The 121,896-nt window shown below is 41.8% G+C and overlaps 4 protein-coding genes and 2 long non-coding RNA genes across 15 annotated transcripts; 2 read left to right on the forward strand and 4 right to left on the reverse strand.

Annotated features, from left to right (window-relative positions):
• Positions 1-4,571: 4,571 nt before the first annotated feature.
• On the reverse strand, positions 4,572-7,481 carry LOC133218455 (uncharacterized). Its single transcript, XR_009727164.1, has 2 exons — positions 6,395-7,481; positions 4,572-4,781 (listed from the first exon to the last, which is right to left on the reverse strand). It is a non-coding gene; the product is annotated as an uncharacterized LOC133218455 (long non-coding RNA).
• Positions 7,482-25,419: 17,938 nt separating this feature from the next.
• Positions 25,420-36,066, reverse strand: MTARC2 (mitochondrial amidoxime reducing component 2). The gene is made up of 7 exons (XM_061365157.1): positions 35,764-36,066; positions 35,400-35,573; positions 32,180-32,342; positions 30,267-30,407; positions 29,192-29,253; positions 29,032-29,103; positions 25,420-28,515 (listed from the first exon to the last, which is right to left on the reverse strand). Exons 1-7 carry the CDS (start codon positions 36,039-36,041, stop codon positions 28,386-28,388), a joined length of 1,020 nt encoding a protein of 339 aa, XP_061221141.1. The 5' UTR covers positions 36,042-36,066; the 3' UTR covers positions 25,420-28,385.
• A 1,015-nt stretch (positions 36,067-37,081) lies between these two features.
• LOC133218722 (profilin-3-like) lies at positions 37,082-38,156 on the forward strand. Its single transcript, XM_061365437.1, is given in 4 exon segments — positions 37,082-37,117; positions 37,473-37,526; positions 37,528-37,641; positions 37,644-38,156. Coding segments are annotated over 4 exon segments (672 nt in total). The 3' UTR covers positions 38,112-38,156.
• Positions 38,157-45,755: 7,599 nt separating this feature from the next.
• CUNH1orf115 (chromosome unknown C1orf115 homolog) lies at positions 45,756-49,615 on the reverse strand. The gene is made up of 2 exons (XM_061365170.1): positions 49,321-49,615; positions 45,756-47,226 (listed from the first exon to the last, which is right to left on the reverse strand). The coding sequence occupies exons 1-2, from the start codon at positions 49,609-49,611 to the stop codon at positions 47,107-47,109; spliced, it is 411 nt and encodes a 136-aa protein (XP_061221154.1). The 5' UTR covers positions 49,612-49,615; the 3' UTR covers positions 45,756-47,106.
• Positions 49,616-53,247: 3,632 nt separating this feature from the next.
• On the reverse strand, positions 53,248-111,579 carry MARK1 (microtubule affinity regulating kinase 1). 10 transcript variants are annotated; one of them, XM_061365203.1, is made up of 18 exons: positions 111,171-111,566; positions 88,911-89,114; positions 88,151-88,204; positions 80,807-80,855; positions 79,616-79,681; positions 78,553-78,623; positions 77,510-77,566; positions 73,532-73,768; positions 73,323-73,442; positions 69,141-69,240; positions 68,432-68,544; positions 66,989-67,142; positions 65,733-65,923; positions 63,057-63,157; positions 60,772-60,933; positions 59,730-59,981; positions 56,895-56,939; positions 53,248-54,819 (listed from the first exon to the last, which is right to left on the reverse strand). In XM_061365203.1, the coding sequence occupies exons 1-18, from the start codon at positions 111,219-111,221 to the stop codon at positions 54,465-54,467; spliced, it is 2,382 nt and encodes a 793-aa protein (XP_061221187.1). In that variant the 5' UTR covers positions 111,222-111,566; the 3' UTR covers positions 53,248-54,464. The 10 variants fall into 10 exon arrangements, 9 of the variants coding, with proteins under 9 accessions (XP_061221187.1, XP_061221181.1, XP_061221172.1 ...); XM_061365197.1 differs by having other exon boundaries at positions 59,730-59,984; XM_061365188.1 differs by having other exon boundaries at positions 66,968-67,142.
• Positions 111,580-111,780: 201 nt separating this feature from the next.
• LOC133218629 (uncharacterized) lies at positions 111,781-120,512 on the forward strand. The gene is made up of 3 exons (XR_009727217.1): positions 111,781-111,872; positions 115,420-115,607; positions 120,193-120,512. It is a non-coding gene; the product is annotated as an uncharacterized LOC133218629 (long non-coding RNA).
• The last annotated feature ends 1,384 nt before the right edge of the window (positions 120,513-121,896 follow it).

Genomic DNA, 121,896 nt, shown 5'->3' on the forward strand with positions numbered 1-121,896 from the left:
TCTCTCTGGAGCTGCATTTGGATGAAATTAGATAATTTCCATTAGGAGAACAGGCATTATTAGTCCCCAATGCCAAATTGAAAAGAGAGCCAAGATTACTATTTCTGGCCGTGTTCACCTCAGGAAGGAACCTTCTCAGCTTTAATGGGATTTTGCTATTGTTGGTTGCCTTCTGTTTGACACCGGGCCAGCAGGGTTGAAAATTGTTTAGAAAGCTGCATGAAATATAATAGAGCCCAAGCCATTTGCTGCAGCACATTCCAGCGTGATGTTTATTTTGAATTAAAAAAAAGGGGGAAAAAAATTATTGTCCTTGGCAATACAAAAAATCCCACTAGTTTGACTCTCAGAACATATGCTTCTTGTTGCTGTTGTGCTTTCAAAACGTGCTGCCAGGACTGGGGCGTTGCATACAGAAGTGATAAATTTAATACTACTTGTAACAATCTACAGGATTTGTAGAAGCAGATTACAGGCATGGGCAGTGACTTTATGGCAGGAAAACAAGGAAAGGTCATGTCTGAAAGAAGACCCATAGTGGTCAATAAAATGTGCATCTTCATGTTCTGCAGCTTGGTTTTACCATAGGGAAATGGGGTCAAGCACACATCTCTACTACCTGAAGAAATTAGGAGTACTTTTATCAGGGACTGCAGCACTAGGACAAGGGGTGATGAGTTCAAGCTAAACCAGGGGAAGTTCAGGTTAGATATAAGGTAGAAGTTCTTTACTGTGAGGGTGGTGAGGCACTGGAACAGGTTGCCCAAAGCAGCGGTGAATGCTCCATCCCTGGCAGTGTTCAAGGCCAGGTTGGACAGAGCCTTGGGCGACATGGTCTAATGTGAGGTGTTCCTGCCCATGGCAGGGGTTTGGAACTGGATGATCTTAAGGTCCTTTCCAACTCAAACCATTCACAGAATCACAGAATCCCAAAGGTTGGAAGGGACCTCAAAAGATCATCTAGTCCAACCCCCCTGCAAGAGCAGGGTAACCTAGTGTACATCACACAGGAACTTCTATGACTCTATGTGCTCCTCAGGCTGTGCTGCACAGCCCTGCATGTACAGCCCTGAGCATCCCACTGCTTGCTTTCCCCTGGCTCTGCTGTTGCTGGTATCACGTGGAGGGCAGCTCTCCTTCCTCCCTTTCATCGTGTCCCACACCATCACCTCACCTGAACACCTCGTCTGCATCTCAGGATGCTAATCTTCAACATCCGGTGTGAGAGACAGGATGGTGGGCTGAACTCCTGTTCAGTCCCCAGTTCCCCACGGGTCTCTTTCTGCTCCATATAGTACTGTTTGGTTCTCTGAGTGATGTCTTAAAATAATTATTAATGAAAGCAGAGTTGACTTTGGAGAGGAAGTTTCTGGTTCCTTGGCATTTCCAACGTGTAAGCTATCTAAGGGTATTGAAATGTGGAATATTTTTGGGATGAGATCAGAATCCAAGAACATATTTTCCCTCCAGGCTCCTTCAGAGCCAGACCCACCTTTACCGCACGTTACCTCTTGTCTATTCAAGCTCATAAGAGGCTGAGCAAATAGAACAAAGTTACCCATCTTTAGACAAATAAATAGAGCAAGCAATCTTCAAAGCCTTCGGACAAGGATCCACGCAACAATGCTGGTGTTATCCCTGGGCAATAAACCAGAGCGCTCCTTTGTTTATATAGCCCACTGTTTACTTCTATTTTAACTAACAAACGTTGACTGATTGCACAGTCTTGGCTCGAAACCATCCGCCAAATAATTAAAAGTACAATTAGGCTACAAGGGAAAAAAGACCCATGGCAGACGCCAGCCGACACGTTTCCTCCACACAAAGCTGCCATCCGCCTGCACGAGCTGCTCCGACACAGCCAGAGCAAAGCAGTGATGGCCCCCAGCAAAACCAGCACCCAAGCCCCTACTTGGACCTGGAACATTGGCCGCTGCCCCCATGCAGGCTCTGATGGAGATGAGCTGAGCTGGTGGGTACAGTTTGAATTGGGCAGGTCCCTGGCAGGAATGGCCCTTTACTGTGCTTGCTCATCTCCCAGCATCAAAATCCAGTGGCATTTTTAGGAGAGGTCAGGTCTCAAGGTGATGCCAGCTCAGAGCATCCTTTGGTACCCTTCTGACACAGGGGAGGTTTTAGGCAGGCTGAGGGAGAAGATGGTACCCCTTCACCATCATTGGGTTTGGCATCCAGAAGGTCTCCTTTGTCTCCTTCTCTCCCTACCACCTCAGGACATGGGAAGGTGCTCTGTCACCACGCAGGTCACCCGCTGGTTTCACAGCCCACTAGGAAACAAACTGGTCCCAGTGAGATCTGTCATGGAAAGTCACCCCCAGCAGCTTGCAGAGGCACATGTGTCCCCCCAGATCCCTTCCTAATTGCCACCCCTGGCACTGCAGACAGGGAGGATCTTCGTATTTGGACACATCAGAGTGAGGTTTGTGGGTCCCAGATGGAAGTGTCCACATAATACTTAGGTCCCTGTTTTCACCTTTCAATAAACTCCAGAGCTAATTCAATGAGTGAAACGCTCAGAAACTGTAGGTTGACCAGAAAATAACCTGTGTTTACAAGGCTGTGGGAGCTCATCTGCATCCTGGCTATCTCTTCACATAGAGCATTTGTCTTCTCACCAGCCTTTTTGGCTTTTTCCTCTTCATGCTGTGAAATGTTCATTGTCTCCTGCTAAGGAAAGTTTGATAACGATCTTGCTGAGAGAGGCTTTTAGGAAAACCCATTGCTCCGAAGAGGAACCAACCATTGTAGAGCCAACACTTCAAAGTTAGAGCACTATCTTGTTTTTCTGCACCAAATAAATAAATAAAATGAAGATGAACAATGTGTTTCCATTTAACGGGGAGTGTGGGAAAATCCAGGTCTCATCAGACTGGGAAGCGGAGTGGTGGATGCTGACTAAGAGACTGGAAATAGCGTGGCTGTCAATTGAAGGAATTCAGGGTTGAATAATCACATCAAGCAGTCAACATCAGACGGGAACCGTGGCCTCAAACCTGTTCATTTGAACTTGTTGGGATTCACATGAGAAAGCACGCATTGGCTCCCATATGCTGCTTGTGGTTTTAGGGGAAGCTCAGGGCTGGGTCATCCGAGCTGCTGCTGAGCATCTCTTCTAGATATCCACCACAGAGCTGTTTCCAGCATGGGAGATCATGCAGGTTGTCTGTGCCACCTTATGTTGCAACCAGAGCTGGTGCCAACCCTTGTGAAACCGCTCTCCTTGGCTTCAGACACCTCCGTGTGGGAGCTCACCCCCTTGACACTTCTGTTTGTGTCCAGGACTAAGACTCTGGGTTACACAGGGACTGCAGGTTGCTACCTTTGCTTTCATTAAGGCATTTTCTACTCTTCACCAGGCACTCGCTGATGTGCATCAGCCTCAGTCGGATGCTTCAGGTCTCAGAAAAGTGCAGGTTGTGCCCAGCATGACCAGTCAGCAGGGTGGTGGTGAAGATGGGATGCTAATCCTTGGCTCTTCCCCCTTCTCATATTTGCACCCCAGGGTGGGAGTAGTTCAGTTGTTGTAGATAGGAACCTATGCCATGGGCTCATCCTGCCCTGCCAGCACCCCTAGTTCAGCCCAGCCATCAGGGATGGTCCAAATGTCCCTCAGTGTCTTCTTTCATGAATAATTACCCTTTTTATTTTCCTTGGTTGTTGAGTAAGGGAGAAAAGAGCAAGAGAGATCCCATCCTTTGGTGCTGTGGGACTTGGTGCTGCTTTAATAACAACAAAATAGTGAAAAGGGGAAAAAATGCAGTATATCAGCATGTTTTTAAGGTTGGTGGGAAAAAAAAGACCTTCTAGTCCCAGTGGTATCAGCGAGGGAAACGTCCATTGGATTCTAGTTCTTAAAAAAACCCCTATCTGACTCATGCAAAAAGTGCTTGGATTATGTGTGGTTACTGGAGCACTCGGCGAGGGGGAAGGGAAACAAGACCCAGCCCAGAGCCTCCTCATGGCCTTATGAAAATCAGCACGTCTGTGAAGATGTGTTCTCTAACAAGGAGGGTGCAGCTTGCCCAGGGGGAGAAGGAAGAAGAGGGGAGGAGAAGGAGGGATGTTTCTCTTCCATCTCACTCCAAATGTGCTAAATTCAGCCCCTTCATTTGCCAAAGAGAAGAGCTAGAAATCACACTCCACCTGGCAAGGTAATTTTCCCCCCTAGTCATCAAAGGCTGGAAAATGGATGCCTGCACTGCAGGAATTTGTCTGAATAGGTGATGACAGTTACAACTTTATTCCTTTTTCCACTATTTTATGGAGATTTGAGTCCTCCAATCTGTACCCACAGGAAAGCCCTCTTTCCAAAGGTGGGATCAGGCAGAGACCCTCCATACTTGCAAGAAGAGGATGCCAAGTACGTGTATGTTCACATATACGCATGTGTGGGCGAAGGGAAGCTGATGAGAGAGCCCAGAGCACTGCACTGACAGCTTGCTCAGAGGATGGAGCTGGGAGGACGAAAGGGGAGGAATGGATTCATGTATTTCACTCTTTTCCAGAGGGGAGCTTCTGTGAAGGTAGGGGGAAACACAGATAGACACAGTAGGGGAGGAGGGATCTGTCCATATTACTGGTTTGACTGGATTACAGTAGATTCCCACTGTGGACTGCATGCTGTTCCCTTGCCATGGCTCTACAGCTGCATGCTGTGCCTCTCCCACCTCTGGCTGAAGGGACAGTAGCATCAGGAACAACCTCTCCTCTTGGAGATGCTCTGGAGAAGCCACCCACCACCTCACACCAGAGAGCCAGGAAACCTGAGTGGGGACAAAGCAGCTCCCTCTGTCCACTCCCTGCCCTGAGCCCAGGACAACCCATTGGGCTCCTCCAGTCTTTCCAGCATTTGTTTCTTCCCAGGGCACGCTCTGGTGACTTAGGCTGAACTGTGATGTTGCTTTTGGTTTAGTGGTTAAATGGAAGTCCAGATTCCCCTGAAGTCATACGATTTAGGAGCTCATTCTTCAGATTCAAGCCTATTGCTGCTGTCTTAATGCACCCCCAACCACAAGCGAGCAGGGATTTCTCTTGCTTCTTCACCAAAAACATCCCATTTTTCAGGTTTTCAGTGGAACTGGAGAGTGTGAAATGTTGAAAGAGAAACCTTTTGTTTTATCAACAGTTCCCAAATACATGCATTTTTTTAACAGCTCTATGGACAGGAGATGTGAGTGAATAAGATACGGGGTTTTAATCACTGTTCCTCAGCCAGGGCAGGTGTAAGGAAGATGTTTGGGGGTTTTATGGCTTAAACAAAGGCCTTAATTGCAAAAGAAATTGGTGATAGTGACTGCTTAACTAGAGAAAACACAATGAGATCCATCATTAAGGGACTGGGTCCTCCAGCTTTCTGACACGTCAGACCTTTAGGGTGTGACAGAGATGACCAACCCTCAAAAGGAACCAGACAGGGTTACAGTCCCCTTAAATACAACCAAACCCAAATAAATGGGTGCATTTTTGCTTGTCACCCACACACAGGCCTAGGATGGAGTCCCCCAACGTCAGATCCAGCTCTGCAACCCTCAAAATGAACATGACAAGAATTCTGCATTGGAGCCGTCTCTCCGAACAACTGCAAATCCCTCCGCAAAGAGAAACACTTCATAATCCTTCTGTTCACAGCTCTCCACCCACATTTAAACAGGCATTTAAGGAAATAAATAGGGCATGGGTGATGTGCAGGAACAGCTTGCTGCTTCTCCCTTTCTTTCAATCAATAAAACAGCCTTAAGGAGGCCCCCTCAAACAAGTTCTGTTCATTTATTTTTCTTGGAAACTTCCAGTCTCCTTAACTCCTTTTAGACACATAAGAGGTGAATGATTAAGTTGAAACTATTATCTTTGCAAAGAACATCTCTGCTGGCTGCTGGCCAAGGGGAGAGGAAAAGTGAAACGAAATAAACACCCCAGAGCTATTGTGTCCCCACTGGTCTCTGTGGTGAGGTGCTAGGAAGCTTGGCGACGTTGAAAGGAGGTCCCTGGGTGGGAACTGGTAATGAGGCAGGGCATGTTTTAGAACGTTTTTCTGGCCAGAAATAAGAGCATATGAATAACTTAACATGAGATGAAGTCAGCCCTCATATATAGGTGCCACTCAGAGCTGCAGCACGCTGGTGGCCACTCCTGCCAACATCCTTTCCTCAGCCACCCCTCCAGAACACGAAAGCAAAACCTTTGCCATCAAAGGGTATGAAATAAATGAAGATTCACAGCCTTAACTGTGGCATTGAGGGGGCACAATATCTGCTACTAGTGTCTGCAGGCAGGGAGAGGGACCCCAGGATGCTGTGCAGTGACAAGGTGAGCCATAGGCATGCCCTCTCTGCTCCTGGGATGTGCACTGGTACCTGACCCCACGTGAGATGTGTACCTGTTACTCCTGGCCCCACCGCCGACTGATAGTCCACCACTCAGTAACAGCCATTGCATCCATTTTCCATGTGAGCTTTGGGTAGATGTTGCCAGGTGAGTTCATTAGGAATTAAAGTCTGTTACAGCTGCATCTGATTCAGAACAAATTATGTGACATCCTGAAAACAAGGTGATTTCAAAGATCTAAGCAGTTTAATTCAGCTTTATGTCAAGATTATGGAATTAACTTGTCTTTAAGAGAAACGTGAAAATGCTCACTGATTTGTTACTCCAAAGTAATTACACTTCAGTATCTTGCTGCGGACAGACGTTAGTAAGGCAGTGGATAGGGAGAAGGGATCCATGCAGGCAGTTATGCAGGACGCACATATTGAAGCTGCTCTGAAAATGTGACTTACTTGGTAATTTCATTTGAAAACATGTCTTTTAAGGTGTTTCAAATTGTCCCTGGACCTGCCTGAGTCAAGGAAAAGCTTGAAATGACCACCCTAGGCCCATGTGTCTCACTGCTGCTTTGGAATCACCCTGTTGGATTACTTAAAGGGAAAAAAGGCCAGAAGTAACATTTACGTCACAAGTCACATCTGCTCCTGTAATTACTTTCCTGTCGGCTGTTTTCGGCGGAGAAGGAAAAACGACAGAACTGGTATCCAACAATGGATGACGATCCACCCCCTTGAAATCCCCCGTTATTCTGAAGGGGGAAGAAAACGTGGCACACAGCTGATCCTCAGCGTGTGGCCCTCAGGACAACAGGGAAATCAACTGCTTGGCTTTGGGAGTGTGTTTACAGATCATTTGCCAGGAAAGGAGAGCTAAGAACCCTGTGAACTTCCTAAGTGCATACCCCCATAGAGCACAACGATGCCAAAGTCACCTGCCAGGCAGAGAGATGAGGAAAACTCATGTGAACTTAACAGTGCTGCTCATTGAGGCTTAATCTTCAAGCCACATGGAATCAAAAGACAAACAGTCCGGCAGCAATAGCGGCGATAGCACATGTGTGCAGAACAATAGCACGGCAGCCAGGGCAAGCTGTTTAAATGCAGGGCACTTAGAAAACAGCACAAAACCCGGCAGGCTGCAGAGAAGAGAATCAAAATCCAACATCACACGAGTCATTTCCAAAGAAAACATGCCACATGCACAAATCATCTGCTGGAGAAGAAAGGGTGGGGGGAAAATGGGGCTGATGCAAAGATTCTTTGTACTTAATGCCTTAGCTTGGATCAGCTAATCGATCACTTCCTTTGACTTCTGCAGAGCAGAAGGAAGAGGCAGCTTCTGTTTGCTGCTTCACCAGAGCCAGGATTCTCTTTGTTTGGATTTGAGACTGTGATAGGTGAAGCACACCAGCATTAAGGCACAGAAAGTCCTTATTCCATTGCTGCTGCTGCATATCTCTGTGGTGAATACCATCTTTCCAGCCCGCATGCCCTCCTAGTGCTGAAGCAGCACGTTTGGACACCACATGCTCTGTGGAGACGTCCTGAGCAGGGCTGAGCTCACTCAGCCCCTTGCCTCACTGCTACCGCAGCAGTGATGTACCTCAGCAGGTAGGAAAACAGTTTCTTTTCCCTTCCTACACTCGTGGGTATTTGGGGGGGGGGCGGGGTTGACAACATCTGATCCTGATGGTGGTGGGCACCCAGAGCCCTTGCCAGTGCAGGCTGCCAGAAGGAAGCTTTGGCTGCATCCCCACATCAGCTGTTGGGAGAGTGCAGTGGTGACTTTCCCAAGCAGATGGAAAAATGATCTGCAAGGAGCGCTGGATCCAGACATTCAGTGTGACTTTCAGCATCAAGTCTGTGGGGACTGGTTTCTGTGCTATGCCTGTCAAGCCCAGAGCGCCAGTTCCATCTTCATTTTCTCCCTTTTCTTAAGCAAATCTAAAAACGAGTCCAGAAGTATTGTTTTAACAGACACACAATAAATCAGACAATCATAAGGGGAGAACGCTGCTGTTCCCTGATCCAAACACATTGCCGCATTTCCTGGCCCAGGATGGTGACCATCAGGACAAGCATTACATTTGAGCTTTGCTTGGGCCTGAGGTCAGTGGCTGGCAAGAGGGTCTCCATGCAGGGTAATTTCATAGCACTTAGAAAGGGATCTCCTCCACCCGCAGCCACTGCCTGCTAACATAAAAATACCTGGGAGAAAAAACAATACATTTTATTAGGTCAGTAGGAGGAAAAAAACACCCTCTATTCAAGACATCCATTAACTATTATGGGTATCTCCAAAGAGATTTATTTTTATAGCAACATTGAAGCAGAGGAGTAAACCCCAAGTTTCTTGGCACATGATTATGATCCCTCACCAAAGGCAAGTCCAGAGTGTTTGTAGCCAAGCTGTGCTCACCTTGCCCATATGAAGAACACCTCTGAAAGCCAGAGCCTGGCTGTGAGTGAGGGTGGCCTCATGGCTAGCACTCAGGGGACCTGTGCTCATACTTTGGTGCTGTCGCAGGCTCTCTTTGGCATCACTGGTTTGCCTCAGGGATGCTCAGCTCTGCTCCTGGAGCCCCACTAGGTGCTGAGGTAACCTGCCCCACTTCAGATCCAGAGTGTGATAATCAGAGCTCATCTTTCGCCTGAAAACTTAGTATTTCTAGCCAATTAACACAATGCACCCTCTCTCAACCTCAGTAGGTCTCAGCATTCATGCTGCCCATCCAAACATTGGCCCTTTCCAAAACCCACTGCATTGCTGGTATCACTATCTCCTGTGGCAGGGAGCTTCTCAGCCTGGGCACACATATAAAAGCACTTCCTCTGATCTGTTTTGAATTTGCCACCTTCTAATTTCGTTGAATGCCCTTTGTTGTAGTGTTATACACCATGGTCCCACCAATCTATTTTCTCTAGACTGTTATTTTCCTTCCCCTCTTAAAACCTAAAGCAACATTACAGAAGGAAAAACAGGGGGGGGAAAGGAAAAAAAAAAAAAAAAAGGCTTCCCAGGAAATTGTTCTAATAAAAAAATAATTATACTTTGTGGTGTGGCCTTGTGCTCTCCACAGCTGTTGCAAACAAAACCAGGGAAGTGCTGAGCTCTTACAACCCAGGCACCATGCAGGAGATGCACACACATGGTCCAGGCAGTCCAGATGCCAGGGCAGGCACAGGGGAGCAGAGAGATGGGAGCCCATGGGCACCAGCAGCATCCCCAGCACCAGAGCTGGGAATGCATTTGTTTGGATACGAGGCTGCAATAGACAAACTCTGAGGCATTTCAGCATTGCTGCTCCTGCCCAGCCAGAGAGGGGACGGTCCCTCCGCTGCCCAAGCACATTCAGATGCTCATGAACCATGCTCTCACCAATCCAATAGGAAACATGACACAAATATCGCTCTGATGAGTAAAAGCCCCTCAGCAGGGAGCACTTTCCTAATGAGATTCCAACTCCAGCTGGGAAACAGCCGGCTGGTCGGGTGTTTGCAAGGCTCTTGTGGCAGGCTGCTCCTGCACTGTGATGCTCTGCGGGTGTGATTTACACTGCAGTCACTGCAAGATGTGTGGCAGCAGAGCCCCCACATGCAGCTCTGTCCTGCAGCGTTTACGTTTTCAACTACATTTTTAAAGCATGGATGCTTTATCTGTTGACACACTGCCCAGTAAGTGTGAAGCAGCTCCTGCAAAGGCCTAGGGAGCCCACAGAAGCTGGGTGAGATGGCCCAGCACATGCAAAAGCACTGGGACCAGATCTGATATTGGTACAGGCAAGGCAATCCCATGGGTCCCGGGCTTGCAATCCAAGGAGATGGGTGAGCAGTACCTCAGCCTTGACAGCGAATGTTTTCTCTGAATGCCCAGAGACAACGTGGCCATGGAATACCAAAATGCTTGAAGTAACGGCTACACCTTTCAGCAGTAAGCCAAGGGACAGTACTGATGTGTTTTAAATAGCCCCGAGGTAAACAGGGCAGCTCACTTCTCCTTTCAGGCTGGCTGCAGGCTCAGACTTATGACAACATGCTGATTTATACTGGGATCACCGGCTTCTTCCCAACCACAAGAAACTGGTTGCTTTTCATCTTCTACCTTCCTTTAAACTAACAGAACAATAAAAGCTCAAGTTCTGAAACACGGGTTTTATGTCCACTTCACAAGTGACCCTTTCAAGCAATTCAAGCAGCTGCATCCTCCCATCATCCAGAGGCTCTCAAACATCTCAGCAAGGAGAAAACCTTGTACCACAGGAGACTGGTATTCCCTGAGGAGCAGCATGGTTCTGGCATTGACCTCAGAGCTCCAGCTACCACCAGCTCATGGCACCAGGTCTAAGGCAGTGGACTACCAGGGCAATGCAATAATCACAGCCCTTCTGCCGGCTTCACCCAGCAAGTCAGCAAGCGACTGCTGCAGAGGGAGCGTGGGGCAGAAGCAGCAGCTCCTCACCCTTCACTGGCTGGAGCAGACACTTCAGCTTACCCTTCCCTCCCTGCAACAAGAGGGGTCCAGCCTTGACCCCTCATCCAGGTTGACACCATTTACATGGCTAAGGTCCCAAGCAGCCTTGAAGGGTTCGAGCAAAGCATGCAGTGAGCAAGCACGGTGCAAAACAGCTTGTTTAGCTACTTGCAAATAGGGAGACGAGAACTCGCCAGTTCACTGCTCCCTGAAGCAGGGACAAAGGTCTCTTTGCTGGAGGGCAGACACACATCTTTCCTGAGGAAAGAGGATCTGCCTCCGCACCGCTTCCAGCGACCGAGGTCCCAGAGGGCAGGATGTGCTGTGTGCATGAGAACAGCACACATTCTGCTCGGCACACTGTGCTGGGGCAGTTCCCCACTGCGGAGAGGAAAACAACTCCAGGCAGCTCCATTTCAACTCATAATTAAGATAGGACAATTCCTTTCCAGCTGGTTGCTACATGTCTCTCTAGATCCTGCTCGCAGCACGAAGGAGAAGCTCCACATACCAACAGCTATTTGTCCAACAGCGGAGGAGCATCAGAGCCCAGGTACAATGAATCTATCTCTGTCTCTCCAATGAAGTGAAAGTTTACTTCGGAACGGACGGGGGAGCCAGGAAGCAGGCAGGAAGCTCAGCCCGGAGCCGGGATCCCAGCACCGTCTGCTGTATCCGACTGCCCTCTACCCGACAGCGCAGGGGGTACAGCTCAGCAGCCCGGCCCAACGCCACCCCTTGCAAAGCAATGCCCATTGTCAATAGTAAGAAGAAACGCATCCATCCCTCAGGACAGAATCTCGTTAGTTTCTCAAGACTCATGCCACAATGCCCAGAGGAAGGAAAATGTGCCACTGCAAATGTTTGTAACATCTGATTTAATGTTATGCAGCTTCTCCCAGCCATAAACCAGAACAAATACTCCCAAGATTTATTACATCCTTCCCTGCAGGGCCTTAAGCAATTGTACTTGATTAATTCAGCAGTTTAACAGGACCAAGCAGAAGCATGATGATTTTGCATCCAGGATTCCTAAGACACATACTGTTTTCCAGAAGGATTTAGGTCTAAAACCGGAACGAGGAGTCTCTGAATATGCTCTTACCCATTTGCATGGGATAACAACATGCACTGGAAGTTTTCTCCTTGCAGAGATATTCTGAGCTAAGTTTGTTCTTGCTCCCCAACATTAAGAATTCCTCATCACTTTTTCTAGCAGTAAATACCTGTTCCTCAGCTTACATCCTGGACAGGGCAAGCATTCTCAAACTTGCCTTGCTGCAGTGTCATTTTAAGTGATACAGACATGTATTCAAAAACATTAACAGGAGTGAGACCTTCTGGTGTATTTCTCCTGTAACCAGCTCTTTAGTGAGCTCAACATCTCCTGCAAACACAGTGAAGAAACTTCTCTTTGCCTCAACCCCAGACACAAATACCCAGATTTGCCTCAATTCTGCTTCCTTGCAAATCTATGAGGGAATTCTGAAAGTTCATTATTTATTTTCTCTGCCTAAATGCCTTACAGCAAAGCCTCCACAAAGAGGGACTCAATTGTGTTGGAAGCATGCTGGCGTTAGAGATAAGTACAATGACAGGCAGTTCCCTTCCAGAAAGACACTGGAAAAACAGAGACCAAGAGTTTCTCACGCATTTCCACAGCATCCCTTAGAGCAGGTCTATCCATGCACAAGAGCTCTTCAGATGCTAGGTAGAAAAAAGAATGGGAGCTGGGAGAAAGCAGGTAGTCTTTTTACTTCATAGCTTTTCCCAGGCTCCCATTCTGCATCCTGAGAGATCTGTGTACCCAAGAAAGGGTGTAAGCAGAGGAAGAGAGCAAATGCACATAGCTATGAGAGCCTTTTGCATATAGTTAATGAATTTATGGAAGCAGAACCAGAAAGGAGCAATTGGAGACAGCCTATCAGCTTTGAAGTGCTAGAGCAATTGAAAATAGTGAGCCTACCAGCACAGTGAGCAGGGGGTACTGAATATGGTACTGCAGTTAACTATAATGCACAGAACTGATTGCAAATTAAACTGTTTACTGTATAGAAGCAATTTGCAAGCACTTTAATGCTCACAAGGTTTTGTGCTGTTGACTTTCCGAGTATTAAAAAACCATCAAAACAATATTAATGGAATGCTCCCCATGCTCTTCCATATCCTCAAAGACATTTACACTTCTTTAAATAATCGAGGAAAATGACCTAGATTGTTTGTATCTGATGGGTCATTACTGTTCTACAACACCCACTGGAAAACGAACGTTAACAGTGGTTTGACTATAATGTATTTGAAGCTGCACAAAAATATCATAGTGTGTACAGACCAGTGCTTCAATTCATTTGAAATATGGTCCAGCATTTGTCTTGGCTGCATTAACAAGGTCTGTTTTACCAATACATTTGTATTTATGATGACTAAGGGCAGATTATAGCTGTTAAAATTTGTCCTCCTGACATGAAAACACTGCTTTGTCATTAATACATTTTGTAGCATAAACTATGATGTCAGGTCAATGTAAAGGGTAAAAACTTTCCTAAAGTATGCACACATCATTTTTTTTTAAAGCTATTGAGCCTAATGGAATAACAAAGGTCATAATAACAAACCATTACAGCTTTGGTCTTGGCAACTATGTCCACAGAAGAATCCTCCAAGAAACAATCATCATTTCTCCAATGTTATGGCATTAGGATGACAGGAATGGTTCACAAATGAGTCATGTGAGCCCAGAAACGCAGTAGCTATGTGAAAGCTGAGCAATCAATTATTCATTTGTTTACTGAGAGCTTTCTCAGCTGACATTAACCAGAACTTCTTAAAAAGAAGAACTTTACAGCTGTCCTTGGCTGTCCCAGGGGGCTGTGCTCACAGGCTGGAAACATTGCTTAGTTTCTCTCTAAGCAATCTGTATTTTGATTTAAATTAGGAACAAGATATGGACTAATAACTGGGTTCAACCTGAGACCCAGCAGGTGTCAGAATATCAAAGACCCAGGGCTAGGGTGATGATAAAATAGGAGACCAGGGCAGGGAAATGATGTTCAAGCAACCAAAATCTAACTTTTGCTCAAAATGCAGTACATGAAATCCCAAATAAGCTTTCCAGTATGTGGTGTATTGAGCATACATATACACATTTTAGTTGCATTAAAACACATAATTAATCTCCTAATTAATCTCATTGTTCTCATTGTGTAGTGATTGTTTACCCTAGACTCTAACAAAGTTGTTACACTGGAATGTTTTCCAACCACAAACGGGTAAGATTTAAAGAGGTTTAAACATCACACCTTCAGCTCTCTTTAATGTAGGTTCTTTTGCCTTTTTTGGTTTGAAAGACACATCCAAACCAGGGAAAACTGCCATACAAAAGGATATGAGAAAAACTGGACATAAACACAGAGCAATCAAATGCAAAAGCAAGCACATAAAAAGGTTGAGCAGAGCTAAAAATTATCTTCTCTGAAATAGTTTCCTCTACATGCTAAACTGATGAGGAACATTAAAGCTTAGGATAAATGCAGACAGCAGAGAAATGTTTATACATGGGACTCCACCGAATTACATCTGAACTCCATTAATATTTCTGATGAAAAAGAACTGATAAAAACCTGAAATAGTAAACCCTTTCATTCCGACATTCCTGTTGTGTTCAGCCTAGATTCTCTGGATGCCATCTGTAGTACCAAAAAGAAGAGATTCTGGTCTTTCAAAATTGCTAGTAAATCAAACTCCCTACCTTAACCATATGATATTTACCTTGATCAATCAGCCTCAGTTTAATTTTGTTTTCTTTTTTCAGATTAAATGCAAATGTGTGCATGCTTTGGGAAACATCTTACCCTTTACATTGGCTAGCATCTACTTCTAGAAATAAGAGCAGTAAAAACTGCACTGTTTTAACAGCATACTTTATGGATGGGCTTGATGATCTTAAAGGTCTTTTCCAAACTAAATGATTTTAAAAGCCTGTTTATTTCTAGGATTTGTAGTAAGAATTCAGATTCTGGCAAGAAGAGAGTCCAGCAGGATGGACTGAGAGAGGTGGTGTGGTACTGTGTGAAATCCACTCACTGAAAAACCAGGAATCTTGCTTTTCATATGCTTTTTCTTCTAAACAGACTTTACCTACCCATGCTATGCACATTTCTGTGGCTCCTCCATCATTTATAAAAACAACTGAATAAACCCAGCAAACCCCAGCACTTACTGGAAGAGCAGCTGGGATTGCTAAAGTGCCTCTCTACCCAGGGAAAGGCTTGGAGGGGACCCAGGAATCCTACTTTTACTTCTTTCCCTGATTACACCTAAAGATACTGACACTTCAGATAGTTTATTCCTAAGCACAGCTCCATCTTCCTACTTTATGAGGAAAGCAAGTATCAATCCACCCATGCCAGAGATAAAATACAGGAGGCTTGGAAAGGCTGTGCAGGGTCACTTTAGGCAGAGCTAGGAGCAGAATCCCTGTCTAAACAAAAGTCTTATCCATTTCACTCCACTACTCTCCTCTAAATGATTACGCCAGTCCTGTGAGTTATAGGCTGCCTATAGGTAAAATCCCACCTGTCTACTTTCACTAACAGAAAAATGATGAGATAACCATTAACAAAACAAAAGGCCAACTAGAGTATCAGCTCTTCTGCACTAGCTAATGCAAAGGGGAAAGTCAGAATAACAGGGAAATCCCAATTCCCATCATGCTACAGCCAGAAAATGGATGGATAAAATGTGCATCACTAACCTTCCAATACATTTATCACTATTAGCATGGGCTACTTTTCAAGATGCTTACCCATCTAATACAAAAGTCTGTGTAGAAGGAATCTAGCCAATGTGTCTTTGGATAGACCTCCTCTTTCAAGTGTGTGACTGTCTCCTGAGAACTGTGGTTTGTTTCAGGGTTGGATTTTTTGTGGCTGCATAAGTGAGTTTAGGGATACATACAACATAAAGACCAGGAGTGAAAATCCATAACATGAAGTCATGTGTATCTAGACTCCTGTAAAAAAACCCTGAAACTGATTTAAACAAGTTTAGTCTTTCAGTTGGTTGGTGCTCTTGCACATGAAATGCACTGTAAATACACATGCTTACTGGGAACACTCTTCCTTTGCACAAGGTCTGAGCTGCTTATTCAGATCTAAGAATGAAGCACTCATGGGTAAAATGTGACAGCTATTAATCACAAAAGATTGAACCTTCCCAAGGCCACCTGTCCTCAAAAGAGTCTCCACCTTTTGAATACCTGAGTTCTAGTCCTATCTGCAACAGATATTATACCGTTTTATGCAGTTAGTTGAAAAATCGATTCCATATATGAATTAATTTTCAATGGTATTAATGACTGGGCAATATTATTTCTATATGATTCTAATAAGTTAAAGGAAACAAACAACACGACACTAGTGTGAAGGGGAAGTTGCTGCCTTCTCTTTCTTAGGCCCACACTGCTAACTGGAAGTAATGTAAATAAAATCCCCATCGTCTGATTTCTTTCACCTTCCTATGCCTATTTTTGTCACAGATGATTAAACCTTCCCTGGTACTGTGACTGCTCTTTTCCAGCCACCCAGTTTGAGATAGGGTTGACTGTCCATGGCACATCAGCAATAGAGTGGCAGACAGCTGCTGCTCCAACACACTCTGCATTTGGAAACTAGTCCTGACACCCACTACCATGCTGTGTGCTTGTTCCCAACTCTGGGATATCCTAAATCCATGGCCTCAGCATGAAGCCTGATTTTGAATTCCTTCCTTAAAGTAGGGTTATTTTTTTTTATAAGGGCTGATCTTATAATCACTCTAGCAGAATCACAATGCTGACACAGCATTGCTTGTTTAAATACCCTGTTGCTAAATCATGCTGCCTCTTCCCTCCTGTCTCCTGCACGCAGTCATGCTCATGGACAGAGCCACATTCACTGCTTTGGGGTTTAAAGCAGGCTGCAGGAGGGTGCATCTCCTCTTGTCATTGGCACAGAGACAGCAAGCTCCACTGCTTGCCAGGTCCTGCCCAAGGGGCTGCTCTGCACAGCTTGGAGGGCAACAGAGCCCAGCACTGTGGCTCTTGCTCTCTGTCACCTTAGTACTTGCCTGAGTATCTGTGCCTCTAGGAAAAGCAGGTGAAAACAAGGACTCGTTGAAGTCAGTGGGAGCCTGAGCAGGGATTATCCATCACCAGGTACGTAGCTCATCCTGGGGTAATGGTGGGACTTGATGATCTTAAAGGTCTTTTCCAACCTAGCTGATTCTATGATTCTATTAGGAAAGAGAGCAAGGGCAAAGAACAACCACATGAGCATCGGTAAGCAAAGATGAAGTAAAACCACAAGGACAGATTAGCACACGGAGAGCAGACAGGTGGTGGGGAAGGCAAATGAGTAAACACTATTTCAATACGGATCTTTAAGGTTCCTTCCAACCCAAACCACTCTATGATTCTGTGTTCATGACTAGGTGACTTGCCACAGCCCCTTTATAGCATTTCTTCTGCTGGTGAATAATTTTTCATGCCATTGTCTAGGCTGCAATTGCACAGAAAAGAAAGCAAAACCATCCCACCCAACCTAACTGTGGTAAATCTGTGCTTAACAACTCTAGTTGCATTGGTCTGCAAGAAAAGTACAGTGAACAACTGCCTTCCTTGTCATATTCCTTCTGTCTCATTAGTCTGCCAACCAGATAAAACGTATGGTCTAAAATATAGCTAATATTCATTTCAGGACTGTTGTTTTATCAGGAGTAAACTCATGTTGTAAAAATCCCTGAAGATCAAACACCAATATATCACTTGGTGACATGAGAGGAAAGAATAAAGCTTGGCAATTCTATATAGATAACGTTTTTCCAGAGGCCTATGCAGTATAAAATCCAAATCCAAAGGGAGCACAGTAGTTATCTCAGAAATATGGATTCAGAAAAGAAGTATTTTCAGATAGCTGAACATACATTCCCTTGCTCAGTTTGTAAGTGGGAGCTTGGATTCCCCTCACCCAACTCCATGTATGAGATCGCCTTTTCTTTCTTCATAGTCAGGGGAAAGACGGAGGCATCTCTTGAGGGTGGTTTGGCCATGCTAACTCCAGACTCTTCTGCTGGACCCTGAAGTTGGTGGGAAGTTTTCTGGAAGGCATCTCTGACCAAAGTGCATCTCCAAGCAGCTGATACCTTAAGATTGCTGGAAATGAAACCAGTTTAAGATGATTCAGAGAAAGATAATTGAAGTTGTGCCTCAAGCACCAGTAAAAGTTAAATTCACCATCAGAAAATCAGAAATGCTGTTTGTAAAGCACAGTTTTTAGCTGTTACATCTCTTCCCTTGGGAACAAGAGGACAGGATATACTGCAGTATAATGTATTTGCAATGCCTGTTTGTGGATATAGAAAGCTCTGCTGTCTCTCCCAGCTCATCATTAGAAATCCCTCACTTGGTACCAAAAGAGCTGGATGCTTTCTGGATTTGCAAGAAGCAGAGGAGTATATCTGGGACAATTTGTAAGGCTACAGGTTGCCTAGAAAGGGTGACTTCTTTCACCAAACTCAATTCACTCATTCAATCCTAGGAAAAATGTATAATGAGATGCCCTAAAATAAGGAAAGCACATAAAACCTTAAACTGTTAAAGGTCTGATCCTATTTCTATTGAAAACAACAGTAAAACTGCTGCTGCTAAAGGGCAGGCAATTCAGCTGTAAAACAACCAGTGGTGTGTTTGTGGACACACCACCAGCAGCACATGGGAGAGGGAGATCTCTCCCAAGAACCCAGCCACAAGAGTTGCATTTCCAGAAATAACAAAACACTTGATAAGTATGGGGGAGCAAAGCAAGCTCCTCGAAACATTCAGTCAAGGGAGATCCAAGCTCCAGAAAGAGCCTTGACAGGTGAGCAACAGCAACTCTATCCAAATGCGGTTTAAAAGTGTATTTGTACTTTATCAGTGATTTAAGATCTTCAATTTGTATTTATTTAAAAACCAGCAGCACTGTCAAACAGCTGACATCAAGAGTAAAATGCAGCTGTTCTTCTTGAACATCTGGAAAAGGATAGGGATAGGAGAGTAGTTTGATGACAGCTGGAGAACTAGCACAGATTTAGGACCCAGTGTTGCCAAATGCAAAGCTTCTCCAGGCAAGACTGAAGGATCCTCATTTGGACCTGCCCTCTGGGATGCAGTAAAGGACATCAGTCCCTCAAATTAATGATTCCCTTTCCTGGAAACCTACACTTTGTTATATCTATGGAAGCTTAAAGTTCATGGATAGCCCTAAGACAGGCTAGGGAGCTCATGCTGCATTTTTTTATCTGGGAGAAGTTTGTAAGTTTTGTAAGATGGTGGAAAATGGGCAGAGTTAAGTTTGTTTGTGCTAAGCCCCTTATAGACACAGTTCACGTTTACCCATACAGACATCCAGGGAGAAGGTAGACCGCAGTACACCACATCAGGACCTCTTGGATGTGGACTTCTGCTGAAACAAGTCCTGCAGCAAAAGTGCTATTTCCAAAGCTGCATTTTTGTATATAAATAGCAGTAAGAAAAAAAGAGATGCTCCTGTGTGGAAAGTTTATCAAGCCGAATATCTCACACACTAAAAACCTCAGAGCTCTGAAAAATCAACAGCACAAATCCCTACAGTATTGTTCAGCACAAACTTCTTGAGGAAAGGAGAAAGGCAAAGTTCAGCTGTAGCACACTGAGATCTCAAATCAAATCCTACTCACTTTATTCAGGCAAAATGGTTCTTCAGTTTCAGGTCTCACTTTTGGAGATGCTGGGTATATGGCTTCTTAGGATTTACAAACCCTTAACAGTTCAAAGAAGATAGCCAAAAATTCCAACCTTTAAGTCTGCGTATATTCACATGGTGAGCTACCACATTCACATGTGGAATATGTCAGGAACCACAAAAAGAACACAAATAAGGAATGAGTCACTCTAAAAGCAATTTCCATTGGAAATTGAGAGTGAAAATGTACTGTATTGTGCTGTGAGTTTTGACAAGCATGAATGAAAACTTAAGGGAAGCCACGCAGGCTTGTTGTGCCCTCTGGATGTGCAAAGCTAATTCAGCTTTTCATTGTGTCCACAGCTTACACATGCCCTGAGTTGGTTTGTTTGGTCTGCATTGTTTATTCCAGAAGGTGCGAGGAGTGTTCAATAACAATCTAAATCATTTTTAGTTGGTCTATTCTCTGTACAGAGTTTTCTATCCAAACCTATTTGTTCCAGCACAGGCAGAAATTAGTATTTGTTTATAATGACTTAAAATGCCCGCTCTGCAATGTAAGTGGCTGAACCCATAGGGACAATGGTTTGAACACCCCTTCAGTCCATGCCTGCTGTGCTATACCTATGCCTACTTTTTACTTACATTCCCCAAAGACCACTTCTATTTGGGAGAGTGCATCAGCACAGGCTAACATGTTTTCATGCTGTCCTGGGTTTAGCAGTAGCAGTCATTTTTCTCTTTCTTGGTAGCTGGTGCAGTGCTGTGTTTTGACTTTCGGGCTGGGAACAGAGCTGATAAAAATGATGTTTTGGCTTGGCCAAGGACTTTGTGAGCCTCATGCACTGCGAGGGAGGAGGGAAGCCGGGAGGAAGCAGAGACAGGACACCTGACCCAAACTGACCAAGGAGGTATTCCATACCACAGCACGTCATGCCCAGGAGGTAACTGGAGAGTTACCCGGAAGGGCTAGGGTGGACTGCAGGGTTGGAGGAGGTATCGGTCGGTGCTTGGTCGGGCTGGGGGGGCGAGTTATTGGTCGCCTGGTGATGGGGTGTTGTATTCTCTTCCCTTGTTATTTCCTTTATCATTACTATTATTGGTGGTAGCAGTAGTGATTTTTGTTATACCTTAGTTACTAAACTGTTCTTATCTCAACCCGTGGGAGTTGCATTTCTTTTTGATTCTCCTCTTTGTTCCCCCAGGAGTAGGGGGAGGGCAAGAGGGGGGGGAGTGGGTAACAAGCTGTCTGGCTGGGTTTAAACCACGACACATGCGCAGGGAAGAGGGAGGTCATAACATGTCTATGCTGCCATCACCACTGGGAAAGGACATAGATACTGTAGGTGCTGCATTTACACATCTTTACAGACCAAAGCAGCAATGCAAAAAGAAACCCCAGCAAACACAGACAAAGAAAAAGGCAATGGAAAGAACTGTGATAAATCATCCAAATTAATCCCTGCTGTAAGACAGGATCAGCTATGAGGTTATTTCTGGGCAAGGTTTGTCCAACTTGTCTTTAAAAACCTTTCTTATCAAAGCTTCTCCTAGTGCCTGAACAATCCAGTCCAGCTTCTCCTCTCTCCTTGCTACACGGAAAGGTTTTTCCCAGTGTCATATCTGGATGAGCTCTGCCACTCAGCTAAACACAAAGTGAGGGCTGGTGCACGTATGAGTCTCCTTAAATCCCATCTATTAATGAGGACAGACTGCTTGGGCTGCAGTAAGGTTAGTAAGATGGGTTTAATAAGAAGCCCTCTGGATGCTGCAGGCTCACCGTGCTTACTCTGCACCGTGCATACAGGCTCCTCCCTTCCCTGAGGAATTCCTGGCAGCCCTCCCACTGCCGCCACTTTCTGTCATCATCAGAGCATTTCACCTCTCCTGTTTCACTCTGCTGCTCCTCTCAGAGGAGGACGACTGCCTGTTCCCTTTGGGGTTTCTAAGCAGCCTGAAGCCTGCCAGGAGCTGAATTATCATGCCTGAGGTGCTGCAAGCCCTCGTGGAGTATCGTAGAAGTGACTCCTGCCTCTAACTCCGAAGTCTCCTGCTCCATCACTTGGCTGCAGAAACAACATTCATTGTTTTCAAGAGCTTGTTACCATCGAAATAAGAACCAAGAGGGACTGGCTGGTGCCACCTCCTTTGCACATAGCAGGCATGGCACTGCTGGGCAGCATTGAGAAGTAGGTTGGTGTCTGGGATTGAGCCACAGCATCCTGGTGCTGAGAGCAGGGATTTCCCTAGTGTCCTTCCAAATTGTAGTGGAAGTGTCTCTGTTTCCTGTAACACATGAAAAGTGATTTCTTCCATTTGATACAGTTCATCAAAAGGATTCATCTTTTAGAATGATGTCAAAAATACTGAACTTCTGACCAAAAGGAAGGCATATGAGAAGGAAAACCATAGGAAAGAAAAAAAGAAGGAAAAACCCCAACCAATGAACAAACCCCAACTTTTAAAGCTTTGAAAGCTGATTATCACAACTTCATCCAGGATAGGGCACTATGTACCCTCTTGCTTTATTTCACTGACGCCAGGAGACTTTTAGTCCAGAGGATGTACCAAGTGATGCCTCCATTTAGTGGCAAGCTGCCAGGAAAGAAACCAAAAAACTCCGTACATACATCTATCGCAGGTTGTGGTGAGCACAAAACAAGAATAGCAAGCCAAGAAACCTTCACATTTTGCAGGAATGGAGCTTCCATTCACTTACACAAGCTAAACATATCATTCAAAAGCATTTTCTCATGGGAAAAAGAAAGTAATCAGGAATTGAATTAAAATGGTCAGAGCTGATTATTTTGCCCACTTGAGATGCTTTCAGAGATTTGTTTGGGGCAGAGGAGCCTGACAAAACCACACCATTTTGAAACAGAGATTGATTTCTTATACATTCAATGATAAATAAACCACATTCATGTTGTATGATTCTGTGGCATTATCTGAAGTCTATTGTAAAAAATGGGCTATCAATTTTTTTCTGAAGAATAAATAAGCTTGGTATAAGTGTGGCTGTATTCAGACTCATCAGGAGCATGTTTCTCCCTCTTAAATTTACATACCCCGATGTCTTCAAATCCAGCTCTAAATCCACTTTGACAGTTCCATCTAGATGAACAGACAAGACACACCAACCTCTCCTACTTGAATTAATGGAGGATATATTAAACAGCATCTCCTTCATAATGTGCATGCCAAAACTACATACTTTATCCAAACCTACTCCATTTAAAAGGGGCAAACAATCCTGGGGGACTAGGGAGGGCAGGAACTCTCCCTGATGCTAACCAACAGCTTTAAATATTGTCTTCAAATGTAGCTGGCATCAAACGTATTTAAAAGTTCAGTGGGGTAGGAACAGCTATATTTGGGTTGCAGAAAGGTCAGAGGAATGCAAGAGAAGCACTGGTGTTCCAAGGCTCTTGTAAGGATGCTGAGCTTGACAGGGCTTTTCAGGAAAGCACCGTTTTAGTAGAGATGATGGTAGATGGCTCTATCATGATTATACATACTAACTAAAGGGCTCCACTTGTTCATTAACAATATGGCTTTTCTACTGCTTGGAGCTGTGGTGTTGGGAATCTTTCATCACAGAGAAAAACCCATTTTTGGTTGGTTTTAGGGGTTTGGTTGTTGGGCTTTTTTTGTTTGGGTTTTTTTGGGGGGTGGGGGTTGTTTTTTTGGGGTTATTTTTTAAGTTAAATGAAATCCTATTTTAGCATACCTGTGCAAATAAAGAAGCAATAATTTTCTGTTGCTGTCTTGAAAAGCACATGAAATAAAACACTTTAATGGCAGTGAATTACGCACTCAGGTAACTAAAGCTTTGCATGGTAATGAGGGACTGTGGGAAGAGGGGTGTACCAGGCTGCCCCTTCTTAGCTCAGAGAACATTTGGAGTTTAGCCTCTTGCCCCCCTGGAGGAAACATGCTGTACTCATAGCATCCACAGTGGATCTGCCTCACACGCCCCCTGCCTGTGGCTGCATCTGGGGCTTAGCAGCTCTCAGCCAGGGCGACGCATGCCATGGCTCCAAGTATTTCCAGCAGCACCGCAGTTTCAAGTAGGCTTTAGAAGCACAGTGTTTCAGACACACTGGAACCTCTAACCTCTCTGGTGCAGGAGCTTACTGCTCCCCATGCAAGGGGAATATTTGGCCATGCCATCCACATCTGGGTTTTCTCTACTGTTGGTTAAGTGCAACAGAACTCAAAGAAGAGGAAAAGCACACTAATCTTATTTACTACAGCAGCTTTCACTTGTTTGCTGCACTGCCTGCTTTCCCTTGGGTGCAGCTGCATGTTCAAACTAGAGAAAGCAGGTGGACTTTGCTCTTGTTGGCAATCTTAAATAAGTACATACATTGCTTACCGCTTCATGAATGCACAATGCCAACTTCAGCATTGCCACCACTGCTTTCAAGACAGATTCCACAAGGCCATACTGAGTCCAGAAGATAAACGGAGCCATGTGCTCAGTAGTACCACAGAAGTCCTAGCAAGCCTGAATTTAATGTCTACTCCTTTGTTTTCAGCAGTTAGAGAAGACTACACTCTGCAACCCTGCTGGTTTCTTTCAGCCCTACACTTCTCTTAGCAAAATGAAGAGATTTAGCCATTACCTTTCACTTAGGCAAAGGTAATGTAGGTACGTCTGTCAAAAATAACCTTCTATAAATCAGTGCATATAATCATGCCTGCTATGACTGAAGAATCGTCCTTCATTATCTCTGAAGACAAACCTCAATTAACAGTGAATGTAGCTGGGTTGTGAAGTTTAAAAGCAAAGAGGCTGCAGGGGTTAGCGTATCAATGAAGCACGATAATTGTTTTACTGTGCTTATTATCTAGCCCCTAAAGAAAGCAAGGTCAGTAAACAAGCACTAGTGATATTCTAGGTAGAGATTATTAACGTTAACATGGCTATGTAGAATAGGTAAAAATAGGAACTTCTATGAAGTACGAACGCTGCCATTTTTCTTCAGTGTTCACTGAAGACCAATAAATATACCTATGGTTTTGATACCTCCATTATTTTTTAAGAACCTTCTCTTCAAAAGGAACCAAGACATTCAAGGGGTAGTTAGCCCTGCCACTGCCCAGCACAGGCAATTTCTAATAGATCTCAAATGAGAGTAAGGCAATTGAAGGTGCTAAAAGAGACCAGAAATGAACACCCTGTGGTAGCCCTTCTAGAAACCTTTGCCATGTGTAGTGGCAAGGCCCAGGAATCTCTTTTCTTCTTACGGAGAAGAGGAGCAATGCTCTTGGAAGACATTTTTTTTGTCCTTGAGATGCAGAAGGATGGATCTTTGCTGGGTTTTTTTGGTTTGGCTGGTTTTGGCTGGGTTTTTTGGGGGGAAGGGCAGACTTGGCTGAAGGTGTACCCACCTCAAATCTTAAACAACCGGAAGTGTCTGCCTGCAAGGACTGCTGTTCTCTCACAATGTCATCTGCAAGAATTGTGTTGGTGCAGTTAAGTGCTGTAAAAAAGGGTTTTGGCTTCATATTTAAGAGATGAGAAAGATGTCTCTATTGTACTGTACTAAAGTTCCCTACTTTCAAACCCATTTTGCCCTATTTCCACAGGTGTCTGGAAAAAGGGAAGGCACTCTGTAAACACCTTTGTCATCATCTAGGATCATAAAGATATAAAGGTTGTAAGATTGAGTCTGAAGACCACTTACATCTGATGGTTCTGCTTTCTTATGCATATGGCTTCCTCTGGTCAACTGCCTATCTTCCTGAACTTAGAGGTAAGATTGATATAATATATGAGGACCTGGATACCACAGCAGAAGTTAAATGCAGAAACAGAAAACCAAAAAAAAAGAAGACTGACAAACATGACACCATACAAGAGTTTAGATTCAACAGAAGTTTATACTTTTGTTTGCTTCCTCTTGAGTTACAAAAGCAATTAGCGTTTTTAAGTACACGATTCAAAAAACAGTGTTACACGATTGACATGTTTTCAGTCCATTTCATAAATGGCTTTAGTAATATCAAATACAATTCCTACAATTACAGCAGTTCAACGTTTATATGAAAATATTTATATTAAAAGGTTTGTAAAGTTATGCTCTCCACTTCCTCCCACATATTTAAGTGACATTCTTGAGATGTGTTGTACTCAGACATACACCTGTTTTAGGATTCAAGCCATAATCTTCTAAGGGACTTTCAAAGGGATCATCATTTTAGATCTGTGGCATTTTCTTAACAGGAATGCAGATGCAGATTCTCATTGGAAAGACAGCCCCATTTCCAAATTAGCCCAACAGATGATAATCTAACGAGAGGCAACGTGATCTATACCACACATTTTATGCTACATAAAACCTAATGAGGTGCTAAAACAGTAGTGAAAAATTATGTTTGGCTAGAGGCAAAAGTTCAGCTCTCCTTCCTTCCACTTCTTTGATTTAATGAAGACACACACTTAATTAACTGCTTTGGCAGGCCAGCAGGCTATCTTTGCTTAATAATACCATTAGGAATTCCACAAGATTTCAGCTTCTAATGTTAAGGATCTTCAACATCAGCTTTTTAAGAGTGAACCTCAAGATTATTTTCCTTTTCAAAAGATGCTTTTTCACTGCTGCATCAGGCATAACAATACACAAACACGCACCATCAAGTCCAAACTGGGCACTTATCTCTCACAGCAAAACTTAGTACTTACGTAGCACTCTGCTAACAAAATGTTATGCAGAGCAACCCTGAGTTCACAAGTAACAGAAAACTGCCTTCCCCATGTGCCTGCTTCAGGCTTGCCACATACATCCATTTGAATTTACTCAAAAGGCGCAACAGCTCTTCATCATCTTACAGGTCTGAGTTGTGAAAATGCAGCAAAATTCTAATTTCATATTCACAACAGGGAGCAAAGAATCTAAAGGTCACATCGGGTCATATTCATCCTTCTTCACCCTTAATTATATTCCTCTTTTTGGCTAGTTCAACACTCTTTCTAGATCTAGCAATCCACAACAAAGCAACATCCAAGAGCAACATTTGAAAGATGGCTGGCTTGTGTCTTGGAATCCACTTTTTTAACACTTAAAGAAGAGACTACTGCCATAATCCAACTAGTTTCCTCCCCTGCTTTATGCAGTATAAAATATAGCATAAAATAGAATTATCAGCTTCCTGCAACTAGCTAACATTTTGGTTAAGGGCAGGGGTGGGGGGCAACCAGAAAGCTAAATGTGCCCTTACTGGACATTAACATGCTCAAGTCTAAAACTGCAGATTCCCACACATCTGCTTAACAGCCTAAGTTACTGTAGTAACAGATTGCCTGAACCAGAGAGGAGCTACACATGAACACAGAGCCCTAAAATATCAGCCTGGACATCAACTTGAATGAGACAGCTCAGAACTGGATCACTCCCAACAGCTTTTCTTCTTCTCCAATGTGCATAAAGTCTCTAATACACCTAATTCTTGTAGTCAGACTGGAAGTTCTACTGTGTCCTAGGGTCAGGTGTAGCAGTCATTTTTCTCCTTCTTGGTAGTTGGTAAAGTGCCGTTTTCAATTTAGCCTGAAAAGAATGCTGATAACACACCGATGTTTTGAGTTGTTAAGTAATACTTACCCTGATCAAGGACTTTTCAGTCTCATGCTCTGCCAGGGCAGAGGGGCACAAGAAGCTGGGAGGAAGCAGAGACAAGGCACCTGAACCAAACTAGCCAAAGAGGTATTCCATCCCACAGCACGTCATGCCAGTATAGAAACTGGGGGGAGTCACCTGGAAGGCCCAGATTGCTGCTCAGGTCAGGCTTGGTATTGGTCAGCGGGTGGTGAGCAGTTGTATTCTCTTCCCTTGTTATTTCCCTTACCATTGTTATTATTGGTGGTAGCAGTAGTGATTTGTGTTATACCTTAGTTACTGGACTGTTCTTATCTCAACCCGCGGGAGTTACATTCTTTCGATTCTCCTCAGCATCCCTGTGGGAGCCAGGGGAGAAGGTGGCGAGGAGTGAGAGACCAGCTGTGTGGTTCTGAGTTACCGGCTGGGCTTAAAACAGGACGAACTGAAACATTAGCAAATGCATCACTACTCCACAGCTTTGGTGCTACTGTATGCTTCACTAGAGAAAAACCTGATGGTTCAAACTCTATCAAGCAGAGATCATAAACTAAACAAAGCCGCAGTCTCACACACTGTTAGCAGGTGTTCTCACCTTTAGACTACAGTATCACTTAGTCAGCTCCCAGTCCTTCTCCTTCTGATCTTGCTTCAACCTCAAAAGACAGTAGCAACCTTCAGGAAATGGCTGCAGGATAAGAAACACTGCAAAAGAAGCACCTCCAAATACAAACAGGGTAAGATGATTACGAGCAAAGCAGGGTGGAATCTAAGACAGAGCCTCGCCATCTGCACTCCACGTTTACTTGTAAAGGCAGTTCTGTGATCAACATACTTACTTCACGCTTGGCATGACTATTTTTGTGGTCCTTTGAGGCACTGAATATATCTAACACATGATGCAAAGCCCTTGTGTTTTGGATTCCAATATTGGGTTTGACATAAAATTGTAGGGGATGTGACTCACAGTAGTGCTGTGAAGTCAGCCTTGGATCACAGCCTTCTATCACAGCCTCCAGAAAAACTAAAGATGTGGCTGCTACAGGCATACTAGTAGATTACATGATCTGAAATGACTGGCATTTCATAGCCTCAAAGACTCCCCTGCACCTTACAAATGAACATAGCATGAAAAATACTGCACAAAATAAGAAAAAGTTATGCTGGTGATTGTGTTCACAGAAAACCAATTTGCGCATCAAAGTGAAAAGGTATCTTCTGTTTGAAGTATCCCTTATGACTGGACCATCTTGTACACAGGGTCTCCAACTTGAATCGTTCCAGTTTTGTCAACAGCAAAGTATCTCCCAAAGAGAGGGCTGGATTTGTAGATGTGTCGCTCAGATGGATCACATAAGCGGTAACTGCAGAGAGAGAGCACTTCTTTAGAATCAAAGAAGTCTGAACATCAAAATACCAGTGATGAGAGAGAAGACATATGAACACTGATGCCCTGTTTTGGTCACCATACTAGACTAAAACTAAGTAAGTATTATGATTAAAGAGAACCAAGCAGTTCAAGTGGAACAAAAAAGAAGCCTGTCTTCACACATCCATATGTAACACACATACAAAAGGCTTTATAAAAAAGAGATGCCAGTGTTGCAAAGTTAGATCTTTAAATAACTTAAATACCTGTTACCCCAGTGTTTACACTAGTACAGATGAAAGAGACAGGGAATGGAAAGTTTGCAAGAAAGAAGAGAGGACTTCCTGAATTTTCTTACCATAAAGAACTGCAGAAAGCAGAATGGAAGCCAATACACACATACCTTTACGCTGCAGTATTATGTCCCACACATACTTTTGAAACACTAGTCTAACATCTGTTGTGATCTAACCTAAATCTACTCCCACAGCTTAAGAAGCATTTTTACAACCTTTTCAATGTTTCCAAAGGCTCCTTCCTGTCCAGCACCCCAGTGTCTGGGTTAACAGTTGTTAAAATACACCTGCAATGTCAGACAGCACGAAATCAATAATGGCTTCTTACCATAAATCTCCATACATCTATATAAGAAAACAGTCTCAAATGTTTACCTGGCACAACACATTGTCCCCTTCATTTCCACATCGCCAATAAGAACATCCTCCCAGGTGTCCTGAGGGAAGGTAAAAATTATGCACAGATTAGACATATCCACATGCAACCATTTTTCCAGGAGGGGCACAATCATTCCTAGAAGAAGCAGTACCATTCCAGGTGATCACCTTCACTTGTGCCTTCAAAGTAAGTACACTGTATTATGGTACTATTTTAATGAAAACCCTATGGTCACTGCACTCACCACCAAGGTAAGGGCCTACTATTAACTAGATCTGGAAAGAAGTATATACAAGCAATAGATCCTGTTCTGCAGTGTGCACTTGTCTGAACCTAAAGCAAGCTCATTCTTGTTGTATGTGCGACAATCTGATCTACTGAACTCCAGTGAGTCACCAATTTTGCAGAAAGGAAGTTTTTAGTAAGTGAAGTAAGTTTTCACTGCTCATCTACACAAGCTTCCTATTACAATCCCTCTTGGAACACAAAAGCCCATTCCCACTTTAGGAACTTCTTAGATTTGTGAAATAATCAGACCTATCCAGAGCAAATTCTTTGGAAGAACAGTAACATAGCATAAAAACATGTAAACACCACCATTCCCCATTCACTTCACCACCAGATACCTTCCTAGAGAGTGTTTTTTGAACTACCAGGCACATTGTCAGAGATGCAGTGACAGACCCCAGCATTGCACAGGTCAGTCTTCCTCTTGTGCCAAGGAAACAATGTGCTATAAAACATCACATTGTTGTTAGTTTACTAATTGTTCATCTATATTATTAATTGATCAGCTACAGCATGCACAGCTTTCCCTAATTTACACTTAAAGATGAGCTTTCAGTAGCAAGCCTGTCATTTAAACACACTTATTTTATACTTTGCTAAGGTAAGTAAGTGCTCGCAGACTTGTCTCCTCCCTCAATGTTTCACAAACACTGATGTGAGCAGAGCTGTATCTCTGTTAAAATTACAGAATAGCAGCTTTCCTCCTCTTTGTAGACAGAAGGAAACAGAGTTACAAAGAAACACAGGCACGCCTTCAAAAGATATTTAAGACAGCTATTTTACCTCCTCAAAAGCACTGCAATCCGTCACAAAAATATTTGGCCTGAAGTTCTGTATCTTCACTTTCTTCTCCAGCTTGGCATTTAAATCTTCCAATGAAGCTTCCGAGATGACCAAGACTGGGCTACAGTCAGGATAGGCAACCTACAGAAACAAACACAAAGAAATCCCAAGGCTCTAAAGCTGCTGAAAGAGCATGGAAGGAAAGTTACTGAATGGCAAAAAGACTGGTACATTGGAACCAGTGGCCACATACTAGCCTCACTGTTAGGCTGCTGCATTCAGGTTTTAAATTTTCCTGGAAGCAGGTTAGTAAGTAAAATAACACACCCTCTCCTATTTCAGAAACCATGGCAATTTGCATTTGCTCGAATTGTAAAATTAAACTTCTACATACAGAATTAAACCAAAATTATATAAGCTACCACCACTTCTCACAAAATAATACCACATGCAAGTCCCAGGCATGTATTCTAGTTATTACAGAGAGACCTAAATATATCAATAAAACACGTTACGGCAAGTTATGAAAGGTACTTAAGACATTTAGGGACCTGCTGAATACATAATGAATCTATGTTCTCACAAGACCACAAGGAGCTTCGCATTACAGAATAGCAACGCTATGTTGCAACTGTCCATTTGTCAGTTTAACCTTGTAAGTAGGAGGTCTGACATTTTAGCAAACAAGGCAAATGAACTAAATATATAAATGTATATTTATTTATAAATAATTAATTAATATTAAAAATAATAAATCATAATATATTATATACAATAATATATAAATACATAGATAATAAACAATATAAATAAATAAATGCTTATTTATAAATAAATGAACTAAAAGAAAACTCCAACATATGTTAGTTCCACAGAAAAAGGAAAATGCAGTAAGAGTTTTAGGCCTCCTCCTGTCTTACTCTTACATTATCCTTACCCCCTCTTTGTCTATGCCTTTACAACCACAAGAAGATGAGTGTTGAAATATCTATGTAAACAATTCTGCCCTCTTTTCATGCTAGGATTCCTGAATGTCATCCTTCCTAATCTGACATCCCTTTTGCCAAAAGCACGAATTCTGCACTGGTCTCAGTGCATTTACATAATGGTTATATATATTTATTATTTGCATAATAAATGCACATCTATAAAAGTCCATAACTGAATGTGTCTTCTCTCTCTGCAACAATGAGCAAAATCACTGCCCTATTGATAACAACATCATATCACTAAGGCAAGGTTCCCACAACTTCCTAAAAAAGCTTACATGCATCAGGAACAGTTCAAACCACCTTCATGTGAGAGCATTATTCAAACAAGAAGGGCATCAGTGGCTCCAATGATATGAGGATGACTGTGCACAGTATCTCCTTTCCCTACCTGCTTTAACTTTCTCCAACATCACACCTCCAAGCCTCTTCCCAGTGACTGAAACCTCTGTAACCTTCTTTGGATTTTAATTCTAAGCCCACAGCTGTAAATCCCTGGGTTAAGCAATGTTCCTTAAAACAAACACAACCCAAATCAGTACACTCCATGACCCAGGTTAAGGGACAGGGAATGGAGGTTTTCTATGCAACACAGACTGCACCATCAAAACATCTTTAAAAACTTATTTTTATTTCTATTAACTGAAGCACAAAAGGAATGCTATTCTGCAATGCAAGAGTTCCTCTTCAAATATCAGTATCATGCTCTTTAGCTGTGAATGGTCAATAGCTTGGAACAGATTGAAAGTAAAATTTAAGCAAGCCATCCCATCACAGAAAAGGAGAACATTCACGTGGTTTAACTGCATGACTACATACCTTGCTAAACAGAGCCTTAGTCACCAGTGCTGGAATGGCAGGATTTCGTGTGTGGGTGTGAAATGATTAAAAGAAAGTACATCTGATAAAGAAATGTTCATTTACCTCATCTGTGGTTCGGAAGAGATTTATTATGTCTTTTGACTTTCTTGGCACCATGGAGGGCTCAAAGTGCACCAGGCGATACGGCTCCGAATTGAGAAAAGTGGTGATCCACTGAGCCACTTCATCTCCACAGTCCCTGCCTTGGATATCCAGTCCAAACACCCTGAAGAGTCAGAAGACACATTATCAAGCATCTACTCTTGCATATACTCATCACTGCAACACCAAAAGATTTCTATCCAGAAATCAGCTGAAAGGTAACTGATTTCAGAAAATGACTGAAAATGATGTGGTTTGTTACTGTCATTGACATTTGTAAGTGTTACTAATTGTAAATATCCCTGACTATTAAGGAAGCTTTCCTTCAGATTTTAGTGCTGTAAAAATTTTAGACAAAGCTGTGGAACTCTAAAGCTCAAACTTAGCATACAGAATAGCTCAGTATCTTAGAAGAGATTTTAAGATTTATAATAGAAGCAAAGTCCACGGGGCATAAAAAGCCATTGGCATCAGAATACAAACAAGTTTATACAAGGAACACTTCCCTGGCAAGAAAAGGTAAACTTCAACTCAACCTTTCAAAAAACTTCAACCAGCCAAGAACAGTTTTAACTACTCTCTTCAAAGCAGCGATTTTGACCCAAACACACTGCAGTTCCCTCTACCTTTGCAATCGTGCTCTGGCCAGCTTAAAGCATAGAGATGCCCAGGCAGTTCATCTAGGCTGAGCCCAGTTCCTAGGACCCCTCCTTTATTCATCTGGGGAAGAGATAAATCAATAGTGCGCTGCCAGCAGTATCACTGTTCTGTTTACTGGGATCCCTGTATCAACTGTGACACAGGCTAGGATTAAACGCTGCCGAGACCATGTTCAGCTGCCTTTCTCTTCACTCCATTCTCTCAGTCTCTGTTGCCTTCTGGTTTGAAGGACAATGGAGGTGGGGGTCTAACAGCTTCCAATTCACTGTTTTCTACCCACGAGGCAGATGTATCCTGAGCGGCCAGTGGTATAGGGATCCACGGGACTAGATCATGCAATGTAAGTACTGACAAAGTACACATACTGACAAAAGGCACAAATGAAGAACATGAGGCTTCATAACCAGAGGAATATAGAAACCCTCCAACATTTGATCAAATAGAAACTTTGCCTACACAATGGCTTCAGTCCTACACTTCCTTATACTAGGAAGTCCCACACTTCCCCAAACACAAGATTCTTAAAAACCAGTGTAAAATCTGCAACTGGATTTATCAGTTCTAAAGATTAGCACAGCCTTTTACAGCCAGATGCACTACTGCACTGCCTTACCTTCACAGCACCAGGCACAAGCCACCATGAATCTGAAGGCATCTTGCCTGCCCAGTGGCAGAATAAATACAAGCCTGTGCAGACAGCCTTGCCAGCAGAGCATACTGTGCTCCCACTCACAAGCTGGAAGGGAAGAATCCAGGAGCAAAAGCCAAATCTTCATTTGCTGCAATACAATACTATTCCCAAACCTCATTCTTATTAATGGCTGAATGGATCAGAAAGAACCAGCCTTGTGCTGACAAATGGCAAACTTCAGGATTCTTCCTCAGGGTTTCTGTAGCCCTCTGGTTATGAAGCGCAAGGCAATGTTTAACTACAGGCATTGCTAATTTCACAGCCTATGACACCACCCACAATGCTACGCAACTTGGTAAATTTTAAAGTCCAACTGCATGCATCTAACTTTTGCTTATTTGCATTCCCAAATTCCAGCAAGTTTAAAACCAGAGAATGCAATAGTTTATTAAGGAAACAATAACAAAGAGAAAAACGAATCGCTGAGATCTGAAACTGGAAAATCCAAGATAATCTGTCATTGCTGAAACACTCTTAAGTCTATTTAAATATTTTCCTAATGGCACAAGTTTTAGAAAAATAACACATTGAAACCAGCATGGTTTTGTAGTGTATGTGTCATTGGCTAATATATAAGCGTTACAGACAGAGTTTTGAAAGACCATCCTATTTCTCCATGTGAAATGCAATCACATGTAACTTGCACCTGGCTTGTGTAAACAGAGATACAAAGCTATGCTGCTCAAGGGTTTCCACAGCAACATATTTATGCCAAAAGCTAGTCCTTTTTTCTCCGCTATACAACGGAAAAACACAAGCATTTTTGTTGGAATCAACACCATTTACAGTTACTAAGCAGACATTTTCAAGAGAAAATGTTTCATGCTTCCTTCTGGCCATTTTCCAGCATGGATTTCAATACATGGATAGAATAACCAGGCCTGCATTCATACAACAAACATTTAGGCACACAGCTGAATGACTGTGCTTGTACCCAGTAGCACCTACAGGGCATAATTTGCTCTCTGGGGATGCCAGTCTTTCCCCCATGAACACAGAGTGAGCTTCCAGCAACCAAGTTTTCAATTTAGGCACCTTGGTTAAATGCTTACGGGTAGGAGTGAGGGAATCTAAACTGTGACATTTCACCAATTCCAAACAGCCAGTGTGTATCCAAAAATGCTGATGCTTATACTAGTGGTGACCAAGAAATACCAACATGCATGACTGAGGCTCGGAGATGCAACTACCTACCAGAGGAAAAACAAAAACACTAGAAGTGAACACAAATGAGTAATCATGACCTTCTATGAAGACTAAAGACCACAGTTCACTTGGCAGATGTATACGTATGGTTCTGCATATTGTGACAGCTTTTCCCAAGATTTGTTTTCACCGGTGTTTTGAAGATTAAACAACCCTGGCCTCCTGCATAACACATGGCAGAGAATTTCACATAATGGTTTGGGTTGGAAGGGACCTTTAAAGGTCATCTAGTCCAATCCATCCACTAGACCAGGTTGCTCTAAGCCCCATCCAACCTGGCCTTGGACACTGCCAAGGATGGGGCAGCCACAGCTTCTCTGGGCATCCTGTGCCAGTGCCTCACCACCTGCACAGGGAATAACTTCCCCTTATAGCTAATCTAAACCTACCCTCTTTCAGTATAAAACAACTGTCTCTTGTCCTTTCAGTAAAGGTTCTGAAGTCTCTGTTACGTTGATGGGGAAGTCAGACCCCCAAACCCATAAAAGCACCCAACTTTCACCCTCCAATTTCTGCATAAGAAAATGCAAACCATCACACAGTCTTGGAAAGCAAAGCTCCTAAGTGAGAGGCAGCACTCAGACAGAAAAGCGTAAAAAAAAAAAACCATCCCTTCTCGAGTACCTGCAGTTCATCACACGGTTTTTCCTGGGCAGCTTCACAGGCAAGCACAGCTTCTTCATTTCTGGTGCTTCCAAGGTCAGGTGCCCATCCTCAGAGCTGACAGAAACGAGGACGAGCCGGGGCTCCTGCCGAGCTGTAACCATGTGCCCGTCCTCCTTGGTCACAAGCCAAAACCTGCGGCGGGACAGGGGGAACAGAAACGCGTCCAACAACGTTAAAGGCCGACACCAGGGAAAGGGAACTCCGGCAGCCGGGCACCGCAAGCGCCTCTTCGTAGGCCTTAAAGGAACCACCTGAGAGACGCGGGGCAGAGCCGATCCCCGCAGGGGGGTCTCGGAGAGGCCCAGCCCGCCCCGCCCCGTACCTGTCCCGCAGCTCGCCGCTCCGCAGCCCCATCGGCGTCACCTGCGCCTCCCGCACCGCCACCCCCCGGCACGACTTCACCGGGTACACGAAAATACTCATCACCGTCCCCACCCGCTGCAGGCGCCGGCGGCGGCCCGCCGCTCGCCTCAGCCCACCGACCCAGCGCCATGCCCCGACCAGGGCGCTCAGCCCCAGCAGCGCCGCCGCAGCCCCCCACAGCCAGCCCGCCCGCGGTGCCCGCACAGACAGGCCCAGCGCGCTCCGCGCCCCACTCATGGCGCCCAGACCCCAGCGGCGGCGGCGCGGAGCCCCAGGGGGCCGGGGCTGGGGCCGGGGCTAGGGGCGGGCCGTGGGCCGGCAGCCGCCCGCCTCCGGCTTTGTCGCTCGGGGCGCATAACGGACAGCGCTGAGGCCGCGCCCGGCGGCCTGCTGGGCCTCGGCGGGACCAGGGCCTTTCGTGGAATCGACTCGGAGGCTGGTTTGTGTAGGAAGGGATCTTAAAGCTCTTCCAGTTCCAACTCCGTGCCACGGGCAAGGGCACCTTCCACCAGACCAGGTTGCTCCAAGCCCGTCCAGCCTGGCCTTGAACACTGCCAGGGATGGGGCAGCCACAGCTTCTCCGGGCCCAGCACCTCGCCACCCTCACAGGGAAGAACTTCTTCCAAACACCTAATCTACCCTCTTTTGGCTTAAACCCATTGCCCCTTCTCCTGTCACTGTATGTCTTTTTTAAAAGCCCCTTTTTTCCTTGCCTTTAGGCACTGGAAGCTGCTCTAAGGTCTCCATGGAGCCTTCTCCAGGCTGAACAAGCCCATCTCTCTCAGCCTGTCTCCAGAGCAGAGGTGCTCCAGCCCCCGACACATCTCTGTGGCCTCCTCTGGACTTACTCCAGGAGCTCTTTCTTCTTGGTGGGAGAAAGAGTGTGATCACAGCGTGAAAAATAAAGTGGATGCTGTCAGTGTCCAGCTTGCCAAAATACAGGCAGCAAATGCTTTTCTTCTAATATTTGGGCTTTTATTAGAAGTGATGTTACAGAAAAAGTATGAACTGTGTGGAAATACGTGAGTGTGCAATTCAGCCACTTAGTTTGACTTGGTTAAGAAAGGGGAAACACATAGCCGGAGGTGAAGAGCCAAGGGGAAGGCAGCAAATGGCAGCACCTGAGGTTGGGGTGGGGGATCCCATTCCCATTTGGATACCTTGCTGCCTGGTGCATGGTGCCTGATGCATGGTACCATCTGGATGCCTTGCTGCCAGCTGCCTGGTACCAAACTCGTGAGGCTGCCTCTGAGAGCTTCCCTCTTACCAGCAGGGTCATGGGGAAGTCACTCTGTGGGACACCCAGCAGTGAGGCAAGTATTGTAGAACCATAGAACCACAGAGGGTTTGGGTTAGAAGGGACTTTTAAAGATCATCCAGGCCAGTCCTCCCACTAGAGCAGGTTGCTCCAAGCCCCTGTGTCCAACCTGGCCTTGAACACTGCCAGGGATGGGGCAGCCACAGCTTCTCTGGGCACCCTGTGCCAGTGCCTCAGCACCCTCACAGGGAAGAACTTCTGCCTATTATCAAGTCTAAATCTCCCACTTTAAATTCATTCCCTCTTGTTCTATCTCTCCTTGTAAAGAGTCCTTCTCCAGATTCCTTGTAGGCTCCCTTTAGACATTAGAAGCTGCTCTAAGGTCTCCCCAGAGCCTTCTCTTCTCCCAGTTCTATGATGTGACATCACAACAGAGGGTGGAGTGGCCAATGCCACCGTGGTCACAGGTCTGTCCTCACAGGCAGAGCAGGAGCATTGGCTCCTGATCCTCCCCAGCTCCTCTATTCAGGCTTGCAGGGAGCTGAAGGCCAAACTCTTAACTTTTTAGGATCAGTGTGCCAAGACCAGAGTCCCAGCAGGCAGAAGACAGGGACAGACAGTCACAGTTTCATTTCAGAGTCACAATGGATTACTGGAAGCAATATATCAACAGCATCCTGGTGGACAGGATCATTGAGGATGTGGCTATCGTGGGCCTCTCTGACAACAAGTGCGTTTGGGCAGTGAAGCCAGGAGGACTCCTTGCAGCCATCTCACCTCAAGAAGTGGGCTTGATCACAGGCCAGGATCGGAAGATGTTCCTGCTAACGGGAATCACCATAGCTGGCAAAAAGTGCAGCATGGTTCGTGACAACCTGCTGGTGGATGGAGACAATGTGATGGATGTCAGAAGCAAAGGCAATGACAGCAGATCCATCTGTATTGGCAAGACCCCCAGAGCCCTGATCTTCCTCATGGGCAAGAAGGGAGTCCACGGAGGAGCCCTCAACCAGAAGGTCCATGATATGATTGTGGGCATGAAAGTGTGAAGCAAACAGTGCTAAAGAGACAGACATCTTCTGCCTGGGCACAGGGGCACAAAGGAAGGAAATAAACCTGATTTTGTTGCTGATATCTTTGCCTGATTCTATCAGCTTTGGGAAAGGGCAGGAGCCCTGTTGTTTACCACTTTGCTGTTTATATCATGCCCTAATGCCAGTCATGGTTTCTGAGACCTTTCTCCTGCTACAGTAGGCCACAGCACTAAGGATAAGCAAGGCTTGTGTTTATTTTGTGTTTGGGCCTGGAACAAGCCCAGTTAATTTGGGAGATTAGATGTTGATCAGCAGAGTCTAATGCTGCTGTTGGATTGTGAGGGAGGCACATGCAGTGATAGCCTGCCACTGCTCACCTTCCAGATCATTCAAAGCACCTTCTTAGGCTACTTTGCTGAGCAAAATGGGTTTTCATAAGATAGTTATCTCTCTGGTGTGTGGGGGTGGATCTTCTGGTGGCAGGGGGATCTTCTGAAGGCTGCTTCCTTCCCATCTTGCTCAGTCACGCTGTTGTGGCCTCAAGATCACGGGTCCCTGTAAGCCCCCCAGGACTCCCAGGAGGATGCAGAGTTGTGCCAGACACTGCGGATTTCCTGCTCCATTCACCAATACAGCCCTCCCCTCCTTGTAACCCTAAATGGCCAGTCTGAAATGAGGCAGAACTGGTGTGCTTGAGATGGGACCAGTGCGGGGAAGACTTGAGGGGTATCTCTGTCAGGGGTGATCTCCCCACGTGTGAGCTTTCCTTGCTCCTGGTAGCAGTGAGCCTGAATCCATCACATGCCACCTTCTCGGTTAACATGGAGTCAGTGTTTTGTAATTGAATCGAGATCACACAGAGATCTTTAATGTGCAACTGCACCCAGAGGAGCACGGAAATGCTGTAAGGAGAACCAGGCCTCTCATGTATTAGCAAATGTTCAACAAAACTGCAGTGTTTAATTAGTAACCACTGTCTGATGAGCAGTGCTTGCAAGCATGAATTGAATTAACATAAGTACTAAAGGGATAAAAACACAAAACCACACGTTGAATTTACAGTCTAACGATAACTTGGTCACAAAGTTTTAACAAAGCCTGGGCTTTGCTGACAAACATTGATGCTTATTTTCACACGCTTAAGGGAAAAACGAGTCGCTATCTCCTGTGATTTCTTGAGCACTGGTAGTATTCTCCATTATGCAAATCACAGAATTCAGACAGCTTTTGCCCTCTAAACTTCATGAGGCATCAGAATGATGGGATTTGGAATAACATGAAAAAACGTTGGGTGATTTTCTGCTTGCTCCCCTTTAGGTGCCAGGGAAAACTGGGCTGGAGTGCATATATTCTTTACCAGCATGAGAATCTGAAGCATTACAGACCTATATGGTGTGATGGCGGTGTGAATAGCTACAGCTGCTCACTAACTACATATTATGGGCAGCACAATGGTGTACAAAATCAGATTATTTCGTTTGAAGGACTTGTTAACTGAATTCAGAAATAACTCACCTTTGGTAATGATTGAATATTATTTTAGAGAAAAAAAAAAAAGTAGTTCTAAATCCAAGAAGAACCTTGCATTTTCATTCCCTAAATCTACCAACCTGGAGCCTAAAGGGACTTTGTTCAAACCAGCACCAAAAAGCAGCTCTTACATTCAGTTCTGACTCTTCTTGGAGGCTATGGTGAGAAGGAGCTTAAAGAGGAATAACAGAAGGTGACAGCATCTGTAGAATCTCTCTTTTTCTGCTGTGATATAATATAAGATTATAAATAGCTTCAGAGAGAATCTGGTTGATGGGTTAACGCTTCAAGTCTAAGACTGCAGCCTTTGAGGAGAGCCCCTTTCATCCATACACAGGCACCTCTCAAGAAGCCTCCACTGAATAGCTTGACCAACAGGTTTGCTTAGTCCTTCATCCCAGGCACACCTCTGCTTACCTAAGAGCCACCAGCTCCTGCTGTACGGCAACAAGAATGGAGCCATTCAGACAAAACATAGGCACTGCTATTGTTACCATCCAAACAGCCTCTCGTGTGACAGAACTGTATTTGCTGTGCACAGCAAACCAGAATTTAAAGGGAAATGACTGTTGTCAATCACTTATAACTTCGTAACGCTGAAATACTGAATACAGCTAAAATTCTCCACACCCAGTTCTAGCCCCAGGCTCCTTGTAACGTGTCTGATCATATGAAGGATTCACAGTGCCAATCCCACAGCAGGCTGGGGCTGGGCTGTGTCAGTTATGAAAGCAGGCAATGCTGGCATATGTTGGAAAAACATAGTGTCAGCTTGGAAGCATCCACATGGCAAACTTGCAGCTGGAACACAAGGAAAAGTAATGACATATCTGCTTTCAGATGCAGAGGGAGATGGTTCTTCTAGAGGCAAATCTAGACTCCCTTCTAGCAGCGGCTCAGTCAGAGGATGAGCATCAATAATGAGGAAAGAGATGAAGGATTTTACTTGTTTCCACCAAAAAAGAAAAAAGACAAGTGACTGGGGAACTTGTAGGTCTTCAGTATGTGCACAGTGCTGACCCTGGGAAAGGCATAAAGTACCATCCTGAGGGGGTGGATGGACATTACAAATTCCCAGTGATAAAGACAGCAAAATGCTGGCCTAGATTAAGTGACGGGGTGTTTGGATGGAGCTAATTAATGTAAACTGGGCTTGTCTCAATGAAGGAATAGGGTTAAATGCCCTTTTCCAGGGATGTTCAGTTGTTTTTCCAGTGACTCTATAACTGAGCAAAAGGCAGGGATGAGGGGATGACATGGCTGAGTATGCAGTTTCAACATGCTGATTTCAACAAGATAGGATAAAAATTATATTACATCCACTCACACAGAGAAATTATATCCTCTTCCAAACTATGAACTAACAAATTCAAAAGGTTCATTTGCAGAGAGGAAGGGGTGATAAAAGCATTGCTGTTTCCTCTTAAAATCTTCAAGGAGATCAGAGTTCAGTGAGTCATGCACTAGAAATGAGCTCAGTGAAATATCTCAGGCGAATAATTGGTGATGATAGAATTAAAAATAGACTAATATCATTAATGATAGATGCCTTTTAATGGAGCCCCAGCAATGAGATAAAGGGATCCTTTTTCTGGTGAGGCTTTTCCTACACAGAGAATCATAAATATGTAAAAGCCAGGCAGGTTGTTGGCTGCTTTGTTGACTGTCAAGTCATATATGAAGATGAATTGAAAATTGCCCTTTTCCTCCAGTCAAATGTTCAACTTCAGTCTCTCTAAACTCATGAGGACAATACAGAAACGGTTGTTCCAGGCAGATATTCAGCCTGGTATTAACTAGTGCAGGCTAATTACATATATAAGTTCTCCCCATGTTCTGTAACTGTGGTTCTCTGGGTGAATATAATATCCATCAGACAGCTTCAGGAGTATGAGTAGTCAGGGTAGAGCTGCAGTGTCATCTGAGTAAGCAGGTAAGGCCCAAAGTAGAAGCTTTACTGGGGAGCAGTGCATCTCTTCTGCAGCACAAGGATTAACATGCTTCTGCAGCTATGGTTTAGCAGCCATCATGGGAGAGGATGGCATTCACCAAAGACAGGAATATCCCCGCTCTTATTCAAACACAGCTGAAAGAGCAATCTGGTGCTAGCTTAACATCCCAAGAAAGAAGGAGGAAGAATTCCTTTATGAGCAGCAGAAATAGGGGAATACAGAAAGCACGAGGAGTCAAGTACATGTGGCGTGCTGGAGCTGGGTTCCAAGGCAACTCCTGGCTCCTGGGAGAGGTCATTCCAGTCTGCCCACCTCTGTGCCTCCTCCATTAGGAATTACACATGCTGCCTTAAGCAGTTACGATCTCTCCAGTGGAAAAGTGGCCATGGCTCATCCCATTCTCTCCCATGAAGCATCCTTAATGAATGCTTTTATTGCACAGCAAGAATCTCAGGGCAAAGTATAATGCATTTTTAGGCAGGCAGGCAAAAAATACCCACAACACCACAAAAGCAACATTCCTATGGCTTTACACTTGAAACAACTGCACACGGGAGGGTCAGGATTCAACTGGGTGGAAAACACTGGTGTATAGATACACATTACCAGGCTGGGAGCCAACATCCTGAATATGGCTCTGCACAAACCAGGAGGCCAGCATAGGGGAGGGCAGGAAATCCCTGCAGGAGATGAGGCACACCACCGAGGCTGGGAATCTGGTTTTTTCCCAGGAGATGGCACTAAAGGACGATTGCCTTTCAGCCCGCATAGTGCAATGCAGCAGGAACTTCGCTGAGGGCAGGTAGGCAGTTTGTGCCATCTGTGCAAGTCGCTCCTTGTTATCAGAAGCAAAGCTTTAAAATTCTTAGCGTCTGTGCTTTTAGCAAGGTTGAGGACATCAGTCTTTACATCTCCATAGAGTGGGTAAATACAAGGTTTCTGCTTATAGCAGGAGCAGGATCCCACAGTTAGGTATTGAAAAGCTGCTGTCAGGTCCCTCCTAAGCCTTCCCTCCTCCAGCTCCTCCTGAGCTTTTCCTGGTAGGTGCTGGTTCAGTAAGGAGCATCACCCTCTCTGAGCTCAGCCTAGGCTTCACCTTAAAACAGTCCCGGCAGCCTTATACTACTTCCTACAAGGGTAATGAAGAGGTGAATTTTATTCCTTTACTTTCTTTTAATTTGATTATCTCTGCTAGTCTCCAAGCTCTTTAGGCTCCTTACTGGTCCTTGAAGACAAAGCATACCCTGTGCAGGTAACTGCAGTAACTTGGTACACACTTTAGGACCATTTTTTTTCTCAGAAGAAAACCCATGGCCACCTAACAAGGAAACCATGGTACAGAAAAGGAGACCCCAAAAGGAGAGCACCCCAATGCAGAACCTGCCCCCTTGCCAGTCATACAGACAGGCAGATGACAGAAAGAAACCCCTGTCCATAGCAGAGGTTTGGAACTGATGGTCCTTTCCAACCCTAGATATGCTATGATTCTATGATTCGTGCTTGAAGTGAGCCTTGGCCTGGCACTGGAAGCAGCAAAGCAATGTGTGGCTTTCCTCAGATACAGTGCTTCAAAAGGAAGCTGTGCAAGAGAGCTTCCTTGCTGCTAATGTTGCAGGACAAAGGACAATAGCTGTGAGACCTCTGCCATTTCCTCAGAGCCTATGGTAAGCCAGAGCTGCGATTAAGTGCTCTGGCAAAACCAGCAGAAATAAACTTAATTCAGCTTTGTGACTCACTGAGCAGGCACTAGGAATAGCCAGGGATTTAAGAGTGACTGGCAGTGTTCAAGGCCAGGTTGGATGGAGCCTTGGGTGGTATTGTGTGAGGTGCCCCTGCCCATGGCAGGAGGCTGGAACTGGATGATCTTAAGGTCCTTTCCAACCCAAACCATTCTATGATTCTATAAACTTGCCAGGCTGTTGGGTTAGTGGAGTTCATTCCTGAGAGCAGCTTGGATGAACTGACTACTTCTTGCCATTCTGCACATATTCAGCTGCCCAGACGTATTTAACCTGCTGTTTGTTACAGAGCATGGTGAAAGGTGGGTAGAAATCTGAAGGGAACCAGACAGCACAGTAGCACACCACTAAAAATCATGCGAAGTGATTGGTGGTGGTGCCAAGCAAGTGCCTGAAGGGAGGAACATATTTCACTCAGGTCAAATGTCAAGTCAGATCTTCCCTATGTACCTTTTGTTCTGTAATATCCACCCCATCCTACCTTTGTGTATGAGAGGGCTGTTTTGTTCCTCGAAGATAAACTGCAGACAAGCCCATTTTAACAAAAGAGCCTGCCTGTTTCCATGGGTTGAAAGCTCTCCCTGCTGGGATCCTCCTCCAAGGCCAGCCTGCCAAGAGCATGTAAAGCCCATGCAGAAACCAAGAGTTAATCCCAGTCTGCCCTCCTGCCTTGACACACTTTCAGGGATGCCCTGAGCCCAGGCTCCTCATCACTCACTGTCCTCCAAGTCACTCCCAACTGCTGTGCTGCAGATGGAGGTTCCCACGTCTCACTGACTGAGCAGCATGACCTGCCTCCTGATGCTGAGTTACTCAGGGAATACTTCACCATCTCTTACATCCCAGAGACCACATTTAGCAACAGCACTGCAGGATCTGCCCTGTCCCACGTGTCTGTGTTGTAGCTACACCCAACCCGGCACAGCAGAGATGCTGCCACAATTGACAGGAACCACAGCCCTCTGCCATCCACCCTGCTGGACCTCACTGCTCAGCTTCACATCCTCTCAACACTGCTGTGTGAGCTGGGCTGGTGATGAGCAGCAAACCCCCCTGCCAAAGCTTGGCCTCACCAGCTGAGCAGTGGATCACTGCCCAGGGAGAGCTGATAAGCAGCACTAATTGGTAGCCTCAGTTCATTCTGAGATAGGAAAATATGCTGCATGAATCACCAGGTGTTTATAGCAACAGCACAGGAGGATACTTGCTTGCTTTTTCTTTCTCTGTCCTCTTTCTTCATTTCTGGTCTGTTTTAGAAACACTGTTCAGCAGAAGCTGCCTCATCCATATGCATGAAGCTTTTCTCAGGCTCACACAGAAACACCATTTCTGTATCACTCAGGTTCTGTATGGATGGGAGCCAGGTTATTCCCTTAACATTGCACCAGGTAAGCAGAGACCATAGGTCAGCAGGCAAAAGTCAGTGAAAACCATTGCGCTAATGGTTCACAAGCTAAAGTGCATGTTTACCTTTGGTGGAAAGTCCCTGCACTAACGGGTTGGACCCCTGGTGTTGCAATAAGGGAGCAGCCTTTCTGTTCACAGGACACACAGTTGAATAGATGGGACACTCATTTCACACAGGAAAAATGGAAACACAAACCCTCCCTGCACTGCCTTAGTAACTGAAAAAAGGAGCTCTAATGATTCAGGCTGTAAAACAGAGAGTGGTGTAATGAAATTTGAAGTTAACCCTAAACAATGCAGGCTGGTGTGGCACATGGGTGGTAGTACAGCTCTGTTCCTACTGCAAAACACCCAGCTGTTATCAATACCCTCTGCCATGCTGGTGGGGCACGTCAGGACAGGTCTGTCATAGAATCATGGAATCGCAGACTGGTTTGGGTTGGAAAGGACCTGAAGATCATTCAGTTCCAACCCCCTGCCATGGGCAGGGACACCTCACACTAAACCATGTCACCCAAGGCTCTGTCCAACATGGCCTTGAACACTGCCAGGGATGAAGCATTTACCACTTCTCTGGGCAACCTGTGCCAGTGCCTCACCACCCTCACAGTAAAGAACTTCCTCTTTATATCCAATCTAAACTTCCCCTGTTTAAGTTTTAACCCATCACCCCTTGTCCTATCACTACAGTCCCTGATGAAGAGTCCCTCTCTGGCATTCTTGTAGGCCCCCTTCAGATACTGGAAGGCTGCTCCCTATGAAGAAGCTCAAGAGAAACAGCTAAAGGTATAAATCAGTGAATGAAATCTCTTTGTGGCTATTCCTACCCCAATTTGTTCAACATTATATCCTCATCTCCACACCTTGCCTTTCCTGCCATTCCCTGTGGCCTGGCCTACAACCATGTCCTAGCAGAGAGCCAAGGCTGAGGGCAGAACAACATGGGGAAGTTTACATTGCAGCTTCCCCTTGCTGCTGGGAAACTCCTCCTCTCTGTGCTGACTTACGTGTGAAGGTAAACACAGGGCATTGATTACACTGCTTTTATTTACAGTCCACTTACAGCATTAAAAATACCGACCTCGTTTTCATTTGTGACACTTAGAAGCAATACAGCGTGGTCTGCTGAGACATGCAAACCCCTTCATTCAAAAAAGGCAAAGAAAGCAAATGAGCAGCACTTTTTACCATATAAGTCAACTCCTTGATTACAAAACCAGTATCAAAACTATACTGATATTATAGAAAGATCTGTAACACACAGAAAGTGCTAGCAGGAAAATCACTGACTGCTACCACAAAAGACTGATAGAAAAAAATACCCCAAAACCCCAAACTCCACAGAATTCTGAAGGCCCACAAGCCCCATTGTTCCTGGGTCATCCATACAATCATATACAGGGTTTATATCCCTAGAGGGTCTTCATTGCACCACTGAGCTGAGCCATCTGCTGTTGGCATCTCTAGCTACAACATCCACACATAGAAATGAAGATGGAGCTGGCAGGATTTTTGGTCCCATTCTTATACAGAATGGTTGTACATTCTTATACCAAAGGCTGTATGCAGTTCTTTTCAGATGCATCTGATAATCTGGGTTTTTCTTTTCCTGGTGAACACCATAGAAACTGAGTGTTCTTATGCCCCAGCTTCCAGAATCAGGTATGTCAGATACAAACTGTTCTCAGTAAAAATAATACATTCGGATTTCACAGCAGCAGAGAAAAAGCTTAAAACACCAATCACAGAGAACTTTTAATGCCCCTGGATCAGAAAACAAACACATCTCATTTCCTTTCTGCATTTTTAGGTCAGTTTTAACATTTAACGGCTCATGATGCCCAGTGTTTGGAATCAACAATAGTGATGCAGCAAAGCTCTCCATGTCTTAGGCCATAGTCCATTTATAGCCAAGTATATTTTTAATATACTCATAATCTTAACCCACCAAAACAACCTCAGAAAACCAAAGACTGCCTTTTCCTGACCCCTTGTTATCTGCTTCCTCCACTGCTTTGACAACTCCTCTCACCGGCCACACTCTGATCTCCACCTCCCCATCCTCTATTTTCCTGCATTTCTCTTTCCCTCACCTACTTGCTTTCCCCCCGTCCTTGGCTCCCTTCCACACACAGCACAAAGCTCTAGAAAACCAGCTCCTGTCCCAAAACAAACTTCAGCTCCATTAGTGGAAGATTATTTCCTAATCCTTGTATTTCTTTGACTCGATCTGATTTAATGCCGTATTTGCAGAGAAGAGCGCTCAGTCCTGGGTCTCCTCAGGGCTGGTGGAGAGGCTGGGGCCATTTGTCCAAGAGGTTTCTCAGATGCAGGGCTGAGATTAACCCTAAGTGGCCTCATGTCCTTGCTGATGGGGCTGCACTAGCGGACGAAGGATGCCACTTGAGCTGCCACTCCAAAGGGAGCAGAATAAGCCGATGCTAATCCTTGCAGGCCGACCACCAAGTAGCGGCATCCCTTCTGCAGAGCTTTGCCGACGTTCTGTGGAGAGAAAGGGGATAAAACCCCCAGAAATTAGAGGAAATACCTTCACATAAAGTCATTCTGACCCAGAAAATCAACTTCTCCCCCAGCTAATGAGGGCTTGAGCACAGAGCAACATTCACCATCTATTTTTATATAGGAATACACACCCACAGAGCACAGTGTAACCGAGCGGATGCAGCCTCCACAGGAAGCCAGGCTTCATCGTGGGCTTCTAGTCAAGAACAAAATTAGCTGAAATTCACACCTAGTTTATAGGAGTATGTGTTTCACACACACACACATGTGCTAAGTATGTGGGCACATAGGCTGTTAAAACTGGTGCTGAGCAAGAAGGCAGTAAAACACTGAGAATACTTCTATGGGAATTTCATAGAATCCCAAACTGGTTTGGATTGGGAGGGACCTTAAAGCTCACCCAGTTCCAACCCCCCTGCCATGGGCAAGGACACCTTCCACTAGAACAAGGTCAGAAGGAGAAATCCTGCTTTGGATTCTTATTGCTTTTTGTCAAAAAGACTTTTATTTTTTGGTCAAAATGAGAATGTTTTGAGCCACTTTCACACCTATACACATTTAAGAACTCATCTGTGTACTGCATTAGAGAGAACTTGCTACAGATTATTTAAACTAAAAACTTAATCTAATTCTAATTTCACTCTTGTTTGTGCTCACACAGTTGGTCATGACGGAATTAATACAACGTGGTTAGCTTGGGGGGACTATCAGCACAGTAACCCTTTATGGTTGAGTGGGACTAGATCAAAATCATTCCCTGCAATACGGAAAACGCTGAAACAGAGGATATTATTTTAAATAGGTGAAATCCAGTCTATATCTACTATATGCTTAGGATTCTTCCCTGTGAGGGTGCTGAGGCGCTGGCACAGGGTGCCCAGAGATGTTGTGGCTGCCCCATCCCCGGCTGTGGTCAAGGCCAGGTTGGATGGGGCTTGGAGCACCCTGCTCTAGTGGGAGATGTCCCTACCTGTGGCAGGGGGTTGGAACTGGACCAGCCTTAAGGCTCTGCACTGTGAGCAGCTCACCTTCAGGTGTTGGTCTTCACTGCCAAAGCCAAAGTGGCCAGCCTTTCCCTTGGGGATGTCGTCTGAGTGATATGAAAGGGAATACGCAGTGTCCAAGAACTGCACCATGTGTGTGACATCAGAATCACCGTGTTGGAAACTTGAAGTATCAAATCCATCATGAAAGAAGGAAATACTCTGTTCCTCTGTAGGAAACAGTGGAGCAGCTCATGACTGTGCTGTCAACTGTAGCAGTACCTTTGCTAGGCTATCTGGCCTTTTCTGCATGTCAGACATAGCTGGCATATCTTTACCAAAATCATCATTTCCTTAAGGAATGCAGTAGAAAGTCACGTCTCGTACTGACAGCTGTGATCTCTCCGACAGGAAAAGATTCCCGACAGCAGACAGTTTTTTCCTGCTAACACAGACATTATTTTTTGCTACAAACACCCAAAACATACCTGAGCTGTACTGAAGAGACATGAATGAGAGAAAAATAACCAAATTCTGCCAAATGGCACTTCAGCAACCAAAGGCACCCACCTTTCAGGGGCAAAAAAAGCTGTAAACCACCAGGCTGCCAGAATTCTGACTGTCCCACAGGAAAGCAAAAGAACAATTCTGACCCAAAATAGCTGTTACACAATGAAAAACATGTCGCTTTTTCCTCTTAACCCGTGCTAGTGATTCTGAGGAGCCACTTAGAAGGTAAAACGGCAAAGGCATGCACCGGAGGGGTGGTAGTACCCTGTCTTGCAGCCCCTTAAGAAAGCAGGCCAAACAGCTGGAAGTTTTAAGGAACAGTGTCAAAACAGTGACGCCGAAGGAAATACGGGACAAAGGCAAAATACCCGTCACATGGATCGGCTTAGTGCCGTTTTGAGTGCGGAACAGCAGATTTCCTCCTCTTTGAACCTGGCGGGGGCCGAAGTCCTGCCCTCCCCAGCAAGAGCAAGACCAGGAGCGGGCTGACACCCGCCTCAGCGCTGAACACCGGCACCTAAAAGCCCTGAAGGACAAGGCACGGAGAAGCCGGTGCCGCTGCCCGCCGCTCTGCCCTCACCTTGCCGTACTTCTTGAGCCGCTTCCCGTAGTGCCGCTTGCCGGGGGCCCGCGGCGGCCGCAGCGGCTCGTAGGGATCGGGCAGGAGGGCGAAGCGCACCTTCCTGCGGCCAGCGCCTTCTTCCTTATCCTTATCCTTCTTCTCCTCCTCCTCGGGGGCCCCCGCGCCGCTCCCCGCCGCCTCCTCCTCCTCCTCCTCGCCACCGGGCAGGATGCTGACCTGGTCGTCGCCGGTGCCGCGGCGGGAGAAGCGGCTCCGCGCTTTGTCGCCCAGCCGCGCTCCCACCGTCATAGTGCTGCTGGTGCTGGTGCTGGTGGTGCTGGTGCTGGTGCTGCCGCCCCGTCTGCGCCCAGCGCTTCCCCCACCGCAGGTGGGGCCGGAGGCGGCCGCTGCCCCCTCCCCGGGGCGGGACGGCTGCGGGAGGAGGCGAGCAAATCCCCGCAGTGCCCGTGGATACCGGTAACGTGGGACCCGCCGCGATCGACGGCGGGGGAAGCGTGGGCCCAAAGCTGCCTTCTCAAGGGGAGGTGTTGTGCCCACATGCGGGGCAGGCGGACGGCCCCTCCACGTTTAACTGGCTGCAGTTTAACTGCTGAGCTTCCCATGAGGCGTTTGTGGAGGTGGGGTAGAGCACAAAAAGCGAAATTGTATAGGGAGGATGTAATCTATTAAGCCAGGTGGTGTATTTATCAACACAGATGCTTCAGGTGCATTAAGGGGACAGACTGGTCCTTTACTGCGGATTTTAGGATCATGGAATCAACTGGGTTGAAAAGACCTTTAAGATCATTGAGTTCAACTGTTCCCCAGCACTTCCAATGCCACCACTAACCCATGTCACTGAGGGGCTCATCTACACAGTGTGTGAGCATTTCCAGGGGCGGTGACTCCAGCACTGCCCTGGGCAGTCTGTTCCAATGCCTGAGCACCCTTTGGGGAAGGAACTGTTCCTCACCTCCAGTCTAAACCTCCCTAAATATTTTCCCTATCGAGGAACAAAGCCTTGAATCCGTGTCTCTCCAAGACCCGCCCTTAACATTCAGCAAGTGAATCCTGCACCCAACATGGTCATTGGCCCCAAGGCTGGGTGTCACCATTGTCACAGCTCCAGCAGGAAAGCTGTGTGAGCAAGAGCCTGGTCAGTCCTCTGAAGGGTGGGGATATGAGCCAAGTCTCAGGCCTGTCGCTATGTGAAAAGTGCTCTATCCCTTCCCCTGGTTTGTCTTAAACACATTAATGCTTATTTCCAAAAGGCTGAGGTGGAGACCTAAACCCAGGACAGGATAACTGGTCCCAAACAGACTCCTACCATGGTCCATGCATGGCCCTTGGAGCTTGTTCTTCTTCTGGGCTCTGGTGCCTGTCTCTGAGCTACCCAGTTCTCTTCCCCAACTCAAGGAGCCAGATGCTGAGCTTGCCTTTGTCCTGGAGCTGCAGGGCTCTCCTAAACACTGCAGACAGTGAAACAGAGGTGACACCAAAGGTCCTGTCCCAAACACCTATTCTAACAGTAATGGCATGGTGTAGGAGTTCCATTTTGCCTGCTCTGATATGTTGCTGTAGATTTTAATGTGCCACTTTCTAAGATAGTTTGAGGGATGAAGTAATTGCTTGATGCTGATCAAGTAGCAGCATCAAGAAATAAAGTACCAGCTGTTTAATGCTGAATTTTGCCAATTACAACCTCAAGCTACCTTGAGAAGTGGTAAACTCTTTTTCTGGGGCTTTGAAAAGTGCTTAGGTCAAGGTTTCCTATTTATAGACCCATTACTGAATGTACTCTTTGTCCCCAAGCAAGAAGCACAGAGATAGTGAAAGATAATCTGTTTTCTCACCAGGGGCAGCTCTTCCTCCACAGCCTGGGTTTGTACCTAGTACCTCTCAGATGCATGACGCTGGGTATCAAAAGGCTCACGTCTGACAGCTCATGGAATGTAACCAGCACTGGAACACTCCAGCATTAACGACACCACTTGATTCACAAGGAGTGAACGTTTGTAGTCCTTCCCTTGACCTATGTTCATGTTAATGTTTGAGATCCCTTTTCATGCACTCCAATTTAGTTAGTTTGGAACTGTCTGTATACCCTAAAGAAAGAAATGAAGCAAAACCCCAACCCAAACCAGCGGAACCATGCACTAGTCTAACTGCTGACCCCCAAACACCCCCGAGAAATGCTGCCAAGGAATTACAACCAACTGCATAAGTCCTCTGTAGACCCAAGGCATTCCTTCCCCTCCCTGGAGCTGTGGAACATGACTTGGTGTTTTAACTGTCTGTCAGCTTTGGCAAGTTAATGCCACACTGATCCCCTCCCACATGACAGTCGAAATGCATTTGGATCCAAATGTTCTCATCCCACTCTTACCCCCAGAGTAACTTAGACATAACAGGTACCTAACAAGACTGTTACTGAGGGACCCAAGAACACCCCAGGCATTGAGGGTTCACTAATAGCCCACTGATTTCTATACCAAGTGTGCTCTACTTGCCAATAAACCCACCAGTTCTGAAACCTGGATCTTCCCATCTTATTCCTGCCAGGAACAGGAGGTTTGGGAAGCCAAATGATGCCTTTGGGTGCAGCTACACCATTCACAACTCATGCTCATGCTGAAGAGAGCAGAGAGCATAAGGTGGGGCAGAGCTTGTCTTCCAACAATGGAAGGCAGAAGGCGAGCAGGGCTGGGGAATCAGGGAAGTTCACGCAGTTGGCCATTACTGGAAATAATGCCATTAAACTGGCACTTTAGGTATCATGTTTCATATGAGCGCTGAACTGAAACACAACCTCCATCCTCTGGAAATGGTACCTGTGTTTTGGGGAATACGAACACATCTCTGGTCCCATGAAGCACTGAAGCTCAGTGCCAATCTAGGGCAGAGTCAGCTGGGTAAAACCACGGCTCAGGAAGCCACCCTGAGCCCTTAATCTACCCTCTCACAGCATGACCTATATTTTTGAAATTGCCTGAAAGGCAAAGGGTTTTGTTCCAGGACTAAGTTTATACATGATCTTGGATTAACAGTGGTGTATTTTCAAAGATAATTGAACATGGGATGGAGTATTGGGTGACATGGTTTAGTGCAAAGCATCCCTGCCCATGGCAGGGGGTTGGAACTGGATGATCTTAAAAGTCCTTTCCAACCCAAACCATTCTATGATTCTATGATTCATGGACCCCTTACCCTGTCTTTCCCACTGAGAGGTACTAAACCACACTGCAGGACCCCAGAACCAATGCAACACTAACCCTAAATTCACAGCGTTGAAGACAAAGCCTGTACCCCTTGAGCCTATTTTGCTCCCTGCAGTAATCACTGCGGTTTTATAAAGGGCAACCAACAAGTAGTTTAGTATGAGAACTGTTCAAGTAAGTTTTAATAGAGTGCACCAGTGAATCAAGATGACTTGCATCAGATTTTGTTTCAATGAACATCAGATAAAAAAAGAAAAAGAAAAGGGGCTACAGTTCTTTCTTTCCAAACACCACCCTTTTTTCTAAGGCAACAATACACGTCCATTTCAGAACATAACCGTTACATAGGAAAGCTACATCACAGTACAGCATGTAAAGTCCATCTCGGTCAAGAAGCCATTAGAGAATGGCACATTTACTACACTTACAGCCTTCTAACTTAGGGTTACAGAGTTTACCACAGAGGGTTTTTTTTTATTCTTTTAATTTTTTTTTTTTAGTTTTTATTATTTTAAAGTGACAGTTTCTTAATGAACTTTCTATTCTTCACAAGAGTGTGCAGATGGGGCCCTTACCTTGATATTACAGTAATTACGACATTAAATAACATTGCACAACCAACCTCTATGGTTAATTCAGTACAAAATAACAAGTATTAAAATGTACCAGTACTAGTGGTTTTACATAGTTTATAATCATTAATTATGAAGGAAAAAAATGTGTGGGGTTGTCTTTTTTTTCTTCTTTACCATAGGCAAGTGCCTAATTACAAAGCTGCACATTACAGGCATAATGATGTGGAATAAATACAAGAAATCTGGTAAAATATTAAACACAAACAGGTTACATGGGAACAAACTGTACAACCACGAAAGCATAAATCAACAATTTATCATTATAAACAATGTATGTTTAGCTGTAAAATATCCTGTGGAATTGCATGTACTCTTTGGAGGGGGGGCACATGTTCCAAAAGCCAAGCTAATTCCTGAGGTGGTATTATTAACTGAAACAATTGGTCAACACTTCAGATTATCTTGTGCTATTAAACAGTCCCAATATTAATATATTTCCATAAAATGGAATTTATAGTATTCTGAAGGCAGCAAAAAACAAGTGATACTTTACACCATGAGACTCAAATAAATCATTATGGTTCTCCATTGTGGTGCTACACTGGTTGATGGGACATGGGAGTAAGCACTGTAACTTACAGACAGAACATCACTTACACTTGGTTTCTGTTCCCCCACAATTCTGAGCTGGCCCAAGGCAGAACAAAGGATTTTAACTGTAAGTGCCAACACTGTAAACATGTTTGTAGTTTGTTTGTTTTTCAACTAACCACCACCCGATAACAAGGGTAATAAGAGCCTAAGATAAGCAGGAACAGTCTAGTGTAGAACAAAAGCTGGTTGTTCATCAGCTTTGGGTTCACATCATGAACAATCTTTAAATAATTAAAAACGGTCATGCTACAGTTGTCAAAACTATTTTTGTGCATCTGACTCAGGAGAGAAGTTGTTTAAAAAACACATGACAGAGGTAAGACTTATAAAAACCACCAAAAATGTAAATGATAGGGAAGAACTTTTCCAACTCAAAGCATCAAACATACATTTCTGTGCAGAAATCTAGACAACTATACAAGATCTGAATTTAAGCAGTCATCTTTTTATTATACAACTCTATGAACATAAAATGAACAGAATGCTCTATATACTTACCTGTACATGTGAACATAACTTCTTTAGCTACAGTTATTTAATATAGGTCATACTGGATTTAACTTTACAATTCTGAATAACTATGTATAACCTTATTGCAATAAGGGCAATTTCTACATGGGGAGTTTCACAGGCCAATCACATTAGGCGTAACCAGTACATTCAAAGTGTAGATCATGTATGAATCTTCCCTGATCCCAAAAAATTTAGGTTCTCTTTACAGCTTAAGCTCGTTCGCTATCTTGGATGCAATGTTCTTAAATGCGATAGAAGTCCCCGATATTCTTTTGAAGCGAACTCCATTGAGCGACAACCGCGGCAGTTTGCAGACTTCCATCTCCCACTGAACAAGGCTATCTTGTCGTGCATCACCGTGAACACAGAAGAGCAAAAACCTCTCTTTTTGTTCGTAATCACAGTTATTAGCATCTAACACTTTCCGAATCTCTCTCATCATATCGTTAGGGTCCATAGAACTAGTGGTCTTCATACTCCACGTGAACCGCAAGGAACGTGGCTTGGAATCCTTGCTATCCTCCTTCTCTCTGTCTTTTGGCTCCCCAGAAGCACTCCTGGAAGAAGTGACATACAGAACAGTCAAGAATAAAAGCCATACAACCAAGAGATAGAAGAGAAATACAGTTCTTGAGCAAGGGTTTCTAAACTGCCATTGCCCCACAGTCACACACAAGCCAATTCAAAGGTTTTGATGGACAGGACACTGTTGGAACAGTCGTGCACCATCTCGGGCACACACGTGTGCTGCAGTGCAGCACTGGGAGCTGCTACCAGTGCTGAGTAGCACTGAAGCAGCTCCCAGTGGTGGCACACAAGCAAAGCAAGTTTGAAAACCCCTGCTCTAAAACGTTCTGATGACATGTGCAATGGTAACTGCAGCGGACACACGTTACTCCATACTGCTCCAAAGAAAGTGGAATCTATGTAAAAGCATGACTGAAGTTCTGCTGATTTCATGATCTGGAGCATGCCATACACCGACAGAACTGAAGTTGAGAGAGACAATCCTGAAGCAGAAATCATACTGTAAAAGCAGCAGAGGAAGAAATCCCACCCTGCGATTCACAAGAGTTCAGTTAATTCCCTCCCCTCTTTCCTTCCTTTCCCTCCTTTTTGCATTTATTATGTATTTTTGACCCCTCTCTCTGTAAAAATATCTTATAACAAAGTGCTTTAACAGATTAAGCAAAATTTTTGGCTGTAATTTGGTTGTAAACAGCTTGCTTGTCAATCAGTTGAGGACATAGCCTGTGGCTTTTTCATGGAAGAAACACTGACACAAAGTAATTTTGTTGACACAATGACACGGACAAAATTTCAAAGGATTAATTTTCAACCAAGGTTCTTTTATTTATTCAATTGCAGAAAGCATTTGGAGAAACAGCACTAATTATTTAAAAGTAACAGCCAACTGTTTCTATTCTTGTTCCAGGTACTTCAGATGCCTGATGCCCCCCATCCATGACTGGGGAAAGGTGCTGTTCTCATTTGATAGTCTACAAACTGTCACTATTCAGAGAGGAGTCAAAACAAGCATTTTTAATTTGACTTTCAGTGTGATCCCCAAGAACCCACATCAGTGTTAAGCGACAGAGCATGGCAGGAAGAAGATCTCAAAGACTTTTAGCCCAAAACAGACACTGTAGGATGACAAAAAGTAGAGGAAGCTAAAGAATGAAAGCAAGAGCTGAAAGCAATTTCACACTTCATTTGAACAGTTGATTAATCTCTTTTTTCCCATTCCACATCAAGAATTTGACAGCTAATAAACTTTGAATTGAAAAGGGCTAATGTAAATAAAATGTATTGTGTATTACACAATGAAGCCTGTTAAAAATGTGCTGCCTTTTTTTGTTGTTTAAATAAAGGCTTTCTGTTTTGACATCTAAGTCAATACTTTCCATAAGTGACCAGTTTAGGATGCAAACTACAATGCCTGTTCATTAGAGAGCATCAAAATAAAAAGTTATGCATTGTGCTAAGCACACCAAAAATGCAGAACCAAATGCTGAAATATGGCAAAAGAGCAGATATACTGGAAAATGAGCATATGAAGGAATGCTTTAGTAGTAAGAAAGCAGATACAGATTTGTGTATAGCGGTTGCCATACAAATTCAGTACTTAGCAGTCACCACCCTTTTTGTCTCTGAATGTCACTTATTTCTCCATGTGAAGTGACATTCATTTCACAGGGACTAAAGGTGTTTACTTCTGGTTAACAGCAGCTTTAATAATGAACACAGTAAGCAACTATAGTAAAAATGCAGTATTAAATAGGTATACACACACAGACACAAAGTATACTATATTTCCCACTGAAACCAAAAGTAAACACCATTAAATATTTGTAAGCCAAAACATGATTCTAAATGCCTAAATAACTGGTCAACTCCTACAGGGGGCTTTACTGTTCACGGGAATATACTTAAATAGAAGTTTTATATCAAATACTTCGCAACGGATAAAGGCCTTCACCAAAACCCCCTCCCCCCCCCCATATAAAAAGCATTTTTGAAATGCAGATTACTTAAACACTATTCTATTTTACATCCTGATTAACTCTTGAAGACATCACTTAAACCTTGATGCGAAAGACCTAGGAGCGAAGTATTAATAGTGACTCCTCACCTTGAGGTGTCAGTTCTGCCACTGGCTTCGCCTTCACTTGGATCCCTCAAAACAAAGTTAAGGTTGAGATTCAATGATAAGGGTGAAAAATAAAAGTTAAGAAAGCCTACATCTAGAACAATGTTAAACAGCTACTGATCAAAAAAGAGAAAAATCAGTATAATTATGTCAAGCCTAACATTGTTTAATAGTGTTTTTCCCACAGCTGTAATTTTAACTTCCCTTTATGACACCTTCATTTCTTGCAGCTCTGACATGTAATGGTTTATTTATCTATTTTTTAAATCGATGGTAATATCAACACGTTATTCTTAACCTACTGCAGACAGAGACCAACGGCCACATGTCATTCCAGCAAGCACACAGAATCAAGGCCATCTGGGGTGGGGGGTGCTCCACTCTGCACCCTTCTGGCCAAGCCTTTACACCTCAGTCCTGAGAGCACAGGGAAGTGCCCTTGCTTAGGCACACTCAAATAATTAAAGGTAAGATATGCCCAAGAGTTTGTGAGATCAAATGTTTGGAGCCCAGTTGAGATTTCTCATTTACTTCAACATCTACTTATCTTTAAGCAAATCAGCTATTACATTGGCTTTGGTAAGATTACTGGTGAGCTTGAGGTTAAACATGGTTTGTTTCTTCTTTTTCCTCATTTTGGTGAATTAGAACTGTAAAAAGGAACTGTTCTGTATTATGCCCTTTTAGTCTGACTCAACTTGAAAAACTGTGTGTAAGCCACCTAGGTATGTTCCTAGTGCTGCTGTACGAACATTTTAGCACACAATTTCAGCTACTAATTTAATACCTTCGAAACACAAATACTTTAATAAATAACATCAGAGAAGCATCATTTGACATAAACCACTGATGCAAAATACATCAATACCCTATTCGTTAAGCATTCTCATTATGGATTTATTTTATATACTTACCAGAAAAGGCATTTAACCTTTGCCAAAAGATAATAAAAGTCTTTCATGACACCTTCTATTCAAAGTATGCTTTAAACCATTATTTCCTGAGCAGCACACAAGTTAACAGGCATGCAGTTACGTGATCCAACTAAAGAACAGCAACCCCTGAACCTCCACCCAAAGTCTCAAAACAACCCCCACTTTACAGAAATAAAACCACAACAAAACACCAAACCCTCCATCACCACCAGCAACGAAGCACCCAAAGCCCTTACTAGGCCTTCATTATAGCAAAACACATTTTTAGCAGTATAAGGCATAATAGGAAATTATATAAAATGTTCTATAGTAAAGATAATGTTAAGACATCAATTTACAGTATGTTAATTCTAAATACACAGTTTACAGTATTATTTTAACATTGCAGTATAACATAATGAAAATATTAATTCTTTGATCTGACTCATCAAAACAATTCAAGATACCATTCCTTGCAAACAACAATGAGCTGTAATGCAAAAAAACAGCCTGTGCTCTTGAAATTGGTTAGGTAAGTAACAGAAAATACCTTTTTTCCCATTAAGAAATGTACCCTGACAACACAGAGACTAATGTTGCTGTAACTTTTGTTTCTTGTTTTAAACCGCAGAGCAAATTCTTCCCCCCCCTCCCCTCCCCTCCCCTCCCCATGTAAAGTGCTAGAGATACCAATAATGGAGGATCATAGTCCTGTATCTTCAGGTTTCTGAAAAAAGAAAATAATTCACATACTTCTTTTGGTTTTTCTTTTTAGTTCATCATAAGAGGTATTGCTTAAACATACAGTGAGGCACCAGGTGCTCACCAGGTTAAATCCATTTTATAAGGAAAACACTGAATTTCTAGCTTTCTCTCTTCCTTTGTAGTATCACCTTACACAACTCATATTTTACTTAAATTTGCAACTACTATCTTAACCTAGGTTTCAATTTTTATATCTATATATTATATATATACACACACAGACAAATGACAATTCAGTACATAACAGCACAATTCTGCAAAGGAAAGTGAGGTTTACAAGACATAGTTCTGTTGTAAAACTGACAATAATGCATATAGATAATGTCCATAAGTAGGCTTAAGAATTATACGTAAATCACTGTTAGAAAGGGGCAAACTGAAAATTAAATCCCATTTTGGGAAAGCTGTTGGGACTGCGAAGTCAACAGTCACTTAATATTAAACTATGTATTTGAAAATCCTTCCCAGCACTTCTTACAATATTATTACTGTTAGCATCATCACGGGAATGACCGCAGGTCCAGGGTGTGTGGGTTTTCTTCTTTCAGAATCCTGAACTTGCTTTTGAAGAAGCTGGTAACATGATATGAGAGGCTGCATGACACTGAAATATTAGTATTTCCAGACATCCAGACTTCTGCCCACTTCTACACTTCTCATTTACTCACATATTTTAGAAGTCCCTGAAATAATTTGTTAATAACTCTTCCCTCTAAGCATGGCAATGAAATAGTTGTAAATAAAGCCCTTGCAACAAAGTGCATCCAGTTAAAATATTGTTAACATTAAATAATGACTCATTTTTAAGTCACTGCTTTCAGTATTTAAGTTCATTTCATTTTAACTTAACTGTAGCATCTCTGTATTTTAGCTGTAAAGCATGAGTAAAAATGCTTCTGTGAAGCATTCTTTTGCTCCTTTCAGATAAAGCAGCAGAATAACTGGTCAAACATAACGGTTACAATACAGAGAAGTAAAACAAGGCAGGCTCTGAAAGGAACATACAAACCAAGCAGCATTCTCACTAAATGTACATCTACTTCAGACTTAAACTGGACATTTTCAATGACTTTGCAAACATGGCCCTATATAAGCTGGGCTTTTCCTTTTTTTTTCTCTTAAAAACAGAGGTACTAACCTGCGAACAAACTTGGAAGTTATCTTGCTTATAATACCAGTTGATGTCCCTCTTCTAGCATGTGCAAAAGCACCGGTTTCATGTGATGGTGAAGCAGGCGGTCCATTGTAAGTGGCATTACGCCGCTCCCTTAGCTGCTCACCATGGAAAGTGCTTCGACTTGAACTCCCCCGAGGAAAGCGGGTTCGGTCTGGAGTGGTAGTGCTAATACTATGAGCAGACGGGGAAGCAGCAGGCACTCTTTGAGTTGCACTGCTAGGAAAACAAACATAAATAAAGAAAAAGACTGTGCTAGAAACCCTCCTACATGACAACCATTTCTCAAAGATAGGAAAAAACCCTGCTCTTGATTCCTTTTTCTTTAAGCCTGATTCTGCTACTTATTTGCCTTTATGATTCATACTTAGAAATAATCAAGATATATGTTCATTGTAAAATCAAATTGTCTCAAGTATTAAGAGCAGTTAAAAAATACACACAGATAACAGGACAAAAGGTAGAAAACTCTGTAGTAAGATCTGAATATGTTCCCAGTCCTCTTCCTGAAAACTATGCTCATCAAAACCTTTAACACACAAGCACTCCAAAAGCTTAACAGATACTTCTTAAGAAGTAATAATCTGGCACAAATAAATGCATAAAGGTATTTAGGCAATTAACAGTAACTATACTACAGTGCTTTTAAGACAGAAATGAGCCTAGCAATCTACAAAACCGAAAGGTTAGCATTTCAGTGTCTCACATGAATTTATAGTGGCCTGTGTTGTACAGTCCTGTCTAAATGAGTTAAATGTTTAACTACTTAAGTTTTCCAGAAGCATCCAGAGGGAGGCAGTCAAGGGACTTAACTATATTGAAAACATGTTATGAACAAAATCAGGCTTAAATTGTCTGTAATGCCCACACGACTTGAGTAACCTGGTGTTCTGAGACAGAATGGAAAATGACAGTTTTGAACAGACTGCAATCAAAGTAGATCATGGACTGAACAACAGCATTTTTGAAGTGCACAGCATTAAAGAAATAGTAATCAATTTATTACCTTGGTCTGTAAGCTTCAGTGCCATCTTTGATGGTTGGCAGTGTTACTTTTATAGGATGACCAGAGGCAGACATAGACTTTTGATGCCGAGGCCGTGTTGATACAGCAGAAGCTACTGCAGAGCCTGCGGAAGACGTGCTACTCGCAGACATTTCTGTTAGGCTTTTACCATGGCAGCAAGGCAGGAGGGACGGACAAATGAAAAGAAAGGTTAGAGTATAACACCACAGCAAACAGGGAAAATGACAATTAATTTCTTCTTTTAGTGCTATTTAAATAACCAGAAGACTGAATGACCCGGCTGCTATAGTCACCTTAAGGAAAGAATATAGAATTCTGAGAAAATTATGTTCATCCACAAATCACATCACCATATATGTTAAATCAGGCCTTTTCACTCCTCCCAAGATTAAAGGTTACACACACATTATTCAAAGTAATGAAGAAATACCACAAAGAGTATATGGAAATAGTAAAAAAACTGAAAAAAAGAAATTTGCAAAAGCCTTAAATAGATTGATTAAATAGAGTCTCCTTTTGTGAAATGAATACCCTTATTTTCAGTTAGAACTCCAACACCTAGAACTTGAAACAGTTGGAACTGCTGTCACATTATCACTTGGTAGCAAGTCTACTTTCAAAGGATCAAGTTGTACCTCTCTTCTGGACCATCTCAGCCACTGCTAGGGTGAGCCAAAATACAGTTCTCTCTACCCTGCTTTGCCTAAGTGGCAAGGAAGAGATGAAAGTAGCAGTAAAACTATCTTATTAATTTTTAATATAAAAGTCAAATGACTTTTTAATACAGAAGTCAAACTACAGCTTTGTCTCCACAAGCATAAAAAAGCTTGCATTAATAATGTATTAGCAAGAACAGTCCCAAAGCTAAATAATACCTGTAGCAAAGAGGTAAAGATTTAGTGTGAGTAAGCCAATTACACAAGATTTTCAGCTACACCAAATACAATCACAATGTACTACAGGAAAGGCAAGTATACAACTCAAACAAAAATCCTTAATTTTTCAGAATCTGCTCAAAAAGCTGAACATACTCATTGCACTTATGAAAGGAACAGGGATTAAGAGTTGTCTTTTCAATGCTATAGAAAAAAAATTAAATATAAATTTAAAAAATGAGAAACTTTAGAAATAAAATCCCTTCTCATTATGTTTTTGGTATTAAATCTATTGCAGGAAAACCTGTATTCATTTTTGTGAGATTAGAAAAATTACTTAAGTATAAATTTTAATCCTAAAAAATAGGTTCTTATTTCTTAAAAAAAAAAAAAAAAATTGTTGCAAACTTTGTTCAAATATTTTTATCTATAGTCAAAAATTTGGAAAGATGCTTTTGAGAGCACCTAATAATTTGGAATTAATTAAATACTGAAAATCAATTTTTTTAATGTACCTTTTTATATCACTCTGAATAGCTGTACTTTACATGTTCCATTGCTCATTTTGCTATAGTTCAACAGCCCTATACTCTTGCTATTTTCAAAATTAAATGCATAATTAAAAAATTCAGACACCAAGACAGAAAACAAAACTAAACTAATTTACTAGACGGTGTTATTTCATGCTAGGGATTTTCTGATTCACTTTACCCTTTGTTATTTAAGTAGCTAACACTAAAATAAAATCAGAGTGAAACCTAATGCTTTAAACTAAAAAATATCCAGTTTGCATTACCCCCCAGTAAAGCCAATGTTTATTTTGCAGTCAGGTACACGGTTCAACTACCACCAAGAATGAACAAAGGATGTATCTCAAAACCCCCAGTAATTGTGGCAGTGTTAAATACAATGATATTTAACAAAACGCATAAACAGTGTAGTTATCATCCCAAATACACATACAACTTGGTTACCATTTCTACTAAAATACTATTTTAGGCCAAAAAATTGTACCGTATAGAACTGACAAGTCTTAACAATTTTAACTTTGATTACTAGAAGAAAAGGAAAGGGATCAGGCTTCACTGCTCGGGCGATCCAACGAAGTTCTCCATAACAGAGTTGTCTATTTGTTTGTAAGCAGTTACTTAACTCACTGCTGCAAGACAACCATTGGTAATAAATGCGGATCCATAAAAAGAGACAAAGGCAAATCTACACATTTACTTATAAATTTCATTACAAACATAGCAATTGTGGTGGAAGACAAGATGAAACTTCATGTATTTTGCACCATGCTTCATAATGGTATTCACTAATTGCATAACCTGCTTCTCTGTGCCTCAGCTCTTGTACCCAAATTAGTAAGTAATAAAAGTTGAAGAATACCTGTTGTCCTTCCCATTCTGTATTGCAGAATAGCGATCTGAAGAACGTTCACAAACATAAGTGTTCCTCCTTGTCATTCCACTACCAGAAAATACATTACTCTAGAAGAAAATTAAGACAAAAATTAAACTAAATACCTTCTTCTACTGTATGTTATGTTGCACAGAAATGCCAGAATTGGAAACAAATAAAACCAGTTTCATCCATTTATGTATATTCTTAATGTCTTCAAATGTACTAATCTACTGAAACAATTTATATCAGCTATCTTTGCCAATAACTTATTCACCATCTCTTTACTGTACCATTGAGAGTACAGTAAAATAAAACAGAGAGAAACTGAAATTTGCTGACACTTGCTTTCTTAAGTATTATTATCCAATTCCTACATACTGTCTTACTAAGTTATTTGTCTCTGGGATCAAAGGAACAAGCTGGAACCCTAGAGAACACATCTATCTGGCTGGCTGAAAGACTTCCCTGCGCAGATTAAGTTGCCAAGGCTCCAGCCTTACAGTTAGTTGCCTTCTGTCAAAAGAGGCTTCAAGGGAACAAATAGAAAATATTCTTAATCTGTGTCTGTCAACCCAGAAATGATTACGCAGATAACGCCAGATGTGTCTTGTAGCAGCAATAAAAATAAAACCAAATAAACAGAATAAAAAATACTGATGGAACTTTCCTTGTTACTGATTTCAGTTTGTGCATACTTCATAGAACACTAACGTTCTTCTCCTCCCCTGCCATGCACAGATTAGCTGCTGAAGACTTACTTGCAGTACATGCTGCACAATTCTGGTTTTAATACAGTACATATTGAATATGCGGTGAGAGAGGTTTGCGAAGTACTAACCTAACATACTAATACACACTGGCAAGATTTCAAATACTCTAAATTCGGGAACTGCAGGGCATCATGAACTCTGCAAGACTTACTGTGTGTTTAGGTCTCCCTCATCTACAGATTTGCAGCATTAGTATCACCTCCCAGAGATGACTGAATAAACTGTTTCAAGGCCAATGTGTAAGGAAGATTAACAACTGCACTTATCTGGTTTTGGAATTAAACTCTTGCAAGCTAGACAAGTATGACTGGAGGTGACAAACTTGTTTATAAGAAATTCTACCTTCCCTAACATCACCCTTAAAGTTACACAGAAGTATTTTAAAATTATCCATATTAAATTTGCTTTGTTCACTATAAACATCTGAGTTTTAAAAAGCAAATTTATTTTTTTTGTAAGCTTCTTAACCTTAACTACTGTTGAAATATCAGACACCACTATTCCTTAATCTGGCCCATTACAAAGCCTCTTACTAAGTCCCCAAAACACAAATACTGAAGTTGCCATTAGCAAGTAAATCAGTTTCTTATTCTTAATAGCAAAGATATCCCATTTAATTAGCTCTCAGAAAGCAGAGAAATGCTTTGATACATCAGCTTGTACCATACGTGACTGTAGTCAGCTCTGGGGCAATATAGTTTTGGGAAGGCTCAGATATGAAATCTGATCTTAGAAGCCACAAAGTTCCTGCATATAATCCACACAGCCATAATTTCAAAGACTCTTTGTGGGGATAAACAATTTATTTTAGATTTGAAAGAGATGTTTAAAGCACCTGGAGACACAGCCTGTAGAACAGCAAGAGTTACATGAACTTCAGCATCTATTTTGTTTAAAGAAAATTCCTGCGGAAATGCATCTAACCTCCCTAGAGTATCCAAGATGGGAGCCAGCATGTAGAATCCCAAAGGACAATGAGAATTCTTGCTGCCTGTGCTAAAAGGTGGCCAGAATTTTTGTATTTAATACAGTATGCCTCCTAAATAGCATAAAGTGTACTTGAACCTTAATTTACAATTCCTTCTTTTTTTCCCTACATGAACTCTTGCTCCTAAGTAGCTGATTAAACATTACACAATATTTTTCCATTGTATAGCCTAAACACTGATACTACTGCCCATGAACTTCCACAGAGTAGATGATTTCACATTACGAGAGACAGATTCTCCTATTTGGAACAAAGATGTCTAAGGCAGTAACATGATACTGGTTTACAAAACTGTGAAGGATGTTGTAACAGAAGAACTAGAAAATAAATTGTTTCTTATTACAAGAAACAGGCTGTAATTCATAACATCAACAGGCACACACACCAGGGGAAAAGTAGATTGTTCCCCTCCACTCCACCTTATTTGTGAAGTCCAAAGAGTGGTGGTTTCAGAAAACTAAGCAAAGTCACAGGGAAAACGTTTATGAGGGATATTACATAGTATTATTCAGATGAAATCTCTGATTCAGGAAGTCCCTTGGCTTCCTTGTAGATACACAAGCATTAGAAACCAGCAACAGAGCACTCCATATTGGCACTGTTCTTATGTTCTTTCCCTAAATATCCACTATTTGTCTTGACAGATCTTCAGTTTGCCCAAGTGCAGACATCCTAGCGCTTACTCTTACGTTAGTGTTAGAAAAAGTAAAGTTGTGGGGGAAGGGAAAAATTTATTTTAAAGACATCCACTGAAACCTGTCTATTTCTGTCTGCCAGCAAAAGTTACCAGAAATAGACTTAGTGGCTTATTCAGTAACCATTATGTCTATAGTAACCTTATGCTGCAGATTTTGTTTAAATAGGGAAAAATAAATATAACGAGGCAAAAGCACAAACACTCACACTGGGAACGGTAGATTTTTTTCTTTCTGGACCCACAAGTGGACTTGCAGCCATTTCTCCTTTGGATCCCACTGTAGTGCTGCTAAGTTTGCGTGAGACATCCTTGTCCCAGTCTTCCTTCTGTTCACTTTCCACACTATTTGCCTGAGCCCTTTTCGTGTATGACACAGCAGGAGGAATTGAGGGACCAACTGCCAAATAAAAACAGAATTAATAAATACCTAAAAATAATCATTGCCATTTTCCTGGCCAAAATAGTTCAAATATAATTCCCTGAGCCCAAAAAAGCATTTGAACAACTACAACTGCAAACTCAGCACATACATCAACCTATTCAATTGAGGTTTGTCAGGTTAAGTTTTTTACCTACCCTCTCTTCGCAGTTCAGAATTAGTTCCCATTTCACATCAGGATGTAAAACTTAGAAGAGTATTTTAATTCTAACTTTAAACACCATGGAAGGTCCTTTTCCCCTGAAAACCCTAGAACTATTTTGTTTAAAAGCATGTTTATGCTTGGAAAATAACAATTCTTTCCCCCTTACCATTCTTTAAAATGCTTTGAGGCAAATTCTCCATCTGTAGAATTTTACATTCCCTTGAAATAAAAGTCACATTAGCTGATCATCCTCACAATTTTCTCCACACAACCCCCCCCCCCCGTAGCCACAACAAACTACCGCAGAGGGAAAATGGTAAAAATAGAAATAATAATGTAAATTAAGGCAGAGAAAAGGGAAATTTTTAGCATTTTATAAATATTTCCTGTAATTTAACAGTTCTCTCAGGGGGCGAGGGGAAACAAAAAATAAAAAAAATCACCGTGTTAGTTAATGTTTTAAAATGTGCACTCCTTTTTGATGTAACCACTTTCACCAGAAAGTATTTCCTTAATAATTTTCAAAATTGTTGTCTCTTGGAGACAATTTGAACCCAGCTCCAAATGCACTGGTAAACATAATGGTTTACTGCTTTTGACTCTATTCCAGACCAGTATTTTGCCATTACTTCCTAAACACAAAACATCCTCAAGCTCTTATTTAGTGAATAAAGCAAGTACCAAGTTTAAAACATTAACTCTCTAAGTGACATTGACCCAGAATTATGACAGAAGCATTCATACAAATAATAGCATCACATTGGAGCACGAGATACACAACAAATGCACAGAGTGGTGGACCTGCCAGGTTCACAAAACACTGCACATTCAGACTTGAGTTGTGTATGTTACTTTACTTGTTGGAATGTCATCCCCACCATGATCACTGAAACGTCGTTGTTTCTGGTTAGTTGATATACTCCGCTGGACCTTCAGGTGAGCAGGAGACTGCACAGAACTGTTGTTGAGGTCACTGCTAGGACGAGACCTTTGACCCAAGTTGCTGCTTGTCAAGGACTCACCTCCTTCAAACTAAAAGAAAAAGTTTTCCAAAGCATAAATTCAACATTGCTGGTACTTTCAGAGTATTTTGAAGTAAAGAGGTAAAATTGTACCCAGAGTTTAATTTGATTCAAAATGAATTTTATCACTTCATGTGTGTTTAATAGTTAAACCTGCTTTAGCAGGGGGGTTAGACTGCATGATCTCCAGAGGTCCCTTCCGACCCCAACCATTCTGTGACTCTGTGTAATGTCCTTTAAAAACACAGCTAAAGCTAAGTTAATGAATGCTGAAAACAAAATTAGCAGACTCCACAGTTACAAAACTGTGCTATTTTAAAACCTAAGCCAAAGAGTGGCTCCCTCAACTCTTTTTTTAAACTTAAAAAGCATTTCTAGCTTCAGAAAAATTTCAAAATGCAGAGTGAGTCAGAAGGGCTAAAAAAGAAAGTACTACTGATTCAAGGATCCCTTTAACACATCTTTATAAGGCATATAACTCAGCCACCGGTTTGTTGATATCTAAGAAGCCTAAGTTGTAAGAGCAAGCAGTGGAAAAGACAAATAGCCTCTTCCAAGCAGTTTAAGTCAAAATCACGCTAGACAGATTCCCTCCATGCTCTGCCATCACAAGGGAATTCTGGTTCAGAGATGTTGTGGGAAAATGCACACAACAGTGCACATAGTGGATCTACACAGTCTTGGAAATGAAGGAAGGCTAATGAAGCAGCAGGAAAAAATTCCCTTCAAAAAGAAAGCCATGGTCTTGATTTGATTTCTTGAAAATCCCTATGGTCCTAAAAGATCCCTCTAGCTCCAAAACAGTCAAAATATTTCTTGTCACAAATATATTAATGGCTATCATGCAGTTACTTATTAAATAATAAAATACACTATAAAACAGTACAAGTGAGAAAGGCTGAACGCATTTCTGAGAAATAAATGATGTTACATCTTAGAAGTTTGAGGAATAATTGCTCTAGCGAAATTAACTATTTCAGATTTTAACTGTAAATGCACATGACAGGAAGAAGATTCAGCACTTAAAAGTCAGGCCACGTCAGATTAACAGCTACCTTTTTAACAAAGCAATTCAACAGATTTACAAGCAAATGCAAAGATACTATATTCAGTCTATTTCTTCATATGGGAACTAACAACATATCCAAGAAAATATGAAAAGGGAAAGACATGAGCAAATTATCAATCAATTTTTTTAACAGAAGATGTTGCAAAAAAGTTCAGTAAAACATTAATCACCAGAATATTCAATTCAGCAGATATAAAGGTGAAAGAAGACATAAACTAGGTAGTACTTACTTCAGGTGGTTTTCTGCCTAGAAGTAGGTAAGTAGCCATGACTTCATCATACTTTTGGTTTACTAAAGATTCATGGATTTCTTCTCTTGAAAAGCCCATTGTCACCATTATGTCTAAAAGTGAAAATAACTAGGTGCATTACCAGAGTAAGTGGTTGGGTTTCCTGACAGCTAAATAACAATGAAAGTAGCAAAACCCCTTATAATTTAACACGTAACTGTGATTGAACTCAACCAGCAACATCTTTGCTGAGCAAAACAAAAAAGACTGCAACTCCCCTCCTTTCATGATTATGCTCTTGAAAACTCTCAACTATGTTATTCAACAGAGTTCAATGTTATTCAACACAAAATGTTATTCAATGGCAACACTGGCAAATAGAAACTACAACCAGCTACAGGAACAACATAGCATCTTTCTCTGACCATGCCTGATAAAAATAGTTGCTCGTTTCCTTCTGCATGCTGAATTATGTAATCTTATTTGTCTTTTACTATGCTTGTAGATTTATGTCAGCTCTATGAAGTCACAACAGTAGCTATAAAGAGGGCATTGTAATGAAAATGCTCATTTAAATAAAAAGAAAACATTTTACTTGTAGGATGAGATTGCATGTCAAATTTGGCAAGAGATTGGATCTTGTAGATTTGGATCTACAAGATGAAATTGCCTGTGTACATTAGATACGACATCCTTGTAAAAGTCTTACCTATTCTCTTAGTGTCATTAAAATCTGGTTCAGGCTCAGTATACGGCTTTAGTTCCTCTTCTTCATGGCCAACATTCATCCACCGATCCTTCATAATTTGCTAGGGAAAGAAATGAACTTCAGGTCAATATGCCATTTACCATGCCCAGGGAAATCTGCGTGAGCTGGTCTGGGGAAAAACAGCCCTTAAAATTCATAATAAACAGAATTCTGCTCTTTTACTCACACCTTTCCCTCCCCTCCCATCTTACAGTTTCTTCTTTATCTTTCACATTCTTTAGTCTCCATTAGTTCACCCCCCCTATTATTTATCCTTTACAATACCTACCCACTCAAAATACCAGAAAAACTACCAAGAGGAAAGAATCTGCAGTTCATCACACAAAAATCTTCCATTTGTACCCTTCACTTCCACCATCTCTTAACCTCACCTTGCTGAGTGCCTGCCACTCATGCCCTTATCTTGGTTAAAATCCCTAGATATTACTACAATATCAAGTGTATCACAATCAGAAACTCCTTCAAACAGGAGTTCTTCAAACACTTCAAAGGAAGTGTTTACAAACTACAGAATATTTCAGGAGCTTCCTAGAGTCTTTCATTTCAAGATTGTGATGCCAACTGGTCACTTTATCCTATGGATCTTTCTCCCCGCACTTGACCTAAATATGTTCACAGTTTGGCTGAAGTGAGAAATGCCTCGTAACTCTCTCAGTGCCGTGCAGATATTTCTTTCTGCATTCTTTGGAAAATTTCCTCTGCTGTAGCTTGGATCTGTTTATAAGCCTGCCAGACTGATCAGCTGGAATCCTAACCACCACCACAATCTCTCCTTATGGATATATTAATCTTTAAAACAGCTAAAATTGGTTTCCTTCCTACAGCAACAGGCACACATGCCTCTTTAGGGACATTCTCTATTATTGCTCACTAGGTTGACAGGAGAGTGAAAGAAATCAAGCTTCCCACAAGCTCCAAAAATGCTTTGCAAATACTGAATTAAGTTATTTCTCACAAACAGCAAAATACTTAAGTTTCCATTGATACAACCAGATTCTTTGTATGCAGTGCTGCTGCCAAATTACAGACACAAATAGCAGTATCCTTACAAGAACAATACAGAACTCTGTACTTGGGCCAGTTAACATTTGGCTGACAGTAAGACTTACAGATTTGTTCAAAGTTCTGCCACAGGATTGAATTTTTGGCTTTTGAAGCGGGAGATAAAAGGGAAGGGATTGTGTACATGTATTCCTTTATTGTATCTCTGGCATAGAGAGCACAAGCTTCTTTTGCAATAGCCTTTGGTTATGTATATCCAACCTTGCAGTAACATGACAGACTCCCCAAAGAATAGTATGTGGTATCTGCAATTACAATTTCCTTTAAGGACACTGTTAATTAAATGTAAAGTTTAAGCATGATAATGCGTCTGGATGATACAAATCACACTGCTCAAATCCTATCTCTGTTTCTCAAACCTTCCTGAATAGTCAAACCCAACAATTCCCACTTACAGTTTTTCCTGTCTCTTCAGTAGGTGGATCACTTCAATGTAATCTGCTCCAGGTTTTCCATTTGTTAAATATGTAAACTTCTGCTAGCTTCTATCTTTTAAATACATGATCTCATAGGCACGTTGAGTTATTGTACAACTCTTAAAACAGGCTCTTAAACTCAAGCATTCTGAAGTGATACAAATGATCCAGTTCCAGGATCAGTATTAAATCTGTGTAAGTTCTGCTGTGCTTTCACTTGGCTGATTCAAGAGCAGCAGTCTTGGTCAAGGTGAAGATCTGACCCAAACTGTATTTCTTAAAGACCAACCCAAACTGAGTTTTCAGTCAATTAGGTATTACTGATGAGGTTACCCTCAACTTTCAGGAAAACAATTTAAACATAATCTGGCTCAAGACATGTCTGTCTCAAAATTATTTGTTTTATTACTCTGTGAGCATAAATCTGCTCTGTGGGAATTGCACAGTGTTGCTTTGAAAGAACTGAAGACTGGGAGGAGGAGGAATTCTTTGAAATCCTGATAGTTAAGAGAGATCCCACATTTTCTGACAATGCATTTTTCCCCATCTCATCCTGTGAAGATTTTACAACAACATTCTCTTGCTTCTAAAATGTTTTCTCTCTGCTGCAACCACGAAAATGTCTAGATGAACCATTTCAATAAACATTTGCCTGGTCCTTACCAGAGGAAAAGTGCTTAGCCTAACCCATATGGTGCCAATCCTGTGTCAGCCTCAGCTTTGATGTTCATGTCACTGACAAACATGCTATTGAATGGTGAGGGAAAAACACACATGGGAACTGAGCCGGTGGATGGCTGGGACTGAACAAATAATTAAAAGACAAAGCACAGACAAAAACCCTCCCCACCTAAGAAGAGATTGTCTTTCTGCTTTTAGAATCTACAAATAAATATGCACTTACATTATAAATATGTATTTTTAGAAACAGAAGAAATAATAATTTCTTTCCACAGTACAAACCATGGCTTTCTAAATCAACATACACGTGGTTTCAGGGACGTTCATATTTTAAGAGCATTTGTGGTGTCTCTCTCCCTCAGATTAGCAAACTGATCAATACCCGTGATAATCAGTATTTTGGTACTGATCCACAGCTCGAGACCCCCTGTCACACAATAACATTTTCTTGCTCTCTGCCGTATAATCAGACTATGCTGTTCCAGCAAGACTGCTATCCAACACATCTCTCTAGGGACAGGAAGGAATTTTAGGATAACTGGATAATACTACAGTATCTAGAATGAAAGTGAAATTAGATCTCAAGAGAAACTGCTGAAAATCTAGAAGAAAGTTCAATAAAAGGAAAATGTTTTTCCTAAACCTTAAAACACGACACAGAAAAGCACAATCTTTCACTATCTTCAAGTCACTACACTTACCATTATGTCCTCTAGACACTAGTAAATACATAACAATTGAGTATCAATAAAGAAGAAGCCACCATTCACTATTGTCTTCAGCGCAGGTTTTACTAAAGCTACAGTCACAAACCAGCATCACCTTGAGGTAAGTTGTATGCAGACACAGCTCACTAAATGTTTGCTACCTTAACACAGGTAGCATCCATGTCAGAAAGTCTTAGTCATGCCATTACAAATAAAAAACTGCTTAAATGGGATTTATTCTCTGAAACACCATCCACTGCTGCAGAAGTAGGCAGAGAAAGATGAAACTAAATCACTGGTGATTAACTCACATAAATACTACTTTAAAACCATTCTATTTATCTTCCACCCTACTTTCATCTCTGTGCTAAGCAGATGGTACTTTCAGGAGTCTATCTTGGTTAAACAATTCACAAAACAGAGCAAGACAGCATTTAGAGTGAACACTACACAAAATATTTGCTAAAGAGCAGCTCCAGAATCATCCAGTAAGTACATGCCAGTATAGCAATCTTGAATGAAAGAAACCCTTAAAAACACCAAACCTTTTAGCCATATTACAAAGCCTAATTTACTACCACCACCACCAAAATCATAACTCAGTAGAAATCCTCAAAACAGATTTTAGCCGAGGGACACAGTAATAATACATGTTAATTTTCTGGCTACTCAGAAACAGAAGTACCAGAAGAGGGAAAGAAAAGGCTGCACAGAAATTACTGGCAGTCACTAGTTTATCATTCATTGTATTCTTAAGTGTTTGTCTGCATTATGGCACTAAAACAAATAAAAACACCCACATAGTTTTCAATCACAGTTATCCTTTTATCTATCCCTTTATAAAAATCATGCCAAATATAGTAAATTAAATCAAAATGGCTGATGAAACTGCCTGCTGCTGGTTTTGGTCTTCTGAAAAACTCCCAAGAATAAGATATTTACACTCTTGTCCTTCTTGCCCCCATTTTGAACTACCTCCATTACCCGACTGAACAAGTGGGAGCGGTCTGCATGTTGAAATACTCTTCAGTTATAGTCTTTAGTCAGTTGCAATTAAGGTTACACTTTCATCCATTAACATTTTATGTTTTCAAGATGTTTTGGGGAGTTCCTCTCTCACTCTTTTTTAAACAAAACTTTTGAGTCCTTAAAATGCAAAGAAAGTACCTATTGTGAAAAGCAGTCTTAAGCAATTACTGTATTTTATTCTTTCTTAATCTAAGCCCCCTTTTTTTCCCCAAGATGAGATTACTTACTTCCAAGCTGCCTCGTTTTATTGGATTCAGTACTAGTAGCTTCTTAAGTAGATTTTCACAGTCTGTGGACATATAGAATGGGATGCGGTACTTCCCCCTCAGCACTCGCTCCCTCAGTTCCTTTAAAATAGAGTTTTAAAACGTGAGCCCACTAATCACAGATAAGATTTAAGGAGACTGAAAGCCAAGCTTTCATACTGCAACTGTACCTTTAGATTCTGACCATCAAATGGCAACGATCCGCTTACTAGTGTGTACAAAATCACCCCAAGGCTCCACACATCCACTTCAGGACCATCATACTTCTTTCCTTGGAAAAGTTCTGGAGCTGCATAAGGCGGGCTTCCACAAAACGTGTCCAGTTTATTACCAACTGTAAATTCATTACTAAAACCAAAGTCTGCAATTTTAATGTTCATGTCTGCATCAAGAAGAAGGTTTTCTGCCTAAGAGAAAAATAAGAGGAAAAGAACAATTCATGTATCAGAATAAGATCAATATATTACAGAGTAGTATTTATCAATAAATGCAAATATTTGTTTTTAAATACTTCATCTTTTTCTTTCTTGCAGAATAAAAGAAACAAATCTCCCTTGAATACATTATGAAGGCTGGATATCAACTATGTTTACTCAAAGAAATATTACTGTTAAAGCAGCTAAAGAGACTGGAAAGTCAGCTAGTGAATCAGCTATTAAGATTTTCTTCTCTGGAACAACCAACTCAGTTCAGGTTTAGACTGAAATATCCAGACATTTCAGGACAGCAGTTTCAGCTGTTGACAGGTTCATGCCAACTTTTGACACTAAGAAGCATAAATCTAATTCCAAACATCATTTACCATCTTGGTGGGGTAAACACTAGAAGGGATTTAAGGTTTCAAAAGAAGATCTGTTCTGCTCACATGATGACATACTTCAAGCTATTCACTGTATCTCAGCATTCTGTACCAAAAAATTCTCTCCCTTTTATTACCAGTGCTTTCTTTAGTAATGCCACCACCAAAGGTGTTTAACACTCAAGAATCACATTGTGCATGAAAAAAATGCATGCTTTATACAGCTAAGAATATTCATGCCTGTGCAGCAATCATCATGTAAGTGCAATGCATCACATATACATAGATGCAAGTACTCAGGAACCTGAAGAGTCAATAAAAAATACTTTATACTTCGTACCACAGCTAGGTCAGAAGATTAAAAGAGCAGGATTAGATAAATAAGAATACATTACTGAAAAACACCCCATACAGAGTATTCTAAAAATGCAAGGATGCTGAGCAACAAGTGCAGCAGAACTGGGCAATGTTTGCCCATCTAACTGGGTCCCAGTGCCTGATCTGCACATTAGCAGCACTGCGCAATGCAGGAATCCTTTTTCGACAGGAGGACAGACATCAGCCAGAGCAGAGCATTCACCTAATTGCCAAACATCAGTCTTATAGCAAACACAAACACCTCTCATCAACTGCTATGCTCAGAAAAGTTCAGGACAAAGAGAAGCAGCAATCAGTTTGTTAGGGTAAACATGATTTTGTTTAGGTTGGTTTGTTTGTTGGTTTTGTGTTTAGTAATTTCACTTGCACTCCGTGAACAGAACATGAAACAATTACCAGTACATCAAGCCAAAGCTGCACAACAGAATTTAGCCTTTACCAGGAGTAAAATACAGCTTGCTTATATAAATTAGCTACCCCAGAAAATATTTTATTTTCCCAATTCATGACCTGTAACCTCAGCTGGTTCCAGCTGATGTGCCTGCAAACAGACTCACAGAGGTATCTGTTTTCCAGATTTGACATCCTTCTACATTACTGAACAAAGACTTCATTTTCCTTGTGGTGAAAACATTACTGTCAGCACAGCTGCTCTGCAATTACAATAGTCCTTCTAGTTCAACAGTACTCTGCTACCCAAGTACCCTATGCTTCTGGGTTCCTCATTTCAAAAACATCAAAACCCATCCTTTCTTAACATGCCAAATAGAAAGGCTATGCTCTTGTTGGTTACACGTTCAGAGCAAAAAGTATTAAGTCACTGAAAAGGTAAGATAAAGTTTGTGCATCACAGGATCAGCAAAGCTGGAATTGGTTATAGCCCTTTCTACGCAGAAAATAAACACAGAAAATTAAAAGGAGATGGTTTAAGCATCCATAGGCCTTGCACTCCCCCCATCTTCTGGACAAACTTGCACATTTTTTTGTATGTCTTCCTTTAGTAACTTACATTTGATAGAGTTTATCCTTTCTGTTATCAAAGCCAAAAAGACTTAGCACAAATCTCTGCCTTGCAGTGCTAACAATGTCTATTTGTCAGCATGCTGGTACTAAGGAGAAAGAAAGTCAACAGAAGCAGATGAAAATTCAGATGCAACTCCAAACCTGCTTATTCCTCTTCTGCAGCTCCATGAGAAGAGTTTTAAGTGAGACAGAGATGACACATAATGTTTGAAAAGACAAAGTGAGAACACCTCCTCAAAGCCATGCATTTATCTCTTTTTTCTTTGGGGAATGTATTTTCCATTGACTGGCTCTCAATCACACCTAACACTGAACTTTTCAAATGAGTCTAGCATAACTCCATCAAAGGGAAGTCAGAGAGGGAAACGCAAAGAAATAATTTTGAAGCCTGCCTGCCTGTCTGGCAAATAGGAAGATCAGCTGCAGAGTACTTGTGACAGATGGTGAAAGGGATCCTGCATAAACCCCGCAAAGCAGTTTTGGACAGTCCTGTGAGCAATGCAGTGTGCTGTATGCATCCTATGGAACTAAGAAATGAATGTTAGGTGGAGGCTGTGATGGGCTTTGGGAGAAAGAGTGAGATGTAGAATGCTACCTAACCACAGGGGTTAATGCAGTAGGACTCAGTAATAATATAGCTGTGCTGAGCAAGCCAGTGCCAGATAAGCACAAGGAGACGGCTGGCTTCCTACTCCCAGCAAACTATAGGGCTGAGTCAACCACTGAAAGCGGCTTGTTCAGCTAAGCAAATGGGTCCCGTCTGGAAAAGGGTGCAGCCTTCTGGAAAGCTCAACAGTGACTGCTGTAAGCCCCAGGGAGCCTGATAAAACATTCACAGGCTCCAAACCAACATGCAAGAAGGGAGGAATTTTTTTATATCAAGATTTCAATGAGATCCAGCCTTTTCCTTCCTTGCATTCTGACTTCAGAGTGCTGGCTTGGCACCTCCATCATCAGATGACAAGGGTCCTGGGGCAGGGAGGACTCAGGAGAAAAGGATGTATTATCCAGCACCATATGCACATGCAGAAGCTGGCAGATCGACAGGTATTAGGGAACAGATTTGTGAGAAAGAGGTCAACAGCATGCTGCAGTGTATTATAAGGAAATTAATACAAGAGATACTAGTAAAAAAACCCCCAACCCTTAAGACAAAAGATACTGATAAAACAAACCTTTAAGAATTATTCAAGTTCAGCTTATTGAACATTTTAGATACATCAGTAAAAAAGAAACTAAATCAGTGTTTTCTTTGTAAGCATACAAAGACATACAAAGAGCACTAGCCAACTTTTAAACAGGTGAAGATACTGTGTCCAAGTCCCGTGATATCTAAACTTGGCAGGAAGACAACTTCAGACTGAAGGCTTAGGTTGTACCTGTATTTGCTGAACTCTTTAACATGGTCTAGGATGTTTATCCAGATAGAATACTAGAAAGCATCAAAAAAAAAAAAAGGGAAAAAGAATCTCAACTAATTTCTGTTTACTTTAGATTTATTTTTCTGTCTGATTAAACACGAGAGTATAAAACAGACATTCAAATGGATTAAAACCCTAACATATTCCTTATGAATCACTACAAGATTAGTTTATATACATGCTTGCATGTTTATGCAATATATTTTAACTGAAAATGTTTCAGTGCTGACTGGTATGACTGAACTTCTGCAGCTTCAGTGTGTACATATCTGCATGCCAGCAGGTATAACTCTTTGGAGAGCATGTCTTTTCTCTAAAGTTAAAACTGGAATGAAAGTAACACATTCTATTCTTGTCTCTCCTCTGTTCCAACAGGCAAGCTACATTATTTTTGTGCTTCAGAAAATAGAGAATAAGTGATATTTACCTCATTCACATGTTTGAGACATTCACAGTGGCAAGCACAAGTATATAGAATGAAAATAACTCTAGACTGTCAACCAGCAAAATGAAAAGTAACAGCCTACCTTAAGATCACGATGAACTATGCACTTCTGATGACAGTACTGCACAGCAGATACAATCTGAAACACCAAGATAATAAGTGAAATACTTAATTTCCATCTCAGCATTTGTATATAATCTAGTATATAATTTTGGCTTCTGATATGATTCAGCAGAACACAAGATATTAATATATAAAGCCTTTAATTTTAGAAAATATTCATGTAAATTTCATTAAAGCTCAAACACTAAACCTAAAAAGTCCCTAAAAGCAGCTCTTTCTTATTAAAAAAAAGTTTAATACATATTCTTTGAGATAATAGGAGAGACATCTATTTTAAATGCAGATCTCCCAATAGCAGTAACTATAAAAAGAAATTATTCCACTCCCCCAACCCAATGGCCAGATGTACCAACTCGGATTTTATCTTCTGAAAACCTGCAGCATAGCTCTGCAATTCATCCCTAACAGAACAGCTCATTCAACATGTTCATATGTAGCTTTCACATGCATATGACAAAAGCCAAGTCTGAAACAGCAAATTAAAAGCAGTTTCTTTATATGTTAATTATATACCTTCATTCTGAAAAATTCCAAATTTTATCTCATCAAAGCTTTTCACAATAAAAATCACCAAAACCAGGGTAAAAAAAACAGATGAGAAAGCTTGTAATAACAGTATAAAAACCTGTTACAGACTACTCTTCATGGAAAATGGTATGACATGACACAGCAATACATGTCATCATATCAACATCTCTAGATAGAACATCTGTTAAATTCTAACATATTCAGAAAAGGATCACAACCCTCAAATGACTCACAACAAAAAATGGGGCTTTAGGAACATCCACTAAAAAAGAATGCAAAACAGTCTTACTAATTTTAGACAGTATGTAGGAAGCAGATACTTTTCTCTTTGGGGATTTTTTTCCACTCCAGCTTTAATAAACATTATCACAACAATGAATATTCTTTTAAACTAAAAGAAGTACTCTCACATTCATGTCTATCCAAAAATACCATAAACAGAAACAAAAGAAAGAGTGAATTTTAATTTCATACCTGCCTGAATTTTGCACGAGCCTCTTTCTCTTTCATTCTTCCATGTGCAACTAGGTAGTCAAACACTTCTCCTGAACACAACATGGACAAAACTTCAGTTCTATTGCACAGGTTTTATTTTTTACTGTCATGCACAATCAAATCATGCTTGAAAACAACATCCCACACACCTGCTTCTTGAAGGGAAAGGAAATAGAAGCAGCCAGGAAAAAATTCCCTTTGACTGTTTTCACTGAATTTCACTTTCCAGACATCAATAGTCAAGAAATATAAAAACGGAACCCTTCATACTAAGGCTTCTTCAAATGTAAAAAGAAATTTACTTAAAGAACCACTGTGAAACAAACCAGAGACTTTAAATAATAAAAACTATTCATAATGCATGTAAGACACTGAGAAATAGGTAGCTCCTTATGTGTCAGATTTGTTCTGCATATCTGTAGTGGTTTCACTTAACATTATCTATATTACTTCTGGTTTTCCCTTCCTGTTCTCTAATAAAGCTGCTCAAATGCCTTTCAGATCCTCATCTTTGCACTGTCTGTTGAGCAGCCTTTCCTAGCTGGTCACCCTATGCTTGATTCCCTTCCCACATTCAAACATTCCCATTCCGCTGCTAAGCAGCTTCTCAAGCAGGCACCCATATATCCCTCTCACTCTTGACAATCCTGCTGCTCTCCTTCCTGTGTTCCTTATTCCTGTCCCTGGACCTGCCTCTCCAAGTGCTTTGGCACATGTTTTCAAGATCATACAAGGCACCAGCGCTTGCCTAAATATAGCAGATAGAGTCAAGTTTTTGCCATATTCAGCACCAGGATATCTCTTGAAATTCCAGCAGAAGCCTCAGAACGGTGACTACCCTTCAACACAAACCTAACGGGTTACTTTAGAGAACATGATGCAAGCAAGAAAGTCTGCCCTGAGAGGTCTGTTAGGAGTGCTGTGAAGGCCAGATTAGAATAACCCATTAACCATGAAGTTCTTACATCATTCCTAGGCATGCAACCCACATGGCTTTCCATATTTCAGTTTATCCTTAAAGCAGAATTAAGAATCCACTTACCCCCACTGGCATACTCCATTACCAAATACAGTGTCTTTTCAGTTTCAATAACTTCAAATAATTTTACTGCAAGAAAAATGAATGAGAGAGAGATTGCAGCAGGGAGCAAAAGCACAGCACAAACAAAAAATTATACTCATGAAGTGAGCATAATTTATGGCCAGTGCTAACACTAAACCATGGGAAAATTTATATCCTTTAGGTTAGCATTCTTTTGAGGGGGGGAAAAGCAAAATTAATTTCTAAATCACAGTTGATAAAAAAGCATATTAATTCACAATTTTCTGAGAAGTTTATGCACACTGTACAAACAAGTTCATGCTGAAATTAGTGCTCAATTTGACACAGACATCTTTACGATCATACAAACCTTCCCTGTTTCGATAGTAAACTGCTCCCAGTTAGAAATTTGAGATTCTGACCAAGTGGGTACCAGAAATATTAGGTCTGAAAGACTTTCCTCAGATTGCAATATTAACCATTAATTTAAAACAAACACACCCAGCCACCCCACCCCCCAAAGAAAACAAAAACCAGCAGAAGCTAAGAATGCTGCAAAAGCAACAAACAATTTAAAGGATGAGAGGGAGTGCCTAGCATGTAATAACTTGTACACCTTGTCCATACCTTGTATGCAACAAGCCCTCTGGCCGATTCAGGACCATTAACTGTCTCTGGAACAAGACTGTCCAGCCCTCCTCAGCCAGAAGAATTGTCATCACAAAGTAGGGCCCTGAAGCTGTGGGGTACGTGAAAGAACTAAAGCAGAAAGGTAAAATTACATACTTTGTAATTCTAATTTTATGGAAATATTAGTCAGCAGGAGTCTCTCCTAGACTGAACTAATGGAGTTTTGCTACTTTCACTTAAAGAAATTCATGCTTTTTGGCCTCAAGAATAATTTCAACAGAGAACGGGAGCTGGGGTCCTCAACAGACCAGTGTGAGCACTCAGCATCTCCTATGTTAAGGCTTTCCTGGACTGAGCAGTTTCTCTCCTCAGAGCACCACTCTTGTTTCAAGCAGAGTAAGTAAAGGAGGTAAGACAATGAAGCACTTACTGAATGCTCACTATCCTATTATCTCAAAAAAGTTTAACAGCATAGCAGTAAAGTACATTCAAATAAAACCAAAGAGAGTAAAATGTAAACAGTACAATAGAAAAAAGTTTGCAGAAATGCAGGGCACCTACCAATATTGGGATGATTCAGTATCTTCATTATTCGTACTTCTCGAAACAACTGTCAAGGAAGCAAGACAATTTTCTTAAGAGTGTGTTTATTAGAGAAAAGTTACAAAAGATATGCAATGTTAGCTGCCAAAAAAGAGCAGCATAAATCACAGAAACTAGCAATAGCATAAAATATGGATAAATATAGCACAGTGAACTCCAGAAAACATAATCTATATCTCACGCATTATATAAAAATAACCACTACTAACTACATGTCAAAACCAGGCTAAATTTTAAGCTTTATACAAACAGACACAGGTAAGTTTTATAGCTCCTTCTGGAGTTTCAGCATTGACCAAAACCAACAGATTATTCACATAAGTTTTTGTTACCACTTTGTTCTGTTTCCTTCGGTGACTGGCCAGCTCACCTAACTACTCTAAATACATACATAAGAGTGGGTGGAAATACAAGGTATAGTTGAAACTACAGAAAAGTTGAACACGCAGATGTTGAAATGGAATTAGATACCACGAATCCTGACTTTTCCCACTCCTGCTGATCCACAGAGGTGAAACAGGCGAGTTCTTTTCTCCCAACTACCAGATTTTACAATGAGTCATAAACAGCAATGTCCCCTCTCCCCCGGCAAGGCCTGAAGGTTTATAATTGCTCAAAGTCTGCTTTAGAATCTTGAGTCACATAACTGAAAACAACAGGACAAACTTACATCCCTACCTGTACACACTTTAGGCAACAGTGAGTTGATGACTTTTTTTTAACCGGAAATGAGGTCTTAGCTCTTAAATTTCTAGCATTCATGGGTTTACTGATTAAATAAGAGGTGAAGACTAACCTAGGGGGTCAAAAGAAAGAAGGAATCCAAAATGACTACACAATTCCATTACTCTGTACATCAAGGCTTTCAATTCTGATAAGTTTGCACTGTTTCACTTCAAGTGAACAGCATAACCCTACTGTCAATTCTATTTACTGTGCTGCATGCTTAGCACTGCATTGGGATTGCAGTAGGATGTTGAAATGAACAAAAGCTCACTAGCTTCAGCGTAATGCTCAAGACGTTTTGGAGATGTCTTAGCAGTACAGACCTCCTTACAGAGCAACTTGGCTCAGTGCCGAAGTGTGTTGTTGCTGTTTTGCTTCTCTGATGTCTCAGAGGACATCCCTGCCTCCATTTTCAAAATGAGTCCCATTTGTTCAGATGCTACCTTTGCAAAAGGGTACTATGAGGCAAGCCACAGACTGGACTCCTCCTCAAAGGGCTGCACTTCACAGCTTCTATTTTATGATGGCTGAGGCTACAAGTTAAGAGAAATTGAAATTCTTTTGCTTAGACAAACCTCTTTAGTCATAACATTTGTAAAAATTCTGCATTTATTCTACAGAGAAACATCTTGAAATTCAGCTTCTGATCAGTATTACTGAAGTTCTATATTGACATTATTTAAGTATTTCAAGCTAGTTACAATCCACTTGCTTTACAGTTGCCATTAAAACAATTTTAGAAGGAAGCAAGGACTATAAAAACATTTCTCTGACAACATGATCAGTATGATGCAGTTTGCTTGTGTTCAAAATGTAACACATGGGTACGTAATACTATGAATTAAAATACTTTAGCAAATATTCTTGTTTCCTCATGAAGTCAGTTGTTCCCATGAAAATACATCCTACCAGACTGTTCTTTGTGCGCTCTTTGGGTTTTGAATTTGCTGCACAAGAACACATTTCCCAGCTAAATCAGTATCAGTTAGTCAGAAGCTAACGAACCTAAACCAAGCAAGGGTACAGCTTCAGAAGAGCCTCTAAGCAGGTACATGGAAAACCACAATTCCTGCCAGAATGTCGAAAGATATTTCATAACTTAACAGTATTAATGCTGGTATAAAAGTTACATCAATGAAAACATGCCTTCATAAGGTGAATTAAAATACAGACTGCTATAAATAAAATAATTTCCAATCTAGAAAAAAGGTCAAATAAATAATTTTGCATGTAATGGGAAGCACACAGTAATTGCAAAAATGGAAGTGGGATGGGAATTGTTCTATTCAATACTGTTACAGGATTTCAAAGTTGATTAATTGGTTTAAGATTGGAAATTATTTCAGTGGCACGAATTCTGTTCCACATGGTATGTAATTTTTATTTTTTATTTTATTTTATTTTTTTTACATGAAGGAAAAAGCCTACTAGGAAAAGGACAAAAAGTCTATTTTCCTCAAGACCTCTAGCCTCATGCAGATACTTTGTTATATGAAATGAAATACCTAGTTGCCCTGGTTCTGAATAAAAGACATCACTAAGATACAAAGTGTGGGCTTAGGTTTATCCATATTCACACCAGTACATTTTTTAACATCTTGTATTATGTATCCTGTTGAATGGGCATTTTTCAGAAAACTAAAGTGTTTGTTCATATGCAAGCAGTATATAGTCCAGGTATGAGCCACCACGAGTAGATCACAGGGAGTCGTTAGTCACAACCTTTTGAAAGAAAGCAGGTATTCCAAGACAAATTCTAGATGAACTCAAAGTCACTAGGACAAATTGGGTATTTTCTTGCTGATTAGTGGCTCTGTGGTGGGCTTCTTAGTTTGTTTGGGGATTTTGACTTAAAGGCATTTTTAATCTTGGTTGAAATGCATTTGCATGCTTAGGGCAAGAACTGGGCAAGGCTGAAGCAGATTAAGTTATCTTAGGTGATGCTCATCCATGCAAATCGTGTCAAGCATAGGATGAAGGGAAATTAGCCGGTTTATTTTACAGTCAGGATGGCAAGAGCCTCCCTGCAAACACAAAAGCAGGGAAAAAGAGAAATTCAGCAGAGTAAGAACAGAAAGAATAGTTGAAATCTTGCAACCCACCTCCAGGTACCTGCTCACTAAATGGCTTGCTCTGAGAAGATTAAAAACTTTAAGTGGCTGTATTCCCTGGAAAACCTCTCTCCCAACTGCCTGCCCACTACTGAAACTACAGCACACAAGGCTATCTTCTTCATGGGGAGATCCATATTACTCTGAGAGTTTGTACTCTGCAGTTTTTATCAGCTTCTGACAAGTTTCAGCAGTTATATACCCGGAAGCTGGTGTTTTCAGACCTTTTTCAGAAGTAACTCAGGTGTAGGCATCTTGCAAATTAGGCAGATGTAACTTATGTATTCCAATATACTGTGATGTAACTAAGTCAAGCAGCTTTGTTAAAGCTGCTTGGTATGACAGATATTTCCAACCAAGGAAGAAAGAAATTGTTTGAAAGGCTGAAAAGTAAAATAATGGAATAGCACTGCATAAACAAGCCCCATTATACCCTATGTAGTTGATGGACCATGTGGTCCAAGGGGATGTGTAAGGGTCTCTCAAAGAAGAAAGAGCAGAGACCCTTTTTTCAATACAGATGTTCAAAATAGAGTGGGATGGAAATGGGGCAAATGAACTGTGCTCTGGAGTCTTGGTGTATATTCAGGATTTTACTTGGTCCAGTGTAAATGTGCATTCATACAAATTAAGAAGATGCCAATGCTCCTTTTCTCTCATAAGCAGAATTAAAATATAGACCACTATAAATATATGAGAGAAACAATCTAGAAAATCTCTGACATATGGGTAACACTTGAATAAAAGCATTAACAGTATTCCAGTATTTCAGTACAGTGTTTTTACATTCAGATTTTGCATTCTGTGAAGCACTACTCTGGGATAAATCCCAGCCCTCCCCTTTCCCTTTGCAGAAGCATGTTGGTCATTAACACCATTTATGTCAATAACTATGTATTTAACAAATAGAGATACCTTTAAACAATAGCCACTACACCCTTCAGTAACACCCAGGATACCTCTATATGCAAAAGAATAGATGTATTAAAGCAACAAGACCATAGTTCTTTCCTACAAAGCCAAGTTTGTTCATTTTATAGAAACCTAACCAGATCAGAGAGCTCAGTTCTGCTTTCATGATGAGGCAAGCTGCAGGATTATCCAAGAATATAATTCAGGTTTCATGCACACCTCTACTTTCTTGAGCAGCAGGGTCCTGCTCTCTCAGAAGGTGTAAGAGCTCCCTGACTTCCTGCCCCATAATCTACCCCACATCTATAGGGCTGCTCTTCATTCTTAACAAAATGCTACCATTCAGAAAAGCTCCTGGACAAGCATCTCCTTATTGTAAAAGGGTTGTAGAGTCAATAGCTTCACTCATAATAGAGAACAGCCAGCACCATACTCAATTCGTAGAACTTGTACTTATGGAAAAGGCACAATGCTTGAAAATTTGAATCCTGCTTTTCCAGTTTCATTTTTCAGGGCAAGCTGCAGCAAGTACAAAGATCTTCCATTGCTAACACTTCTACTTGCTGTCAGGCTGACATCTACATTGAAGATGTACTATTTTAAGACACTACACTCAAATGAAAAAAACCCTTCGGTTAACCAAGGCTTTTTCTTGCTTCGAAAGATGTGTTGGAATGCTTCGCTAGTTTCTAGATCATTACTGAGAACAGATGTTGTAAAAAAGCATAGCTTCCAGTAGGTAATGTACTGACATTGTTTCCCATCTTCTGTTGTTAAGGAAAGAACGAACCTAAGTTTGAGGCTTTAGATCTGTTTAAATAATAAAAAGAAGCGTGCTGACCCTTAAAAAAGGAAAATCTGAACTGCCATTTGCTAATCAAGCCTATTAAGAAGAAAAAAAAAGCCCCTTCTGCTCCATTAGCAGTCTGCAGAAGAGCAACAGAAGGCTATTTCAGAAACCTCCCTAAGCTGAGCCAGTACAAGATGTAGCAGACATGCAGAAAATAGAACAGCCATTTTTATATAAACTCTAGTTATGATGAACCCCAAATACTTAAATTTGGAAACAAATTGCAATTATGACAGTGGAAAAGCTAAGTCAGTACAATATGTTACTATCAAGAAAGCAAGTTCATAAAAAAGCCAGCTCTGTCTTTTAAACAGGTGCTAACCCAGTAAGATGGGAACCACATACTGAACAAATTGAAAACAAAAGGCAGTGCCTTTAATTCAACATTACCTATTTAAGAAGGTAGAGGTTCTGAAGCAAGAAGTAACTTCAGACTAACATACTGCAGGCACAAGGATGTGGAATTAAAAATTCACAAGGTCAGCTTACTTGTGCAATCATCTCCTAACATTTAATGGTTTAAATTAGAGTAACTGTATCTGTGAAGTACCCTGTCCATATGTGCTAGTTTTGGCTGGGATAGTTAGCTTTCGTCACAGTAGCTGGCACTGTGCTGTGTTTTGGATTTGTGCTGAAAACAGTGTTGATAACACAGGGATGTTTTAGCTGCTTCTGAGCAGTGCTTACACAGAATCAAAGGCTGATTCTGCCTCTCACACCACCCCACCAGCGAGTGGGCTGGAGGTGAACAAGGAGCTGGAAGGGACACAGCCGGGACAGCTGACCCCAACTGACCCAAAGGATATCCTAGACCATATGGCATCATTCTCAGCATATAAAGCTGGGGGAAGAAAAAGGAAGGGAGGACATTTAGAGTGACGGTGTCTGGTTTCCCAAGTAACCATGAAGCATGATACAGCCCTGCTTTCCTGGAGTTGGCCCAATACCTGCCTGCCAATATGAAATATTGAATGAATTCCTTGTTTTGCTTTGTTTTTTTACCTACTAAACTCTCTTTATCTCAACCCAAGAGTTCCCACTTTTACTCTTCTGATTCTCTCCCCCCATCCTGCTGGAGGGAGTGAGTGAGCAGCTGCAAGGTGCTTAATTGTCATCTGGGGCTAAACCATGACATCATCGTATATGCCATAAAGAACACTGGAGAATGGCTAAGAACAAACTGAATATTTGCTTTGCTTTCATACTCATGACTAACTACAGACCTAGCTTGTATAATACTGTCAGCAACTTAAGCATGTGCTTAAATATTTGCTTACAAAACAGAATGGTGCATGAGAAGCTACGATGCCCCACATCATTTTACTTAATTACGTCAGTAGCAATTACTTGCTCTTGCTATCCTTTGTACTACAGCAAAAGGAAAGGAGACGGTTTTGTGAATAACCCTGTGCCCAAGATAATGCCATATTTGTCTTATTTAATTTATAATAATCAATAGTGATTGAAGGCCTGAAACAGAAGTAAATCTAACCATGCTGATGAACCACCCTCCCACCCTTATTTGCTTTAAAAAACAACAGTTGCTTGAGTGACTGTGCAAAAAACTGTGCTTAAGCTTACTTAAAAGCTTTCAGGGAATCAATACTAACTCAAAATTCTCAGAAAACTGCAAAGCTGAAGACATTTAGGGCTTCAAAACAAAACCTACTTTTTTTTTTCTACAATCAATTTCAATCAAGATGCTACAAAGGAAAACTTCACACTTTCCAGTGTAAACAGAAGATGGGATAAATATTTTTAGAAGTTACTGAAGAATGGAATTCTGGTTAAATCACTAAATTTAACTTAGTTCTGCTATAAGCTGCTTCTAACTGTACCTAAAAATGTTTCTCTTGCTATCAGCTTCCCACTCAACAACCAAATAACAGCAGCAATATCCTACCACGAAAGTAGTCTGTGTAGTGCGACAGCATCTTTTATAGGCTATGAAAGTTTCATTTATACCTGGAATGATTTATTATTGAATATTATTGTGTGACATACAACTTACTTGTCATTACAGCAATTATCCCAGAAGTAAGTTTTTCATGCTTAGTTTTCCAGAACATTTTAGCATTTTTACCCTCTCATTGCTCAACAATGAGACAAACTCACACAGCTCTCCCAGTGTAAATACCAATCGAGGCAGGAAGCAAGCTATGTGAGCAGCACATGATTTCCCCAATATGCTCTGTCATGTACTGCTTCTGTGGGTTCCTCTTCACTAGCTCAAATATTAGCAACCCAAAGCACACAGAAAACCCCATGGTTTTGTTAAAACACTTATCATAATGGTTATGAAGGACTTCTGAATTTCTGTCTACAGGCACAAACAAGCAAGAATGGTCTGACACTATATTACAGAAAAAAAACAAAGAAAAACTCTTTTACAGCATTATGTCTTGATTTATTAGGTAGACAAACTACTTGTGTACCTAATTAGATACAAATTTTACTGTCAGCAAAGAATAAAGCTGAAGGAGGAAAGAAGAGAAAAGAAGCAATGCTTAGATAGGAAACACACAGAGTAACTGCCCTTAGACAACTTGCCCATGCACTTTAGAGCAAAGACTGTCTCCCAAGGTCATATGTACACAAAGATGTTTGTTTAGCAAGATAAATGGACCAAATAGTTTTTTTAAATACACAAAAGACCACAGTTCAACTGTTCACAGAATTTCAGATGTCATGGTATATTCTTACCTTTTGCAGACTAGTAGGATTTAGCTGGGTTTTATCTATTATTTTCACAGCAACCTTGGGGAAAATAACAAAATAAAAAAAAAATAATTATTAAACTCAGAAAAATGTTTGCACAAAAATATATTGCGCCTTTGCAAGCAAAATCATAGATACACCTGCTAAGACATGCATATATGTCTGCTTTTATGCATTACATCAAGCAAAATCGCCTCACCTATGAGGATTTATCAGCAGGAGCTCAGAACTTTGCCACAAGATGGTAGTACCAAGGAATCAGTGTTATACTTCTGTCAGTGTTTGGACAAAACAATGTTATCTTGTCCAGTGCAAAACCAGGTCCTCCAAACACAAGATCTGTCTATCAATATATTTCAGTAACAAAGACTGATCTATCTATCTACCTATCTATCAATAGATTTATCAATACAAATGCAATCTATCAACAGATTTCTCTTTGGTTTTGGTTTGGGGTTGAACAGACCCCCTCCCAACCCCAAAATACCCCATGAAGCATAAGCTTTTTGATCTCTTCACCAAGAAGTTACATTTTACAAAGAGGGGTGAAAGATTAGAGGGAGAAGACTTGGACCCCTCAGGTACTGAAACAGTCTCTCTGCATCTTCCTTTATGATGGTGAAAAAAAAAAAGAAAAGCTTTTTCTATTCAGAAGAGAAAGGTAGAAGAACAGCAGAAATACCCATAAAGATTGCCAAAGAGAATATAAAACACAAGTTTAACCTTTTTTTCTTGAAAGGCTTACCTCTCTTCCAGTAAGCACATGCCTGGCCAGTTTCACTTTGGCAAAATTTCCTTTTCCTATTGTTTTCAGTAAGCGATAATTTCCAATGTGAGGATGCTCTTCATTGGTAGATGTAATGGAGTTTCGACACCTGGGGATGTTCTGCCTGCTACTTGACTTGATAGGCTGGACGTGTGGTTCAGTGTATCCATCCAGAGACGTATGCTGAAAGGCAGATAAAATAGTTTGGAATTCAGCCACTTGGATTTTAGACAGTTGCAGCAAAATAGACTAAAAGCACAGAAAGGTGTAGAGGGGAGTAATTTATTTACTTTTACAATAGATATATGATAGCTTTTGATGCAGCCTAAGCAGAACGTGCTGTCTTTGGAAAATATCTCAGGAAAAGCCTACAGACAGATTTTCACCAGCCCCCAAAATAAAACTAGAGACACCTAGGTAGTAATCAAAAAACCATTACAGACTTTAATATGAAACTGTGCCAAACTACACATTACACTAGTATATTACAAACTTGACTAATCCTAACCAAATTTAGTCTTTTCAAAACAAACTATAAATATTTGTACTTTGGCATATTTGGAAATAAGATTTCACCCGATTATTTTATTCTTAACTTTCTCCAAATAACATTATGAGAAAAGTATTTATTCAAGTAAGCTTTGCTCCCAAACCTGTCTGCATCTTTCTGTAAGGCAGAGAAGTTCTCATTCAAATACTGAACACTCTGCACCTTTAGTTAAAAATAATAATCCATTCTCAAAAACCTCCATGATACCTCATAAATACAATTTTAAATCTTAAAGTCTGAAGAACTAGAAGGATGTTATTTTTAACGCATACCAACACATCATCCCACATTAAGTATTAGTCACTGAAATCTGCAGAGCTTCTGTACCCTTTAACTTCCAAGTATGTAAGGGGCAACATACAGATGGGGCTTGGAAGTGTTCCAAGGAGAAACCAAAGTACCAGAAAGTGTCAAAGGGGTGTTAAGTGTTTCAGTATTTCAAACTGCTTTCTAACTCACTGGGTACAAATGTAACAGGTAAAATTCAGCCCCTGCTCAGGTAAGGATTTTAAGGCAGGCAAATACTGTAAGCAGAAACAATGTCTTTGCAGACCAGTTTTTAGGTTTCAAAAACATACCTTTAGGTTTCAACAGCAGAAAGGCATGCTTACTCCTAGTTCACCCAGCTCCTGCTAAGCATACAGCATCAACATAACTCAAAAGACACCTCAATATTTTCCCATTTTTCACTGCTTCAGTCAGAAAGTGGGAACCTGTATCTTCGTATCTGTATCTTTAGAGCTCTAAGACTTTCTTTACAGACTAAATGTTTCTAGATCTTTGACATCAAGCTGAAAGCAGAGTCAGAAGGCAGTGGGAGGCTTTACTTGGTTTCTCCCAATACCAAATCTAATGTGGGTCTATGCTGATTCCACCCATCATTCCTTATGCAAATAATCGTGTTCTTCTACAAGTAAAATGTAAAGACTGCTTCTAGCTCCAGAGTGTTTTTATTATACACTAAAGTCAATCCCCTCCTGTAAACACCATGGCTCACAGATAATTCCACTTGGCTCAGGAGGACTATTTCAGGACATAAGCACTAGCAGAATTGGGAAAACTAGCAAACAGCTGCCACAGAACCGGAAAAAACAAGGAGTACACCACAACCAGAATGTTCTTCCCAAATGTAGCACAGCTCTACTTACATCACCTAAAGCATTATTAATTATTCACTACAGCCAGGAGAATGGTCCTAAAGATAATTCTCTGTTTGTCTTTTCATTACCAGAGTCTCTCTGCAAAATACTACTTTATCCCAGTGTTAAAGCAAGCTACCCCAGAACCAAGCAAGTCAGGCATGCTTAGGTTCTGTGTATCAGACAAATTTATTCAACCATAAAGTAACACACTAGCAGTAACATTTATCCTTTAGAAGCACATAATTAAAATACTTTTTCTGGTCTTGGAAAGAGAGAATCAGAAGGACAGAGCCAGGCAAAGAGGCTTTGAAATATTACTTCAACATTAGTCCTACATGTGATAAACCACAGCCCAAAAAAATCTTGCCTAAGAAATTTACGTGAGATTTAAATTAGACATTAAGAAGAAGTTCTCCACTATGAGGGTGCTGAGGTGCTGGCACAGGGTGCCCAGAGAAGCTGGGGCTGCCCCATCCCTGGTAGTGTTCAAGGCCAGGCTGGATGGGGGTTGGAGCAACCTGCTCTAGTAGAAGGTGTCCCAGCCCATGGCAAGGGGTTGGAACTGGATGAGCTTTAAGGTCCCTCCCAACCCAAACCAGTCTGTGACCCTACAACCCCCACCAGATCAGTATTTATATGGTGCCAATAATGAGTATTACAGTTGTACCTAGAACCCTGTCCAGAGCTACAGTACTATGCTAAACAAGCAAGTTTTGGAAATCTTTGAGCCTGTTTTGCACTCAATTAGGTTTTCACTACTTGAATTACAATGCCTACCAGAAGCATTAGAAACCCCAAAATCAACTACCAATTTCATATGCTTCACAGGATTAGCATACTTCCACCTCAAAGGAATCTTTTAGATAAACAGTTGAATAGCCAAGCAAAACCAATGCCACAGGCAAAGCGTACGGTGGCTTCACAGGAATGCAGATTTAACAAGGAAAGCAGCTATAGCTATTGTTATTGAAAGCATAAATGACAATATAATGCAGAAACAAATCTGAAGTGTGTGTTTGTGGGAAAAGTAACCAAGTTCATGGTCATGATGACTTTGGCCTTCCTTTGACAGAAAAACTAAGCCCCTTGGACGGTTTCTTAACTCTTAGGTTATCTTCAGAGTCAACCATTCTCCCCAGCTATGCCCAAGGATGACAGAAAACATGCATAAAAAAAGGTCAAGTTTCTTAGTTTATATACATGTATATGGCTCACAAACTTCTGAATTTGAACAGAACTGCATGAAATTCAAATTATTCTTCCTAAGTCTTGCAATCGGCTTTCTTTTGCACATCAACAGCTTGCTATTGTTGGAAAGTACAGAAGAATTTCAACTAGAAGCTCAGCAACTTCTAGAAATAAGCATTCAACAACATCAAAACATATCAAGGTTAAGATGTTGGAAAACAACGGTCGGTCAAATAATGGTATCTCTGAGATGATTTCCAAACAATGCTAAAGCTGAATTCCACAGAAGCACGTAATATCCACATTGTCTAGAAAGACAGACTACATAGTTTAAAGATCTTTCTGGTCCGTTACAATAGGTCCATTCATTATGCATCAGCTACTATGTGGCTATTTGATTATGCCATTGCAGAAGAACAATCTCTAAAATCTGAGAAGTTTTACAAGGTGCTGGAAAAAAGCAGGCTGTAAAAACCAGTACTCTCCCTGGAGCTCACTGTCATCTCAAACAATTCCAGCTAAGCACATGGGATTTTAGTCAGGGGTTCTGGTATTTCTCTATCTTTTTTTTAGTGGAAAACACTACCTTACTAGTACATCATATACACCATTGCTGTATGTTCAGTTTATGTCAGTGTTAAAATATCTGGAAATCAGTACAAAAAATTATATGTTTCTTAATATAAAATGTGATTTTAAACAACAAAGGTGCAGCAGTAACAAATGTTTAGAGTTGAAAGGGTATATTAGAACAGCCACTTAGTATTCTGCATATTAATCAGGTATTTAATAAAAACGAATACAACAGGGAAAACCCACACAAAACAGAATCTACCACTTTTTCCTGACACCTCAGAAAAGTAACTTTAGCATTCAACTTAAGATTGCTATTGAAAAGAGCTCAATTAACACTTATTATGCCTAACTAGGTTTGTTTCTGACACATTCCATTAGAGTTATAGGAAAGCCAAAGGTACTAAAATTGCAAGAGTTAACTTGATCCACTGCTTCCCCAAGGCTCAAAGCTATCATTTTCCATGTTTACCTAAGGCAGCTTTGCAAAAGCAAGATGACCCGATGCCCAGTCACATTACCTCTGAGGAAGCACCAAAGAACTAACCCCACCAAGTAGATACAAAGTATGTACTCCATTACTCTGCTTATTCAGCATCCTTTAGCCGCTCAGCTTGCCACTGGAGTAGTATTCTCAGATTATACGCTATAATTAAACTTACATCAACAAATATATAAACTGCTCTTACAGCTTATTCTTAAAATGCCCCCAAAATTATTCTGGCCACCAAACCACAGTCCTTCTCAATCAAGTAAAACTGACGGCCTCTATAGTCTTTCTGAGTAATAGGTAACTTCCACACATTGATCTGCCTGCAAATACACCACACTTGATTAAACAAACATCTTTGTCCTGAATTTTCCCCTTCTTGAATTACTGCAAGGCAAATTCCTAGGTATAGTCAGTCCATGGAAGCAAAGTATGCACACACAGTGCTAGAAAAGGCACATCACCATACTTCCTCTATTATCTCCTGTTCTGAACTTAAATGTCTTCCAGGCAATTTTTATATTCATAACTCCCAACATTTTCAAGCATGTGCAATACACACACGCATTTGTAACAGCTGTCATAATCTTCAAGGTAATCAAAATAGCTATGCCAGACAGAGGGAGTCTGACAGCTTTAGAAGACTGTCTAAACAGCTCTCATCTGCAATGGCTTTGATTCAGAATTCAGGGGAAGGAAAGGGGAGAAAGAGAAGTAAAGTCCTGGATGTTTTCATGTTTAAACTGCTTGCTCTCTGCAACTGATTGCTTCCTTCTTCTAGCAAGCCACCACAAGCAAGTCTTTTGCTAACGTAACAATCAAACTAAAAGTAAACTAGAAGAAAGATCTTGGTAAACCTCAACGTAGAAACTAACAGAAACATTTGTGTCAGCTTGTTCTACATCATACATCAAGAGCACTCAGAGGTCCAGATTTACAGGGTATGAAACGCGGTGCAAGTCTGAACTGCACAAGATGACAGTACCTGATCTATCAGCCTGTACAGAAGGGGATTCACCCCTCTTCCAGGTAAACCTCCCATCTGCACAAAACTACAGCTCATTCTGGCCACATGTACTTGTTGCATCATACTACAATTACCAAAGCACCTCTGATCTCAATCAGAACATTAATAGAGCATTATCTACCCTGATTTTTTGTATCTCAGACATATGAAAAAGTGCGGGGGGGGGGGAGGGGCGGACGACAATTAAGACTGAATGCATGCACTCTGATTCTTTTAACTGTTGATAAGAAATTATGAAACGTATACTAGATTGGAAAAGCATGGGAGAAACTTTGTCATTCGGCAAAATAAATCCCAAACCCAAAGCAATCAACCTACTCCACTGCAACAGGATTATACGCAGGACTCTGCTCAGAAAAACCCAAGAAACACACACACAGGGAGGGGAAGAAAAAAAAAGTATATATAGATTTTTAAATCAGATACCAAGGTCAATAAATGGCAGAGACAGAAGAGAATCGGACAATACTGGGACATTTGTCTGGAACTTGTAGCCACAGTTTGAGCCTGCTCACAGAGGCTTTCCAAAAGTGCAAAAAACCCCACATACACGTGCATCTTTCAGTTTATATCAGATTCACATAATATGTGGGAATTCCAGCCAAGGCCTTTTAAAAGAGCTTGAAGATGTCAGCAATAAGAAACAATGATTTTGAATACAGCTGACCCCAGTCAAGCATACGGGAACATTTCATTAACTGATCCTATAACTCTGAAAGCCATTATATAAAACTTAAAAAATCCAAACTCTAAGCATGGAGTTCAATAAATATTATCAAGTGAGATACTAAACACAATAACTTCCCCTTGCTCTTTTTTTCTATTCCTTTCTCTTCTTCCCAATTGTAATATTCTATATTTCAAAAAAACAACTTCAAAGCTAATAGGGAACTATTTCTATTGCAAGGTTAAATACAATCCCGTAATGTCAACTTACAACAAAGATGCCTTTTAAAAGCATACATATGTTGGTGACAGTTAAAGTTATGCTGAGCTTTGAATAAATCTTATCCTGTGCTTGTTACTATGGTTCCTAAGCTCCTTACAAGTTTTGGTGAGGTTTTTTTGTTTTGTTTGGGGGGTTTTGTTTGTTTGTTTTTAAGTGCTCAGCAGAGCTTTGTGAGACATTGCAGGAATAAGTTTGCCAATTTTGAGACTGAATTGTTTTCCTAATCACAAACTACACAGGATGTGATGTTTACAGCTCCATACTTGCAGCAATCTAGGATAGAAAACAGAGCCCATGACCAGTGCAGTGACACACACAGCTGAGTTTCAAAAGTTCATACTCAAGGTTCTTCAGAATACTTGTAATCTTCATATGGCGACACTAACTTGTCATGAATCCTGCCCATGTTATAGTAAGCTTGCTCCCAGTTTCTTTTCCTTTTTAACACAGCAGTAACGTCATATGGAAGGGTGGAGTTCGTTGTTACATGGAGTCACAGACTCCTTTTATTTGAAGGATTAAAATATAATAATTGCACTGGTCCTCCCCTGAGAAGTCAGCCAAAACACTTCAGAACAACAAATACCTTCACAGCATTAAATCAGGTCTTGTAACCTGCGCTCAGCCAACATGCTGCCTCCTCTCCCCGGGCCTGAAGCCCTGGGCCAGGCCAGGCGTGCAGGTGCAGCAGAACAGGACCTTCCTGCCTTTGTTCCGCTTTACTGAGAACTGGCACAGTTATTCCAACCTGGCACTTTCCTTCCTGACTCATCCCAAACACACAAACATTTTCCAGGCCTAATTCAGGACAGTCGGCCCGTATCATCTCCATTAATTGCTACGGCAAAACTGAGCCCTCCCTGGTGCCCCAGTGAGAATTAAAGACAAGCCAGCTAAAAGCTACTGCTGTAAACCACAGGTAGAAGCCAGGCAAGTGGGGGAAAGAGTTTTTTCCTGAAATCCTCTTATGTTTACTCATTTGTATTTGTAATTTGGTGTATTACTAGAAGCTACAGTCAGCCCCATCAAGCAAAAGAGTACACATTTCCTATCCTGTCAAAGTAAAATGGTTAATGTCCCTCACCCATGAAATCTAACACAACCCATGTTTTTGAAGGAAAGCACTTATGGGAAGGGGAAGGAAGGAGAAAGGCAATTCCTGCTGCACTCTCCTGGACTCATTTAAACAGAGAGAGAGCCTTCATGCAGACAGAGTTCTTTCTACATTTCTTGCACTTTCCTCAGGATGTGACCAGTTTAACCCTGCACCCAGGGATGCAGGCAGCTGCTGCTGAATGCCAGGGCACTCACAGTTTGCTCAAAACCCCTCAGTAAAACAAAAAGACAATGAAATGCTGATGTTGATCGTTAACAGAACCAACCGAACAAGAACAGGAACACACCCAGAAAGCGAAACTTCTGGCAAAGGAAACTGGCAGGAGTTTTTATTGCACTTATAACTGATGCAGCCAGGTCATTTTTCAACTGGCCTGATGAAAGGCAGAAGAGAGACACGAAACAAGTTACGGTTCAGGATCACATCAAGCACATGGAGCTTCTCAAACATTTGCAGTAGTACAAGAAGTGGAAACTGGTTTAATATCAACCTTCAAAACTGAGGCAAAAGGGCTGTTTATGCAGCCTGGAGACTACAGTTTGGAAACTTGAGGCTTGCCTCCAGATGAGAACAGCAGCAAGAGGCAAGGTTTATTTCAGAAGAGTGACCAGATTAGAGACCTAATAGTCTCTGACACTCAGGATCAAACAGTCTTCTGGGCCAGATGAGGGGTTTATTTCCACAGAAAGAAAGCATACAGCAGCTAATTGGGACCAGGCTCTGAACACCAACTCATTCTTTCTCTCCAAGTTTATGAAACCTGAATTTCTTCCTTGCCCACAGCATACCTAAAACAACTCTGTAAGTGTCCACATGTGACATAATGGCTGCTAAAGCTGATCCAACGCTGTTTACACACCTGCACCCAGTCACAACCACACCATCACTGGGGCAGCAGGACAGACAGCCAACACAGGAAGCCGCACCGGGCAAAACCCAGCAACTCTCCTACCAGGGTAACTGCCAGCTCCTCAAGTACATGCACCCCAAGCATCAGTGCAGGTGCAAGGAATGGGAACATCCATCATTGGGAATAGGGGGCCACATCAGCTCCATGTTAACACCAGTGGTGAAACTGCAGCTGGGAGATACTTATTCCCTTTCCAAAACAAGGTGGAAAAAACACACCAAACACACCAAACACACCAAACACACCAAACACACCAAACACACCAAACACACCAAACACACCAAACACACCAAACACACCAAACACACCAAACACACCAAACACACCAAACACACCAAACACACCAAACACACCAAACACACCAAACACACCAAACACACCAAACACACCAAACACACCAAACACACCAAACACACCAAACACACCAAACACACCAAACACACCAAACACACCAAACACACCAAACACACCAAACCAACTAAAACAAACAAAAAAAGAAATCCCACAAACAAATAAGCAGATTTTCTTATTTGTGCTGTTTCCCTGCACTTGGTGTGTGAGACAGAGAAGCACGTAAGGTGAGCTTAAAAAAGTGACATGCATAGGCAAAGCACCCTTAACTTTCATGCTACATAAAAAATTAAGTTACTCTTTTAGCAGCATTTCTGAAGCCTTAGGATCCCCATTACTGGATTCATCCAATGGATCCAATGATGAAACCATCAAGACAGATCACCATCTTACTTGAAGAGTATTTTACCTCAAGGTCTTATTAACTTTCTGAAGTAAAGCCCGCTTCTAAAAAGTGATGAGATGACCAATTAAAATATCCAACCTGATAGCAATACATACTAATTGATGCACACATGTCCTAGAAAAGAAACTGTAGGGCACCACAGGAATCTGAGATGCTTAAGGATCACGTCAAGTTACATTTCAAATGAAGTTACCCAATATTAAGCACGATTTTCCAACAGTCTTTTGATATGTACCTTTCAGAGATCTTGGAAGCCTAATCTAAGGGGTATGGAGATTCATCTAATATTTCCCTTCCTACAATACAATGGGATTTTGAGAATTAGAAGAGGGAAAAATTGCACAGACCTACAGCAGATTCACAGGGCCTATCTCCTGCCCTCCCACAGCAGCTGCAGTCCTCAGGAAGTGGCAGGGAATCCCTCCTGGCCTGGACAGGACCTTCATGGCTTCTTGCACTAAAGCATACTAGCCTACTTTCTTCAGCTTTAAGGCTTAATAACATTTTCTGATACACGTATCTGCAGCAAGGCCTTCTGATTTCATAAACAAGTCTTGCCTTAGAAGTGCAGAGTGTTTACTGGAGCACATTTGGCAAGGGATGCAGTTTTAATATTTAAGCCAGGATATCATCAGATGCAGCATTCTGCAGACATTACTTTTCATGAGCATTGATACAAAGGTTGACTTTGAGTAGTAACATGCATTTTGGCCACTTTCCTAAGAGGAGGAAGCACCTTCGACAGCATAGGACACCTGTAGCAATGAGCCTGCACTTGAGCAGCATTCAGTTACAATGGTTTTGTTTATCCAGAACAGTCTGGCAGAGTCTGATCTCGTGGTAGGAGCTGCAGGTAAGGTTATAAGGACACCACTAGACTTAGCTGGTGTTCTGAAAGTATCAACCATGTTTTACACACAGAGAAAGATTATGATGATGTATACAAGCCAGCTGGTGTAGTGGGACACTGTGAATGCAAATGAAAAACACAAAGCAAAATGAAGACAGTCTTTTGCCAAGTGCTCTCTGCCCTGTTTTCCATGTGTTAATTAACAGATCAAATAAAATGTCCTCAGTTGGGCTGTAGTAACTATTTACCTTTATGTGGATAACGCTACACCACATTTCAACTTAGCAAATGTATTCCCCAGCCTTGCACAGATTTATGCTTAACTTTAAGCTGTGCAAACACTGCATGTCCCTTGGACCAGCTCGTATCTTATGATCAAAGTGTACACTCTACATAGAGCTCAATCTCCTCGAGGACCCTTGTTTCTAAACTCATGCAACCACCTAGTTTAACCTTTGGGCTTCAATTATTTATGATTACAAACTACCATAATCTAGCACTTTAGAAATATATGCAACTAGGAAGCCAAATTGAAGGAGAAGAAAAAGCAAACAGCAGCAGTATTCCTCACAGATTTTGCATTAATAGATCTAATAAAATAAACCTATTACTTTATGTGCTTTTAAGTGGCAGACAAAGTAATATGGTACATAATGAATACTGACAATCACACATATACCAGAAATACCTGTCAGTGTACTGAATTCAAACTGTAAACAGAACTCAGGTGTGATTATAGCTGAGATGTAAAAACCAAGCACAAGAAAAAAAAAATGAACGTAAATTAAGTAGCCCGTGTTACATAAGTCAGCAACAGAAGGGAAAGAAAAGACACCACAGGATGCAAAGAAAATATTAAAACAACAGATGCTGGATTTACCCAGCCCATTAAAGTAAAAAGATAAGAAAAAGTGGAAGTAATATATATATGTGTGTGTATATATATGTGTGTGTATACACATATATACAGGTGAAACTTAAGGATACAAGCCAAAGAATCTTTCTCCCTTGCGCCTTTGACAGTCAGTGGGTGAGGAATCCCAGATCCCCAGCTATGTTCTTTAGACAGTACTGCAAGCTGTCAAAGTCAGACACTTCTAGACTTCTTTATCTAGATGGTGATCTATATAAAATAACCAGTAGCAGCAACAGTGCCCACTATTACCAGTGGCAACTCTTGGTTCTGTTGTGAGCTAGACATCAGTACAGCAACAAGCCTTACAGTCTGGAAATCCCCAACTGTGGTGGTTTATCTAATCAGTCACTATTTCATATTAAAACAGGAATTAATTTGATTTAGCCTAAAGGAAGTGAGAGTCAGGAAATTACAGAAGTCATGGGACACTGTCAGCAGGTGATAGGGACTATCAATCTCCCTACCAGCAACTGGGAATCCATCCAGAAAAATTTACAGGAAAGTCATCCTTATACAGATTTCAAATGGTATTATTGGATTATTCCAAGTCTTATGGTGGGTCAGACAGCAATGTTATATTCTCTCCACCGTTAGCCTGTTTCTCCCCCATCCACAGCCCTAAGAAGCTCCTTGCCTCTTAAGAGATGACGAAAGCCACAGCACTGTAGGGGAGATAATCACACATCCCCTTCTGCAATTGTTGTGATTCCTGAATTATCACAGTCTCACTGGGAACTCCAGCTATAATTTTCTTCCTTAATTTACCAAACTTATTAGAACCCTTCCAATCCCAGGGAACAAAAGCTATTGCATCTTTTTTGTTTCTTGTTTCACCAAGCAGCTAACAAAGAATCTATTCATTTTCTAACACTTTTACTTCCCTGCTAGTCCAAGAAGACTTGACACCACTGACTTTGAAAGGAATTCTATTTAAACAAAATATTACACACCACTAGGAAATGGATTTAATGTGTAAAAAATTGTGAATTTAATGTGAAAAAGCTTGTGCACAATACCAAAACATAAAGTTTTACAAAAGGTCACACAAAACCCCCCAACCAACCACCCAACAATGGCAGAAATTATAATAATAATCAAGGTTTCCTTTTGTAGCATTTAGAAAACATCAAATTTTATTCTGATATGAGCATTATCCTTCTGCAATCATTGGATAAGCAAGAAGAGCTTTTTTTAAAATAAAGAAAGACCTTTTAAATGCAGTTTATCAGTCTGCTTTGCTTTACAGAGATTGAGGATTAGATTTCCCTTTGCTTGTTTAGGAACACTATTGCAGGCATACATCCTCCAGTAATAATGTCTTCCACTGACTAACTCCAGCATCTATATTACATCAACCCTTAATCCTCATACCAACTTTATGTAGCTAAGATTTCTCTAGACTATGCAGTAGATGGAGCAAGAGTTTCATTGTGAAGTGCTTTCATAAATTTTCTTTGTTCATGTGCATCTTACATCCATCACCGGAAGAAAGAACTTTAAAAAGCAGCCACCCCTGTTAAATTAATATCAGATTAAGAAAAGCGAATCTGAAAAGCTCTTATACACAGGTATGCCTGGCAAAGACTACTCAGAGGCGGTAGTATTCATATATTCTGTATACATCTCATAGTATTGAATTATTACAATTGTTATTCTTCCTAGAGTCTAATCTTAAGGAAAACATACTACTTTAGTCCTTCACCAAGTAATGACATTCTCTGCTACACAGTCTTTGCTGTAATAATTGCAAGGAGGAAGAAACCTGATTACTGTTGGAAAAATTACCAAATAAAAAACCCAAATGCTTTGAACAATTCTATTACCCTCAATCGATAATATTATCTGGACTAGAGATACGAGTAAATACATTACATGTGTAATGCATTTGTGGAAAACAACCACATCCTCTGTAAGAGCTCAACATAGCATTTAACAAGCTAAGGTAAGAAGGCAGAAATCAGACCCTTCTTAATGCTGAGATTCTCTGAATTTTTGAGCTGTGCTTCTGCTTATTTTATGTAATGACAGAAACATCTAAGAATTAGAAAAGTACTTATATACAACTGAAGCCAAGCATGCACTCTTGAAAAGGAATTCCAGATATTTACTCTTTAAGCACAAGTAATTTATACTGCTGCTACATGTACTGCAGTATGCCCTACTACAGTATGCTTCCCTAACTCGGCAATTCTCACACATTACATTTCTCATGTACCTACTGAGTTTATGAAGAAAATCTCTCTGTACAAAGAATATTATAAAATTGCACGATCTTTATAAGTAATCATTATAAAGCTTTGCTTACTCTGTTGTTATCTGAGAAGAAAGCAGGGTAACTTTACTCGGGGAAGGGAAGGCAATGCAGAGTGAGGAAAATGGAATCTGACTGGTATTTAAAGTTGTAGTAATCCTTTTTTGCTAATAATTTCAATAAGAGCCCCAAAACCAGACACAACTCCCACCAATCCACTCATAGCAAAGCATTTCTTCAGTCCCAGATCACATTATTCCCATACTAAAATGCTCATTGGGATTCATATAGAAGAATATTACTTGAAGGATAAGCAGGAGCAACAGCTATGTAGTTTTAGTAAAGCTTTGTATTGGTTTTGCGTACGTCATTAAATGAGCAAAACTGGAAAAGATCCCAGAAAGTGAGAAGTGTAAGTAAGTTGGCAACAAGCTCCACAGCTCAAGCACGAAAGCACATTAGCAAGCAAAATGTGAGAAAACAACGTGATGGGGGCAAGGGTGTGGTAAGATAGGAAATCAGGCATATTAAATGGCCAGCAGCTTACTGAACATGGCTAAATAGAACCTCAGCGAGATAGATACTGGGAAGCATGTAAGTAATAAACTGCTGTGATAGCAGGTTACAGGTTTAAAATGAAATTAGTCAAATATTCAAGGGACTAAATAAGAAAAAATGGTCTGTGATGACCTTTAAGATTATAAATAAACGACCACTTCCCCTCTGAAAAAGGGGAGTGCTTGGAGACAAGTAGAAGATGTTTTACTTCATTTTTCTTTTACTTTCTTCGTAAGTATTGGGTTGAGATGGAAAAGATAAAAACCCACAGTGGAGACAGGAGGAAGTCAGGAGAAAAGCTTCCAAGAGAGCTGAAAATAGCACTCTATCATAGTGACTAAGGCTGGGTCTCCACTTACAAGAAGGTGCATGTTTTACTGCATCATGAGTAAGGCGTGGGTCCTCCTCCAGAAGTACAGCGGAGCAGAGGCATTACAGGTTTTACCACAAGGTTAGCCTTGGGCAGAAGCCTTTACAGCAAACCCTGCTAGAGCCTAATCTATCCAAATCTAATCTATTTTCTCCAACCACATCTGGCTAATGAAAGATATCACTTCCCTCTAACAACCTTGCCTAATTTTGTCTCTGCTTGAGATTTTAAAAGTTATCATGCACTACTATTACTTTATAATACAAAACCAATTAGACTTTGTCACCAGTAATATTATCATTATCTGCTCTTGCAAAAGACTGCCATGGGCTATCCAGTAACTCTGTATGTTCAGCTATGTGAACATCCATGTACTTACTACACAAGTGCTTTCATCAGAGGTGAAATAAAGTTTTGTCTTATTATTCAAGCTACCAGCATTCCAGATATGTATGTTTAAAATACACTGTGCAACACAACAGGACAAAGGTTCTTACGGAACTCAAATATGTAAGTTTGGATATCATTCTCTGCTATGATTAACATTTTCCTACTTATATGAATCCTACAGGCCACATGCTTAAACATAAAACAAGGTTATTACTCTACTAGGGTCATGGTGAACAAGGCAGACACTGATCTGAAGTCATGAATGTGTTTTATTCTCTCCTCAGTATAAATTAACTATGTTTATCAATCCTTACCTGAGAAATCATTAGGACTATGAACACCTACCAGGGATTACACTCACCAGGCATTCAAAATGACTGCACAATTTAAAGAATGTTTTACTGCTCTTCTAGGATTGTTGGGGTTTTTTGCAAGTGCTTCTTTAGATTTGGTATGCAGCTTGGAAATTACAAGAACGAAACTGGCTAAAGCTTACTGTAACCAAGAGTCCTCTTTCTGATATTGCCAGTCTTTTGAAGAATGCAAGTGTGAAGAAAAATAATCTTTTTTCCCCCCAAAATCACATTATATTACTCTATTATGAATGTAGGTTTTGATAACATAACTTACATTTTTATAAAACGTTGCAAACTTGAAATAGTTTGCAGACAAAGAGCCATGCGTCCTTGGTTCTGAGCACTTAAATCTCAGGAGTCTTAACAAAAGTCATCTTGATTTTAAGTCATGTTAATGCTAACTAAACAAGTGGAGTGCAGACCACTTCTCAAGGTGACACTCAACCAACACCTGAAGTGTCCCACAAACACAGGAACATCAAGATAAAAGAAGGAAAATTATTTCCCTGCATCCATACACAACAAACACGGAATACAAGAACTTAGAAACACACAGACAATGCATTTGTTCCAGCAGAAGACAGTCTACCTTCCATGATGATGTAAGTGATGTAAAGTGACTGTCTATCAGCTGTCTTGATATGATGGAGAATTTTCAAATAACATAATGATCTTCCATTCTATACAGACTCACAGAGAACCTGCACTTTTGGGTTTTACATAAATACACTCTGTGATCAATCACTGCAGCCTATGACATGAGCACGTCCAGTTCACTGCTTTAAAGGTTAACTGTAGCCCAGCTGAATTTAACCGTGCAGATGCCCTACTACAACTGTGAACATACGTCTTTCTGCGTAAGGTGGTGTTTTCCTTAAAAGCATACAGAAATCCCTGACATCTGAAAAAAATACAAACAAACCCAAACAACTGAACTTTTTTTACAGCTGCTATCTCAGTCCCAAAAGATGCAAGACTATGATAAGCCCAGAGAGTACTTTCCAATGCTTCTGTTTTACACTATTTTACTATGATAGCTCTAGTGTGCCTGGTCACTACTCAGAAAAAAATAAGATGAAACAAGCACACGGAAAATTGCCTTAAGAACAAGGACCATCTTATCCTCTTGGATTTTTAATGTTAGATTCAAGAGGATGCTCAGCAAAACTGTCTAAGCTGCATCACCACGTACAGCTATGAAGTCTCTTAAACTGCCCTTCAGACCTCAGCAACCCTTTGATTTTACTGTTTCACTATGCCATTCACAGAAAAACAAAAAGGAGAAACAGTCTCTCTCAGCTGAAATTCAATTGGCCCAATTTAAAGCTCAGTTTAGCAATAAGAAGAAAGAACATACACTCTTATGAATTAATTCTGAATGTGAGAAAAGTAGAAACATGTTAACAAACAGGCTTGGTAGTCGATGTGGAGAGATAATTATTAAAACAGATTCAGTTGCATTATAATTCATTACACTGAATGATGTGAATGTTTCAATGGAATTTTCCTATTTTCACAGTTGTTTTCAGAAATATTTGACTGCAGAGAACATGTATTCTTAATTTACCACTACCTAGAGGGGAGTAAACATTCAAGAATGAAGACCTAGAAAAAATGGTGAAGCCATAAAAAAAAATCTTGTTTAGCGATTCTGAAATTCCAGAAAGACTAAGAAAACAACTAACAACAAGAAAAAAAAAGCACCCACACAAAAAGCAAGCATTGTGTTTCCAACAACAAAAAAATCTAACAGATCATGTCATGACCAGAACACAAACAAGCTAAGTTTGAAACATGTCATGCAAGTAACACTGCTTGTAAATTAAGCAACTTACAAGTAGTATATTCATTCTGGAGGGCAGCACAGAGCATAAAGGTATATTTGAAAAGAAAGGTTGAAGCTACTAAAATACAGTATCTAAACTGAAATGCTAAAGTGCTTTCTTTCCAATAGCACAATGTTTGGAAAGCTCAAGCTCACAAGTTGTTAGTAGGCCATTTAGTAAGAAATCTGTCTTACGGCTTTAGCTGCACCAGTGTTTTCTAGCTTCACGTTAATAGTAAAATCATCTCTCCTTATACAATAGCTTGTCAATGAATCTGCTCTACTGGAAAAGTGTTTGACATCAGTAAGATATTAAGGCTAGGTCTATACTACATTCTGAGAACAAGAAAAAAAACCTCTGCAAATGCAAATACAAATCACTGGAGAATGTAATTTTATAGAAATCACTCTACTTGCACTTAAAAGAAAAATGAAATCAGTACTTTTTCTCTGTTAAAACAACTGGTATCAATAAGAAGTTAGCAGGAGGTTTGTCTGCTGAACAACAGCAATTTTGATGATAAAAAACTTACCACAACTACAGTAGAAACACTAATTTCCAAATATAATCAGGTGCCATGGGGGAAAACATCCTGCCTTTAGTGAGGAATAGAAAATTTCAAGTGCAGAGATTGAAAATGAAGCTACACTATTACAGACAATAAGTCCTCGTGACCCTATAACAGTAGAGAGCCCATTGAGAACAAGACTTCATGGAACATAATCTCTTTGTTCTAGTTCAGCGTTTAACTCCACTGATCATGTAAGTGCAGTTTTCAGAACGCCAACCACAAACAATCCAACTTGATGCTCACCTGTGAACCTGAAAAAACCCATCAAGTATGAAACAAGCAGTACAATCAAACTGCACGAATTCATCCTGAACTTTAACACTATATATTCTTTTATGATGTGTAAAAAGAACACTGAAGCGTGAAGCTACATTTTGCCCTCATTCGTTCCAAAATACTTCTCTTCATGAAAGGAAAATGAAGCTAAACATCTAGATCACCTGCCCCACAACTCTCAGATTCACACAAAGGCTTCAAAATGGATACTATAATTCATGACAAAAGGAACCTTGCTGTCTCTGCATAATGCTCTAGCTAAACGTGTGTTTTTCCCTACAACATAAGAGCTCGCTCAAGACTTGAATGGAAACAAACCAAATGACAAAAAAAGTTTGCGTAGAGAAAACACAAGCCTTCAAAATAGGATTAGGAGCACATACCCTGTTCTTGCCACTCCAAAAACCCCTATGACCTCATGGTGTATTTATGACCAAAGAAAATAATCTTACAAAGAAAAAAACACAGGCATTCTCCACTTTGCTAAAGCCCATCTCCTGTGGATAAGAAAGATACAGCTGTACTCTTGAACCCATAAGGCTCGGAAACTAGGCCATTCTTCTGCTTAAGGCACTGAACGAAAGAATTCTTGTCAGATACTTTCTCCCACGCCCCCTCTGTCCAAATCAAAACCATGTGTTCTTAATGTACAAAAGCAAATCCAGAAGAGAAAAAGAGGAAAAAAAAAAAGAAAAAAAGAAAAGGAAAAAGAAAGAAATTGGTATAATCATTATCATCCCAACCTGACCATTCTCTTATCTCCTGCCCTGTTGGGTTATTTTCCTCTTTGAAATGCAGTTGTCTAGTAGCCTCCCCATCAGAAAGCTTTGGATGGCATCAGACATCAGCCTTCCCTCACTAGCCTGAAAATGGGTGTACATGTCCAAATTCTTATTATTTGTATGATAATGAAGCAAATCACACAAGCATAGGTCTCTGTGTTATCCTTCCTTAAAAATCCCTCTGCCATATCTCTTCATCATTCTCGCATGGCACTGGTTAAGTTAAGGCAAACCACAATTCCCACATTCCTCCTTGACTCTGCCCAGTGTTACCATCCGACACTCCTGCCTTGTTTGTTCCTTCTTCTGCTGGAGATATGCAAGATCTCTGCAGCACAATTAGTCAAATTCTATGTGTCTGAAAAGTACAAAGCAAAGTAACACCTTAAAGTTTAGCTACATGTGTGACACTGCAACACAAATAATTAACAATACCTTCACAAATAATAGTAATACCTTTCAAAAGATTAAGTTGCACTTACTGTAGAAGTATTCTGATGGTAGACTCAGAGAGCCTCATGTCAGAAAAAGCAAAACTACAGTATTACCATTTTAATTAATTTTATTAGAGCAACTAGCATACAGCTGACCGTTGAATGAGTCTTTTCTTATACAGAGCTCCCAAAAAACATTTAATAGAATCCATTACTGACATATTTTCTTTTGCCTTAATTCAGGAAAACCATTCCCCAGTTTAATGACATGATACAAACCAACACAATATAAAGGGCAAAAATATAAAAGCTCACCTTCCCTCAATGAGTATCAACTCAATGAAAACAAAGAAGCTACTCTAGCTCAAAACTTTTGATTCCTGTCCCTCTACTCCTCCAGCTTAGGCAGACATGGAAAGCTCAGTTCACCCAAACTAAACCACACCACTCACTAGCAACCATTTGAATGCAACGAAACATTACCTACCACAACCTACGTAAAATGTATCAAGAGGAAGCTGTTAATAGTTATTTGTGCAAAATCAAAACACAGGAAAATCAGTATTTTGAATACTACTCTTATCCCCCTCTTGGAAAAAATGAAATCTGGTAACAGGAATGAAAATAATCTTTGTCATACTGCTTCCACCCACTGATTTCCCCAAGTTTCCCAATAAACTATTCAATAGGAGTGTTTGACACACTCTATTTTGTTTCTTTAAGCATAGCTTTCATGAAAGAGAAATAACATTCCCGAATGAAAATATTGATGGACATCTGCTTGAGAAGTTAAACATAGCACCGGAAGATGTAAATAATAGCAAAAAGGAAAAGAGAGGGTGTGAATGGTTGTAACTAGACCTGTTTGTTCCACACACATTGACTGTTGTACTGCTTCCCTCCACCTGTTGCTTGTCCCTTGTTGGTGGTTCCTGTGCCTTAGACATGAGCTTTCTGATAAGACCTTATCAAGTAATCTGCTGCATGATCTTATCCCTTTCTAGACCGTTTTCAAAGGGTGCTGTGGGAGAAAAGGCACAAAGAATTATGGAAACATGCAGTTTTCACCCATCCTTCCACGAACTCCCATAATTCCTCGAGGAATGTATATTCTTATGATAGGGGCTATATCCAATTACTATATCTTCTTTTTTCCAAATGAAAAAACACACTTGCATACTCACTGAGAAAAGCATACATTGACATTTTATTTCTTTTCTACTTCAAAGAGCACCAAAAGCAGCTGCCAAGAGACAAGGGGTGGTACTGGTAGGGTATTTCCCCATGATTTCATGCCTCACACCACGTGCAAACCACAGCTGGACATATATGTAGGTTTGTAGTCAGAACCATCAATCAGCTCTCTTCAGGATACAGAAATACAGACTGTCCCTTGAGAGACAGACAATGGAGGTACATTGCTGAGATGGCCATGCGTACAAGATGGAGATCTCCTGAAGATCACCATTAGCTGCAGAACTCGCGAGAGCTTCGCTAATAAATGTACTCAGGAACTGGAAATACGAACTACAAAGATGAAGTTATTTAGCAGGTCAAAACCACTCATACTTATGATGCTCTCAAACTGCTCACTCTTTCCAGTACCTTCACCCTTTAGCTGCAACTTCTTACCACCTCAGTCACTGACACTTACTAGCTAAACTTTGTGTGCATCAAGACCCATTGGCATAAACACTTCTTTAGTCCATTAGTGCTTATTAGCAGGAAGAAGCACATGCAAAGTAAATTAAGAGTCTCACCTCAGCCTGACAGAATCCATTTTAAATCACAGAATACTGCTGTTTGGGAAGTCAGCAACAGACCTCCTCCTCCATCCCACAAGTGCCACTTCAGCAAAAGGTCTTACGTAAGGGAGATCACAGGTAGCAAAGAGGAATTCCTGAGGCAGAATTATTTTGTGCAGATCTGGGAAATTACTCCTGAACAGCTTTTTACTGTTTATCCCACTGGAGGATTATATTCCTTATAGATCCATAGATTTATACCAAGATTTTCAAGAGCAAATGTGCAATTCTGAGGATGTTGATATAAACCTGGTTTGTTGGTGTAGGGGGCGGGGGGGAGGTTGATAATGCACTCTCTGAAATAATAAAAATAAAAAAATACTCCTTACTCATCTCTAGGTGTCAGAATATTCAGATGTAGCGTATTATTTTCTAAATTAACTACTCACTTTAATTGCAGTTTTCATTCTACAGAAGTTGGTGGCATTTGAGAATGATTTCCATTTGCCTTGTGTAAATGTACCTTGCAAATCTTATGTACTATATTACCGGACAGATACATGAATATTTCTTCCTGTCATCTCTCTCTCATCTACATTCCTATATACATTGAAATGGAGACTCATGAGTCTCAAACGCAGACTTTGTCTTTTAATTAAATCTAAACTTTCATTTTAATCTCAAGGACTTGCTTTCATTCTGACAATAATACAGGACTCATCAGTCCATGAAGTGTAAGGACAGACCAAATGCATTTACTTGCTTTAACTAGTAACCAGACTGATATCGCTATGTCAATTCAGCCTCCACTGAGCAACTGATACTAAAAAGCTCATTATAACAAGACAGGAAGCTAGGGTTTCCACTTCTTTAACTATATTATCTCATTTCTGTTACCTTTGTCTTCCAAACCCTCTTCTCATATTCACTTTTCACTTCATATAATTCAATAACCTATTCAGCAGACACTGCTGCTTTGGCTTGTACAGTAACAAATATTATTAGCTCCTACTGTGGGCCAGGACCTCTACACATTGATGCAATACAAACAAGCATTTTCTTCAACCAATTTCAACCCATCAGCCCACCTTCCTTCGTTTCCTACTGATCACTTTCTATCCAATTCAACATTGGGTGTGACTGCATGCATTAAATTTTGTATGACTCTTGCACCTTCTCGAATGTAACTCACTATATCTAGCCCACATTCCAAACATACCTCTTTAATATTGGTCCCCTCTGCTAAGACAGAAGTTTCACACCTCCCATACTACTGCCTATTTAAATAATCACCACCAATGGACAGGACGAAACATGGTCCAGGATTTTAACATTTCCCAGGTACACTGCCTACCATAATCAAGGATGGTTATTTTCTGTTGGAAGACCACCATGACACTATGTTTCTGCTCCACCAAGTGCGGGCGGAGCAGAGGAAGATCGCAAATATGTTTAAACAGCGCACAAAGGAAGATACAAACAAACAACTCGGGAGATACCAAGGACACGACAACAGCCTATCTCAACTGCAACACAAAGCAAAACAGAGGAAGGAATATAGCAGCTACGCTGGGGACCACCTTCGAGGTGCAAATCAAACAAAGGACAAGTACGGCTGAACCTCAGAAGGCGAGACAGGACCGAGCGCCAGGCAGTGAGGAAGCGCACCCGTGGGCGCCCCAGCCCCGGTGCAGGGGTACACGGAGTGGGGGACGCGTGAAAGCAGCGCAGCCCGGCATGCAGCCCGCGGGGCCACAGGCCTCTCCACAGCGAGGAACCGAAGCAAATAGCCTGTATGCGCTTACAACCGCAAAGTACATATAAGGGCAGCCCGGCCCAGCCCAACAACGCCTGGAAGAGGTTGTCCGGTCTCGGTGTGGAACGGCGGCCTCCCGCCGACCCTACCGGAGGCCCGGGGCCGCGGTCGGGTTGGGGCGACGTGGATCCCAGCGCGCCAGACCCGCCCCGGCAGCGCCGCATGGAGGAGCCTAAGGCGCGGGCAGGCGGCGGAGCCGGCCCGGGGCTGGGGAGTGCCCGGCCCGCCAGGAGAGGGGACGGCTGCGGCCCTCCCACCCCCCGAGCACCCGGCCTGGGCGGCAGGACAGGATAAGCAGGGCCGGGCCGCTGCCAGGTGCCGGGGAGAGGCGGCTGCGGAAGGGGCGTCGGGCGGGGGAAGGGGCGCGGAAGGGTAAGGCCCGGCACAGCACTCACGTTCTCCGTGTCCCGCTCGTTGACGGTGGGCAGCGGCGTCCGAGTGGACATCTTGTGGGCCGCGGCGCGGCGCCGCACCCGGCGCGCTGAGAGGAAGGCCGCCCGCTCTCTTTAGGCCAAGGCGGAGGCCGCCGGCTGCTCCCGCCGGCAGTCGGGCGCACACGGCGGGACGCGGGCCTCCTGCCGCGCTCCCGGCCCCGCTAGGCTCCCGGCGCCATGGTCTCACCCGCCCGGCCGACCCTCTGCGCTCCCGCCCGCCTCGACGCCGCCGGGCTTCGCGCAGCTCCACCGCCGGCTCCTCCTCCTCCTCCTGCCCGCTCAGGTGAGCGGCCGGCAGCGCAGGACAGCCGCGGCACCTCCTCGCAGCATCCGGCGGCGGCACCGACTCCTCCTCCTGCCGCCGCTACCCCACGCTCCCTGCCCCGGCTCTCCCCTCCCCTTGTCCTCCGTGCCCCCGCCCCGCCGCGCTGGGCCCGGCCCCGCCGGCCAGGCTCCACCGCCCCGCGCCGCAGGAAGCGCTGGGCCGTGCGGGCGGGAGCAGCAAACGCGGGCGGGCGGGTGGACGGGGGGGTCTCTGCCGGCGCCACCGTCCCTCCCGCCGTGGCAGCCGTGACGGGTGGTGACGCGCCGGGCACAGCCGGGGTCGGGGCTGGCCGGGAGGGCGCGCTGGGCGCTGGCCCGAGAGGGATCGGGCCGTGGCAGGTGTGCTGCTTCGGGAGGGAGAAAGAGGCGACGGGGCGATACGGTGCCGCGGAGAAGGCCAGCGGAGCTCGGGGCTCAGGCGCCTGCGGAGCCCCCAGCGTGAGGGGTGCGGGACTGGCCCCACGGGGGTGCTGGTGTCCGGTGCAGCTTGGCGAGAGGCTCGCCACGGTGACAGGGGTCGGCCGTAGGAAGACACGGAGACATTACCAGGGGTCGGCCTTAGGAAGGGCGGTGGGGCGGCTGTACCCGCCTCCGGCACAGCTCCGCGTTCACAAGTCACAGACTTTCTGGAGGCTCCTAAACCCCTGTGTCAGCGTCTGTGTAAATCATTGGTGTGCCTGAGCCAGCCTGCTTTACCCGTTTTGAAGCTGAAACGGGATCAGCAAAACTGCGATGCAACTACCCGCTTAGGTCCAAACCGCACACAGTACTCAAATGCTTAACCAATGACCTCATGTATTTAAAATTAGAACCATACAGGCATTTTTTGTCTTTGAGATGTTACTGGTGTTTACATGACATTAACCCTCCTCCAAATCCTAAAAGTAATAATGAAAAAACAACCTCCCCTGCACCAAACCGCAACAAAAACAATGTGCCTGAATTTCCATTGCAGTATATTGATGGGGTTTTGTAGCTGAGGCTATAAACACCATAAATGCTGTGAACACAGTCATTGCTCTGAAAGACCTTCCTCATGGAAAGTACTATGATGGATTGCATGTGCTTGTGAAAGGGCATAGACCGTTATTCATTACCTATATTTATAGGTAATATGTATGTATGCATCTATATTTATCGGTATATTTATAGGTAAATGCGCTATAGTGTATTTAGTTCTGGCTGAGCGAGCTCTGTGTTAGTGCCCCTGACAGTGGCGTTTTCCAGCTGTTTGGGGAACCAGCTCTTCCTCTGTAGCTGTTGCAGGCACGGGCAGAGAACATCCCCATGTTGTACGAGCAGTGTGACTGGGCTCGCTCTTTGCACGTTCAGCATCATGCTGCTCTTGGAGTGGATGATTTGTGTGGCTGGAATGGCAGAGGCTCCCAAGTCCTTGCAAGGGCCCAGCTCTCTTCTCACAGAGCTGGCATTACTGACTGCAAGGAAAACTTCAGGGGCCTTCATTTTCCTGGGAATAAAACAACGCAAGATTTGGTTTACTCGGGGTAAACAGCTGTGGTCTAGCCATAACAAGTTTGTTGACCACCATGAGGGGAGACGACATGTGGCCATGAGAGGTGAAGGGTGGTCATGAGAGGAGATCATGAGGGGAAAGAAGGAAAAGCCATGAGGATGTATGGCCTTGAGGGGTGAGGGAAGATCATGAAGGGAGAGGACGGGCAGCCATGAGGGGAAAACAGAGGTGCCCATGAGGGAAGACCATGAGGGGAGAGAAGGGGTGGCCATGAGGGGTGAAGGGTGGTTGTAAGAGGAGATCATGAAGGGGAGAGGAAGGGCAGCTGTGAGGGAAGATCATGTGGGGAGAGGAGGAGCATCCATGAGGGATGATCATGATGAGAGAAGAGGGATGGCCATGAGGGGTGAGGGGCTGTCAAGAGGGGAGATCATGAGGGGAGAGGAAACGCATCCATGAGGGAAGATCCTGAGGGGAGGGGAGAGGAGAGGCAGGCATGAGAGAAGATCATGAAGGAAAACAAGGAGCAGTCATGAGGGGAGATCGTGAGGTGAAAGATGGGGTGGCCATAAGGGGAGATTGTGAGGGAAGAGGAAAGGCATCCATGAGGGAAGATCATGGGGGGAAAGGAGAGGTGAACATGAAGGGAGATCGTGAGTGGAAAGAAGGGTGGCCATGAGGGGAGATCATGACAAAAGAGGAGGGGTGGCATGAGGGAAGATCACGAGTGGAACGGAGTGGTGGCCATGAGGGGAGACCATGAGGGTTGAAAGGCAGTCATGAGAGGAGATCATGAGGGGAAAGGAAGGGCAGCCATGAGGGAAGATCATGGAGGAAAAGGAGGGGCAGCCATGAGGGGGTGTTGTGAGGCGAGATAAAGGGAGGCCATGAGGGGAGATCATGAGGGGAAAGAAGGGGCAGCCATGAGGGGAGATCGGCAGGAGAGAAGAAGGGCATCAGTGAGGGGTGAGTGGCCATTGTGAGCAGAGATTGTGAGGGGAGAGGAAGGGCAGCCATGAGGGAAAATCATTAGGGGAAAGGAGGGGTGGCCATGGGCTGTGAGGGGCGGCCATGGGGGGTAGGGGCTGCAGCTATTCAGAGTGGGCCACTGTCAGGGGTAGATGAGGGATGGATGTGAGTGGAGATGATGAGCGGCAGCCATAAGGGAAGATCTTGAGGTGAGATCAGTTTGCCCTCAGTGACATGGTTTAGCTGGGCTTGGCAGTCCTGGGGTAATGGTTGGACTTGGTCATCTTAAAGGTTTTTTTCAACCTCGTTGATTCTATGATTCTAAACTGGATATTCACCCATTTTGGTTGCTTAGCTCATCAAAGTGCATTCACTTTTATCCAAAATAAGAACAAGGCTGTGTCTAGGGCTCTGCATGGGGCCTCACTGCAACCCTTGCTTGGTGAAGACTCCTGCTGACACAAGCCTGTTGCGGGATGGATCTGTGTACACGCATGTGTTTGGATAAGGAGACTCAAATGTCTTCTAAATGCATTTAATGGCACCACTGACTAAGGGAAAGGCTAGGAAGACTTCCTGCCTTAGATATGGATGTGTTGTGGTCACTAATTCATAGGAAAATGTTGGTTCATCTTGAAATTTAAAGCGGAGTAATGTAGTAATTCTTGTTATCTAAAGATCTGTTTTGCAGTTGTTTTGGCCATGGTTGTTACTGTTACGATCTTCTTTCATGTTAATAAGGTCACTCACTCATTTAATAGCTTAGTTTAATTGTGTTTGGTTATTACCACCAGCCTCTCATCTCCCCTGAGTGAGAAAATGCAGGGACAATGACCAACGAGCTGCATGGACTAGAAAGTGACCACAAAGATGGTCCCATTGTCCCCTAGCTGCTCTCCAAAGAGATAAAACAGAAACAAGTGTTTTGCTTGGGATCCCTGTTTTAAGGGGCTAGAGGAAGCCTTGGCTCATCACATCAGAAGTGAAAAGGACAGATTCATGTCAACAATGAGCTCTGTGTAGTAGTTGTGATATTTTACCCTGAGCTCTGAGAAACCTGCACATGCCTCTTCTCAAGCTTGGGCGAATGCCTGGTTGTTTTGCTCCTGACTGGTTGTTGAGGCAGAAAGAGAGGATGCAAAGCACAAGACTTGAGTTCATACAGCATTATTATTCTGAAATGCACTCATTCTCTGCATTTTTGCCAGAAATTACATGTTTACTTATGACTAGACAACTTTGTTTAGTGAGGAAGCTAAGGTGTCAGTCAGCTTTGTAGGCACTCATCCCTCCAAGGAAGCTCCAGCACTGAGTCAGCTGCAGCTTCCTGCAGCACAGGCAGAACATACTTGTTGCTTTGTGCCTTGTAGAAGCCAAGCCCATGCACCTCCTCCACGAAGCCAGCTGTCTGGTGATTAGGCCTGCTTTCCTTTTTCTTTGCAGGGATGTGCTGGATGGGAGCAGCACAGCCAGGTGAGCACAGGCACAGAAACCCCAGTCTCTCCTGCCCAGCAGAAGGTTGGCTTCCCAGCTCCAACGCTCCTCCTGGACCCACCTCAGATGGTTTGTAGTTAATTTGATGACTGGCATGAACTTCAGCTCTGAAAAGTGGATGTTCCACCACCTTAACAGTAAGTGAATCCTATCCACAACTGTACTAGCGATTTCAGACACTAAATTGAATTAAACCTTTTCCCACAATTTTCAAATCTAATTCTGAACAACGAAAGGGTGAGAGGTTCAGAAATAATGCAGGAACAGATGAGCACTGAAATGTGAATAAAGCAAAGCAAAATCTTGGTCTTTAATGAGTTTCATTGCACAAGGAATATCCTATATTGTGAAAAATGAAACAAAAGACCTGGCAAATGCATAGAAGTAATATACCTGCAGCTGCATGTAGTAATACTGCAGTAGTATTAAGGACTCCTGAAGTCATTACAAAGTACAGATACAGGACTCCATGAATTATTTACTTTCATAGGAGCCACAGGACAAAATTATATGTACTCTGAATACTTGGACTATGTAGACTTCATAAATATATATTAGTTATAGTAAAGATTCTGATTTTGCCCTAAGAATCACTAGGAAGTACAGTCTTGGTGAAAATATCAATAATACATGATTTGCCTCAAATACATTAAACCTCTAAAGAAATGAGGTGGGTGGGTTGTTTTTTTTTTTCATTTTAATAGGAACACATACCTCTTGTGACTACTGTTATATTTTATACTGTTATAAATACATTTAAGAGGCCAAAATATGTCTCAAGATGAGTTGTACTGAAAACTGACCCTAAATGTAGTTATGTTTGTCTTCACATTTTCTAGGTAACTGAAGATTTCTGTAACTTCTAAGCCACTATGAAGACCTGCTGTAAAAAAGTCCATGTAACTTCATATGAAAACAGTCAATAAAAGCAGCATTTGTCACTGATCAGCCTGAATCTCAGAGAGGAGGATAGTAAAATCATAGTACAGCTCCGTAGTTACAGAGCTTTCTCACACATCTCCAAGGCCTCTAAAATGGTATCAGCAAATCTGTTTGACAGAAGGAAGACTCTTCTAAAACATGGGTTGCCAATGGTCTGAAGAAGCTAGTAAGGACATTTGTTCTGTCCCTGGGCATGCCTCTAATGGCCTGAAGAAATCCAGAAGGGTGTTATAAATTGGTATTACATTGCCAAAGATCTCTGTACTGGCTCTTAATAATCATGGCTAAAAATAACTAGTTCTGATTGTTTCCTTTAGCTTTGATATATATCTTTCTTTTGACGCCCCCAGTCTCTACAGCCACAGCCAACTTCTTCCCACATCTGAAGAGTTTCAAAAAGGAAGCTAGCAAGCCACTAGAGTACTGAGGTAGAACCACAATGAAAACTGGGGCAATGGCAACTGCATGAATTTCAGCCCTAGTTTTCATTTGCTGCAGTCTTTTTTTTTTGACTGTTGTGGCTTTCGATAGTGGTTTCAAATTTGCTAAAAAAAATCTCATTTTCTTTCTTTCCTTTTACTAGCTTGAGTTTAGATTAAGTATGCTGGCAGAGGAGGTAAGGCTTGAATCATTTTCATGCATCAGCACTGACAATATCCTTTTTGATACTCATTTTTTTGGAAATAATAACATTCTTAGAATGAAATTATCTATCAGAGTAATAACAATGAGAACAGAGTGTAGCATGTTGGAAATATCTGTAACATAATGCAATATCTTAGTATCCCTTTTATCTGAAAATATTTATTCATTATGAAAGCATGTTAAAGAGTAAAATAGCTATCTAAAGCAGGTACTTACATGATTCCTATCACAGCTGTATCTGAACTATCACAAAAGACATAATGCACCACTGCATTAGGACTGTGAAGTTGGGAAGCTTCCCTAGGTGTTGCTCAGCTGTAGATCTGAGGAGCAGAGGGACTAAATGCTCTGTTCAGGAACAGAGAGGAAGCTAGGGACAAAGGAGACAGCAGACTCTCCGTAAGTGTCCTTTGGGACTCTCTGTATACAGATTTAAAACCAGCTTTAGATAACCCCAGGAGATGGGGCAGGATGGCAGAAAGCCTGCAACAAGATGCCTGATGATCTGCCATTGATCTTCAGAGGGCCATCAGAGCCCAGAAGTGGGGGAAGAGTTGGGAAAGGCAATTAACCTAAGTGGTCACAGATGTTCTCACTCCACATCTGCCCTCTGCAGACTTCATTGGTGTGGTTTCTGTGGAAACAGAAACTGCTAAATGGAGATGCTGCCCGTGGCAGGATCTGTTTTTAACAAAAATGTATATTCTCCAGTAGCACAACAAGAGCTTGTTGATGCAGAAAGGTGCAAAGCTATCCTGCAGCAGCAGCAGCAGCATTGCATGTTCCTATTCAAACTCGAACAGCTTTTGATCCAGGAATAATTTCAGGGTTTGATATGCATTAATCCAATATATGATTCTGTTTCAGGGAAGTTTCTAACTGTCACAGAGACCCTATGTAATCCTCCAGCGTCAGTTCTAGTAGTCTTTCCACCATTTTAATGTAGCCAAAGAAAGAAAGATTTGAGCTAAACTCCCAATTGCAACATTTAAGCATGTGTGTATTTCTGTGAGTGAATATTTTTTTATTTGGGACAACTTTTTATTTCATATTTTTATAAGATTTTTCTTGATTAAGATACCTTGTTGAGTGCACTGGGTTTCATATTTTACTGAGTCATTCTACCCCTTTAGAGGCTTAAAATGGCTTGTGATGTTGGGTACTTTCCCCCTACCTCACCAACCCCCCCCCCCAAAAAAAAAACCAACAGTCTCCCTGTTTTGCTTTCTGCTGACTGCACTGAACTGGCAGAATAACCTTAAAGATAATTGACAAAATGACAGGATAGAATAAAATGTTGGAACGGAAGAAATGACACAGGCATTCCTGGACTTCTTAACAGTTAAACCACAATGGCCTGTTCAAATGAACGTATTAGTCCCACAAGAGAAAGTAAATTTTATCGCATCCAGATATTCTGTGCAGAGCAAAATGGCTAACAACTGCTTACTGCCGTGAGTTGAACTGACCATGTCTTAACAGCAGACTGAAGACTTAGCTGAAATCCCTCCCACCTTCTCTGAGGTTATCAGTAACAAAGAAAGGCCATCTGGACCTCCTGTAACAGCTGCAGAGCTGGCAATAACCTTGGCTACAATAGCTTCAGTGGTGGATTTAAAAGAGGATAGATTCTAGAGGTCTCTTTTAAAAGAGTCCTAAGTGGGTATAAAATGACCGGATGAGAATGATAGGCAGCAGTGTTTACTTTGCATTGCGTAAATGACTACACAAAACTTAACACCCAAAGTCAGGCACAGGGAGAGGAAAGAGGACCTTACTCTGAGTTACCTGGTCACCCCTGAGATGTGATAAATGACCACACAGGGCTGTAGTCTGTCACGAGTACCATTGCCTTGGAAAACCCCATCACTGTGCTTTGCAAGCTTGTGAAGGGAGAGTGCCTGGAAACAGGTAGAACACAGCAACCAAGAAAAGAAGCATGTTGTCAGATTTTACTTTTTAAGTTAGCTGGAGAAGTAAGAAACAATGTCAACCCAATTTCCAGAATGAGCTAAAAATAAACCAAAGTGTTTATTTTTAGATGTACCAAGCTATTCAGTAACAGCTCAGCTTTATGGCATGTAGGAATAGGATCCAGAATCTGATTTTGGTTATACTGCTGGAAGTTGTCCATTGGCTTCAAAGATAATTAATAGTTTCACCAAAGTAATTTGATCTGAATTTGGCCATAGATCTATTGTTCCTTGATGTGATGCACTTACACATAAGTTTTAGTGGAAAAAATATGTATTAAAAATAAAATAGAAGCACCATTTTTATCTACCTCACAGCTTTTTTCAGGTTTAAATGCTTTGAAGTGTTTTGAGGATGAACAGGGCTGTATGTATGCTAAGCATTATTATGCATTATATAAATGCATAATATTAGGCATGGTGTTTTCATCTTTGCCCACAGCATGCTAATGATGTATCTGCAGTGGGATGAAACACAACACTATTGAATAAAGGTTATGGATTATGTTTGTATTTCACACTGTTAGGTGATATGCTGCTTCTGATCTCTAGGTCACTGCTCAAATCTGTCAGGGGTTAATTGTGGCCGGTTGTTCCTATCTGACGCCTGGTATGCTCCTGCTGCTAGAGGAAAAGTTGTTCCACTCTGTAACTCATCAACTTAGAGGCAGTGAAAATGCTCTATGAGGATGCCAGCTATATATAGCTAAAAGACTGTAAAGTCCAGCACCTTTTAGGAACACTAAAAAGCTATCTGAGAATAAGTTTAGTAAGTTTACTTCAGATAATAGTTCCATTTTTTACAGAGATCTGATACAATTGCAATGAAATATGGGTCAGAAGATCTCACCAGAGTGCCAAAACGTTTTCTAGTATGGTTTTCAAGTCTATCTTTGAGAACACTGAAGTGTATTTCAGTTGCAAGACTGAAATATATATACAACATTTTCAGGTTAGATTTGTATCTTGAGCCTTACTTTTGGCACTGCACCTCTTTTGCCAATATTTACCCGTAGAAGTACATTGAAAATCTACCAGATCAAAACTTAAGGTCTTCTAATCAGATTTTATTGAGATCTTACTAGAAGCAGAACTCACAGTAGTTCAAATCCTGATGGATAAAAAGCAGCTGAGCATGCACCCTTCCCTTTGATTTCCATAGCAGTTGTTGCTGAGTAAGGACTGGATGCGCCTCCTGCTCCTGAGTCAGGGCTGCTGACATGAGCAAGTGGGAGGAAGATCAGGCTCTGGCGAGGACAGACTTCAGGAGCTGGTCCATTCTTCTTTCACACAGATGGGAGTGTCACAGCATGCTTTCCTGCCTAATCAGTCTCAACACAGCCTTGCACAACTCAGCCTCCTTTAAGCTTTTAACCAGGGTGTAGGAGTTCAGAAAAAAAATCACCTCCCTTCCCCCAAGAAAAATGTAATGGAAAAGATTTGTTTTGATGTAGCACAAACAGTAAACTTGAATCACTGAAAGTGAGCAACACATTTGTGGAAGTATTCTTTCTTTCCCTAATTTTCATTCCTAATTAGCTATTCATTTTATTTACCTCCTAGAGAATACACACCAGGGACTGGATCTGACTCCCAGTGAGGCTCACGGTGGAGCTCCCAAGGCCATAATCCTTGGGGCTGTAAGACAGCTCCTCTGTTGACCTCACTGGGGCTATCCCAGTATATACCAGCAGACAATCTGTCCTCATCATTGTTAATGCAGACAGCTCTCCATGTGACTCATCTTATGGGCCAAAGCAAATGTTACTGCATAGTAATACTATCAAAATAATGCATGGTGATAGGTTCCACTTCCATTGAAATTGTGTTACTAATTACAAGTGCAAGTTACATAACTACAAGTACTTACTCTTTATAAGACTCATTTTTTTTTTTTTTTATACTGTGAGAGAAATCAGGAGACTAGTTTGTTTAAGGCTTCATACAAACAAAAGCGTTGATGTTTCAACATGATCTGTGTTAAAAGCCATGCATATATGCAACTTCAGTGTTAAGATCATGGTCCTTGCAAGTTCTCTGTCTCTGGTAAAGCCAACACAGAAGCTTCAGATTTATTCTTCTGTTAATAAGCTTAGAATATGGATCTTGGTTACTACTATTACCAGTATGTAGCATGCCAAGATGTGGAGGAGAAATGGAAGAGCAGTCTAAAATTCAAATTATGCACTAAATGGGCATAGCAAATAGCAGAGCAAGAATGGAATACCAAGGAACAAAGCCAAGAAAATGCTTGTTCAGTTTAGGGAAGATGGTCTGACAAAATTGACAAATGTTTTACAAACATATACTCACTGCAGAGTCATTTATTGTGACCAGCAGTAAGAAAAACACTAATGAATGGCTAGAGAAGTGTACTGATTGAGCCCTTAATATAGATTCAAAACAATGTCATCAGTGAACATGGGAATTCCTTCACAACATGAAAAAGAATATGATCATATCTCTGGTACTTATATAGCCTCTTTTAGCATGGCACCTGGGCACCTTTCTCATGACAGTTATCATATCCCATGCACCTGGGGAGCTTTAGGACAGACCCACAGCAGCAGGCATCCCTGTGACCAGGGCAGGCTGACAGGGAGGGCACAGCCAGGATGGCCTGTCCAAGCCTGAGTGGCTGATCCCCACCTCCTACTAGCGTAGCTACTGCTACAACCTAACAGTTGCTCTCCAAGCCTTCTCCATCCCATCCCATCCCATCCTTCTCTTCACCATCTGACTAGTCAGGCCGAACTATAGGCAGCTGATATTCTAAGCAATCATCCTAACGCATAGTTCATGAGCCAGCCATTGGCTGCAATATGTTTGTGTTAGTCATTTATCAAATAATAACCAGCACCAAAGG

Source organism: Neopsephotus bourkii, unplaced genomic scaffold, assembly GCF_033783945.1.
Source record: "Neopsephotus bourkii isolate Nb327-2 ecotype Australia unplaced genomic scaffold, CSIRO-AGI_Nbou_v1 NB_114, whole genome shotgun sequence".
Taxonomy (NCBI): Eukaryota; Metazoa; Chordata; class Aves; order Psittaciformes; family Psittacidae; genus Neopsephotus; species Neopsephotus bourkii.

What these genes read in the sequence shown, in the direction of transcription:
- MTARC2 (XM_061365157.1), bottom strand. Translation starts at nt 36,041, where the DNA reads ATGAGTGGGGCGCGGAGCGCGCTGGGCCTGTCTGTGCGGGCACCGCGG. An exon ending in TCTTCCGAACCACAGATGAG is followed by an intron (nt 30,408 to 32,179) that starts GTAAATGAACAT and finishes TTGTTTCTGTAG; the next exon opens with GTTGCCTATCCTGACTGTAG. An exon ending in GGGACAATGTGTTGTGCCAG is followed by an intron (nt 29,104 to 29,191) that starts GTAAACATTTGA and finishes CTGACATTGCAG; the next exon opens with GTGTATTTTAACAACTGTTA.
- CUNH1orf115 (XM_061365170.1), bottom strand. Translation starts at nt 49,611, where the DNA reads ATGACGGTGGGAGCGCGGCTGGGCGACAAAGCGCGGAGCCGCTTCTCC. An exon ending in GGCTCAAGAAGTACGGCAAG is followed by an intron (nt 47,227 to 49,320) that starts GTGAGGGCAGAG and finishes TTCTCTCCACAG; the next exon opens with AACGTCGGCAAAGCTCTGCA.
- MARK1 (XM_061365181.1), bottom strand. Translation starts at nt 111,221, where the DNA reads ATGTCCACTCGGACGCCGCTGCCCACCGTCAACGAGCGGGACACGGAG. An exon ending in AATGGAGTATGCCAGTGGGG is followed by an intron (nt 78,624 to 79,615) that starts GTAAGTGGATTC and finishes TGTTGTGTTCAG; the next exon opens with GAGAAGTGTTTGACTACCTA. An exon ending in GGCAGAACTGACACCTCAAG is followed by an intron (nt 54,820 to 56,894) that starts GTGAGGAGTCAC and finishes CACTTCTTCCAG; the next exon opens with GAGTGCTTCTGGGGAGCCAA.